The sequence below is a fragment of the Impatiens glandulifera genome, chromosome 4 (assembly GCF_907164915.1).
Source record: "Impatiens glandulifera chromosome 4, dImpGla2.1, whole genome shotgun sequence".
NCBI classification, from domain to species: Eukaryota; Viridiplantae; Streptophyta; class Magnoliopsida; order Ericales; family Balsaminaceae; genus Impatiens; species Impatiens glandulifera.
Genome location: NC_061865.1, coordinates 46,556,850 through 46,701,028, shown reverse-complemented (window position 1 = coordinate 46,701,028; position 144,179 = coordinate 46,556,850). Strand labels below are relative to the sequence as shown.

General features: G+C 32.7%; 5 protein-coding genes across 5 annotated transcripts; 3 read left to right on the top strand and 2 right to left on the bottom strand.

Annotated features, from left to right (window-relative positions):
* The first annotated feature begins 19,984 nt into the window (after positions 1–19,984).
* Positions 19,985–25,097, top strand: LOC124935240 (cucumisin-like). Its single transcript, XM_047475686.1, has 6 exons — positions 19,985–20,232; positions 23,693–23,787; positions 23,888–24,134; positions 24,315–24,825; positions 24,920–25,014; positions 25,094–25,097. The coding sequence occupies exons 1-6, from the start codon at positions 19,985–19,987 to the stop codon at positions 25,095–25,097; spliced, it is 1,200 nt and encodes a 399-aa protein (XP_047331642.1).
* Positions 25,098–29,672: 4,575 nt separating this feature from the next.
* On the top strand, positions 29,673–31,552 carry LOC124935239 (subtilisin-like protease SBT4.4). The gene is made up of 5 exons (XM_047475685.1): positions 29,673–29,733; positions 30,504–30,642; positions 30,736–30,847; positions 31,157–31,370; positions 31,455–31,552. Exons 1-5 carry the CDS (start codon positions 29,673–29,675, stop codon positions 31,550–31,552), a joined length of 624 nt encoding a protein of 207 aa, XP_047331641.1.
* A 12,399-nt stretch (positions 31,553–43,951) lies between these two features.
* Positions 43,952–63,831, top strand: LOC124935237 (subtilisin-like protease SBT4.4). The gene is made up of 11 exons (XM_047475684.1): positions 43,952–44,150; positions 44,195–44,253; positions 44,360–44,379; positions 60,128–60,222; positions 60,323–60,569; positions 60,748–61,255; positions 61,350–61,444; positions 62,275–62,502; positions 62,586–62,697; positions 63,010–63,223; positions 63,308–63,831. The coding sequence occupies exons 1-11, from the start codon at positions 43,952–43,954 to the stop codon at positions 63,829–63,831; spliced, it is 2,301 nt and encodes a 766-aa protein (XP_047331640.1).
* A 36,648-nt stretch (positions 63,832–100,479) lies between these two features.
* Positions 100,480–102,828, bottom strand: LOC124935851 (uncharacterized protein At2g38710-like). The gene is made up of 5 exons (XM_047476284.1): positions 102,532–102,828; positions 102,263–102,382; positions 101,834–101,948; positions 101,590–101,683; positions 100,480–100,958 (listed from the first exon to the last, which is right to left on the bottom strand). Exons 1-5 carry the CDS (start codon positions 102,633–102,635, stop codon positions 100,753–100,755), a joined length of 639 nt encoding a protein of 212 aa, XP_047332240.1. The 5' UTR covers positions 102,636–102,828; the 3' UTR covers positions 100,480–100,752.
* A 13,143-nt stretch (positions 102,829–115,971) lies between these two features.
* LOC124935236 (subtilisin-like protease SBT4.3) lies at positions 115,972–125,316 on the bottom strand. The gene is made up of 11 exons (XM_047475683.1): positions 125,185–125,316; positions 124,883–125,095; positions 119,004–119,095; positions 118,786–118,883; positions 118,447–118,693; positions 117,883–118,399; positions 117,686–117,786; positions 117,100–117,318; positions 116,906–117,017; positions 116,586–116,784; positions 115,972–116,507 (listed from the first exon to the last, which is right to left on the bottom strand). The coding sequence occupies exons 1-11, from the start codon at positions 125,314–125,316 to the stop codon at positions 115,972–115,974; spliced, it is 2,466 nt and encodes an 821-aa protein (XP_047331639.1).
* Between the last annotated feature and the right edge of the window lie 18,863 nt (positions 125,317–144,179).

Sequence of the window (144,179 nt, the reverse complement as noted above, 5' to 3'; positions counted from 1 at the left end):
GATGGGACATTACTCAACACAATGTCGAGCAAAGAAGAACGAGGTAGCACACCTTACCCACACAGACAACGTCGAACCATCATTGCTTATGGAAGTCTCGAAGGAGATTCTACCAGTCAATGTTGTCATGCTGAATGAAATGATGTTGACTCTAGAAATTCTAGAAGCCAAGAACGACGAGACATCATGAGATGTTTGGTTCTTGGACAACGACGCTAGCAATCACATGACTAGAGATAAAGAGAAGTTTCTTTGAACTAGAAGAGGCAGTCACCAGAAATGTGAAGTTTGGAGATGGTTCCAAAGTACAAATTCATAAACATCATTTATAAACCAAAACCAAAGGATAATAATAATTCATAATTATGAAATCAAAACACACCAAAATGTCATCATTCGTACGGAAAAAATAATACATAATTAATCAAACAATATAATCTAGAAATTAGTAGATGTGGGGGGAAGAGGGGGTGGTTGATTCTGCCTCTTCAATAATTCATTTGCTATTCGAGATTCTTCAATTTTTGCGACATTTCAGCCCTGTCAACTTTAATTTCAGTAAGCAATTGGCTTCTCTCTGCATCTCTCAATCGAATTTTATCCAATTTCAGCATCATTTTTCTCACATCTTCCTATCGTGCCGCAGTTTTTGATGCTGCTAGCAAATTCTGGTATGATCGGGACAGTTTCTCTAGTGTATGCCGAATACTTTTCCATGACTCACCCATCCTAAATGAATTTCATATATATATATATCAAACACAATAACCAAAATATATGATTCATTTAACAAAATCATATATATTTAACAAACTATCCTAAATTTAATCTAAACAATAACAAATCTAAATCAAACTACCAAACAAATAATCTAAACTAGCAGCCTAGCGGCAAAAAGAGGTGGATACTAACCTTAAGTTCCTGGGTTCGAGCCCGTCAGGCGGCAAGTTCTGCGCTTGGTTAAATGATTAAGTATGTTTGCGGGCTACATACTTAATCCTTTGCCCCGTTTTTTTTTAGATAATATAAACTAAATGATAACAAATCTAAATCTAATAATTAACAAAAACAAAAAAAACAAATAAATCACGGCAAAGAAGAACAAAAAAAACAAATAAAAAACTAACCTGGAACGGAGAAGAAGAAGAGAAGCAGCGGAGGCGGCTGCGCGGAAGAGAGAGAAAGGAGAGAGGCGAATGAAAAAGAGAAGGGTTAGGGTTTTTATTTATAAAGGTATTTACCGAAAGTTTTAATATTACTTTCGGTTTTGACCCACCTTAAAACCGAAGGTTTTCTAATAAACCTTCGGTAATAAGAATCACGGGATTTAATTTTTTTTGTCTTTTTTTGGATGAGTCAAAACCGAAGGTTATAGGATAAACCTTCGCAATTAACAATTTCAGGAAAAGGTAAAAACGAAAGTTCTTTAAATAACCTTCGCAATTAATCATTCTCCAACTTAGAATATTTTTTAATTTTTTTGGGATGAGTCAATTCCGACGGTTTATTGGAAAACCTTCGTATTTAAACATTTCAGGAAAGGTAAACTGAAAGTTTTAGAATAACCTTCACAATTAACCAACTCCCAACACTTAGATTTATTTTTTTATTTTTGGGAAAGTCAAAACCGAGAATTATTTGCATAACTTTCGGTACTAATTAGTAAAACCGAAAGTTTTACACACCTCTCGGAATCTATTTTCAATAACGAAAGATTTGTTCATCTCGGCATCAATTAGGAGAGTTTTATAAAACCATCGGTAATTTCTGTCGGTAAAGGTCATTTTTTTTAGTAGTGACCCCTAGTCTTCTACCTGGATCAATTTGACCCTAGACTTTTAAATTAACCCATTACCGATTTAAAATTTTAAAATGACCCCAGCCTATATCTTTTAATTGATTTTGAGTCATTGACACCAACTATTTTCTTGAGTCAATTTGGTTCAAACCAAATAATATTTATTAAGTTTGACAATTTTCTATTTTTTATTCAAAAATTACCTTAAATTAGTTTATCAAATTTATTTCTAATTTACTAAATACAATGTGCACTAATAAAAAGTAAATTTATTGCTACAGATATTAGCCACATTACATTACAGTATTTTCGTCACTAATAATAAAGAAAAAGTTAATCTGTTAATTTATTTAATCAATGACAATAGTACATATTAAGCGTGGTTATGCCAATATTAATGTTTTTATTTTTTAAAACTGTTAAAATAAATTTACCTAAAATCTAATTTCTCTCTACGCGTCTAGCTAAAAGATGCACCTTTGGTAGAGGTCAGGCAGGTAGTTGTTCCACAAAGTTATCGAATATCATTCTTATCATATTTTCATCGTCAATCTCTATACATTAGTAGAAAAAGGTCTTCTGTAACGACTGCTAGTAACGACGTTCGAACGCCCTTATTAATATTTTTTATTAGTAACGGTTATAATAAATCGTTACTATTATAACTACATTAGTAACGATTATATAAACCGTTACAGATAGGTCCTCAGTTAAAGTTTTTGGTGAGACCTTTCAGTAACGGTTTCCTGCAAACGCCGTTACTAATAGCATATCTATAACGGTTATAAAGAAAACTGTTACGTATAGAGATCCGTCTTTTCTTATTCTCTTCTACTATCTGTAACGGTTATAGAGAAAACCGTTACAGATAGGGCGTCAATTAAAATTTTTCTCTGCTAGTATCAGTAACGGATTTTGAAGAAAACCGTTACTGATAGCATATCTGTAACGGTTTTTTTAAAAACCGTTATAGATAGTGAGCCGTCTTTTCATCTTCTCTTCTACTATCTGTAACGGTTATAGAGAAAACCGTTACAGATAGGTTCTCAGTAAAAAGTTTTCTCTGCTAGTATCAGTAACGACTTTTGAAGAAAACTGTTACAGATGGTGTATCTGTAACGGTTATTCTGAAAACCGTTACAGATAGTGATTAATAACTCCCGCGAGTTCTTCTTTCTTTCTTTCTTCTTCCGTTTCTTCCGCGCTCAGCCCGCAACTGCCGCCTACATAGTAATCCGCTGCCGCCGGTAGAAGACGCCGATCATCCGCCGCAATCGGGTAAGTTCCGTCTTCTCTTTTCTCCCTCTACTCCCTCTTCTCCGTTCTTCGCTTCCTGCTGTCTACAATCGCAATCCGCAACTGGAGATTTCTACAATCAACGCCGCTGTCTCAATCAGGTATTTACATTGAGATTTCTTGTATACAGGTATTTCATATCTCTTTTGTGCATTGAGATTTCAGTTTAATTTCAGGAGATTTCTATGGCATTGAAATCGGCCATAGAAACATTTGAACTTCTAAATATGCTGATGTTTTCGATGATGATAGGTAATGAATTGAAAGAAGCATTACATGTTTAAGACGATTTTTATTTGTACTTCTAGTGAATTGAAAGCATGCTTGTATGGAGCGTTGTTCAATAGTTTTATTTACGATCTACTTCTGTTGTTCTGCTCGGTGAGAAAATGATTTGCACTATATATTCTTCAGTCATATATGATGTAAAAGTGAACTAAATGGATTAGTACAAAGTATTCTTCTGTTTATAGCTGTAATGAAAACCTAGAATGATTTTACCATGTGATTTTCATGTGTTGTAGGGCTTGGTTAATACCCAGTTTATCGAGCTCCAAAGCCGTAAGGAACCAAACAGTCCTGAGTTTGTAATCCAAACTGTTGTAACGTACTGTTCTGTAGTGAAAAATCTATTTTTTCTTTTATCTAACGAGCTGTAAGTGGAAATTACCATTTTTCAACTGCATCTTTATGTTCTTCTAATTAGTTTTCCTTTGAGGTAATTGTTGTTTTCTTTTGTCTTTGTAGTAAACAACCTGAAGTAGACTTTTCCAGAGTTGAACTGAATGCGAATGACCTCTATGAAAGAAGCAACAGGTAGTGGATAAAAATATGTATACTAATATATTTATCTTCCATTTTATCTTTAGTTCTTATGTTGTACAATATATGTGCATACCATTCTTTCTCTTTACACTCACTAACAAAATAATCACACCTTTCCTCATTATTTTGTAGCTTCCAATAGTTGAATGAATTCACATGTTCTTCTCATTAAACTTGATACTTTATCAACCTGTCCTTCACTGATTCATCTATGGATGACATACATTTTTTCCAATCTTCTTCTCCGAGCATCTGTTAAAACAGAAACAGAAATTGTTATTGCCTTTAGCTCTCCATTTCATCATGAAATAGCATTCTTATTTGAGTAAACAGATAAATAATCCCTTACACTTTTGTTTTTGGATACAAGCTCTTCAATTATTAAACTATTTTAACGAGTTATTTTGTTAATAACCTGTTTTCATGTTGATCATGATCTGAAAATTCTACCTTTGTTTTGCCATAATCACAATGATCTAAAAAGAATCGTTATACCAAATGAAACAAAAATAAAAAGTACAATACAATTTGAATCATGTTCCCTAAAAGTAGAAAATAATTTGACGGCGTATTTGAAATAGAGTTTGGCTGAATAGTTAATTTGAAATAGGACTGTGTGCATTAGAGGTTCTCGCATTTCCAAAGCCTCAACTCTTCTTAAACTTCTTCACATAAAGAATGTAGGTCAGTGGACAAACACGTTATTTGATTTATTGTTGAGTTTATTGAAGGAGGAAATATTGCCAATTCATAATCAACTACCGAATTCGTATTATGAGTGCAAGAAATTCATTAAAGACATGGGCCTATCGTACGAAATATTTGACGCGTGTAAGAATGATTGCATGCTTTTTCGTAAAGAGGATAAGGATTTGCAGCAATGTAAAGTTTGTGGGCTTTCTAGGTGGAATGTCAATAAATCTAATGGTGCAATTCGAATGAAGGTGAATGGTAAGTATATACCCAATAAGTCGCTGCGCTATTTTCAATTAAAACTGAGGTTGCAAAGATTATACATGTGTTCCAAAACTGCTACACACATGACTTGGCATAAAGATAATAATCCCGAAGATGATGTCTTGAGGCATCCTGCTAATTCAATGACATGGAAGATCTTTGATAACTTGTACCCAAATTTCTCAACAGAACCTCGAAATGTGCGACTTGGTTTGGCAAGTGATGGTTTTTAACCTTTTGCTAGCGGAAAAACATCATACAGCATTTGACCAGTTATTCTCATCCCTTACAACGTCTCTCCTACCACATGTATGGACAAAAACAATTTTCTTCTTTCAATGCTCATTCCATGACCAAAAAGTCTCGGTGATTGTATTGACGTATTTCTTGAGCAACTTATTGAAGAGTTGACGGAATTGTGGAATATCAGTGTGAAGACATACGATGCAAGCATAAAACAATATTTTAATTTACGAGCAGCTCTTATGTGGACTATTAATGATTTTCCGGCATATGCAAATCTGTCTAGATGGAGTACAAAGGGGAAATTGGCATGTCCGTCTTATAATCAGAACACCGCGTCTTTGAGGTTAACAAATTGCCAGAAGGAGTGTTACATGAATCATCGACGATTCCTCCCGTCTAATCATCGATGACGCAAAGAGACCGATACGTTTGACGGGCATACTAAGCATAGAGGTCCTCATGTACTATTATCGGGTTCCGAAATTCAATTATAGGCGCGAGATCTAAAGGAAATTTGTTTGACAAAGTACCTGCCTAAGAAAACGAAAGTTATACAAGAATCCCGAGGTGATAATTGGAACAAATTCAGTATATTCTTTTAATTGCCTTACTGGAAATCTTTGATGTTGAGACATAATTTGGATGTAATGCATATTGAGAAGAATATATGTGATAGTTTGTTGGGAACTTTAATGAATTTCAAAGAAAAGACCAATGATGGAATTAAAGCAAGGAAAGATTTGGTCATAATGAACATAAAACATTCCTTACATCCGGTTGAAGTTGATGGTGTTCTTCGGTGTCCGTCGGCCCCCTATGCATTGTCCTCAGAACAAAAGATACGTTTATGCTAGTTTTTAAAAGATATTAAAATGCCTGACGGTTTTTGTTCAAATATTGAGGCGTGTGTAAACATGGAGGAGAAAAAAAATTCAGGATTGAAGAGTCACGATTGTCACATTCTATTACAATATCTCCTTCCACTAGCTACACGTGGCCTAATTCCTGATGATGTGTACGATGTTGTGGTGAATTTAGCAAGGTTCTTTCGGTTGCTTTGTCAAAAAAGTTTACAACGCGGGAAATCGGAAACGTTACATGACGACATTGTCTTGAAACTTTGCAAATTGAAGAAGATCTTTCCACCTTATTTTTTTGATATAATGGTGCATTTGCCAGTTCATTTAGCTTTTGAAGCTTGTCTAGGAGGGCCGGTTCAGTATCGATGAATGTATCCAGTTCAACAATATATGAGCACACTTAAGAAATACCTTAGGAACAAGAACTTTCCCGAAGGTTTAATCAGCGAGAGTTACCTTTTGAATGAGAGTATGAGCATGTGTGCCCGATATTTGGACGATCAAAAGTCAGAAGATGAATCGATAAATACAAGTACACCATTCTCCATATTCATCGCTATGGAAGACTTATCTAATGGCACAGCCTACAAGTATCAATCGGGTGATTGTGAGCGTGCTCATTGATACATCTTAACAAATTTTCGCGAAGCTGAAGAATATTAAAAGTAAGTCCATTAATTTCATTATGAGGTATGATTTAAGTAATAATTTAATCTATTATTTGCGCAGCGATTTCGTTCAATCATGCCCTCCTAATATTTCCAATGAGGCTCGGGATAAACAATATGTTAGATATTTTCAAGAAAGATTAAGTAATAGTCTCAACAATTTCCTTTTTTAGTATATGACTATTAGTTTAACAATAATTTCTAATTAATAGGTGGAGCAATTAACCGATCAATCCGATATGACAACGAATCTTAAGATTTTAGGACGTGGGCCTACATTGTATGCAAAGAAATATAACTCGTGCAAAATAAATGTGTACAAGTTTAACACTGAAAAATATGATGAGAGCTTGACTACCCAAAATAACGGGGTTTTGGTTGTTGGTAATAATGGGGCCGAGACTATTAACTACTATGGAGTGATCAATGAAATCATAGAAGTGATTTTCTTTTGTGGAAGACGAGTGATTCTCTTCAAATGCAAATGGTTTGATGTTTATCACAAAGATCGGGGCATTAAAGTTGATAAGTATGGTTATGTTAGTATAAATATCAACAGGATTCTACAAACTCAATTAAATGAACCATTCATAATGGCAAACCAAGCACAACAAGTCTTTTACTCTACAGATATGGCATCAAGGCTTGAATAGAAAATTGTGACACCAATAAATCCCCGTTACTCTATTTAAGGTTGAATTATTTTCTATGAAGGGTTACTTGTAAATTTTTCTTATAAACATTACATTCAATATTTGCAGCTATCATGACACCTAAAAGAATGCAAGGTAAGGGTTTAAGCAGCGCACTAAACGACCTTGTACAGAGGACCGAGGAGCATTCAAAAGATCCTTTACAATTACATAACTCTATCGGGGAAATTGATTTGGACCTTGATGATGTGATGAATGTTGATAGTGTACCAAACACTAACCTCGAAGATGATGATGAGACACAACCCCCGTTTGAGGAGCAAGATGAAGGTACTGTTGTTTGCTTAAGTATTTTGTTATGATCTTATATAATTTTGTGTTTATTTTTAGGATCTATTTCGAGGAGGAGACGAGGCAAGAACAAAAACACGGCAGTTGGGAGATTGCAAGCGGGGCAAAAGATGACTCTTCAATTTAACCCTATAGATGGTAAACCAATGTGCGAGAATAGGACAGCTTGGTCGAGGCATATTGGGAGTGTCATTCGAGACTCCAATGCACTACCTCACAGGATTTTACGTTGGTCGTACCTGAGCTCTACACAACTAGATCATATATGGATGGCTATCACGGTAACTTTTTATATTATTAAGTCTATTATGTATTCATCACAATCTATAATTGTATTTTAATGTTGACTATTTAGGATCCTTTCGTGGCTGTGGGGGAGGACATCAACAACTATCGAAGACAGGTTTATTTCAAGCAAACAAATTATGGGATAGATGGAGATATCATTGGAACACCATGTACATTAAAGCTCGTGAAGGTAACGAGCAAGCGATTAGGGCAAATCCCCCTCCCGAGATCGAAATAAGTGAAATGGAGCGCGAAGAATTACAAAGGCAACGTGAAATGAAGCGCAAAGAATTACGAAAGCAGCGTGAAATGGAACGTGAAGAAGCTCTAAGGGAGAGACAACAATCATTTCTAGAGCGTGATAGAATGCGAGATGAGATGCATGAGATGAGGGAGACGATGAACTTCTTATTATCCATGATTCCCGGTGCTCGCCCTCAACCTCCACTTGCCCCTCCCACTAGAGATGATGCCCCTCCCACTAGATATGATGCCCCTTCCACTTGATCGTCGCTTTCCCACTTGAATTCCGGTTAGTTGAAATGTTATATGAAGTACGTTAATTAATGGTTTTGTGGATTTGTGATATGATTGTAGTTTGTGATATGATTGTAGTTTGTGGATGATTATTGTTTTGAATTAATGATTGTGGTTTTGGGTTTTTGGTTATTGATGATTGTGCTTTTTGGTTTTTGGTTATTGATGATTGTGGTTTTATATAGGTAAAAATTTGGAGAAAAAAAAACGATTATGGTTTAGTAACGGTTTAATGAATTAAAAAAATGTTACTATATAATTTTCTGTAACGGTTTAACAAATAAAAAACCGTCACAGAAACTTCAAAGGTATCAGTAACGGTTTTCGAAAACCGTTACTGATAGTAAAGGAACAACAGTAACGGTTTTAAGTCGGCTAGAACCGTTATTGTTGTTCCTTTGCTATCAGTAACGGTTTCGAAAACCGTTACTGATACCTTTGAAGTTTCTGTGACGGTTTTAAGTCGGCTAGAACCGTTACTGTTGTTTCTTTACTATCGGTAACGGCCTTCGAAAGCCGTTACTGATACCTGTGAAGTTTCTGTAACGTATTTTTTTGTAACGATTGGTAACGGTTTTATTTGCCGTTACAATTATGTTTCAGTAACAGCATTCGATGCTTTCAGTAACGGTTTTCACCCTTACTGATACTACTTTTTCTACTAGTGATACAATCACTTCTCTATTTCTCGTACACAACGACCCGCACCAATAATAATTTTTTCAAAATCACCGGCATCGGAAAGGTGATCCATTCTCAGATTCTTCAGTTTCTTTTGCCATAAAAAGTATGTGTTTACTAGCCACCTTCTCATATAGGTTGATTCTGCGTTTGTTATTAAGCTAAAATATGAATACTTTTTCAAACATAAACATGATTGATTCAGATATGTCTTTACATGCGAACTAAACTATTTTATTACTTTACATGTCTAGATATTGAGTTTTTATAACTACTTAAAGAATGTCATCGATTGTTCTATATAGCTAGCAAATAATATCGAGCTGATCCTTAATTTCTTTATTCTCTTAATGAAGTTTCTAAGCCAGATCAAATGGTCTTATTGACCGCAATAAAGAAATCCTCATCCTCATGGTCACGTCTCACTAGTTCAAATTACATTTCAACCATCAACTATCGAATCATTCAACCATGTTCCCTTCAGTCTTCAAAATATCATCCCATAAGACAATATCTGAGTCAAGTGACAACAGCCAAATCTCTTGCTGCTTCTAGAGCTGAAATTCTTGTTGGTACATAAGGGTGTTCATCGGTTCGGTTTTCGGGTTATTCGAGTTTTCGGTTTGCGTTTTTCGAATTTTTATTTTTTTTAAGCAAATTCAAAAACCGAACCGATTTGAATAAATTCGAATTCGGTTTATTCGAATTCGGTGAATTCGAATTCAGTCGGATATTTGGTTTAGTCCAAATGTACATCTCCTACTCATACTCATAAGATAATTATTTTTAAAAGATTTACCAAAATAAATAAGATGTTAAATAGATCTTATCTACATATATTATAAAAAATATATAAATCACGCAAACTTAGCTTAGTGACTAACCCAATATATATTCGACAATTGAACGACAAAAGTAAAACAGTGTCGATGACGACAATATATGGCGGTTGAGAGGTGTGAACAGCTAGAGAAAGGAAGAAATGAATGAGAGATTTTGGATTTAATGTAGGGATGTAGTAGGAGGCCCATGATAATTTATTATATAATATGTAATAAGTTATATAATATATAATAAAAATGAATTTGGTTTTCGGTTTGGTTTTCGAGTTGAAACCTAAACTCGAAAACCAAACCGAAAACCGTATTCGAATTCGAATCGGTTTAAAATTCGATTCGATTCGAAAACCGAAAATGTAATTCGAATTCGGTTTATTCGAATTCAGAATTCGGTGAATTCAAATTCGGTCGGATATTCGGTTAGACCAAATATTGAACATGAGTATATCTTCTGTTATATAAATTGTCTTTAAATTAAAAGATTTGTTCAGTTACTCACTAATGATTTTTGTTGCTGACACTAAACATATTCAAGAGTAGCCTTCACGTGGGTAATTTTTGATGTATCACACAAGAAGTTAATGAGTTTGAGAGAGGGAGAGAGATAATTCTATTTTGTTTAAGAAGGGTTTGGGAGTAAATAAATAGTTCCGAATTTATTTGTAAAGATATTTAATAAATGAGGTTGGACGTAAATAAAATGGTGTAAGAGTTGATTTTAAAAAAGTTTTATAATTGTCGGACAAAATTACAAGGAAAAAAGGTTTGTAGGCATAACTTCATTTTCTGTTAGATTTCCATCTGCTTAACTTTACCGACAAATAAAATCTGTCGGTATTTATGTGTCGGAAAGCGTACACTGGTGTAGTGTTTGAAATATTTTGAATAAACTCAACTTTCATGACTTTGTTTGAGGTGCACGCTCTCGTTACTCTTTCCACCCTACTTATTTTTTAGATTTTATCATTTTTCTGTAGGCCTATTTTATTTTTATTTAAGTGCTTTTTTATTCCTATTTATTTTGTTCTTAATGACTTTTTTAAATTCTTTTAATAATTATATCATAGAAAAAGTCAATGTACAGTGTTTTTTATTTTTGCAATTTTCTAAGGATTATCACCTCTTTTCATTTTATCACCTCTTTTCATTTTATCACCTCTTTTCGTTTTGGAATTGTTTTAAAATCATTGATTAAAACTTTTCATGTATTAAAATTGTAATGGAAGACTTGTTTTTCTTTCTAATTTATTCAATGAATCCATGGTAGAAGTATAAGGTGATTCTGGGTGTGAATGGTTGAATTAGATCATGTAAACTAAAGTCTTGTTGATTTGAATTATTTTAATTTAATTTTTAATTATACATTTTATCCTTGGTCATATAAATAAAATCATCAACATAAATATCATATATTTTTTTTAATTTTTACAAAAAATGGGTTTGTTTAGATTTGACCATAATTGGAATTGAATTACATTATAATTCAAAGTAATTGAGCAAGTTTATATGTTTGAAAAAATATTATGAAAAATAATTTAAATAAATATTATCTATGTAAGGTACATTATAGGTATATCAAAAATATCATACCATAATTTATTGAAAACATCGATTTTTAAGGTACACAAAAAAGGTAAGGTATGGTACAAATATCAAAATTATTTATACGAAAAATATATAAAATTTTTAAAATTTAGTATATCAAGATATACCGAAATAGTATTTATAAATTTATATATATATATATATAATATATAATACTTATAAGGAAGTAAATAAATTTCATATTAATTTAATTATAAAAATAAAATTTTCAGAAATCAAATCAAAATATAATTATGTTATAATATTATTCAATATATATCCAGGGACGATCCTAGGATTTAGAGGTGGGATGGGCTTAAATTTTTTTTTTGTGTGGGCTAATGTATAAAATGATTTTTTTTTAGATAAAACGGGTAAATTGAGATAAGTTTTACTATTTTTTAATAATTAAATAAATAAAATAGTGAATTCTATTGAAATTGTTTTAATAATTAAGGGATAATGTCACATATTAACCGTAAAATAACAAAAAAATATTGGGGTGGGCTGGAGCCCACCTAAGCCCCTACATAAATTCGTCCCTAGATAATATATCATCTCTACATTGACTATAAGATTGAAAAAATATTTAACCAAACTTTCAATCTAGCTTTTGGAGCGATGGAAATGAGTAAAAACTAAGTACTTAATTCTTTCAATTATTGTTAAGGATATTTTTGCAATTTCATCATCAACGGTTGTTAGAGAATTTAGTTTTAGCTTAGATAAAAGAATAGTTGATCTTTTGATGAGCAATATGAGTCTTAAAATGGTGGAGACATTGAAGTGCATAAACGATTGGCTAAAAGAAGATTAATTAACTTAAAAAAGATTATACTTGTGATGAACTTGAATTGTTCAATGAAAATAAAAATAAAAAATAGTGAAAAATTTGTATTATTTAAGTTTAAGCTAATTAACTCATATATTATTATTATTATTATTATTATTATTATTATTATTTTGAATCTCCCACGTATCTAATTTATTCTAACTTAAAGACTATACTTATGTTTATTCTTGATAATTTCAATTTTTGTATATAAATTTGATTTTTAACATTGAATAGTTTTTAAAAATGTTGGATTTAAAAAAATATATTTTATTTTATGATAAATATCTTTAATTTTTTATTTTGTATAACGGTTATGTAGTAACTATATTAAATTTATATTTTATTTAAGTTATTATGTTTTGTAGATATAATATATATAATATAGATACCGTATCGAAATTAAGGTATAATGAAATCAATGAATACCGAAATCAACGTAATATAAATTTATGAAATTTTTTATACATAAATTTTCAAGTTGATATAAGATATGGATAAAAAAAATTAAGATATATTATACCGACTCACTCCTAGTTAAGATAACTCAGGTATCTAAAGTGTTGTCCTAGTTTAAGTGTTGTAAGCACTAGTTTATTTTGAATTATTTATAAATAATTAAAATCAAAATAATTAACCCCATGGCCAAAAACTAATTAAAACAATTAATTAGGATAATTGTTGTGATAATTAAAACCTAATTAATTAAGAAAAATAGTCAAAATAATAAAAAATTTAATTATTTGGGATAGATGTTGTACTCATTTATCTCAAAATAATTTTAGAAAATAATAAGGAACAATAACAAATAATTTAGAATGCATTGTTATATCCATTTCATCTCCTAAAATTATTTATTTAACCCTAAAAAATAAAAATAAAACATAAAATAAATTGAGAAAATATTTTCCATATTTATTTTAATATTTTATGTATTTAAAAAGATCAAAATTAATGTCAGAAGGGTGAAAGAAAAATTAACTTCAAACAAACCCTTAAGGTTTTAAAATAAAAATAAATCATAAATCTAGTTTGGTCGAAAATGGGAAAATTTACTACAGCAGGAACTGTTCCCATTGGATGGACGTTGGAATTGCATTAGAGCGCTCCGCGTAACTGGTTATAACCGAAGCAGCGCGCGCCCGGGCCGTAGCAGGACGCAGACGGATCACCCAAATACAACGACGCTTGACGGAATGCCAACAAAACGCCTGAATGCGCTCAAAACGACATCGTTTTGAGTGCCATATTTGTCTCGAACGCGATGCCGAAGCAGATAAGATCAAAGACCCATCTTTGATCTTATCTTTTCGGAGCTCCCTCGTTAGTCGGCCTTTTCGACTGATTGAAAGCCCAGAATGATCACCTTACGATTGTGATCATTCCTCCTACAAGAATAGGGATGATTAATCCCTATTCCAGCCAACTTGAAGAAGAACAACCAAAATACCATAATTGGATTTTGGCTGATTCAATCCAATTGAAGCCTCCACCGACTTAGGGTAGCTATAAATAGACCCTTGAGTCATTCTAAAGGCAAATAAATCCACTTTACACCTTCCAATCTTTGATGTTCAGAAATCCGCAATTAAAAGTTTAAATTTACGGATTTTTTGAAAACTTTGTATAAGGTCTTAAAGTTTGGATGGTGCATCCCAACAACTTCCTTAAGGTCCTAAGGAGTGTTCTCCAATCCTTGGTAAGGATCTAATCACCATCTAATTCATATTTATAGTTTGAATTTGAAAATTTTATATTTCAAATTGCATAATGTTTGTTGTTTACGATATTTTATGGATGGAAACCGATCCTAGGATCATTTAGAAACTATATGGATATGATAGAAACGATCAATAAATTTAAATAACAAAATCCCAAATTTGAATTTTCAAAATAAAAAAACGGGTTTGTCGTTCTTGGGTTAATTATGTTGAAACACGGGCCAAAAAGCTTCCCAATATGAGTGTAATGATGTTGGAGAACTATCAGGATCATGTTTGATCAAAATCAATATTTTCAAAATAATTGAAAATTCTGAGTTCTTGAATTGATCAAAATGAACATCTAGTGTTATTGTTTTGGTAATAATAAAGTATATGTAGTATAAGAAATATATTTGATAACTCTTTATACTTCAAAATAACTTTAAAATCAAAAACCCAATTTTTTATCACTAACTGTTTTGAACAAAGTGATCAACATCCAGGTTGATTCATACATTGAGATGATGATCAACATATTCTTGGAAGATTTGTGAAGCTACCAAACTATTAGATCAAAGAATCCAAGCTAAAAAAATTAAAAAATGAGCATTTAATGTTCTTGAGGACCGAGACTTGTTGGCCTAGGACCGAGAGATCTGTCCAAGCATCCTCAGTCGAAACAAAACCTAGGACCGAGAAATTAAAACCTAGGACCAAGAATTTCAACTGTACCAAGATGTTTGCCTATCTTGAGCTAGGAATGAGAGATTAAACTAATGTTCTTGACCTAGGACCGAGAAATTTGATCGAAGATTTTCACTTAGGATCGAGAGATCCAACTCAGAACCGAGATTCCCAAACCATAGGACTGAGAGCTCTCGAACCCATGACCAATGGACTTATACAACTCGACCAAAACTGAGAGTTTTATACACCTCGAACAAGGGACTATGCCCAGAGATAGCCTAGGACCGATAGATTTATACACCTAGACTACTAAGATCAGCCAAGGACCAAGAGTCCTTAGCACCCAGACTGAGAGACTTCGACACTTAGACAGAAGATCTTGAGCCTTGACCGAGAGCCTCCTCTACCCGGACCGAGGGTCAATTGACCTTTCCCTATAAAAACGAACTTGAGGCTTAGGACTCCGTTCCTAAGGCTTGTTTGGTTCCCCTATTCAAAATCTAAAATTATTTTTGTAATTTTGGGACTTCAAATTATTTTCTAAAAATCTCAAAAAAGTTAGAAAATGCATTTAAAATATTTTTTGGAATATTTCCACAAAAATATTTCGATAAAGGCTCGTTTGGTGTGTATTTCTAAACCCTAATGCCTTTAAAAATGACTGATATTCTTCAGGTATTTTCTCTAAGTAGTCATCAATAACATGTACTAACATTTAAATATTGGTATTTCAATATTTTAAATAACCCACAAACCTTACACATATTTAGGACCAGAAAAATAACCGGTTAAAACTCAAACGTTATACAACCGATTTTTAAAATCCAACTTTATACAAAAATAAAATTTTCTCAGACAAGTGCGAAATTTCTCGGTCGGAAATTGAACCTAGGTCGAACCCTCGTTCGAACGTCAAGGCCATCAAATTGTAGGTTTTATAATTTTGTCAAGGGCCCTAATTATTTGATACAAACACGTAAGGAACTTTGTCTAGTCCCGAGGTTCATCTATAACATTATCACGATGCTTCATTTGATCGGGATAATGTTCTATTCAAGTCTAACAATTTTGAGAAAAAAACGTGTTTTTGATTTTTAAGGTTTAATGAAAGGTAAAGAGTTTTTCAATAACTTCCTTATACTTAATAGGATCGAATAAATAAAAACATGAACATTAGATGTTTATTTTAACCAATTCAAGAAATGAAATTTTCATTTTTATAAATAAATTAGTTTTTGATAAAACATGAGCGGGATTTCTTGTAATTGGTCTAGATATACCTTTAACATCCTTAAAAACATGATGGAATGGTTTTTGGGTTGATTTTCTCAAGAATAGAAACCCGATTTTAAAAAAAAAAATCAAAATTAAATTTGGGTACTTTTGATTTAGATTGATTGATTTAGATTAGTTTCGACATAAAACTTGTAAGCGATCTCAGGATTATTTTCCAATCAAGAAGTTGAACAAGAAGTAGTATATAAAAATGCTCGAACTGAAATTTAAAAATTAAAATTCATAAATTAATTTACAACGCAATTGAAAACTTGTAGTGAGTTGGAAAACACTCCCGAAGTATTTTAGCAGCTTTCTGATTACCAAGAATTGAGCTTTACAACCATATACAATGTTTCAAAATATTCAAGAAAAGCTTGAAAATTTTAATGGCATATTTTTTTATGGAAATGATTAAAGGATTGAGATTTTGATATTTGCCTTTGGTTTGCCTAAGGGATATTTAATTCTCCTTAGGTCCCTTGACAAATCAAGGGGTTCAAATTTCAGAAAAAAACCCATTAATAAATTTTGTATGTTCTTCATCTATTTGATTGTTATAGGTGATGATGAATCCTATGATCATAGGTGAAATGATCACCATGTTAGGGTGATCATTTCAGCATTTGAATTAGCCGATTTGGTTGAGTATCGATCGAATTCAAATTTTGAAAAATCAAAAGTTTCGACTGATCATCATGGTTGTTCGTTGCGAGTATGAAGAAAAACCAGAGAATAAACAACGTCATTTTGGACTGAAATATGAATGCATGGCCAATTCGTCCATGTTCCATCAGCACTCCATTGCATCTAGGCGTCCCGTCAGCGTTTGAGCTAATGGCGTTGAGGCAATCATTAGTTGTTCTACTTCTTCACAAACGAGTATTTCCTCCATTTCAACGGGTGACACGACTATCTTTTGTGTATTAGGTAAGATTTCAATGCTCATCCGATGATTTTGTGGTCTGTTGCACTAATATATAATGATGCTTAATTTTTAAAGTGTCCGGATTGCCGGGCCGAGAGCTGTGGTTAATTAGAATACTTGGATCGGATTGGGGATTGACCCGCCCATAAACTTAAAACGTTAAAAATAAAATTAAAAATGTTAGAGATATGTTTCGAACTTGCAACCTAACAAAATAAGTACAACACTTTAACAAACTAGGCTACTAAGACTTTATATTTTAAATTCAACACCAAATTTGATGAACGCGGGATATTTTAACATTAATATAAGTTCAACTTTTTAACTAACTAATCTATATATATATATATAAAATGATGCTGAGTAAATGGATACTTGGGTCGGATTGTGGGTTGACTCACCCATAAACTTAAAACGGTTAAAAATAAAATTAAAAATGTTATCCGTAATTTCATTTCACGGTTTTTTATAATATTATTTGTGCAAATTGTCACGGCCCACTTTTCTTCCTAACCTAAGAGTCTTAATCATTCATGAAGGCCCAACACAAGGAACCTTCTAGAAGCTATGTAAAAAAGCATGTCATGCTCTACATTAATGGGCCATTTAATGTAGTGGTTGATTAACACACAATTTATGGGTAGTTGAGTGTTATGTAATTAATGTAGTAGTTGGGGATAGCCCTATAAATACCTTTGAGGTATTCCTTTGAAAAGTGCCAAGTATTCAAGTGATATAATATTATTATTCTTTATAAGAGTTTACTCTCTCTAGAATTCTTGTGTCAATTCTATTAAACGCGAGTGTTGCGTCGAGAAAGGCTGACTAGTTGCTCGTTCTTGCGAAGATCATAACTAGTGTCGCACGGATCGTCAATGGAAAGACTGAGCCCGTGACAATTGGTATCAGAGCTGAAATGACGAAGAGATCGAATAAAAGTTCAAAGGTCGTGGACGAAGTAGAAAATTTTCCCCCACAGGACCGGAGAAGATGATAGGATCTCTCGCAAAGTTCTAGCGGGGGGATCCAAAGCTACCAAAGAAAGAGAAAGATCAAGAGACGCTATCATTGACATTATTGCCAGACTAGAGAAGGTAGAACTCACCATGGCGTACGGACAAGATAATGTCGGGGACCTAGAGGAACGCATTGCCGAGCTTGAGAAGGAGAGAGACGAGCTCCGAGAAGGAATGCAAGGTGCCTTGAACGAGGGCTTGTCCAAATGTCAAGAGCAAACTCAGATCATGGAGCGGACTCTACTTGGTGAAATCAGTACCTTGACTGAGAAAATCAAGGTAATGTCATCTAAATTACAAGCAACTGAAGAGAATGTGGCATTACTCAAGAAGGCGGTTGCGCAAGAGTGCGGACGTGCGCCTGTAAGAATCCCCAATCCGTCAAGGATAAATGTTCCAAGGCCTAAAGCGTATTTAGGCGAGAGGATTGCAAAGGAGATTGATAACTTCTTATGGGGTCTGGAGCAGTACTTCAAAGCCCTCGGCCTGGTAGAAGAGGCGAGGAGGATAGATACTGCCACGACATACCTGGAAGACATCGCAATGTTGTGGTGGAGGTGAAGGAGTAGCGACATAGAAAGAAGTACGTGTTCTATTAATACTTGGGGAGAGTTTAAGGAGGAACTCAAGAGGCAGTTCTATCCTGAAAATGCCATTCGAGAAGCAAAAGCTAAGTTGCGGCGACTCTCACAAAGGGGGTATCAATGAGTATGTCAAGGAGTTCATCGCTACTCTCCTTGAGATCCCTAACTACTCAGACGACGAGGCCTTGTTTGTCTTCACAGATGGTCTACAAATGTGGGCGAAGCTGGAGTTGGAACGGCATGGTTTCCAAGATCTAAACACCGCGATTGTTGTTGCTGAATCTCTTGTCGAAATGAGAAGGCAACAGAAACCAAAGTCGACTTATGAGAGGAATGACGAGGGGGAAAATGGTGGAGACCATTTCTATAGCAATGAAGACCCAGCTAAGAGTACGAAGCCCAATGGTAGAGGATATCGGGACGAGAAACGTGGAGAGAGACCCCGGATAAAGTGTTTCTTTTGTGAAGGGCCGCATAAAGCAAGAGAGTGCCCTATGAAGAACAAACTATCCGCTTTGATGGAGGAGCAAGAACGCCTTCACGATGAAGCTCGATTGGGTTCGTTAAATCTCCTTAGTGCCGTTAAAGCAAAGTTTGAAGAGCCAAAGACCGCGAAGAAAGGACGACTATTCGTGGAAACAAAAGTAAAAATCCATGTGGTTAAAGCCTTTTTGGATACGGGAGCCAACAACAACTTTCTAGAGGTAAAAGAGGCGGGAAGACTAGGGATTAGGTACACCAAAGAAAAGGGTGGCTTAAAGCAGTCAATTCGGCACCAAGTGCAACTTATGGAGTTGCTCGTAATGTAAAGGTGAACTTGGGGGAGTGGACTGGCCTTATGGATTTCTCTATTATTGACATGGACGACTACAAAATGGTTCTTGGCATAGAGTTCCTAGACAAGGTAAATGCATTTATACTCCCTTCTGCTAATACTATGTACATTCTAGAGCAAGGCAATACTTGCATAATACATTTAACACGAGAAGGCAAGAGAGAAACTAGGCACCTCTCTGCCATACAACTCTCAAAAGGTGTGAAGGAGGCCTACCCATCATATTTTGTTACTTTGAAAGAAGATGAGAAAACTGTGGTCCAAAAGAAGACACCTCCGGAAGTTACAACTGTCCTAGAGAAAGTTCAAGATGTAATGCCCGCTGAATTTCCAAAGAAACTCCACCATGAGAGAGAGGTGGACCATAGAGAAGAGTTAGTCAATGGTACTAAAATATCGGCGACAATCCTTTATCGCATTGAATCTCCCAAATTGGAGGGATTGAAGAGACAACCGAAGGAGTTGCTCTTCAAGAAAGGACAATCGGAGGAGTTTCTCTTCAAGAAAAGGGAAGTGCAAAATTGACCAGACCGCCAAGAAAATGAAGAAATGGGAGGACAAGAAGAGAAGACACTTAGAGTTCAGAGGAAACCGAGTGGTAGTAAAACTTCTCCTCCATCAAGAGAGACGATTTTCTAAAGTTCATAAGGGGTCTTTGAGGCGATACGAAGGCCCTTTCTTAGAGAAGAAACGGGTTGGAAAGCTTGCATATCACTCAAAACTTCCGTCGCATTTGGAAACATCATTCAGATCTACAAAGAGGATGCGACGAGGACGTCGCCGGAATGAGTGGGGGAGAATGTCACGGCCCACTTGTCTACCTAACCCAAGAGGCTTAATCATTCATGAAGGCCCAACACAAGGAACCTTCTAGAAGCCTTGTAAGAAAGCATGTCATGCTCTACATTAATGGGCAATTTAATGTAGTGGTTGGTTAGCACACAATTAATGGGGTAGTTGAGTGTTATGTAATTAATGTAGTAGTTGGGGATAGCCCTATAAATACCTTTGAGGTATTCCTTTGTAAAGTAACAAGTATTCAAGTGATATAATATTATTATTCTTTATAAGAGTTTACTCTCTCTCTAGAATTCTTGTGTCAATTCTATTAAACGTCGAGTGTTGCGTCGAGAAAGGCTGACTAGTTGCTCGTTCTTGCGAAGATCATAAATAGTGCCGCACGGATCGTCAGTGGAAAGACTGAGCCCGTGACAAATTAAAATGCACAGGCTAAATGCTAGTATTTCTTGATTTTGGCTTCAGTAGATCCCGACCCTTTTACAGCTTTGTAACTTGTTTGAAATTAATTTTTTTTCACTTCCTTTGGGCTCTTTTTCAACCTAAAAAATACTTTAAATATACATATATTTTAAATGGACAAATTATTTATTTTGTCTATATATTTTAATTTATTTATTTTTGGGATTTTATAAATAATTTTTGGGCAAAAATGAATATAATATTTATCCTAAATTATTTATTTTAATTTCGTTTCACAACTTAAATTAATTTGAGATAAAAATTCATACAACATTTATCTCAAATTATTTTTTTTCTTAACCTTTTTAATTAATTGGGATTTAATTATTATAATAATTGTTTCAATTAATTATTTAATCGTTTTTTATCTTCATTTTAATTAACTTGAATATATTTATTCAAGATAATTTATTAAAATTTATAAATTTGATAAATAAAATTTTATAGCTTACTACGCTCAAATTAATCATTCTATTCTAACAAAAACGAATAATAAATGTATAAACACTATTAATATCTAAGTAATTATCTTTTTTTTTAAAAGAGTTTAAATTTTTTATTATAACTATAAAACATTATAAAAAAATATATTTTTATTATTAATTTATATTTCATAACACAAAACTAATTTGAAAATTAAAGTTTTAAGTTAAAAACTTATATATATAATTTCTAATACTATCTTTTAAATTTAACCATTTCAAATTTTATTCTCGGGTAACCAGCAAATTTTAAACCCGGTTCGTGTACTCTATCGGAACGAATTGTACATTGCGGTGTGATAATCTAATAAAACTATATGTATGTATATATATATATATATATATATATATAAAATTAATACAAAAATGAGAATGGTAGTTTTTGGAATCCTCAACTTCAACTCCTTGATGAGATTGGGTACGGTTTTAGTTAGGTGTTGTCAAGTATAACTATAGGATTGGTAAAAAAATAAAATAGACTATTTGAAATATTATTTATTTTTTCAAAGTAAAGTTCATATTTATATTTAGGAAATCTTTTTAAAATGCTAAAGTTTTTGTTTATTGTAAAACAATTATAATATTCAATAAGAGTTTTATAAATACCTCTCTTACAAGTTAAATTAACACAAAAACATCTCCCAAGATGGATACAAGAAAAAATTTAAGTGTTCCAAGTTTTCTTGGATCATTTGTGATTCTTCTTCTTACATGCACTTATGGGCTGGAACCAAAGGCACATTAATATTTCTTTTATCTATTATATTTTATTTACATTATAAGTGTTACATTTTAAATTTTTATTTCATCTAACTAAATCAAATAGTATTACCATTAAATAAATACAATAAAATTATGATTGTCAATAAATATATTAGTATAACATACAAGCTAGTGGCATTACTAGGAACATTGACAAAATAGTAATAATGATTATAATATTAAGAGTAAATATATTTTTGGACTTAGAGAGCTAGAATGACCCATATGATTTCTACTTAAATTTTTAAATTTTAAGTTTTTTAAATAAAATTTAAATATATTTAAATCTTTTAAATATTGGAATTGAAACAATACAATGTCTTTTCAATGTTGGAAGTAATTATAAGCACTATATGTGATGTTTTTTTAATAGAATAGGTTAGGAATCCATTAATAAGAATATGGGAACAATAACGACAACATAGGAAATCTTGAACCAAATTTTTAGTAATGAATGTGGCACATTGAAATTTACTTGAGAAATTATTTGTATTAATATTCACTATTTCTCAAGCTTGATCTACATATAATAATCCCAATAAATAAGAGAAATCATCAATAGTAAGAAAATAAGAGTTTGTCATACTCATAAGTAAATATTTCGGTAGAATTAGATAATAGGTATGAGTATAAACCTAAACATTCTGAAATCCTAGATAAATAATAATTTTACCTAATTTTATTAGTTCAACGAATTAATATGATCTTATATTTAGAATATCTTTCAAATATTAAATAAAATAAAGAATATTTTTTTTATACATATTCACATTATATGTCGATGTTCTAATTAGAGGTGATAATACAATATATATGGATTAGGGCGAACAACATTTATCATTCCCGTCTTGTTCTAATTCATAATTTTTTTATTACTCTTCTTGACCCGTTGTATTTTAAGGAATCATCGCGGGTCATCATTTATACTATATTATTTAAATAAAAAATTGTATAATATATATTATAAATTTATATCATTATAAAATATAACTACAAAACTATTATAAAATATATATATAAAAAAAATTAGTGTTATTATATATTAAATTATATTTATTAATGTTCAGGGTGATATCTAAACAAAGTTCACATATCATTTTCCTATTCACGATAACTACGTGTCCATTTAGGAAAAATCTATGTAAAAAGAATAATTATGATCAGAAATTGTAGAACCTAATGTAATTGTTATTTTTAGTAGTAACTAGTTCATAAAATATGTGGTTACAGTTTATTATTTTCATTCATAGCATCTTACCAGTTATATATATTGAACTTTTCATTAATAATATCTTACCAACTCTCCCTCTCTCTCCATATATATATATATATTATATTTTGACATATGCATTATGTTTATATAGAATATATAGTGTATATGGGACACTTGAAAGTAACATTGGGTATCTCTCCATCTCTTTTACTTTGGAGTGTCCCATATACACTATATATTCCTATATAAACATAATGCATATGTCAAAATATAATATATATATATATATATATATTATATTTTGACATATGCATTATGTTTATATAGGAATATATAGTGTATATGGGACACTTGAAAGTAACATTGGGTATCTCTCCATCTCTCTTGCACTTGAATTTTCTAAAAAAAACTTTTGACAGGTAATAATATTAATAATATAAACTTTTTTAAATAATGATTTTATCTCTATCTATCCTTAATATAATTTAGATCAAATTTATGTTTGATATTATTTTTTATTTATTTTTTTTAGAAGCAAATCTTCGCCAAAACTTATTTACAGTTACAAGAATAATTTATATGCATTTGTCGCTCTATTAACAAATGACGAAGTTCAAAAGATATTATGTAAGCTCGTTGATTATTTCTTATTTGTATTATTGTTTATAAACACTACAATAAAATTATAAAGTTGTCATTTACATTCATCAATGTAATGAATTTTCAGTAATGAAAGGAGTAATATCTGTCTTTCCTAATAAAATCAACCATATACTTACAACAAGATCTTGGGATTTTATTGGATTTCCTCAAACGGTTAAAAGACAAAACATGGTTGAAAGCGATATTATTATTGGAGTACTGGATACTGGAATATGGCCAGAATCGAATAGCTTTATAGATGAAGGGTTTGGACCACCCCCAAGTAAATGGAAGGGTTCTTGTGAAGGGCTAACTAATTTCACTTGCAATAAGTAAGATAGGTTGATTTTTTATGAATTATTTGAATTAAATTAAAAAAACTAACCTTTTCTTTAATTATTTATAATATGTTCAAATGTTAAAAAAATGTCACTCTAAGATTATCATATTTTTAAGGAGTAAATAAAGTTTAATAAAAAATATAATGGTTAGATATTACCCTCTACATGTAGCAAAATAATCGGAGCAAGGTACTACAATAAAGATAAAGACTTCAAAAAAGATGATATTGAGTCTCCTAGAGACACAGATGGTCATGGAACTCATGTAGCATCAATTATAGCTGGTGGCCTTGTTAGTACAAGCTTCTATGGTCTTTCTAACGGTACAGCTCATGGAGGAGTCCCTTCTTGTCGAATCGCGGTATATAAAGTATGTTGGTCATCCGGTTGCTTATCGAGCGACATCATGACAGCATTTGATGATGCCATCAACGACGGGGTTGACATAATATCATATTCTCTCGGACAAGACATTGTTAGCAACTATTTTAATAATGTATTATATATTGGATCTTTTCACGCAATGACTAAAGGAATTTTAACTACAATGGCTGGCGGAAACGATGGTCCGGGAATGGGAACTATAGGTAATATTTCTCCATGGGCACTTACAGTTGCATCAAGCAGGACTAATCGTAAATTTATTACCAATCTGAAGTTGGGTGATGGTACAACATTAGAGGTGAGTTTTTCACTATCATTTCTTTTGCTTTAGCAAAGTCTGGATATAATGTATTTTTTAGTCATTCAATTGTTTATTCATTTCTCTAATGCAGGGAATTTCAGTGAACACTTTTGATCCTAAAGGTTTCCCTCCTATCGTGCATGCTGCTAATGTGAAAAGGAGAGGCTTCTGGGTTTCTAGTTTTAGGTACTGCAAAATATTCTCTCTTTTATCTCTTTTAAAAAAAACTATTATAAAACATCCTAATACAATGATGTTATAATAGATAAGCATATATTTGTTAGCTTATTTATATGACATTTATTATTTAGTTCCATGAGTTTTTCTTTTAAATAATATTGTTATTTAGAAACTAGTTATATTTTGTAACCATTACATCCTCTTTTAAAAAAATATTTTAAATAATAAATCAAATTAATTTTGTTTTAATTTGATAGAGATAATATGATTAAATTAGATGAAATATAATGTGTTAAAGTCATGAAGACGGTTAAAAAAAGAAAGTAATTAACTCATAAAGTTAATTCTCTTTTTGATCAACTTTATTATATCAAATATTAATGATTTTTTTTTTTTTTTTTGTTAGAAATTAAAGTAATGATAATAATAATAATTAAGGAGTCTTTAGTTGTTAAAGAGAGCCTCTTGGATTGTCCAAGACTCTTGATCTTATCTAGTAATGAGACCCTTCATGTCTTTTGTTTAATGTCTTAGTTATGCTTTATTTTTAAGGATTGTAATCGTGTTCTTATTTACATCAAGTTAAATAGACAGATTATCCTTCCAGTTTTGCTTTTCATTCTCTAAATTTTCTATTCACTTTCATATATATTCTTCACTGTTCGATCATCGAGGTCCTGGTTGTGACTTTGTTACATGGTATTAGAGCTTTGGTAATATTGTTGAAGAAGATATCGTTGTTATTCGATATGGAAAGTGCTGGTCGTGTAGCTGGACTCGGTTTGGAGTTGTTAAACCAGTCAAACTACCGGATATGGAAAACTTGTATGGAATCGTACCTGGTTGGGGAAGATTTGTGGGACATCGTCGTAGACGATGATGATGTATCTCTTGAGGATGTTGCTGAAAATGCGGAAGCATCGAAGAAGCAGAAGAGACTCAACGCGAAGGCAGAATTTGTGTTGAAGAGGTCAATCTCCCACAATCTGTTTGAGCACATCATCGGTTGTGGATCTGCTCGTGAGATCTGGGAAACGCTTGATCGTCTTTTCAATAAGAAGAACGAGGCTCGTCTACAGATGCTTGAAAACGAGTTGGCAGCCGCAAAACAAATCGGATTTGTCTCGGAGTTCTTTCTTAAGGTAAAGAACATATGCTCAGAAATTTCTTTATTGAATCCAGATGAGAAAATCTCAGAGGCTCGAACAAAGAGGCATATTGTTCGAGGACTTCGACCTGAATATACACCATTCATCACCTCGATTCAAGGTTGGGCTCAACAACCTTCACTCGAGGAGTTTGAAAATCTCTTGTCATCTCAAGAGTCGTTGGCCGCACAAATGGCTGGAACGAGTATAAAGGAGGAGTCGAACAGTGCGTTATTCGTGAAGAAATCGAGCTGGAAAAAGGGAAAGTTGAAGAAAGAAGAAACAGGTCAAGATTCTTCAAATATTCCTAAGAAGTCCCTTAAGTGTTTCAGGTGCGGCAAGACTGGACACTTCAAGAGAGACTGTCGAGTAAATTTGAATGGAAATTTTGCTGATTCAAATCTCGGAGAAAAGTCTAACCAGCGCGTTGAGGAGGACTGGGACAAGGCTTTTCATGTCGATGTGACGACTTCGAAGGAAAAGAAAATAGAGGCTTCTCATGATAAACAGGAGATCGATCAAAGGTGGATCGTCGATTCAGGGTGCGGACATCATGTTACTGGAGATGGTTCTGTGTTCTCGTCGAGTCGAGTTCATAATGGGGGCGCTGGCATTGTCACGGCAGATAACTCGGTTCACGAAGTTAAAAAGGAAGGATCAGTTGTCATTGAAAGCGATAAAGGAGAATCTATTACTCTGAAGAATGTCTACCACGTTCCAGGAATTCAGAAGAATCTATTCTCGGTTGCAAATGCTGTAGACGCTGGAAATCTAGTGTTGTTCGGTCCACATGATGTGAAGTTCTTAAGGAACGTGAAAGAAATCAAGGCGGATGTGGTTCATACTGGAACTCGGGTAAATGATCTCTTTGTCCTTTCAGCTTCAAATTCGTACATAGAAAGGGTGAACGACAAAAGCACCTCCTTTCTATGGCATGCAAGACTTGGGCATGTCAATATGACTAAGCTCAGTGTTATGTCTCGAAAGAAACTTGTCGAAGGTCTACTTGAAGATCTGAGAATTGAGGAGGGCAGTGTGTATGAAGGATGTCAATATGGGAAGGCTCATCGACTTCATTTCGACAACTCTGTATCGAGAAGTAAGGGTCCTTTGGATCGAGTTCATAGTGACTTGATGGGACCAACTCGAACTGCCTCATACTCGGGAAGTAAATATATGTTGTTGTTTGTGGATGATTTCTCCAGGTTCACTTGGGTGTACTTTGTGAAAGAGAAGTCTGAAGTGTTCTCTAAATTTCTCGAGTTCAAGGAGACGGTAGAAGGAGAACAAGAAAGGAAAATTCGAGTATTGCGGACAGACAATGGTGGGGAATTTTGCTCAAAAGAGTTTGAACTGTTTTGTAGGCAAAATGGCATAAAAAGAGAACTCTCCTGCCCTGAGACCCCGCAACAGAATGGGATAGCCGAAAGGAAGATTCGACACCTTACAGAGACTTGTAAGTCTTGGTTGTATATGAAGAATATACCAAGGCAGTTATGGGCAGAAGGTATGAGTTGTGCTACTCATGTCACCAATCGAGTTCCCCTTAGCCCGAATGAGTTCAAATCTCCATTCGAGATGCTTTTTGGTTTTAAGCCAAATGTTAAACATTTTCGAGTTTTTGGATCTACTTGTTATGTCCATATTCCAGACTCGAGAAGGAGCAAATTGGATGCGAAGGCAGTCAAATGCGTATTTGTCGGCTATGACTAGAGAAGGAAAGGGTGACGGTGTATGGATCCATCAACCCACAAATGCACTGTGTCGAGAGATGTTGTTTTTGACGAAATTTCTTCGCACTATATGAAGGATGTTGAAGAAATTGTTTAGACTGATCTTCCCATTCCCACGTCTACGGGAAGCTCCTGTAGTAGTAATAATAGTGACAGGGGGAGCCCTGACATAGCTCAAGATACTTCAGTCGATGAAGGAGCCAACGGTGAAAGGTTACCAGGAAGTCCACATCAGGAAGAATCAAGTCAACAACAGAATGGGGAATCTTGACCAAAAAGGAACATTGTAAGGCCCCTTCGATTTAGGGATGATAATTTTGTAACAACCTTCTCTTGTTTCTTGGCAAACGCAATAGACGACGAAGAACCCACTTCTTATAATGAAGCAAAAAATGTCAAGGAATGGGTGACAGCAATGGAGGAGGAAATGCATGCTCTCAAGAAGAATGAGACATGGGACGTTGTTCCGAAGCCTCCTGATACTCAAACAGTCACATGTAAGTGGGTGTATCGAATCAAGCGAAAGGCTGATAGAAGCATAGATCGATACAAAGCTAGATTGGTCGCTCGAGGATTCTCACAGAAGTATGGAGAAGATTACAAGGAGACATTCAGCCCAGTTGCGAAGATGACGTCAATTCGCACTGTGTTGGCCTTAGCAGCAAGTTCTCGATGGAAGTTGTGGCAATTGGATGTCAAGAATGCATTTCTCTACGGAGAACTTGATCGTCCAATATATATGGAACAACCACATGGATTCGAGAAGACTGATGGTTCCCAGTTGGTCTGTAGACTTAAGAAGGCACTATATGGATTAAAGCAAGCCCCGCGTGCTTGGTATGGAAAGATTGCGGAATATCTTCAATTTTGTGGGTACAAGGCTTCAAAATCCGACTCAAGTCTATTTATAAAGAAGAATCATGGACAGATGGTGGTGGTGCTTCTTTATGTGGATGACATAATCTTGACGGGCAGTAACTATGATGAGGTTGCTCGTCTACAAGATGAGCTCTCGCTTCGTTTTGAGATGAAGAAGCTTGGTGAACTTGGAACCTTCCTTGGTCTACAAATTGAAAATTTCGATAAAGGGTTGTTTGTATCGCAAATCAACTATGCAAAGAAGTTGGTAGAAAAATTTGGTATGACTGATGAAAAAAAGAGATATACTCCTCTCGACGTAAATCCCAGACTTAGTCGAGACGAAGGAACATGTCTACCAGATCCTCGTCCTTATCGTGCTCTTGTGGGAAGTTTGATTTATCTGACTATAACAAGGCCTGACATTGCTTATGCAGTTGGAGTGGTGAGTCGATACATGCAGGAGCCAAGGAAACCACACCTCGAAGAAGCGAAGAAAATTTTGAAGTATATTAATACCTCGCTAGATATTGGTCTACTATATGAGAAAGACGCGAAATTTGTCTTGCAAGGATATGCAGATGCTTACTTTGCTGGAGATCGAGACTATCGAAGGTCCACATCTGGGTTTGTTTTTCTTTGTGGAAACACTAGGATATCTTGGAGTAGTAGGAAACAAGGATCGGTATCCTTGTCTACAACAGAAGCGGAATACAAAGCGTCAACTCACGCAGCACAGGAGTGCATATGGCTTCGTAGACTATGGGAGGATTTTCATGTCAAGTTTGATCATCCAGTTCCTATACATGGAGATAATTTGAGTGCTATTAAATTGACTTCAAATCCTGTGTTTCATGCGAGGACAAAACACATTGAGTTGGAGCATCACTTTATTCGTGAAAAAGTACTAGAGGGAATCATTGAGATGGTTGCAGTAAGGAGTGAAGATAATGTTGCTGATATCTTCACAAAAGCACTTCCTAAAGGTCCGTTCAAAAATCTACGATCTAAGTTGGGACTAGTTCATCGGGCATCACTTTAAGGGGGAGTGTTAGAAATTAAAGTAATGATAATAATAATAATTAAGGAGTCTTTAGTTGTTAAAGAGAGCCTCTTGGATTGTCCAAGACTCTTGATCTTATCTAGTAATGAGACCCTTCATGTCTTTTGTTTAATGTCTTAGTTATGATTTATTTTTAAGGATTGTAATCGTGTTCTTATTTACATCAAGTTAAATAGACAGATTATCTTTCCAGTTTTGCTTTTCATTCTCTAAATTTTCTATTCACTTTCATATATATTCTTCACTGTTCGATCATCGAGATCCTGGTTGTGACTTCGTTACAATTTTAATGTAATTTAAAAAAAAAAAAATTGTTTTAACAAATATGCTCAATTTGACGTTTTTTAATGTTTTCATGGATTAATAGCTGAACAAAGTTATTTACTTTTTTTTATAGAAAGAAGCTTAATTAAGAATTCTCTCTTTAGTAAATCAAATATTTTATTTCATTAATTTCTCTTGTCAACCATAAAAATAAAAATTAATATATAATATGAAAATAATATAGATATTTGTAACTCATTTGGATAGTTTAAATGTTAAAAATCTTACTTATAAGACTAAAACACATGCATCAATTTTATAGTGAACTCATTAGGTTAAAATAATGACTATTAATGTTAGTTACACTACGTCCTAAATTAAAAATTAAATAAATGAATAGATTGTTTACATTTTATTCCCTGGAAGCAGCTCTTTTGGCTGGAGCAGTTGGTATGGTATTGATCCGAGAAAATATATCTTCAATAACTGCTAATATTTATTCCCTTCCTACAACTTTGGTTGGCGGTGAGGATGGAAGACAAATCTTGAACTATATTAATAGAACAAGGTATAATATATAGCACTATTGAAGAATTCTATTTTTTTTGGGATTTTAATTTACTCTTTGATTTTTTTTATTTTATTTTTTGGTGTGAAATAGAAATGCAACTGCAAACATAATGAAGAGCTATGAAATTGTTGATGAGTTTGCACCATATATTTCACCTGACTCGTCTAGGGGACCAAATACTTTAACATTTGGCATCCTCAAGGTTGTATAAGTTATCCTCAATGATTATACCCTTTTCTTTTACTGTAGATTAAAAGATGGTGTCTCATTTTTATGAAAATAATTTTGACCAACCTCAATTACAACAGGAATTTTATCTATATAATAAATTAACCAAAAAAAGATTAATGTTAGTGGTCTATTATTTTGAGTTTCCTTTGTTGTGATTTTCTTAAGATAGAGATTTCCTTGCTTGTGGATTTCTTAAACAAAAATGAAGATTAGAAGTTTGACATTAATAATGTATACAAGATAAAATAAATTATACAAAATTTTATTTCTCTTATTATAGTCGGATTTGTCTGCACCTGGTGATAATATATTGGCAGCGTGGACACTTGCGAATTCTCCTACGAATCTAAAAATTGATAGAAGAAGAGTTCCTTATTCAATCCAATCGGGCACATCAATGGCATGCCCACATGTTAGTGCCGCGGCTGCATATGTCAAATCTTTTAATCCATCGTGGTCTCCATCAGCTATAAAATCGGCTCTTATGACAACTGGTATTTATTTAACGTATAACTCACTTATTCTATTCAATTTCTTAAATATTATTTATATTTTTCTCTACAAAATTGTCTTGGCAGCATTCACCATGAGTGCAATGAAAACTCTAGAAAAAGAATTTGGTTATGGAGCAGGACTCATAAATCCTATAGCGGCGATCGATCCTGGACTTGTATAAGATGCCAATAAAGAGGATTATATACAGTTCTTGTGCAGTCTAGAATATACCAATCAACAAATGCACTATCTTACGGGTGACAATAGCACATGCACCAAGTTTGTGAAACAATATGACTGGAATCTTAATATGCCTTCATTTTGCTTCCTTACCCTTCCGTTGAAAAATTTTAAGGTCACATTTCTTAGGAAAGTTACAAATGTGGGCTTGACATCGACTACTTATAATGTCAAAATTGATTCTTCAGATAAATTGAAAATACATGTTTTCCCCGATACAATCTCTTTCACGGGTGTCGGACAAACTCAATCATTCACGGTGACCGTTGAGGGAATAATTCCTCCATCGACAATTGTTAGTGCTTCTTTGTCATGGGTAGACGCCACACATAAAGTGAGAAGTCCCATTGTTATTTATACATTATAAACAACTAAAATAATATATGAAACCTAAATAATGGGAAATCATTGATTTTATGATATAAAAATAAGGCAAAGATTAAAGAGCATATTCAAAATATGTGATTTTATGATATTATTGTGTCCTTGAATAATATTTTGTTTATGGAGACAATGTCTCCAAACTATGTTTGTGGTAATATATATTATATTATTTAGAGTTATCTTTACAAATGTTTTAAAATATAATTTAAGATGTCATTCTTTTCTCTACTACATGATATTTTTACCCATTTTAACTTTTAACACTCATTTTCCCACTATAATACTTGAAGGAATTGTGTCCTTTAATTTAATGTGCAATGACTAAACTTGGATAGGACAAATTAACAGATATAATTTAATCCGATTATTTTAGGAGTCGTAGTGCTTTGCTAAAAGTCAACTACAATTAATGGGGTTAAACCTATAACTAATTAAATCGGGTCCTATGAGGTCACACACTTAGAGTTGACAGACTAGATAAACGAGAAAGATGGTTAATTATTAATACATATTAGATATTATTAATAATATTAAATATTATTTATTTGTGAAATAAAATAATATATAATTAATGGTTAATTATGGAGCTAAGACTAATTAATAAGAGAATACAAAAGGTAATGAGGCCATACGTTTTTGTTTTTTTGTTGCCTTTTGATTCGCTCTCCTTAATTAGGTAATGAATTTTATTTAAGAGATAAATATTCACTGGTTTTGCAAGAGAAACGAAATATACGTGATAATAGAGAGAATTGTTCCTCTTTCAAAAATGGTTTTTACCATATTACTGTGGTAACTTGTAAGAAGAAAAGAAAGAAATCAACTTTTAAATATAGCAATTGGATTGCTTCCCTTTTGTCTTTTTCGTCCTAGCAGTCGAAAGTAAAGAGATCTAGTCGGGCTCGTGTGGACCAAGTAGAGGAGCAACACGTGGGGCTCTCGATTATTCATTACTACCAGATCTGATCTGGTTCACGCATCAAAGGTATATTACTATAATCTATATATCATAATTCTATCAATTATGCATGGATCATATGATTAGATGTTTAGATTAGATCTATAAATTATTCCTCTGCGCACATCTAATTAACAATAGTGGTATCAGAGCGCCAAGTTGCATATATTAATAGGATCAATAAATAAACTGTTAATTTTGATTCGGATCTATATTAGTGATATAGTTTTACATAGATTAAGATGTAAAACTATCTTAAAACTTATGTCCCTAAAGAAAATTGGGGCAATGCCTTTCCGTGTCATGACCCATGAAGTTTATGGATTTGGTTGGATAGGTTTCGCAAAAACGAGGGTTCTTTCCTCAACCTTAGGCTCCTAAGGATGAATCTATACGGGGATTCATAAACCTTGATACGGTTGTACCCAACAAGAGACCAAAAGGCAAAGTTTTGGATCTTGAGGCATGGGGATGAATCCTACATTGGATGTGGATCATCAACCAAGAATTATAAGAAATTATAATTAGTAATTATTACATACCTTGAACACACAAGACCTAAGACAGTGCAAAAGTATGTTGGGGATTGTCTGTAATGGGATCTTGGAATCATTTTATTCATAAGGGACTATAAAAACTTGAACAAAATGTGCATTCACTTATTTTAAATTATTTAATTATAAGTATTTTGCAATTTTCAAACATAAACTTATTTGTATGTCATTTATATTTTGAAGAATATGTCGAACGATAAATTGAAATTCTCTCTACGCTCAATTGTTGAGAAAAACAAGCTAAATGAAACGAACTTCTTTGATTGGGAAAGAAATCTGAGAATTATTCTCAGGTCTGAGGGACGTGAGGACGTCCTAACTACCCCTATCCCTACTGTGACCGAAACCTCATCAAATGAGGAGAAGGCAACATCAACTCGGGTGAAAACTGAAGCATTACCTGTTACTTGCCTCATGCTAGCTGCAATGGAGCCTGAATTGCAAAAGAGGTTTTTGCATTCTGATGCTTATACTATCATAACTGAACTAAAAACGTTGTTTCAGGATCAGGCAAGGATAGAGCGATATGAGATTCACAAGGCTATACTTGATAGCAAGCTTGTGAAGGGAAAACCAGTGAGTCCTCATGTGATTAGCCTAATTGGGCTTTTCAAGAGGATGGAAAATCTGGGGACCCCATATGACCAAGAGTTGGCCACTGATATTGTTCTTAGATCCTTACATGATGGTTTTGCACCATTTAGAATGCAATACCATATAAATGGTCTAAAGCATCATTTGAATGAGCTCCATAACATGCTTAAAAATGCTGAAGGCAATATTATTGATGACAAGAAGAAGGAAGTTCTACATATCAAAAATGGGAAGGGGTTTAAGAAGGTGGCTAATAAAATGAACAATAACCAAGGGAAAGGCAAGCAAGTTGCCAAACCCAATGGTGGTGAGAAGCCAAAGGTGGCTGCTGATCATGATTGTTTTCACTGCAACGCCAAGGGACACTGGAAAAGAAATTGTCCCAAGTACCTAGAAGACAAGAAGAACGGGACTGTGAGTTCCACTTCAGGTATTTATGTTATTGAGATTATGACAACCAATGTTCTCACATTAGATAATGGTCCTACTTGGGTATTAGATACTGCATGTGGTGCTCACATTATTTCATATGTGCCGGGACTTAGAAATAAAAGACAAGTGAAGAAAGGGGAGATAGACCTGCGCGTTGGAAATGGAGCAAGTGTTGCTGCACTTATCGTAGGAGATTTAAGTCTATCTTTACCTTCTGGTTTTGTATTAGAACTGAATAATTGTTATTATGTTCCTTGCATTACTATGAACCTTGTTTCGGTTGCTGTATTACATTATGAAGGTTTTGAATTTAGCATTAAAAATAGAAGTATTTCTGTTTTTAAGAATGATATTTTCTATGCGACTGCTCCAATGAGTAATGGACTCTTTGTATTGGATCTCAAATCAGAATTGTATAACATAAATAACAAAAGACAAAAATTAAATAGTTTGAGTGAGGCCTACCTATGGCATTGTCGATTGGGTCACATTAGCGCAAATCGCATGAAGAAGATCCACAAAGATGGGTTTCTAAAAGACATGGATTTTGAATCCATTGATACATGTGAATCATGTCTGATGGGCAAGATGACAAGGTCACCTTTCAAAGGAACGTTTGAAAGGGCTACTGAACTACTGGGCGTAATACATACTGATGTATATGGTCCAATGAACACTGAAGATAGAGGTGGCTATAGATACTTCATCACATTTACTGATGACATGAGTAGATATGGGTATATTTACCTTATGTCACATAAATCAGAGTCCTTTGAAAAGTTCAAAGAATTTCAAAACGAAGTAGAGACTCAAAGTGGCAAGCAAATAAAAGCACTTCGATCTGATCGTGGTGGTGAGTACTTGAGCCACGAATTTGATCATCATTTGAAAAAATGTGGGATAGTAACACAGTTGTCTACCCCAGGAACACCTCAGCTAAATGGTGTGTCTGAAAGAAGAAACAAGACTTTGTTAGACATGGTCCGATCAATGATGAGTTTTGTTAATCTTCCGGTATCCTTCTGGGGATATGCCCTCACTACCGCTGCACTTACACTAAATAGGACTCCGTCAAGAACGGTAGACAAAACTCCATAAGAGATATGGACTGGAAAGGTTTCAAAATTGTCTTTTCTGAAAATATGGGGATGTGAAGCTTATGTAAAGCGTTTACAAATAGAGAAGCTTGCCCCAAAATCAGATAAATGCTTTTTTATAGGGTATCCAAAAGGAAGTTTTGGATATTACTTCTACAATCCAACTCAGCAAAAGGTGTTTGTTGCAAGGGATAATGTCTTTTTGGAAAGAGAGTTTTTTTCCAACAAGTCAAGTGGAAGAAATATTCATCTTGAAACAGTTCAAGACGATGAAGAGCAACAAACTCAACAACAAAATGACATGGATGATGTCGATGCAGAGATGATTACTTTTGAAGGCTTATGGCCTTAGATCATCCAAGAACCGGAACAAGAGGATCTACAAACAGTTGTAGATCATGTTCCGGATTTAGTTGTTGAACAATTTGAACCCACTCGTAGATCGGAAAGGCCAAGGGTACAACCAAGTCGTTATGATGATTTTATTTTAAATGTAAGCCTTGATGTTCTTATGTTAGAACATAGTGAGCCTTTGACGTATAAGCAAGCAGTGACGGGTCCATACTCCAATAAATGGCTTGACGCCATGAGGTATGAAATTGATTCGATGTTTGAAAATCAAGTATGGGACTTGATAGATTTGTCAGATGGGGTAAAACCCATACGAAGCAAATGGATTTTCAAACTAAAAAATGACAAGGATAGAAATGCATCTGTTTACAAGGCAAGACTAGTTGCCAAAAGTTTTAGATAGATTCATGGTATAGACTATGACGAGACAATTTCACTAGTTGTCATGATTAGATCCATTAGGATAATCCTAGCTATTGCTGCATATTATGACTATGAGATATGGCAAATGGATGTCAAAACCGCTTTTCTAAATGGTTTTTTGGAAGAGGATGTGTACATGACACACCTGAAGGTTTTGAAGATCCAAATCATGCTGGGAAGGTATGCAAGCTTAAGAAGTCCATTTATGGACTTAAGCAAACATCCAGGAGTTAGAACCTTCGATTTGATGAAATGATCAAAGAGTTTGAATCCATTAGATGCGAAGAAGTTTAGTGGGAATAAGGCAACCTTCTTAGTCTTGTATGTGGATGACATACTACTTATTGGGAATGACATTCCGATGCTAGAGTCCGTAAAAGAATGGCTGAAGAAATGTTTCTCAATGAAAGACTTAGGAAAGGCCGAGTACATACTTGGAATTAAGATCTATAGAGATAGATCTAAGAGGCTTCTTGGATTAAGTCAAAGAACTTATATTGATAAGATTCTTAATAGATTCAAGATGCAAGATTCCAAGAAGGGATTTTTACCCATTTAACAAGGTGTATATCTCAGCAAGACGCAGTGTCTTAAAACACCTTCTGAGCTTGAGAAGATGAACAAGATCCCATATGCTTCTGCTATAGGATCTATCATGTATCCCATGGTATGTACACGTCCAGATGTTGCATATGCCTTGAGCATGTGTAGTAGATACCAATCAAGTCTTAGAGAAGCACACTGGAGTGCAGCTAAGAATATCCTAAAGTACTTAAGAAGAACAAAGGATGATTTCTTAGTATATGGGGGAGATGAAAAATTGATCGTACAAGGCTATACTGATGCAAGCTTTCAGACTGACCGAGATGGATTTGAGTCTCAATCGGGTTATGTCTTTATCCTTAACGGAGGAGCTGTGAGCTGGAAGAGCTCCAAGCAAGGTACTATAACAGATTCTACAACAGAGGCTGAGTACATTGCTGCTAGTGAAGCAGCAAAGGAGGCCGTTTGGATGAGGAAGTTCCTAGATGAACTTAGTGTTGTTCCTAGCATTTCAATGCCTATCGACATCTATTGTGACAAAAATGGTGCCATAGCTCAGGCAAAGGAACCGAGTTCGAGCTCCAAATCCAGACACGTTATGAGAAAGTATCACCTTATTTGACACATCATCACTATGGGTGACATTAGGATGTGTAAGGTGAATACTGATGACAATATTGCAGATCCATTGACCAAAACCTAGGCCCAAGCATGAGAGTCACACTAGGGCTAAGGGTTTCAAGCACATTAGAGAATGGCTTTGAGTTTGCTTTTGCATTACATTATGTATTTATGAGTGTTAGACACCAGTTTTATGTTTGACTTGATGATTTTATGATATATGATATTTCATCCTTGTTTATATTGTTTTATCGATATTGAATAATATGTCCAAATAATTCATTATTAACAAATGGGATCACCTTAAGTGTTCTAGTGAATGAAATCCCATTAAGTGAAATGAAGTTTTGATTTATTAAAAGTCTATAGTTTGAAATCATCAAATGGACATAGATGATTTTATAAGTTACTATATTGTAAGCTGATTGATAGCGTCAGGTTTCATGGGCTATAAGGACATGGAGATGTCTAGTCAATTACATATATGTGTATGGATGATACATGTAAGACTGACCCATCTTAAGACTCTCCAAAAGAGATTGTAGAGTTTTAAGTTAAACCATGTTTAGTAGATTCCTCAGACATGAGTATGTTGTGGCCTCACTTGATGATTGGTATTTCTTTGACACTGTTAAACGCTTTCCGTAAAAGGGAGTTATAAAGGCAGTAGTTGGGATTACTAAAAATTGAGTGGGAGCCATAGTCCTACAAGAATGGAGAAGTCCTCATACTTCATGTATACTGTGATACATTGTACATGAATGGTGTCTCGGCCACTTGAAGAGCGAGAACTGAAAATGCATGGCCATGCCCGGATGGATTAATATGAATCATCCGTTTAATTGACAGTTCAAAATCAGTGTTCAAGAAACATATTTAATAAAAGGTATGAATGTCACCATATCATCAAATAAGACATTAAGAGACAAATGTATCTTATATTGCACACTTGTTTAAGGACAAGTGGAAGATTGAAGGAATTATGTCCTTTAATTTAATGTGCAATGACTAAACTTGGATAGGACAAATTAACAGATATAATTTAATCCGATTATTTTAGGAGTCGTAGTGCTTTGCTAGAAGTCAACTACGATTAATGGGGTTAAACCTATAACTATTATAATCGGGTCATATGAGGTCACACACTTAGAGTTGACAGACTAGATAAACGAGAAAAATGGTTAATTATTAATAAATATTAGATATTATTAATAATAAGAAATATTATTTATTTGTGAAATAAAATAATATATAATTAATGGTTAATTATGGAGCTAAGACTAATTAATAAGAGAATACAAAAGGTAATGATGCCATACGTTTTTGTTTTTTGTTGCCTTTTGATTCGCTCTCCTTAATTAGGTAATGAATTTTATTTAAGAGATAAATATTCACTAGTTTTGCAAGAGAAACGAAATATACGTGATAATAGAGAGAATTGTTCCTCTTTCAAAAATGGTTTTTGCCATATTACGATGGTAACTTGTAAGAAGAAAAGAAAGAAATCATCATTTAAATCTAGCAATTGGATTGCTTCCCCTTTGTCTTTTTCGTCCTAGCAGTCGAAAGTAATGAGATCTAGTCGAGCTCGTGTGGACCAAGTAGAGGAGCAACACGTGGGGCTCTCGATTATTCATTACTACTAGATCTGATACGGTTCACGCATCAAAGGTATATTACTATAATCTATATATCATGATTCTATTAATTATGCATGGATCATATGATTAGATGTTTATATTAGATTTATAAATTATTCCGCTGCGTACATCTAATTAACAACAATGGTATCAGAGCGCCAGGTTGCATATATTGATAGGATCAATAAATTAACTGTTAATTTTGATGCGGATCTATATTGGTGATATAATTTTACATAGATTAAGATGTAAAACTATCTTAAAACTTAAGTCCCTAAAGAAAATTAGGGCAATTCCTTTCCGTGTCATGACCCATTAAGTTTATAGTTTTGGTTGGATAGGTTTCGCAAAAGCGAGGGTGTCTTTCCTCAACCTTAGGCTCCTAAGGATGAATCTATACGGGGATTCATAAACCTAGATACGGTTGTACCCAACAAGGGACCAAAAGGCAAAGTTTTGGATATTGAGGCATGGGGATGAATCTTACATTGGATGTGGATCATCAACTAAGAATTATAAGAAGTTATTATTAATAATTGTTACTTACCTTGAACACACAAGACCTAAGGCAGTGCAAAAGTACGTTGGGGATTGTCTGTAATGGGATCTTGGAATCATTTTATTCATAAGGGACTATAAAAACTTGAATAAAATGTGCATTCACTTATTTTAAATTATTTAATTATAAGTATTTTGCAATTTTCAAACATAAACTGATTTGTATGTCATTTATATTTTGAAGAATATGTCGAACGATAATTTGAAATTCTCTCTACGCTCAATTGTTGAGAAAAACAAGCTAAATGAAACGAACTTCCTTGATTGGGAAAGAAATCTGAGAATTATTCTCAGGTCTGAGGGACCCCATATGACCAAGAGTTGGCCACTGATATTGTTCTTAGATCCTTACATGAATGTTTTGCACCATTTAGAATGCAATACCATATGAATGGTGTAAAGCATGATCTGAATGAGCTCCATAACATTCTTAAAAATGCTGAAGGCAATATTATTAATACATATTAGATATTATTAATAATAAGAAATATTATTTATTTGTGAAATAAAATAATATATAATTAATGGTTAATTATGGAGCTAAGACTAATTAATAAGAGAATACAAAAGTAATAAGGCCATACATTTTTGTTTTTTTGTTGCCTTTTGATTCGCTCTCCTTAATTAGGTAATGAATTTTATTTAAGATATAAATATTCACTGGTTTTGCAAGAGAAACGAAATATACGTGATAATAGAGAGAATTGTTCCTCTTTCAAAAATAGTTTTTGCCATATTACGGTGGTAACTTGTAAGTAGAAAAGAAAGAAATCATCTTTTAAATCTAGCAATTGGATTGCTTCCCCTTTGTCTTTTTCGTCATAGCAGTCGAAAGTAAAGAGATCTAGTCGGGCTCGTGTGGACCAAGTAGAGGAGAAACACGTGGGGCTCTCGATTATTCATTACTACCAGATCTGATTGGTTCACGCATCAAAAGTATATTACTATAATCTATATATCATGATTCTATCAATTATGCATGGATCATATGATTAGATGTTTAAATTAGATCTATAAATTATTCTGCTGCGCACATCTAATTAACAACAATACTATCTTTTTTTTTATTTTATAATAAGGAGTACTATAATTAACTTAAAAAGAATCATTACACAATAAAATCCAAGGTAAAAAAACGATGAGAAACACAATAAAAATAACTAAAAGAGGTGCAATGTTTTGCTATCCAATCAGCCACCAAATTGACTTCCATTTGAATAAAGGTAATCTTGATTTCTAAATGATGATATCATGTACCATAGGCGCCCTTTCTGTGAAGCCGAGATTCTTAGTGGAGCATATAGCATCGATCACATGCTTGACATCAGACTCTAACTCGACCATACTCCATCATTGTTCAATGGAAAAGAGATTGCTCTTCGAAGCTGATGTGCTAATGCATCTGGTAGACACCTATATTTTTCACCCTAAGATTATAAATAAAGTTGTGAGCTTATTTAGATAAAATAAAAATGGTATAAATAAAGCAAATAAATTAAATGGTTTAAATAATCATTACATTAATTTGTAATTTATTGTTTGGTATGTAGATGAAGTAAATAAGAATTTTTGTTGGAAATCAAACTCACCATAATCTCTTATCTATTTACCTATTACTTTTCTTTAGGCTTCTAGCAGGCCTGCCCAAGGACGGAGATAGATGTATGAACAGCAGGAGCATGAGCCCCTTTCCCCTCCTTGTTCATCTCACTACTTCTCTCTCCCTGATAAACATCAAACAAGAAGCACAGAAACCCTTCTCGAAAAAAAGCTACTGATCTCTGAACCAAAGAAAGAAGAAAAATGAAGATGAAGACGTGAGGATCGCGAGGCCAGCAATGAAACAGCTAGATAAAGAAGATTGAGATATAATAAAGAAGAGGGGAAAATATCGCTTTGTGCAGAAGAGATTTTCAGGGAAGATCTCTGCTCGGACAAGTGACTATTGCATTACTCTTGGCTGGCTGTTACAACTTTTAACGAGGAAAACGGTATATTTAGAGGAAAATAAAATATTGCAATAATGAGGAAAATATAATATTTGTAATAAATTTTATTAAAAAATTATGAGTTTTTTTTCTTCTATGTTCCTCTCATTAGATAAGAAAAATAAGAGAGAGATAACAACTCTTTTAATTGTTTTTAACATGTTAAAGATTTTATAGAAAATTTCTCCAAGTTTTGTGAGTGATTCTCGGGCCAACATTTGGTATCAAAGTATCACGTGAATGCCAAAAATCATCCGGTGAGAACAAATGTCGAAGGGTGCATGATTATCAGGAGTGCAAGAAAACAATGGCATTTTCCACTATCCGCAACTAACACACATGAACTACATCAGTTCGGTGATTCGTGTACAAGCTATGATGGAGGACCAAGGAGTGTGGGAGGCAGTCGAGTCAGTAGAAGGCACAGAGATTGATGTTCGGCTCGATAAGAAGGCGATGTCGCATCTTCTACAAGCACTTTTGGAAGATCTTCTCATGCATGTGACAAATAAGAAGACGACGATGGTAGTGTGGGACTGTCTCAAGATTAGGTTCATCGGCGCAGATCGTAGGAAGAATGCACGATTTCATACATTGAAGAGTGAGTTCGATAGGATGCATATGAACGACAGTGAGTCGCTCGATCAATATGATGGTCGACTCACATCCATACCGGTTAGGTACTCAAGCCTTGGAGAAACACTAAATGTTGTCGCGATAGTAAAGAAGCTATTCGACAACGTGCTAAAAAGTTTTATCAATGTGGTAGTCGGCATCAAGCAGTTTTACAACCTTGAGACGTTAACATTCGAGGAAGTTGTTGGAAGGTTGAAGGCCTTCCAGGAGCGCACGTGCAAGAAAAGCACAAGCTCTAAAGGAAATGAAGGACAAGTGTTACTCACTTAGGAGGAGTGGAAGGCATAGTTGAAAAAGGACGAGAAAGACTCGATGAACTAATGGAAAAAGGATTCCACAGATAGTAGGACCCGTGGTTAAGGAGGTTGAACCCGAGGTAGAGGCTAAGGGAGAGGAGGCCGAGGAGCACCATCTCGAAAAGACAAAGAAGGTGGTTCGGGTGGTCGAGGAGCTCCTCGAGACAATAGTCACATTCGGTGTTTTAATTGCAACGAGATGAGACATTACTCAACACAATGTCGAGCAAAGAAGAACGAGGTAGCACACCTTACCCACACAGACAACGTCGAACCAGTATTGCTTATGGAAGTCTCGAAGGAGATTCTACCAATCAATGTTGTCATGCTGAATGAAATGAAGTTGGCTCTAGAAATTCTAGAAGCCAAGAACGACGAGACATCATGAGATGTTTGGTTCTTGGACAACGACGCTAGCAATCACATGACTAGCGATAAAGAGAAGTTTCTTTGAACTAGAAGAGGCAGTCACCAGAAAGGTGAAGTTCGGAGATGGTTCCACAGTACAAATTCATAAACATCATTAATAAACCAAAACCAAAGGATAATAATAATTCCTAATTATGAAAGAAAAACACACCAAAATTGTCATCATTTGTACGGAAAAAATAATACATAATTAATCAAACAATATAATCTAGAAATTAGTAGATGTGGGGGGAAGGAGAGGGTGGTTGATTCTGCCTCTTCAACAATTCAATTTGTTGTTCGAGATTCTTCAATTTTTGCGACATTTCAGTCCTGTCAACTTTAATTTCAGTAAGCAATTGGCTTCTTTCTGCATCCCTCAATCGAATTTCCTCCAATTCCAGAGTCATTTTTCTCACATCTTCCTATCGTGCCGCAATTTTTGATGCTGCTAGCAAATTCTGGTATGATCGGGACAGTTTCTCTATTTCTCGTACACAACCACCAGCACCAATAATAATTTTTCCAAAATCACCGGCATTGGAAAGGTGATCCATTCTCAGATTCTTCAGTTTCTTTTGCCATAAAAAGTATGTGTTTACTAGCCACCTTCTCATATAGGTTGATTCTGCGTTTGTTATTAAGCTAAAATATGAATACTTTTGCAAACATAAACATGATTGATTCAGATATGTCTTTACATGCGAACTAAACTATTTTGTTACTTTACATGTCTAGATATTGAGTTTTTATAACTACTTGAAGAATGTCATCCATTGTTCTGTATAGCTAGGAAATAATATCGAGCCGATCCTTAATTTTTTTATTCTCTTAATGAAGTTTCTAAGCCAGATCAAATGGTCTTATTGCCCGCAACAAAGAAATCTCCATCCTCATGGTCACGTCTCACTAGTTCAAATTACATTTCAACCATCCAACTATCGAATCATTCAACCATATTCCCTTCAGGATTCAAAATATCATCCCAAAAGCAATATCTGAGTCAAGTGACAACAGCCAAATCTCTTGCTGCTGCTAGAGCTGAAATTCTTGTTGGTATATGTTATCTTCTGTTATCTAAATTGTCTTTAAATTAAAAGATTTGTTCAGTTACTCACTAAAGATTTCACTAAACATATTCAAGAGTACCTTCACGTGGGTAATTTGATGCATCACACAAGTAAGAATGAGTTTAAGATTTATCATTTTTTTTTATTTAGATTTATAATTTCTCCATCTATAAGATTTTGATCATCATTTTACAGGCTGCATGGTTTGCCAATAGGTAATTAATTATATTTTTTCTTTGAGGTTTGTTTATTTTTTTTAATTTATAAATTCAGGAAGTTATCTATTTAAGTTTATTTGAAAAAAAGGGGGAGAGGGGGAGAGAGAGGGAAAGAAAGGGAGAGAGGGAGGGAGAGAGGGGGAGGGAGGGAGAGAAGAAGAGAAGAAGAGAGGAAGAAAGGGAGGGAGAGAATTCTATTATGTTTAAGAAGGGTTTGGGAGTAAATAAATAGTTTAGGATTTATTTGAAAATGTATTTAATAAATGAGGTTGGACGAAAATAAAATGGTGTAAGGGTTGATTTAAATTTTTTTAATAATTGTTGGACAAAATTATAAGGAAAAAAGGTTTGTAGGCATAACTTCATTTTCTATTAGATTTTCATCTGCTTAACTTTACCGACAAATAAAATCTGTCGGTATTTATGTGTCGGAAAGCGTACATTGGTGTAGTGTTTGAAATATTTTGAATAAATTCAACTTTCATGACTTTGTTTGAGGTGCACGCTCTCGTTACTCTTTCCACCCTACTTATTTTTTTTTTTAGATTTTATCAATTTTTTTATAGGCCTATTTTATTTTTAATTAAGTGTTTATTTAGTCATATTTATTTTGTTCTTAATGACTTTATTTAATTCTTTTATCATAGAAAAAGTCAATGTACAGTCTTTTTTATTTTTGCAATTTTCTAAGGATTATCACCTCTTTTCATTTTATCACCTCTGTTCGTTTTGGAATTGTTTTAAAATCTTTGATAAAAACCTTTCATGCATTAAAATTGTAATGGAAGACTTGTTTTTCTTTCTAATTTATTCAATGAATCCATGGTAAAAGTATAAGGAAATTCTGGGTATGAATGGTTGAATTAGATCATGTAAACTAAAGTCTTGTTGATTTGAATTATTTGAATTTAATTTTTAAATATACATTTCATCCTTGGTCATATAAATAAAATCATCTACATAAATATCATATATATATTTTTTAAATTTTTACAAAAATTGGGTTTGTTTAGATATGACCATAATTGGAATTGAATTACATTATAATTCAAAGTAATTGAGCAAGTTTATATGTTTGAAAAGATATTATGCAAAATAATTTGAATAAATATTATCTATGTATCTAAGATATTAGTTTCATACAACTAGTTAAGATTATTGTGAGAAATATTACCGATATTATAGGTATATATCAAAAATACCATACCATAATTTATTGAAAATATTGATTTTTAATTAAGGTTTACAAAAAAAAATGTAAGTTATGGTACAAAATAAAAATACCAAAATTATTTTTACATAAAAAGTATAAGATTTTTAAAATTTAAGTATATGGAGATATACCGAAATAGTATTTATAAATATATATATATATATATATATAAATCAAATCAAAATATAATTATGTTATAATATTATTCAATATATGTTAGGGACGGACCCAGGATTCGGAGGTGGAGTAGGCTTAAAAAAAATTAAGATGGGCTAAAGTAAAAAACGAAATTTTTTTAGATAAAATTGGTAAATTAAGGTATGTTTTACTATTTTTTAATAATTAAATAAATAAAATAGTGAATTTTATTGAATTATTTTTAATAATTAATGGGTAATGTCACATATTAACCGTAAAAAAAAATATTTTTCGGGGTGGATTGAAGCCCACCCGAGCCCCTACATAGATTCGTCCCTAGATAATATATCATCTCTACCTTGACGATAACATTGAAAAAATATTTAACCAAATTTTCAATCTAGCTCTTGGAGCGATGGAAATGAGTGAAAACTAAGTACTTAATTCTTTCAATTATTGTCAAGGATATTTTTGCAATTTCATCATCAACGGTTGTTAGCGAATTTGCTTTTAGTTTAGATAAAAAGAATAGTTGATCTTTTGATGAACAATATGAGTCTTAAAATGGTGGAGGCATTGGAGTGCATAAATGATTGGCTAAAAGAAGATTAATTCAACTTAGAAAAAGATTATACATGTGATGAACTTTGAATTGTTTAATGAAAATTATAAAAACAAATAGTGAGAAATATGTATTATTTAAGTCTAAACTAACTCATATTTATTATTTTTATTATTTAACCTGAATTGTATTATTATCAATTCAAAAAAAAATACAGATATAAATAAGATTGAAGACTGTTTTGAATCTCCCTCTCTTATATCTAACTCATATTTATTATTTTTATTATTTAACATGAATTGTATTATCAATTCAAAAAAAATACAGATATAAATGAGATTGAAGATTGTTTTGAATCTCCCTCTCTTATATCTAATTTATTCTAATTTAAAGATTATATTTATGTTTATTTTTGATAATTTCAATTTTTGTTTATAAATTTGATTTTTAACATTAACTAGTTTATAAAAATATTGGATTTAAAAATAATATTTTATTTTATGATAAATATCTTTAAATTTTATTTTGTATAACTGTTATGTAGTAACTATATTAAATTTATTTTTTATTTAAGTTATTATGTTTTGTAGGTATGAAATGTATAATATAGATACCGTACCGAAATTAAGGTATAATGAAATCAATGTATACCGTAATCAACGTAATATAAATGTATGAAATTTTTTATACCAAAATTTTCGGTAAAATTAAGATATGGATAAAAAATTAAGATATATTATACCGACTCACTCCTAATTAAGATAACTCAAGTATCTAAAGTGTTGTCCTAGTTTAAGTGTTGTAAGAACTAAAAATCTACATCTCAATTTATGAAATTAAAATAATTATTTTGAATTAGTTATAAATAATTAAAATCAAAATAATTAACCCCATGGCCAAAAACTAATTAAAACAATTAATTAGGCTAATTGTTGTGATAATTAAAGCCTAATTAATTAAGGAAAATGATCAAAATAATAAAAATTAAATTATTTGGGATAAATGTTGTACTTATTTATCTCAAAATAATATTAAAAAATAATAAGGGACAAAAATAAATAATTTAGAATGCATTGTTATATCCATTTAATCTCCCAAAATTATTTATTTAACCCTACAAAATACAAAAAATATATATATAATAAATTGAGAAAATATTTTTCATATTTATTTTTATATTTATGTATTTAAAAAGATCAAAATTAATGTGAAAAGGGTGAAAATAAAATTAACTTCAAACAAACCTTAATGTTTTAAAATAAAAATAAATCATAAATTTAGTGTGGTCGAAAATGGAAAAATTGACTGCAACAGGAACCGTGCCCATTAGATGGACTCTGGAATCGCATTAGAGCGCTCCACGTAGCTCGTTATAACCGAAGCAGCGCGCGCCTGGGTCGTAGCAGAATAGGTAACGCCTCGTTAGCCAGGACGCAGACGGATCGCCCAAATGCAAAGACGCTTGACAAAATACCAACAAAATGCCCGAATGCGCTCAAAACGACATCGTTTTGAGTGCCATATTTGTCTCCAACGCGATGCCGAAGAAGATAAGATCAATGACCCATCTTTGATCTTATCTTTTTGGAGCTCCCTCGTTAGTCGACCATTTCGGCTGATTGAAAGCCCAGAATGGTCACCCTACGATTGTGATCATTCCTCCTACAAAAATAGGGATGATTGATCCCTATTCCAGCCAACTTGAAGAAGAACAATCAAAATACATTAATTGGATTTTGGCTGATTCAATCCAATTGAAGCCTCCACCAACTTAGGGCAGCTATAAATAGACCCCCTGAGACATTCTGAATGCAAAAAGATCCACTTTACACCTTCCAATCTTTGATTTTCAGAAATCCGCAATTAAAAGCTTCAAATTTACAATTTTTTTGAAAACTTTGTATAATGTCTTAAAGTTTGGATTTATGCATCCCAACAGCTTCCTTAAGGTCTAGGGAGTGTTCTCCAATCCTTGGTAAGGATCTAATCACCATCTAATTCATATTTATAGTTTGAATTTGAAAATTTTATATTTCAAATTGCATAATGTTTGTTGTTTATGATATTTTATGGATGGAACCGATCCTATGATCATTTAGAAACTATATGGATATAATAGAAACGATCAATAAATTTAAATAACAAAAACACAAATTTGAATTTTTCAAAATAAAAAAAAAAACGGGTTTGTCATTCTTGGGTTAATTTGTTGAAACACGGCCCAAACAGTTTCCCAATATGAGTGTAATGATGTTGGACAACTATTAGGATCATGTTTGATCCATCCTGGTCATGTTTGATCAAAATTAATATTTTCAAAATAATTGAAAATTTTGAGTTCTTCAATTGGTGAAAATGAACAGTCAGTGTTCTTGTTTTGGTATCAATCAAGTATATGTAGTATAAGGAAGATATTAGATAACTCTTTATACTTCAAAACAACTTTAAAATCAAAAACCAAAATTTTTATCACTAACTGTTTTGAACAAATTAATCAACATCCAGGTTGATTCATACCTTGAGATGATGATCAACATATTCTTGGGAGCTTTGTGAAGCTACCAAACCATTGGATCAAAGAATTCAAGCTAAAAAAATAAAAAAATAAAAATTTTAATGTTCTTGAGGACCGAGACTTGTTAGCCTAGGACCGAGAGATCTGTCCGAGCATCCTCGGTCCGAAACAAAACCTAGGACCAAGAATTTCAACTAGACCAAGATGTTCGGCCGATCTTGAGCTAGGACCGAGAGATTAAACTGATGTTCTTGAGCTAGGACCGAGAAATTTGACCGATGATTTTCACCTAGGATCAAGAGGTCCGACCTAGAACTGAGACTCCCGAACCCATAACCAATGGACTTATACAACTCGACCAGGACAGAGAGTTTTATACACCTCGAACGAGGGACTAAGCCCAACAATAGCCTAGGACGAATAGATTTATACACATAGATTACTAAGATCAGCCAAGGACCAAGAGTCCTTAGCACCCAGATTGAGGGACTTTGGCACTTAGACAGAAGATCTTTAGCCTCGACCGAGAGCCTCCTCTACCCGGACCAAGGGTCAGTTGACCTTTCCCTATAAAAACAAACTCGAGGCTTAGGACTCCGGTCCTAAGGCCTGTTTGGTTCCCCTATTCAAAATTCGAAATTATTTTTGTAATTTTGGGACTTCAAATTATTTTCTAAAAATCTTGAAAAATATAGAAAATGCATTTAAAATATTTTTTGGGATATTTCCATAAAAATATTTCGATAAAGGCTCGTTTGGTGTTTATTTCTAAACCCTGATTCTTTTAAAAATGACTAATATTCTTCAGGTATTTTCACTCTAAGTAATCATCAATAACATGTACTAACATTTAAATATTAGTGTTTCAATATTTTAAATAACGCACAAATCTTATACATACTTAGGACTAGAAAATTAATCGATTAAAACTCAAACGTTATACAACCAATTTTAAAAATCCAACTTTATACAAAAATAAAATTTACTCGGTCAAGTGCGAAATTTCTCGGTCGGAAATTGAACCTAGGTCGAAACCTCGTTCGGACGTCAAGGCCATCAAATTGTAGATTTTATAATTTTGTCAAGGGCCCTAATTCTTTTATACAAACACATAAGGAGATTTGTCTAGTTCAAAGTTCATGTATAACATCATCACGATGCTTCATTTGATCGGAATGATGTTCTATTCAAGTCTAACAATTTTGAGAAAAAACGTGTTTTTAATTTTTAAGGTTTAATGAAGGGTAAAAATTTTGCCAATAACTTCCTTATACCTAATAGGATCGAATGAAATAAAAATATGAACATTAGTTGTTTATTTTAACCAATTCAAGAAATAAAAAATTTCATTTTTATAAATAAATTAGTGTTTGATAAAACATGATCGGGATTTCTTGGAATTGGTCTAGATATACCTTTAACATCCTTAAAAACGTGATGGAATGGTTTTTGGGTTGATGTTCTCAAGAATAGAAACCCGATTTTGAAAAAAAAAATCAAAATTAAATTTGGGTACTTTTGATTTAGATTGATTGATTTAGATTAGTTTCAATATAAAACTTGTAAGTGATCTCAGGATTGTTTTCCAATCAAGAAGTTGAACAAGAAGTAGTATATAAAAATGCCTGAACTAAAATGTAAAAATTAAAATTAAAATTCATAAATTAATTTACAATGCGATTGAAAACTTGTAGTGAGTTGGTAAACACTCCTAAACTATTTTAGCAGCCGATTACCAAGAATTGAGCTTTACAACCATATACAATGTTTCAAAATATTCAAGAAAAGCTTTAAAATTTTAATGACATATTTTTTTTTTATAAAAAAGATTGAGGGATTGAGATTGTGATCCTTGCCTTTGGTTTGCCTAAGGGGGTATTTATGGTCTCCTTAGGTCAGTTAACCGATCAAGGGGTTCGAATTTCAGAAGAAAAAAAACCATTAATAAATTTTGTATGTTCTTCATCTATTTGATTGTTATATGTGATGATGAATCTTATGATCATAGGTGAAATGATCACCATGTTAGGGTGATCATTTCACATTTAAATTAGTCGGTTTGGTTGAGTATCAGTCGAGTTCAAATTTAAAAAATCAAAAGTTTCGACTGATCATCATGGTTGTTCGTCGCGAGTATGAAGAAAAACCAGAGCATAAACAACGTCGTTTTGGGTTGAAATGTGAATGCATGGGCATTTCGTCCGTGTTCCATCAACACTCCATTACGTCTAGGTGTCCCGTCATCATTAGAGCTAATGGCGTTGAGGAACTCATTAGTTGTTCTACTTCTTCGCAAACGCGTATGTCCTCCATTGCAGCGGGTGACACGACTATCTTTTGTGCATTGGGTAAGATTCCAACGCACATTCGATGATTTTGTGGTCAGTTGCACTAAATTTTCTTGATTTTGACTTCAATAGATCCCGACCATTTTACACCTTTGTAACTTGTTTGAAATTAATTTTTTTCACTTCCTTTTGGCCCTTTTTCAACCTCAAAAATATTTTAAATAGACAAATTATTTATTTTGTCTATATATTTTAATTTATTTATTTTTAGAATTTTATAAATAATTTTTGGGATAAAATGGATATAATATTTATCCTAAATTATTTAATTTAATTTCGTTTGACACCTTAAAACTAATTTTAGATAAAAATGCATACAACATTTATCACAAATTATTATTTTTTGACCTTTTTAATTAATTGGGATTTAATTATTATAATAATTGTTTCAATTAATTATTTAATCATTTTTTACCTTTATTTTAATTAACTTGAATTTATTTATTCAAGATAATTTATTAAAATTTGTAAATTTGATAAGTGAAATTTTAATGCTTACAACCCTCAAATTAACCATCCTATTCTAACCAAACTAATAAAAAATGTATAAACACTATTAATGTCTATGTAATTATCTTTTTTTTTTTTAAAAAAGAGTTTAAATTTTTTATTCTAACTAAAAAACATTATAAAAATTATATTTTCACTATTAATTTATATTGCATAACACAAAACTAATTTGAAAATTAAGGTTTTAAGTTAAAAGCTTATATATATAATTTCTAATATTATCTTTTAAATTTAACCGTTTCAAGTTTTATGATTGGGTAACTAGCAAATTTTAAACCCGGTTCGAAGATTATCCCTAGACACTAGTTCATCCTATGGCTCGCCTTCTGGGAAAGACTCAACACTCGTGATCGTATCAGCAAGTATATGAGCATCCCGAATACGAACTGTCTTCTATGTAGAGGAAATGAAGAAACCATAGATCACCTATTCGGGAGCTACTGTATTGCTTCAAAGCTTTGGGACAGATTCTATAAAAGTCTGGAGCTGATCAGTTTCCCGAGCGAATGGAATGAAATCAAAAATGAAACACTACTCAAAGTCAAGGGAAATAAATTTGCAACAAGTGTGTTCAAGTGCGGCTTTGGAGCAGTGGTGTATAACATTTGACAAGAACGGAATGCAAGGGTATATGATAGAACCCGCAGGAGCGTTGAAGAGTTATAGAAAGATATTGTATCGGATTGTAGTAAAAAAGTAACATTTAAGGGCGGTTTTTACCGCCGTTATTGTATAATTTACCACTACTAAAAGACAATTACGGCGGTAAAATTACCGTAGTCAACCGCCGTTAATAGTTCCGCCGTTAAAGAGATTTTGACAATTAAGGGCGGTAAATTTACCGCAGATACTAGCTTTTAACTGCGGTTTATAAAACTGCAATTAATAGTCTTTAACTGCGGTTTACAAGACCGCAGTTAATAGTTTCTAACTGCAGTTCCTAAAACCATAGTAAATTGTTTACTTATAAAGGCGGGATTTTCACCGCAAGTAATAGTTTCTAACTGCGGTTTACAAACCGCAGTTAATAGTGGCTATAAAGGCGGTAAAAAACTGTAGTTAATAGTTAGTCTTTAACTTATGTTTAATAACCACAATTAATAGTGTTCATAAGTTAACAATTAGTTGGCTATATATAAAAACAATATTTTTACCACAAATAATTGTCTCTAATTACTAATTAGAGTTTGAAAATAAGTGTAGTTAATAGTCAATTGGCAACAATAAAAATCATTCAAAATGATATTGTATAATTAACACTCCATTTTTATATTATAATATTACCTAAAAATATAATTATATCCAAATATAAGTACATCAAAATATAATTATATAGTATTTAAAGTCATAAAAAATAAACATTATTATAGCAATAAAAATGATCAAATTCCAAGAACTAAGTAAAATATTTACTATATTAAATAAATTGATATAAATTACATTTAATAAATTAATTGGAAGAGAGAATTCATATTTAGCGCTGCAAATTTCCCTCAAAGAAATTTTATTGTTCCATCTATTTGTCCTTGTCTTAAATTGGACGTCTTGGAAGTCCTTGTTCCAAAAAAGATCACTATCACTTAAATAAAATTATGGAGAAAACGAGGAAATGAATTTAGAACATTCATTAGTTTTTTCAAATTTATATCAATGACAACCACATTTTGATAACCTAAAATTCATAAATAAAGTTAATTATATTCAATGACCAAATTTCTTTCATGCTTATATTAATACACCATAACCCAACTTAATAAATGCATCTTTACAAACTTACAAATAATCATTATCTACAAGATGGAGGACCTAACCGATGAAACAAAAGTATTATACTTACAAAGTATTATACTTGCAATGCAGAAATCTTCTTCAAATAGGGAATGTAGATAATGCGCAAAAGATAATAGGAATTTAGATAGTCAACTAGAGTAGGTTGAAGCTCCACAAAAAGAGGAAGGTGAAACCGTGGAGAAGAAAATGGAAGACTGGGCGAAGTGGAATAAATAACCCTTAATTCCTTAATATTTTTATTATTTTATATAATTAAAAATAGAGGAGTGATAGAGTGAGGGAATTTGGTGAGGGAATTTGAAAAATGTAAATGAAGGTTGAAAAATGTAAAAGTGGGAGGAAAGAGAAAAAAAAAATTATTTGATTTTTTCAGCGAATAAGATTATGCCAAGTTATTCCCTCATCAAATTCCCTTACCAAATTCCCTCGCTAATCATTTCTCTTAAAAATAACATAATATTAAATACAATAATTCTCAATTATATTTATAAATTTACATATTATATAACTGAAAGATATTATATGCATTTCAATATTTTTTAATTAAATTCTTATATTTTTTTTATTCATATTTAAAAATTAAAAATTTTATTTTATTTTATAAAGTACAAATATTATAAAAAATAAACACTAATATTAATTAAAACTAATATATAATTATAAATTTTATAAATATAAAAAATATTTATATTCTCGTACTAAAAAGTTTATATTTTTTTGTTGCTTTTATTATTACTTATAATTACCAGATTATTAACAATCCTAAATATTTATCTAAACATAAATTAGAAATAAAATAAAAAAATACTTTCACACACTTTCTTAATTAGTTTTTATTTTTTTTAATTTTCATTAATTAAAAACCAAAAATATTTTTATTGTTTTTTATAATTTATAAATTAAAATACAAAAAATATTATTAATAATTAAACAAATTACAATTTAAAATACCTTTGAGTTTAAACTAAATTCAAAAATAAATATAACAAAAATGCTAAATAAATAATTGATGACAATTTATCTCCAATAATCAATAAGAAAATAGTCATTGAAATGATCAAATCTTCATTAAAAAAATTTATGAAGGTAAATGAGATAAAAATGACTAGTCTTCCATATTTTTAGAATTTATTTGATAAAGTGTTTATCATAATATATATCAAATTATAAAAGTTTACACAATATAAAGAGTTTATTTTAATATATATATATAATTTTATAAAAGTAATTTAGATATAAATTTTGACTAAAATGATAGAGAGTTTATCTTCAATTAAAATATATGAATATTATATATATATATATATATATTATTTGTAAATATGATTAAATTATTTAATATAAAATTAATCTTAAATAAAAAAAATTAAAAATATATATATAATTGTAATGAACTCTACAAATTACCTAGTTTTATGACGTTTGTTATCTATATAAATATAAAGTTATAAATTAGACTTTTGTTATTAATTAAAATTTAATTTTATGATTAATTTGAGATGAATTAGTCTATTATTTAATTAGTGATTAAATATTAATAAGATTTAATATTATTTTTAGCATTATTTATAAACTAATTATATATAAAATTATGAAACTAAATTTTTTTATCGATATAATAGTTTAATATTTAAATTTATAATAATATATAATTATTGAATCAATCACTATATATATTTTATAATAATAAATATATTATTGGTTATAACTAATTTCATTATGGTTTAAAGTCTTAATAATGTTAATTAGTATATATATATTTATTATATTATTTCAAGAATTTAATTAAAATATAAGTTAAAAAAATAATACAACAAAATGCTAAGTAAATAATTGATAACAATTTATCCCCATTAATCAATAAAAAAATAATCTTGACAATATCAAATCTCCATTAAACATATTTTAAGAATCTAAATGAAATAAAAATGACTAATTATTCATATTTTTAGATTTTATTTCACTTAAAAAGATAATAGTGAATACCAAATTATATAAAGGTTTATAAAAAATGATAAATAGTTTATCTTAATATATATTTATATATTATTTTATAAAAGACATAATTTAAATATAAATTTTGATTAAAATGATAAAATGTTTATCTTCAATTAAAATAAATATAATATATATATTATATTATTTGAAATTTAGATATAATATTTGTAAATGTGATTAAATTATTTACCATTAATTGTGATAATTACATTAACTAATCTTAAATTAAAAAATATTTAAAATCTTTATATAATTGTGATTCACATAACAAATTACTTTGTATAAGACATTTGTTATATATAAATATAAATTTATAAACTAGATTTTTTTATTATTTTGAATTTTATTTTATAAACTAATTAGTGATGAATTAGTCTATTAAATTAGTGAAAGAAAAAATATTAATAACATTTAATATTATTTTTAGTATTATTTATAAACTAAATGTATATAAAATTATGAAACTAAATTTAATTTAAATTTAATCGATATAATAGGTTAATATTTTAATTTATAATTAAATATAATTATTGATAAAGTAACTTCTTTAAACTTATATTTAAATTAAATTTCTAAGATAATGCATAGAAATAATCTTATTTAGCTTTTTAAATTAAATTAATATTTATTTTTAACTTACTTTTATACAAAAAAATAAAAAATAAAATTATATATACATATGAGGGAGGATTGGGAGGGAATTTAGGGGAGGGAATGACGTATTAATTGGTTGAAAAAATTAAATAACTTTCTCTCTTCTACTTTTTATTTTCCTTAAACTCTTTCATTTTTTTCAACTTCAAATCATTTTCTTTCATCGTATATAATTTATATATATATAATATATATATATATATTCAATATTTCATTTTAATTAATAAATATACCAGCATATATATACTTGTAACTACATTACAGTTTAAAAGTCTTAATATTGGTTAATATATATATATATATTTATTACATTATTTTATGAATTTAATTAGAATATAAATTTAAAAAATAATACAACAAAAATTCTAAATAAATATTTAATAACAATTTATCTCCATTTATTAATAAAAAAATAGTCTTCACAATATCAAATCTTCATTAAACATATTTTAACTTACTTTTATACAAAAAATAAAAAATAAAATTATATATACATATGAGGGAGGATTGGGAGGGAACTTAGGGGAGGGAATGACGTATTAATTGGTTGAAAAAATTAAATAACTTTCTCTCTTCTACTTTTTATTTTCCTTAAACTCTTTCATTTTTTTCAACTTCAAATCATTTTCTTTCATCGTATATAATATATATATATATAATATATATATATTTTCAATATTTCATTTTAATTAATAAATATACTAGCATATATATACTTGTAACTCCATTACAGTTTAAAAGTCTTAATATTGGTTAATATATATATATATATATATATATATATATACATATATATATATATATATATTACATTATTTTATGAATTTAATTAGAATATAAATTTAAAAAATAATACAACAAAAATTCTAAATAAATATTTGATAAAAATTTATCTCCATTTATTAATAAAAAAAATAGTCTTCACAATATCAAATCTTCATTAAACATATTTTAATAATGTAAATAAAAAAAAACTAGTTTTCTATATTTTTAAAATTTATTTGAGTTAAAAAATATAATAGTGCATACTAAATTATAAAGGTTAAAAAATAATAAATATTATATATATCTATATATATTATTTTATAAAAGTAATTAGTAATAAATTAGTCTATTATTTAATTAGTCATTAATTACGAGAGAGAAAAATATTAATAAGATTTAATATTATTTTTAGAATTATTTATAAACTTAATCAAATGGGTAGGATATAAAACTATATATAAATACGAAGTCTTAATATAATATTTTATTATTTTATAAGTATATATATTTTAATTAACTTATCTAATATTTTCTTTTAAAACTTATCTCAATTAATTTTTAAAATAATAAAAATTAAAATTTTTTAATAATTTTTTTTTATGATTTATAATAATATAAGACTTTTAAATGTGGATCTATATGAAGCAGTTAAACGTAAGATTTTAACTGAGGTATAAAAAAAAAAACCATAGTTAGAGATAAGACTTTAACTACGGTATAAAAAACCGTAGTTAAAGATAAGAATTTTAAGTACGGTTTTTATATACCACAGTTAAATGTAAGACTTTTAAAGACGGTTTTATATACCGTAATTAAATGTAAGACTTTTAAAGGCGGTTTTATATACCACAGTTAAAAACAAGGTATTAACTACGGTTTTAAATACCGCCGTAAATTTTCGCCGTTAAAAACACATTTTTTACTAGTGGCAGCGCCCTCGCGGGAACGTGGACAAGAATCCAAGCACGGAGCAGAACTGGAATATCTGTAGGAACTGGAATTTACTATTTTTTAAACTCACTAGAATTGAAAGCATTGTAATCAGATAATTCATTTATGTTTTTAGCTTTTTAGCTTTTACTCAGAATGTTACGACTTCAAAATTATTTTAGGCATGTCTAGAATGATCTCTTAAACTCGTTTTTTTTTTCCATTTTTGAGAATTTTTAATAAAATGACGCTAAGTCGTTTTTCCAAAAAAAATATTAAACTCAGTTCGTGTATTCTATCCGAACGAATTGTATGTTGCGGTGCGATGATCTAATAAAACTACGTGTATATATATAAATTATAAAATTAATACAAAAATGAGAATGGTAGTTTTTGGATTGCTCAACTTTAACTCCTTGATAAGATTGGGTCCGGTTTTAGTTAGGTGTTGTCAACTATAACTATAGGATTGGTAAAAAAAATGAAATAGACTATTTGAAAGATTGTTTATTTTTTCAAAGTAAAGTTCATATTTATATTTATGAAATCTCTTTAAAATGCTAAAGTTTTTGTTTATTGTAAAACAATTATAATATTCAATAAGAGTTTTATAAATACCTCTCTTGCAAGTTAAATTAACACAAAAACATCTCCCAAAATGGATACAAGAAAAAATTTAAGTGTTCCAAGTTTTCTTGGATCATTTGTGATTATTCTTCTTACATGCACTTATGGGCTGGAACCAAAGGCACATTTTAATATTTTCTTTATCTATTATATTTTATTTACATTATAAGGGTTAACATTTAATATTTTTATTTCATCTAAATAAATCAAATAGTATTACCATTAAATGAATACCATAAAATTATAATTGTCAATAAATATATTCCTATAGCATACAAGTAGCATTACTAGGAACAATATCAAAATAGTAATAATAGATTTAATATTAAAAGTAAATATTTTTTAGACTTGGAAAGCTAGAATGACCCATATGATTTCTACTTAAATTTTTAGATTTAAATTGTTTTATATAAAAATTAAATATATTTAAAAATTTTAAATATTGGAGTTGAAACAATACTATATCTTTTCAATGTTGGGAGTAATTATAAGCACTATATGTGATGTTTTTAATAGAATATGTTAGGAATCCATTAATAAGAATATGGGCACAATACTGACAATATAGGAAATCTTGAACCAAATTTTTAGTAATGAATATGGCACATTGAAATTTACTTGAGAAATTATTTGTATTAATATTCACTATTTCTCAAGCTTGATCTACACATAATAATCCCAATAAATAAGAGAAATCATCAATAGTAAGAAAATAAGAGTTTATCATACTCATAAGTAAATATTTTGGTAAAATTAGATAATAGGTATGAGGATAAACCTAAACATTCTGAAATCCTAGATAAATAATTATTTTACCTAATTTTATTAGTTCAACGAATTAATATGATCTTATATTTAGAATATCTTTCAAATATCAAATAAAATAAAGAATATATTTTTTTTATACATATTCACATTATATGTTCGATGTGCTAATTAGAGATGATAATATATATGGATTAGGGCAAACAACATTTATCATTCCCGTCTCGTTCTAATTCATAATTTTTTTACTACCCTTTTCTTGACCCGTTGTATTTTAAGGAATCATCGCGGGTCATCATTTATACTATATTATTTAAATAAAAAATTATATAATATATATTATAAATTTATATCATTATAAAATATAAACACAAAACTATTAAAAAATATATAAAAAATGTTAGTGTTATTATATATTAAATTATATTTATTAATGTTCAGGGTGATATCATAACAAAGTTCATGTCATTTTCGTCCTATTCACGATCACTACGTGTCCATTTAGGAAAAATCAATGTAAAAAGAATAATTATGATCAGAAATTGTAGAACCTAATGTAATTGTTATTTTTAGTAGTAACTAGTTCATAAAATATGTGGTTAAAGTTTATTATTTTCATTCATAGTATCTTACCAGTTATATATATTGAATTTTTCATTAATAATATCTTACCAATTCTCTCCCTCTCTCTCTGTATATATATATTTTGACATATACATTATGTTTATATAGGAATATATCGTGTATATGGGACACTTGAAAGTAACATTGGGTATCTCTCCATCTCTCTTGCACTTGAATTTTCTAAATAAAACTTTTGACAGGTAATAATATTAATAATATAAACTTTTATAAAAATTGAGATTATTATCTCTATCTATCCTTAATATAATTTAGATCAAATTTATGTTTTGATATTTTTTTTTTAGAAGCAAATCTTCGCCAAAACTTATTTACAGTTATAAGAATAGTTTCAATGCATTTGTCGCTCTATTAACAAATGACGAAGTTCAAAAGATATCATGTAAGCTTGTTGATTATTTCTTATTTGTATTATTTTATATAAACACTATATTAAAATTATACCGTTATCATTTACATTCATCAATTTAATGAATTTTCAGTAATGAAAGGAGTAATATCTGTCTTTCCTAATAAAATCAACCATATACTTACAACAAAATCTTGGGATTTTATTGGATTTCCTCAAACGGTTAAAAGACAAAACACAGTTGAAAGCGATATTATTATTGGAGTACTGGATACTGGAATATGGCCAGAATCGAATAGCTTTATAGATGAAGGGTTTGGACCACCCCCAAGTAAATGGAAGGGTTCTTGTGAAGGGCTAACTAATTTCACTTGCAATAAGTAAGATATGTTATTTTTTATGAATTATTTGAATTAAATTAAAAAAACTAACCTTTTCTTTAATTATTTATAATATGTTCAGATGTTAAAAAATGTCACTCTAAGACTATCATATTTTTAAGGAGTAAATAAAGTTTAATAAAAAATATAATGGTTAGATATTACCCTCTACATGTAGCAAAATAATCGGAGCAAGGTACTACAATAAAGATAAAGACTTCAACAAAGATGATATTGAGTCTCCTAGAGACACAGATGGTCATGGAACTCATGTAGCATCAATTATAGCTGGTGGCCTTGTTAGTACAAGCTTCTATGGTCTTGCTAATGGTACAGCTCGAGGAGGAGTCCCTTCTTCTCGAATCGCGGTATATAAAGTATGTTGGTCAACCGGTTGCTTTTCTAGCGACATCATGGCAGCATTTGATGATGCCATAAACGATGGGGTTGACATAATATCATGTTCTCTCGAAGGCATTGCTAGCGACTATTTTAATGATGCAATACATATTGGATCTTTTCACGCAATGAGTAAAGGAATTTTAACTACAATGGCTGGCGGAAACAATGGTCCGAAAATTGGAACTATATCTAATGTTTCTCCATGGTCAATTACAGTTGCAGCAAGCAGGACTAATCGTAAATTTATTACCAATCTGAAGTTGGGTGATGGTACAACATTAGAAGTGAGTTTTTCTCTATCATTTCTTTTATTTTAGCAAAGTCTGGATATAATGTATTTATTAGTCATTTAATTGTTTATTCATTTCTCTAATGCAGGGATTTTCAGTGAACACTTTTGATCCTAATGGTTTCTCTCCTATAGTGCATGCTGCTAATGTGAAAACGAGAGGCTTCTGTGTTCCTAGGTTTAGGTACTGCAAAATATTCTCTCTTTTATCTCTTTTAAAAAACTTTATTACAAAACATCCTAATACAATGATGTTATAATAGATAAACATATATTTGATAGCTATATATATATTTAATATTTAGTTTCATGAGTTCTTTTTTTCTCAATAATATTGTTATTTAGAAAATAATTATATTTTACATTCATTTTTAAAAATTATTTTAAATAATAAATCAAATTATTAACTGATAAAGTTAATGACTTCTTTTCTATCAACATTATTTTATGAAATATAAATAATTGTGATTTAATCTAAAAAAAAATATTATTGTAGCAAATAATCAATTTGATTTTTTTTATGTTTGATGAATTAATAGCTTAACAAAGTTATATTTATTTTTATATTAAAAAGATTAATTAAGAATTATCTCTTTAGTAAATCAAATATTTAATTCCATTAATCTCTTATTATCCTTAAAACTAAACAATAATATATAATAGGAAAATAATATAGATATATGTAATTTGATAATTTAATTGTTAAAAATCTTACTTATAAGATAAAACCCACTTACATCGATTTTATTGTGAACTCTGTAAGTTAAAGCAATGATTATTAACGTGAGTTCGTACTCTGTCCTAAATTAAAAATTAAATAAATGAATAGGTTTGTTTACATTTTTAAATATAATTTTCATTTTGATTCTTGTAAAGTTTATATGCATATTGTAGCATTATATAAAGTAAATTTATTATTTTCATTTATACCTTAAGCTTCCAAAGTTGTTAAATCAAATCCATTTTTCCTTCCTCTTAGGGTTTTATACTCGTATTGCTCTCATACACTTGCAGGTTCTGCCGTCCAAAATCACTTGATGCACGATTGGTAAAAGGTAAAATTATAGTTGATGACGAAACTAATATAGAAGAAACAGCTCTTTTAGCTGCTGGAGCAGTTGGTATGGTGATACAAGGAAATATATCTTCTTCAACATTAATTACTAAGGTTTTTTCCCTTCCTACAACTTTGGTTGGCCATGAGGAAGGAAGACAAATCTTGAACTATATTAATAGAACAAGGTATATATATATATAGCACTATAAAATAATTCTATTTCTTTTGGGATATAATTTACTCTTTGATTTTTTTTTGTATGAAATAGAAATGCAACTGCAAGCATAATGAAGAGCTATGAAATTGTTGATGAGTTTGCACCATATATTTCACCTGCCTCATCTAGGGGACCAAATACTATATCATTTGGCATCCTCAAGGTTGTATAAGTTATCCTCATTGTTTATACCCTTTTCTTATACTGTAGGTTAAAAGATGGTGTTTCATCCTTGTGAAAATGATTTTGATCAACCTTAATTACAACAGGAATTTTATCTATATAATAAATTAAAAAAAAAAGATTAACGTTATCTATCTATTATTTTGAATTTTCTTGGTTGTGATTTTCTTTAACGAAAATAGTGATTTCTTGGTTGCGATTTTCTTAAACAAAAATAAAGATTAGAAGTTTCTCATTAGTAATGTATTCAAGATAAAATAAACTATACAAAAGTTTATTTCTCTTATTGTAGCCGGATTTGTCTGCACCTGGCAATAACATATTGGCAGCGAGTACACTTGCGAATTCTCCTACGAATCAAAAAATGGATAGAAGAAGAGTTCCTTATTCAATCAAATCGGGCACATCAATGGCCTGCCCACATGTTAGTGCCGCGGCTGCATATGTCAAATCTTTTAATCCATCGTGGTCTCCATCAGCTATAAAATCGGCTCTTATGACAACCGGTATTTATTTAACGTATAACTCACTTATTCTATTCAATTTCTTAAATATTATTTATATTTTTCTCTACAAAATTGTCTTGGCAGCATTCACCATGAGTGCAATGAAAACTCTAGAAAAAGAATTTGGTTATGGAGCAGGACTCATAAATCCTATAGCGGCGATCGATCCTGGACTTGTATATGATGCCAATAAAGAGGATTATATACAGTTCTTGTGCAGTCTAGAATATACCAATCAACAAATGCACTATCTTACGGGTGACAATAGCACATGCACCAAGTTTGTGAAACAATATGACTGGAATCTTAATATGCCTTCATTTTGTTTCCTTACCCTTCCGTTGAAAAATTTTAAGGTCACATTTCTTAGGAAAGTTACAAACGTGGGCTTGACATCGACTACTTACAATGTCAAAATTGATTCTTCAGAGAAATTGAAAATACATGTTTTTCCCGATACACTCTCTTTCACTAGTGTCGGACAAACTCAATCATTCACGGTGACGGTTGAGGGGATAATTCCTCCATTGACAATTGTTAGTGCTTCTTTGTCATGGGTAGACTCCACACACAAAGTGAGAAGCCCCATTGTTATTTATACATTATAAACAACTAAAGTAATATATGAAACCAAAATAATGGAAAACATTGGTTTATGATATAAAAATAAGGCAAAGATTAAAGACCATATTGAAAATGTGTGATTTTATGATAATGTTGTGTTCTTGAATAATATTTTGTTTATGGAGACTGTGTCTCAAAACTATGTTGGTGGTAATATGCATTATATTATTTAGAGTCTTGTCTTTTCAAATGTTTTAAAATATAATTTAAGATGTCGTTATTTTCTCTATTATTTGGTATTCTTACCCATTTTAACTTTTAACACTCATTTTTACATTATAATACTATTTTTATAAGAAAGAGAACTATAATTAAATTAAAAAGAGTCATTACAAAATAAAATCCAAAGAGGATTAGGAAAAACGATAAGAAAGAAAAGTGTTGCAATGTTTTACTATCCAATCAACCACAAAATTGGATTCTTTATGAATAAATGTTGTGTTGATTTCCAAATGATGTTGAAGTTGAAATTTAATATCACATATCATAGGGGCTCATTCTATAAAGTTGAGATTCTTAGTGGAGCATATAGATTCGATCACATGCTTGGCATCAGACTTCAACTCGACCCTACTCCATCCTTGTTCAATGGAAAAATAGATTGCGCTTCGAATACCCAGGGCTTCAGCAAGTGAACCTGATGTGCTAATACATCTAAAATTCTAATCGACAAGGGAGATCCAAAGTGATTTCTTGTAATCAGTCCAATTATAACCTTCCTAGAGTTAGAATCAAATCCAGCATCAACGTTGATTTTACTAACTCCAATTTTTTGGAGTTTCCAATTGGCACTGGTTCATTCAACTTGTTGGTTAAAACTAATATTATCCCTGCAATTAAAGAAATTTCATGTATCAACAAGAGCATATTTAAATACAATGCGAGCATGGAGAGAGTAATTTTTTAAAATATAAGAGTTTCTCATTTTCCAAACCTGCCAAAATAAATTTGCAAAAATACTACAATTAAAACTATCTTGAGGTGTAGCACAATATTTTGAGGAGAAGTCAAAAATCCATGTGTACAGGGATAGGAGCATATGAAGTATTAACATATATTTATATTGCATTTGCATTTTGTACCACATCTTTTTGATGTGTATTATAAAATTCAACTTAGCCCTATATGAAGGGATGTTATAGCTCATTTTACAAATATATATATATATATATATATATATATATATATATATATATATATATATATATATATGCAATCTAAAAATATAGACCCTAATTTATAAAATTAAAAAATATTTTGATTTATTTTTTAATGGTTTTTATCTGATTTGATGCACTTGAAACCTCCACCGACTCAGGGATGCTATAAATAGCCCATCTGAGTCGTTCCAAATGCAAGAATCCAAAAGCTCAAAACTTCTGGATGTTCTTGAGCTAGGACTGAGAGGTTCGACCTAAGAAAGAGGATCCCCAAGCATATGACCAATGAACTTAACCTAGAGCTAACTCAGGAATGATGAGTTTATACACCTAAACTGATGAACTTAGCCCAGGACTAACCCAGGACCGATGGGTCTATACACCTAGACCGATAATCTCGGTCATGAACCGAGAGTCCTTAGCACCCAGACTAAGGGATTTTAGACCCCGACCCACAAAAACAGACCCAGGGCTTAGGACTCCGGTCCTAAGGCCTGTTTGGTTTCACATTTCAAAATTCAAAATTATTTTTGTAATTTTCTGTTTGGTGTTTATTTTTTTAAACCCTAAACCTTTAAAATGAATGATGTTTTTCAGGTATAATCCTACATAGTTATCATCAGCAATATGTACAAGTATTTAAATATTGTTGTTTCAATATTTTAATTAACGCTAAAACCTAAAAGCATGACTAGGACCGGAAGAAAAATTGGTTAAAACTCAAATTTAAAAATGTTTTAAATAATGTTTTATTTTAAATGAAAGATCCTGATATGCAAACCGATGTTGAAATTATCGAACCTCGAGCTTTTCCACAAAACTTGAATACATAAGGGTGTTTCTGAGGGTTACAATATCAAATTAAACTTTCTCTTTTGATACACTTCTTACTTTTCATACTATTTGTAAGAATTCATTATAAGAATTTTAACATTGTATTAGAGCCAAGTTAAAATATTGGCTCTTTAGATTGCTCGCTGGCCAAATTTCTTGATGTTTCGCTGCTCGTGGTCGTATGGTCTAGTTATCTCCACCACTTCAGCATCTAAATGGTTAGACCTGTTCTAAATTTTGCATATTATTTGTTTTTAAGATGGCATATTTTTATTAGTTGCGATTTTAGATCGTTACTTGTTATTTTAGATTGTTCTATTAAAATTCTTTACAATGACGGAAATAGGGGTGTTCATCGGTTCGGTTTTTGAGTTATTCGAGTTTTTGGTTTGGGTTTTTCGAATTTTTATTTTTTTAAGTAAATTCGAAAACCGAACCGATTTGATTAAATTCGAATTCGGTTGATTCAAATTCGGTGAATTCGAATTCGGTTTGAATTCGGTCGGATAATCGGTTTAGACCAAATATACATCACCTACCCATAAGATAATTTTTTTTAAAAGAGTTAACAAAATAAATAAGTTGTTAAAGAGATCTTATCTACTTAAATTATAAAATAAATATAAATCACCCAAACTTAGTTTAGTGACTAACATCAATATATATTCGACAATTGAACGACAAAAGTAAAACAGTGTCGACGACGACAATATATGGCAGTTGAGAGGTGTGAACAACTAGAGAAAGGGGAAAATGAATGAGGGATTATGGATTTAATGTAGGGATCTGGTAGGATGTCCATGATAATTTATTATATAATATGTAATAAGTTATATAATATATAATAAAAATAAATAATAAAAATGAATTCGGTTTTCGGTTTGGTTTTTGAGTTGAAACCTAAACTCGAAAACCAAACCGAAAACCGTTTTTGAATTCGAATCGGTTTAAAATTCGATTTGAAAATCGAAAATATAATTCGAATTCGGTTTATTCGAATTCGGTGAATTCGAATTCGGTCGGATATTCGGTTCAGACCAAATATTAAACACCCCTAGACGGAAAGTGATGATTCGTTGCAATTTATTAGTGTCCGTTTAGATGGAAAAAATTATTTGTATTGGAGTTATGTGATGAATAATTTTTTGAAGGACAAAGGAGTTTGCGAAAATGTTTCTTGAATATCCAATTGTCATGTAATTGTTGTTGAAAATTTTATGAATTATTTCACAGATACAAATAATTCAATGATTATTACTTGGATCAACAACTCTGTTTAACAAAGAATTGATGTTCAATTTGCAAAATTTAAAACTGCAAAAGAAAATTGGGATTATTTGTCAAGACTATTTATGCAAAATAATTTTGCTATAAAGTATCAACTACAATTTAAAATTTGTGCATTAATGCAAAATGACTTGAGTATTCAGGATTTTTTCTATGCAATGACTACTCTCTATGATCCGTTAGCATTGACATAATCTACTGAATTGCAAGCATGTGATGAGGATCTCCTTGTTCAACTACTTATGGATCTTCGTTCATAATTAGAAAATTGTGTGCATGCCTTCTACATTGTAAACCTTTACCATCTATAGAAGATGTAATAAATGAACTCATGGATGAAGAAACTAATTTGAAGACACTATAAGGGATGAAAAAATTTTCTACTTCAATTTTGACACTCTTTGTCTGCACCGATCATAGCAATCCCTGCACACTAGTATAAAACATCTATCAAATGTAACTATAATTATTGTAAAAAAACAAGAGAACTAGAAGAATCAATGCTTTGAGCTTCGAAAAGAATTAGGTAAGACTTTTAGGGTACAGACGGAAGTCTCCACAACAACAAGGCGGATAACAAAAATTGTATTTTAATGGGAAGTCTCATAATCCTTATCCATCAACTTAGGCAAATCCTCAACTTCAGAGTCTTCCGTGAATATTAATACTAATTCTATTGTCGGGTAATTTCAGAAGTTCCTTGCCTTCCTACAATTTCAAAAGGACCCTTATAATTATGCTCTTTCTTCTCCTCCCAGCTCATCTTCGTCTATTGGATCAGGTATCATTCATCTTCCTAGATTTTAAACTCTAGAGTTGGTAATAATATGTGTCATAATTCTTCTTCCTTTATATATATGTCTCTTGACCCTCCCTCCATCTATTTTTGTTATGATTGGTGATGGTACACAAATATCATTGAAATGAATTGGTTATATTCTAACACTCTCCTTATCATTACCTTATGTTTATTCCATCCTTAAATTACATATGAACCTTGTTTATGTTGGTCAATTATGTGACTCTAAGTGTTTTTTTGATTTTGTTCCAAATTCTTGTTATGCGCGGGATATAAAATTCAAGAGAGTGATTGGGACAGACATAGAAAAAAGAAAGGTCTTTATGTTTGGGTTGAATTGCATCTTCCCACTCACATTACAACTTTTCCTATTAATTTGTCTTATATTCATTTGACATTTTTTCTTATAATTCACTTGGTTATTTGTGGCATTCTAGACTTGGTCATTTACTAGGTTCTCGATTATGTTTTATGTGTACTTATAATTCACTTGGTTATTTATCACCTGATGATATTTTTGATTGCATTGGATGTAAACTTAAAAAATTTTATGCTTTGCCCTTTAATTTAAGTATTTCCACTTCTTTGACATCTTTTGATTTAGTTCATTCTGATGTTTGGGCACCATTACACTTTTCTCACTAAGGGATTTTCTAGATATTACGTTTCATTTATTGACGATCACACTTATTACAATTAGATTTATTTAATGAAACGTCATTCTGATCTTATTCATATTTATGTTAAGTTTAAGGCTTACGTAAAAACTAAACATTCTACCACTATCAAGTGTTTTTAAGTTGATTTGGAGGGAGAGTATACTATTGGAGATCTTTCTGGTATTTTCAAAGCTAATGGTACAATACATAAGTCCTATTTTACTGATACCTACAACAGAATGGAGCAGCCGAGAGAAAGCATAAACATATTGTTGAGACCACCTAGTCTATGCTTTTATTCACTAGTGTTCCTAGTGAATTTTGGGGAGAAGTTGTCATTATATTTATTTATCTTATTAATAGGATCCTTACCGCTAATAATTCTAGGATTTCCCCATATGCTAGATTATTTGGTCACACCCCAATAAATTCTCATTTAAGGGTTTTTGGCTCTACATGTTTTTGTTCTTCGTCCACATGTAGAACGTTCTAAGTTGTTATCTCGTGTGTACATATGTGTTTTTCTTAGATATGGGATTATGCTGAAAAGTTAACGTTGTTATGATCCAGCTTCTCGAAAATTGTATGTTTCTTGTAATGTTTCATTTATTGAACATATTCCTTCTTCATTATCCCACTTACCTCCCATGACATGTCGAAATCTAACCTCATTCAAATTGATTCTTTACTACAGAATTTCCATCTGAAAATACTAACCCACATGAACTATACCAAATGTTCTGTTTTATCTTTCTTATAGAACAAATGATGTTGACACTCATTCTCTTTTTACGGATACTTTAGAACCTCCTATAATTTAGGATCCTAATTTACCTCGATAACCTACACATACTCATCAATCTACTCAAGTATCTGATTTTGATTATTCTTGTTATACACCATCTTTCGCTTCCTTTTTAATTTTCATCAATTCTCTTTGTGAGCCCCCTTTTACTTTGAGGCATTTCATGATCCTCTTTGGCAAGATTCTATGAATGAGGAATTGTCTTCTTTGGACTCTTGGATTTGGTTTCTCCACCGGTTGGTAATAAAATTATTGGTTCTCGATGGGTATATAAGATTAAAACCAAGTCTAATGACTTTATTGAGCGATATAAAGCTCGTTTGGTTATAAAAGAGTATTCTTAGGAGTATGGTATGAATTATGAGGAGACTTTTGCATATGTTGCAAAAATGACATATGTTCGAGTTCTTATTGCAATAACTTAGGTTCGTCGTTGGTGTATTTCACAAATGGATGTTAAAAATGATTTTTTGAATGGGATCTTTAGGAGGAAGTCTACATGGTTCCTCCATCTAGTGTTTCTCATCGGCCAGGACAAGTGTGCAGACTTAAGAAGGACCTGTAAGGTCTTAAACAAGCCCGAGAGCCTGGTTTGACAAGTTCTCCTCTATAGTATCTTCACTTGGTTTTACCTCTAGCTCTCATGATTTGACATTATTTGTTAAATCATCTCCTACAGGTCATATTCTGCTCTTGTTGATGCTGATGATATGATTATTACAGGAGATGATGATGACGGTATCTCATATCTAAAAGCTACTTTGTGTCATCATTTTGAGATGAAAGATTTTGATAATCTATGTTAATTTTTCTTATTATTCGGCCTGATATTGCATATGTCGTTCACATTGTCAGTCAGTTCGTTTGCTCACCTACATTTGTTCATTGGGCTGTAGTTATGTGTATTCTGCGTTATCTTCGGGAGCGCTATATCAGAGTCCCTTATTTCCATCTGCCTTATCTTTGGAGCTTCGCGTTTTTTCTAATGCGGCGGGAAACTAACCAAACTGATTGAAAATCGACTACTAATTATCATGTATTTTTAGGTGATTCACTTATTTAGTAGAAAAGTAAGAAACAAGATATTATTTCTCACTCTTAAACTGAGATAGAGTATTGTTCTATGGCTTCTACTACATGTGTGATTATATGGTTACGCTCATATGTGCGTCTCTCTTAGTGGTCTGACACCGATTGACACTGATGTACTTCGATAATAAGAGTGTCATTAAAATTCCGCACAAGATAGTCTTTCATGAACGTACCAAGCATACTGGAATCGATTGTCACCTGACTCGACACCATTTCGAGCAAGGAAACATATCTTTACCTTATGTCTCATCTTCGATGCAGCTTGCAGATATCCTCGCAAAGACACACACCATCAAGTGTCACCTGTTCTTTCTTCACAAAATCTTAATGTTTCTTACTAGACAATCATGAGTTTGAGAGGGGATGTTAATATATATTTATATTTCATTTGCATTTTGTCCCACATTCGTTTGATGTGTATTGTAAAATTCATCTTAGCCCTATATAAAGGGATGTTATAGCTCATTTTTCAAACACATCATATATATATATATATGATTAAATATTTTATTTTGATATACTTCTCACTTTTGATAATATTTTTAAGGATTCTAACAAGAAGAAGTACAAAGATTTTTCAAGCTTCGAGACTATCTTTGCACAATAATAAGGCATGCTTATACTTTCAACATTATTTTTTACATCTAAGGCAACATGGAGAAGTAATAATTATTTTATGAAAACAGTTTGCAACTTATGGGACAACATTATGACAAGTGTTTCATATAGAATTTCTTATTTTTAGAGTTATTTGAAGCCATCAAATTGTTTTCCACAATTTCGGGTTCACAACGTGTGATGAAGAGGAATATCTAAAACTATATTGAATGATTTTCTTGAGAATGAAGTTATAAACAGAACTAATAGTATAATTTTATTTGATGTTCCGTTCAAAATGAGTCTATCTCCCTATCTATAAAGACTAGCTAGGATCATTATAACCTCTTTGGATAGGACGGGTCCAAGAAGATCACAAAGTTCCATAGTTTTCCAATCACCTTTATGATCAATGAGATCGCTAACGAGAAAGTTTTGAAAATTCATAGGATAAAAAATTTTGGTGATTTAAAATTAAATGAAATATCTTGGAGTTTAATGGGTAACCATTTTCTACTCTCAGAAAGGTGTGCTCTTACCATAAAAACTTGCCAATGACAGTTTGACTTGATAAAATCTCACCCATGAATTAAGCTTTTCCATTCCCAAGATGTATTCTGTTTCGTCTTGGCTTTCCAAATGTTGCAAGTTGGATAATAGATTCCTTTTAGTATTCTACACCAAAGAGAATTAAGTGAGTTCGCCAAATTCCAACTTTGTTTTGCAAGAAGCGCAATTTTTTACTTAGCAAGATCTCTAAAACCAAAACCGCCTTCAGATTTTCTAATACTAAATTTCTTCCAATTAGTCCATTGAATTGGTTTTGAATTTTTGTTATTTTTTCACATGTTAGAAATTAAACTTTGGCCTTTTTTAAAAAAAAATATAATACTAATTAAAATCTACTAATTATTTGTCATTACAGTTAAGTTTATAAGTAATGTAATACCATATTATAGAAGTACAAAATCCAAAACTAATTACAAATTTTATTTTTACAACATCTTCAAAACTCAAAAATGTTGAGTTATGGAGCCTACACTTATAATAAATTCTACATTGTTAATTAGAGTTTATTGGGTTTTCTTTTTGGTTTTGGGCTTGGGCCTGACCAAAGTTATTTAGATTTATTACCTGAATTTTACCCTATAAATATGTGATTATTAAGGGTTTACATTGAATAGACAGAATTCTAGAGAGATAAAGTGTGAGGCAAAACTATGTATTCCTTCTTCTTCTTCATAGTGAAATCTGGTGGTGGCTGAAGTGGATGTAGATCAATTTGAGTGAACCACTATAAATCTGTGTGTTCTTGTGTTCTTTTTTTCTTGTGTTTTTTACAGATTATTTTCAAGCTGGTAGGATTTGGGAGATACAAATCCTAATAACTGGTATCAGAGAAGCTATGCTAGATCTGTGCATTGGAAACAATGGAAAGTGAGAACAGTATAGGACATGAGATTGGAAGATTTGATGGGACGGATTATGCCTTCTGGAGAATGCAGATTGAAGATTATCTCTATGGAAAAAAGCTTAATGTTCCTTTGAGTGAAAAACCAGAGAAGATGGATGAAGCTGAATGGAAACTCCTTGATAGACAGGTTTTGGGAGTTGTCCGATTGACGCTAACCAAGACAGTTGCTCACAATGTAGCAAAGGAGAAGACCACCATGGGTCTGATGAAAGCTCTTTCTGATATGTATGAGAAATCATCTGCTAACAACAAGGTACACTTAATGAAAAGACTCTTTTACTTAAGAATGGTTGATGGTACTTCTGTCACTACTCATTTGAATGAATTCAATACAATTGTGAATCAATTGCTATCCGTTGAGATTGATTTTGGGGATGAAGTTAGTGCCCTAATTTTGTTAGCATCTCTACCAAATAGTTGGGAACCTATGAGGGCAGCAATTAGTAATTCAGTTGGAAATGCTAAACTGAAATTTGTTGAAGTTAGAGATCGTATTTTTGTTGAAGAGATTCGTAAAATTGATTCTGGTGAAACATTCAAAGGTTCTGTTCTGAATGTGGAAAACAGGGGAAGAGGTAATGATAGAAATTTCAACCGAGGTAAGAGCAGATCTATGTCAAGGAGCAAGAGGAGTCAGTCCAAATCTGGGCGGACATTTGAGTGCTGGAATTGTGGTAAACAGGGTCATTTAAAGAGGAACTGCAAAGCACCGAAGAAAAATGGTGATGATAAAAATGATGCAGCCAACGTTGTTACAGAATTTGTCACTGATGCGTTACTTCTGTCTATTGATAGCCCGATAGATTCATGGGTTTTGGACTCAGGAGCGTCTTTCCACACCACTGCCCACAAAGAATTAATGGAGAATTATGTGGCTGGAAACTGTGGGAAAGTTTATCTCGCAGATGGTGAGCCCCTAGATATTGTTGGCATGTGGGACATCAAATTGAAGATGGCAAATGGTTCTGTTTGGAAGATTAATAAGGTGAGACACATTCCAGGTTTAATGCGCAATTTGATCTTTGTTACACAACTTGATAAAGAAGGTCACAATCTCAGTTGTGGAAATGGTGCGTGGAAGGTGACTAAAGGAGCAATAGTTGTTGCTCGAGGTCACAAAACTGGAACGTTATACACGACTTCAACTTGCAGAGAATCAGTTGCTGTTGTAGTTGATGAGTCGAAGAACAGTGAGCTGTGGCATTGCAGGTTGGGCCATATGAGCGAATAAGGGATGAAAATTCTTTTGAAGAATGGGCAGATTCCAGAACTGAAGTCTGTTGAACATCAGTTATGTGAAACCTGCATTCTTGGAAAACAGAAACGAGTGAGTTTCTTAAAAATTGGGAAGGAGCTCATGAAAGAAATGCTAGAGTTGGTACACACTGTTGTGTGGGGACTTGCACCTGTTTCTTCTATTGGCGGATCACAATACTACGTGACATTTATAGATGATTCGACAAGAAAGGTATGGGTATATTTTATGAAGCTCAAGTCTGAAGTATTTGCTATTTTCAAGAAATGGAAGGCTTTGGTTGAAAATGAAACAAATCAAAAAGTTAAGTGTTTGAGATCCGACAACGGAGGTGAATATATCAATTCAGATTTCAAAGAGTATTGTGCTGTGAATGGGATCAGTATGGTGAAGACTATTCCCCGAACGCCTCAAGAGAATGGAGTAGCTGAACGAATGAATCGAACATTGAATAAGCGTGCTAGAAACATGAGATTGCATACAGGGCTGCCTAAAACCTTCTGGGCAGAAGCTATTAATACTGCTGTCTATTTGATAAACAGGGGACCCTCTATTCCTCTTGAATTCAGAGTTCCTGAAGAAGCTTGGAGCAATAAAAAGGTAAACCTTTCTTATTTGAAAGTGTTTGGTTGTTTATCATATGTTCATATTAATGAATGTGACAGGAGCGAGCTTGATCCAAAGTCTAATAAATGTTTTTTCATTGGTTATGGTGATATCGAGTTTGGTTATCGTTTCTGGGATAATCAAAATCGGAAGATCATTCGTAGCAGAAATGTTATCTTTAATGAACAAGTTCTCTACAAAGATTGTGTTGGGAAGACATCAGATGGCGATTCCAAGTTGGAAGAAACTGGTACAGTCGATTTGAGAGAATTTTCAGCTGAATATATACCAGTTGTCAAAGAAGAACAATGTGTTGTTGAAGATGAAATCATTGAGAACGTGGCCCCAGAGGTAAATCAGTAAATACCAGTTATACAGTTGAGAAGATAATCAAGGAATCGAAACCAGTTGAGAGGTGGTCTCCATCTCTGAACTATATCTTGTTGACAGATAGAGGTGAACCTGAATGTTATAAGGAAGCAATACAATCTGATGAATCGATTAAGTGGGAGTCTACTATGAAAGATGAGATGGATTCTTTGATGTTGAATCAGACTTGGGAGCTCACTAAGCTACCAAAGGGAAAGAAAGCACTTCACAACAAATGGATCTTCAGGATTAAAGAAGAACATGATAAAACCATGAGGTACAAGGCAAGGTTGGTTGTGAAAGGATTTCAACAGAAAGAAGGTATTGACTACAATGAGATCTTCTCTCCAGTAGTTAAATTGATGACAATCAGAACTATTTTGAGTTTGGTTATGAAAGAAGACCTTCATCTTCAACAAATGGATGTCAAAACTGCTTTTCTTCATGGTGATTTAGATGAATAGATTTATATGCGACAACCAGAAGGATTTAAAATCAAAGAAAAAGATGAGCTTGTGTGTAAGCTTCAGAAGAGTCTGTATGGTTTGAAATAGGCTCCAAGGCAATGGTACAAGAAGTTCGATAGCTTCATGAAAAGTAACAATTTTTTGAGGTGTGAAGCTGATCATTGTTGCTATATCAAGAGGTTTGATAAATCGTACATTATTCTTCTTCTCTACGTTGATGACATGTTGATTGCTGGAGAAAGATTATCTGAGATTAACAAGCTCAAGAAAGAGTTGTCTGAAAAGTTTGCAATGAAGGATTTGGGTGCTGCTAAACAAATCCTTGGGATGAGAATTTTCAGGGATGAAGAAGTTCTCAAGCTTTCTCAAGAAGAATATGTGAAGAAAGTTCTTAGTAGGTTCAACTTGTATGATGCAAAACCAGTTACTACCCCCTTAGCTAGTCACTTTAGACTATCTAAATATCAGTTGCCTTCAATAGAGGAGGAGAAAAATTACATGGCAATTGTTCTGTATGCCTTTTCCATTGGTTGTATTATGTATGCGATGGTTTGCACAAGACCAGACATTGCACATGCAGTGGGAGTTGTTAGCAGATTCATGAGCAATCCGGGTAGACAACATTGGGAAGCAGTAAAGTGGATACTACGATACTTAAGAGGAAGTACGGGTCTCGCTTTGTGTTTTCGAAAGTCTAATATGAGTTTGGAAGGATATGTTGATACTGACAATGGTGGTGATGTTGATAGTAGGAAGAGCACAACAGGGTATATTTATACTCTGGGAGGTAATGCAATCAGTTGGGTTTTAAAATTGCAGAAGATTGTTGCTCTTTCTAGTTGTGATGCAGAGTATGTTGCTGTGACAGAAGTTGCTAAGGAAATGATGTAGTTACAACTTTTTTTTGCGAGAATTGGGTCAAGAGTACGAGGGAAGTGTGTTGCGATGCGACGGTCAGAGTGCCATTCATTTGGCAAAGAATCTTGTTTATCATGGCAGGACGAAGCATATACAGGTTCGTTATTATTTCATTCGGTCAGCTTTAGAAGATTGAGTATTATCTCTTGAGAAGATTCTCGGGAGTGAGAATCCAGCTGATATGTTGACGAAATCTGTGACAAATGAGAAACTGAAGTTGTGTGCAACTTCAGTTGGTCTTCTTCGTTAAGACATTGGATGGAAAGCCGCCACCGATCGAGTGATGATGAAGTTAGTCTCCAAGTGGGAGATTGTTGAATTATGGAGCCTACACTTATAATAAATTCTACATTGTTAATTATAGTTTATTGGGTTTTCTTTTTAGTTTTGGGCTTGGGCCTGACCAAAGTTATTTAGGTTTATTACCTGAATGTTTACCCTATAAATATGTGATTATTAAGAGTTTACATTGAATAGACAGAATTCTAGAGAGATAAAGTGTGAGGCAAAAACTTTGTATTTCTTCTTCTTCATAGTGAAATCTGGTTGTGGCTGAAGTGGATGTAGCTCAATTTGAGTGAACCACTATAAATCTGTGTGTTCTTTTTTTCTTGTGTTTTTTACAGATTGTTTTCAAGCTGGTAGGATTTGGGAGATACAAATTAAACTTTGGTCTTTTTAAAAAAAAATATAATACTAATTAAAATCTACTAATTATTTGTCATTACAGTTAAGTTTATAAGTAATGTAATACCATATTATAGAAGTACAAAATCCAAACCTAATTACAAATTTTATTTTTACAACATCATCAAAACTCAAAAATACCAAAGAAAAAGTATTCTTTACCATTGGAGTTTAAATAGAAAAGATATAAATAAAACAAATTTAAAATCGTATTCAAATAGGTGTGCAACTACTTTGACTTCATTGAACGCATATCTAGCAACACAACTTCATCTTAGACACAATATCACGTTGACTCGCTTGCACTAACTGATATTCATCACACAACGTCATGCATATGCCACACACACCACACCACTTTAACATCTAACTAGAAGTCACCCCATGATATTGACATGGTCAACGTCTTGCTCCGCCTTCTCCACCAAGAGGCATTCAAGGGAGGTACAAACAACATAAGTTATAAAGCAATTTTACTTCAAATATTATTAAACAATAATTTAAGAGATTTCCAAACAGTTTCTAGGTTCTTACGGTTTGAGAATTTTGAAACGAATAATACTATTTTTCTATTATAACCAATCGATGTGAGATGGGTACGTAAATGCACATGTCATTTAAATCTAAAATAGAAGATCAAGCATAATAATAAAATAACACCAGATTTACATGGGAAACTCTCTCAACCCAGAGGGTGAAAAACTACGGAGCCAACCAACAAATATCACTATATCAATAAGAAACGAATACATATGTTCTTCTCAAATTTAAACATACACTTGAGGTACACATATAGAGAAAATCAATTTCATTCAAAACCAAGCAAGTCTAGATATTAGACAACAAAAATTGGAACCTGAAGGTGATGAAAGCATGTAGATTTTATTATCTTTCTCTTCTTCTGTTTCTTCTTCTCTCTATATCTTCTTTCTCTACTTCTTCTTCTATATTTTCTTCTTCTCCTAACAGAATGATCTATCTGACTAGAAATGATAGAGAGAATAACATTCTTATGATTTGCTTCTTACAATAACTGTCTAACTGGGTTGAACCCACAAGGCCCAATAATCTCCCCCTCCAGCTCACAGAGAGACACACTCATCTTCAAGTCATCACTTGGTATTCATGCCGACAAGACAATAACATAGATTGAGCTTTTTTTGGATCTATCATAGTAAAAATGTCTTACAAGTTCAACTTCATCGGCTGATTTTCTATTACATATCTTAACCAATAAAATCTCACATCAATATTGATAGTCATGGAATGATATGTTGTATTCCTACTTAAATGTATGACACTCTGGCTTTCACATAAAACAACTGCATCTTCTTGTTTCATACCAAGCTTTAGGAGAAATCTAATCACCCACAATAATTCTTTACCTTCAGTTGTTGTAATGTATTTTACTTCTGTTTCTCAAATTCACACATTTCTATAATTTAAATTACCATGATACAGCTCCCCTGCAAAAGTAAACAAATAATCTAAAGTGGATTTTCCGTGATCCAGATCTCCAGTCATATCAGTATTTGTGTAACCTTTTAACACAATTTCTAAAACTCAAACTCAAATTAGTAGTGTCTCTTAGATATCTAAGAATACTTCACTACTTCTCAATGTCGTTTTTTTGGATCATAGAAGAATCTACTTACCACACCGACTGCATGCGCTATATATGGCCTAGTTCAAACCATTGCATACATCAAACTCCATACAGTTGAGGAGTATGACACACTTGAAATTTAATCCTTTTGTTTCTCTACTGATGAACACATCTTCTTGTTCAATTTCAAATGGCTAAGAAGTAGAAAACTTATTTCCTTTGCTATTTGCATGTTGAATCTCTCAAGTCCCCTTTCAATGTACTTTCCTTATGACAACTAAAGTCTCTTGAACTTTCGGTCACGAGTAATTTGCATGCCCAATATCTGACGTGCTTGGCCTATGTCCTTCATGTCAAATATCTTGGACATCCCCTTCTCTAACATAGATATTACTTGAGAATCATGTCCTACAATCAACATATCATCAACATAGAGTAAAAGGATTATAAATTTTCCTTTATAAAATATTTTAAAGTAAACACACAGATCTGTCTTAGTTCTCTGATACCCATGAATCATCATAAAAGAGTCTAATTTATGTACTATTGTCTCAAATATTTTTCAACTTTATAGACTCTTCATTAATTGCAAATCATGTTCATTTTTTCTTTCACCTCAAATCCCTCTAGTTGCACCATGTAGATCTCTTTTTCCAAGTTACCATGAAGGAATGCAATTTTTACATCAAGTTTATCAATCTCAATGTCTAATCTAGCTACTACACCTAACATTGTACGAATAAAATTCATATTTACCACTAGTGAGAAAATCTCCTCAAAGTCAATGACTTGATTTTGTCCAAAACCCTTTACAACCAGTCGGACTTTGTGCTTCATAATTTCCCCATTTTTATCTCTCTTTATCTTGAACACCCATTTGTTTCTCAATGTCTTTCGGTCTTTAGGAAGCTCCACTAACTCATATATGCACATTTCTTGCAATGACTTCATCTCGTATTTCAATGTATTTTGCCACTTAACTTTGTCTTTAAGAATTTGTGCCTCTTGAAAACTTTTTGGTTCTTCTTCTATCAATAGAATATACTATAAAAAGGATATCTTTTATAAGTTCGGTTCTCTCATTCAATTATTCTTACTAGGAGCTCTTCTGGCTCCTCTTAATGATGTTGTTCCCCCAACTCAGGATAATCATAAGCAATATCATCATCATTACTACCATTCATGTCATAGGTTTCCTTTGTGGCTTCTTCATTATGTTCAACTATACATGTGAAGGAATTATATGAGTTCTAAGGACTCATCAATTCTATCTGACTTCTCTTTGATTTCCGGATTTATCTTGTTCTGACCCTCGAAGAACACAACATCTCGGCATATGACAATTCTCTTCTTTTCTAGGTCCCATGATCTGTACCAAAATTTCTCATTTCCATATTCAAGGAAAGTACATGGATTTCGCTTTATCATCCAACTTGGATCTTTGTTCCTTTAGAATATGCACATATGTTTTGCATCCAAACAACCTTAGATGCAAGTATGCAATATTTTTCTTAGACCATACTCTTTCTGGTATTTCAAACTTCAAAGGAACGGATGGTGACATGTTTATAAGATGGCAAATTGTGCGAACTGCTTCTCCCCAAAACTATTTTGGAAACTTTGTTATCTTCAGTATGCATCTCAATTTTTCTATAATGATGTAAATCATTCACTTTGCCACGCCATTGTATTGCGGATTTCTAGGCACTGTCTTCTTATGTGAATTTCATATTTTACACAATATTCTTTAAACTCCTTGTAGGTATACTCTTCCCCGTTATTAAAGAGAAGACATTTCAACTTATTGTATGTCTCTCTTTCTACCATGAAATGGAGCTCTTGAAAGTAATTAAATACATGATATTTCGTTTTCATTAATTAAACCCACTCCTTTTTGAATGTATCATCAATAAATGTTAAAATTTCCAACCCAATGACTCCTCCTCAAAAGGACCACACATATCAAAATAAACCAAGTCCAACACATAATTATGTTTTCTTTCTGATGTTTGACTAAAACAGACTCTATGTTAATAGACTCTAAATGGATAGTAGTCACATACATCTAGAACCTCATCTTTGGTTGAGGGGATGTGAAGCTTCCTCACAAGAATTTGCAGCCCTTTCTCACTCATTTGGCCGAGACATTGATGCCATAGATTTAGAGAGATTTCAACTTGTACTGCATTCAGTTCATTCTTATGTATTCTTACATGGGTTTGGTATAGGGAGTGTTGTGACGTCCCTTTTACTACAATCATTGATCCATTGTTGATCTTCCATTCTCCACTGTCATGATAATGCTTGAATCCATCTTTGTCCAATGCATCACATGATATCAAGTTTAGGTGAAAATTAGGAATATGTCGCATATCTTTTAGTGTTAACCGATGTCTCAACTCTGTCTACAAATAAATATCACTAATACCCACAATGCTCAAGTGACTAGTATTACTCATCTTCAATATACCAAAATCTCTAGTCTTGTAAGTCGTTAAAAACTCTCTATTCGGTGTAACATGATAGCAAACATATATATCAACTATTGACTAAACTTCTTTGTGACCTTTTACATGTATATATCGTTCATTTTCACAAGAAAGAATCCTTAGATCATCTGTAGTTATTATTGTTCTGGTATTTTTGTTCTTATCATTTTTCTTCTGATTTTTGTCTTCATTTTGTAGTGTATTATATGCTTTACAATTTTTCTTCATGTGACATTCTTTAACACAGTGATAATATTGTCTTCCCTTTGATTTTGATTTGCTTTTAGACTTGCTATGACCTCTTGATTGTTGTTGGTACACAGTTTTTCCCATGTTCTCTATGACTAAGGCCTATACAATATTTGTATTAGTTGATTTTCTTCATGTTCCCTCATTGAAAAAGCTACTAGTAACTATACTCATAGTAAGACAAACATTTGGATCTCTGTTACTGACTATCACAACTAAGGTCTCTCAAGTGTCGGGCAATGATCCCAAGAGCAATAAGTCATGTAGATCATCTTCTTAAGTCATCTCCATCACTGACAATTGATTAATCAAGCTCTGAAACTCATTTAAATGCTCAACAACACTTGTACCTTCTCTGAATTTCAAATATACTAACTTTCGAATCTGAAACTATTGTTTTCTTCTCATATAATGACTCTAGATTCTTCCAAACCTCATGTGCACTCTTCCCACTTACTACATGGTAGTATACACTATCATCAAGCCAATGTCTAATTGTGTTGACTGCTTTCCAGTTCAATATTGTCCAAATAGTTTCAGTCATATCTTTTGGATTTGCACTATCTCCTTCAACCGGCTCATACAAATCAATACAATAAAGGATATTTTCCATTTTGGATTTCAAAATCTGCTAGTTATTATTTGTTAACCTGATCATTGTGTTACTACCATCTATCTCAACCTACAAAAGCACTCTTTAATAAATAAATAAAAAAACTAACTCTCTTACCACTTGTTGGGAATTTCAAAACGAATAATATTTTTCTATTATAATAAATCGACGTGAGATGGATAAATGCACATGTCATCCAAATCTAAAAGAGAAGATCAAGCGCAATAATAACACAACACCATATTTACGTGGAAAACTCTCTCAACTTGGTGGTTAAAAAACTACGGGACCAACCAACAAATATCATTATATTAACAAGAAACAGATTCAAATGTTCTTCTTATATTTAAACATAAACTTAAGATATACATACAAAGAAAATCAATTTCATTTAAACCCAATGCAAATCTAGATATGAGACAACAAGAAATAAGAATATGAATGTGATAATGGAAAAGAAAATCATTTTTTTCCTTCTCTTCTTCTTCTCTATATCTTCTTTCTCCACTTCTTCTTCCATGTATTCTTCTTCTCTTAATAAAATGATATATCTCTTACTAGAAGTCATAGAGAATAACATTCTTAAGATTTGCTTATTTTGTGCCTAATTGGGTTGTACCCACAAGGCCCAACACTTACGTACATGCATGAAACACCCTATATCAAAACCTTGCGATTTTTATAGCGTACTTTGGGTGACCTGGAGATCATGTTACAAGCTGGTCACGGTTTCACTCCTCTTCAATTATGTAGTCATCTCAATTGTGGGATAAATAATTTATGTCATTCGTTGCCTTCAATCACCCCCACAGAGCCACAAATGAGGTTCCAAACTCTAAAATTTCATTTAAAACCTCGTTTGGTTGCTTTAGAGACACTTTAAGACCTAAAAATTAGGGAGAAAAGTACTTTTCGTTTTATTCATTCATTTGACCCACAAAGGCCAATTTGATATTATTTTTAGTCTCTTAACTCTTTTTGTGGTTAAATTAACCTAAATAATTTTTTTAGCATTCTAGATTGACCCTTAGTCTTCTACATGGATCAATTTGACCTTCGACATTTAAAGTAACTCATTCCCAATTTAATATTTTAAAAGGACCCCTGACCTATATCTTTTGATTGATTTTGACATCAACTGTTTTCTAGAGTCAATTTAGTCCAAATTAATAATATTTTATAAAGTTTGACAATTTTCCATTTCTTTTATCCAAATTTAACCTTAACTAGTTTATCAAAATGTATTTCAAATTTATTTAATGCAAAAAAAATATTATATATATTGTGTTATAAAATACACTACATTTTTAGAATAGTCGAGAGACATATTTATTATTGCTCAACCAAATTTAATGAGTTTAATATTAATTTATTGAAAATTGTAAATTAATTTTTTTTTAATGTGTGCATCCATTTTTTACATCCTAATTTATATATTTTTCAGGTAATCCCAAATTTTCAAAATTTATTTTTAAAAATATTAAATAGTCTCATATTACAGGATTTAAAATAAATAATTATTTTTAAAAATGATATTTGTAACTTCGGAAAACCTTGTCCCGTGGAAAGCTTGAGGTTCGAGAATTTTAATCCCGGTATGCGTGTTAGGAATATTTTCAAAATAAAATATTATTTTAAAAGATTATAAATAATCCCTAACAACTTTTAAAAATAGTTAATTTAGGTTCATTTGTTATAATCAAATTAAAACTCGATTATTTGAAAATCTATGTTTAAATTAATTTAAAAATTAATCAATTTAAAAGATTATTTATTTAAAAAAGGGTCCCCAATTGATTTTTGAAACCAATCAAAATGCACACGTGTACAAACGTATTTTAGTTAGAGTTTCATTAAGTTCGTAGTTTGGTGATACTCGGGAAAGGACTTCCGCGCTCCATTCTCCATACCAGTTTTAAAATGGTCTCTACTTATAAATTTGTCTTTTGAAATCGGTTATTTAACGTTTTATTGTAACCGATTATTTTTCCGGTTCTAGGCATGCGTAAGTTTTGACATTATTTAAAAAATTTTAACAAAAATTATTTAAATGTTGGTATATGTTGTTGATGGTTGCTAAGGAGGAAAATACCTGAATAATATTAGTTTAAAAGGTATTATGGTTTATACATAAATCCGTAAATAGGAATTTATCAAAATATCTTTTTGTGAAAAATCCAAAAAATATTTTGAAATCATTTTCTAATTTTTCAGAATTTTTAAGAAATATGGGTTTCCAAAATTACAAAAATAATTTGGAATTTGAAAAGAGAAACCAAATAGACCTTAGGACCGGTGTTCAAGATCATGGGTTTGTTTTTATCGATCGGGGCTAAATATCCCTTGGTCCTAGTTGAGAACCCTTCGGTCGGGGTGAAGAATTCCCTCGGTTTGGCGTCTCAGTCCTTGGCTAGAATTCTCGGTCGGGTGATAAAATTCTCGGTCGTACGCCTCAATCCTAGTTGGAAGTCATTAGTCCTAGGTTTGGGAGTTCTTAGTCGGGTGTGAGACTTTTTAGTCCTAGGTTTGAATTCTCGGTTGAGTGCTTCAATAATGGGTGGAAATTATCAGTCATGGGTTCGGGAGTTTTCGATCATGTGCGAGACTCTTCGGTCCTAGGACTAACTTCTTAGTTGGATGTAAAAAATTTAGGTCGGACCTCTCGGTCTTAGATGAAGAACATCGGTCGAATCTCTCGGTCCTAGATGAAGAACATTGGTTGGACCTCTCAATCCTAGTTGAAAAGCTTAAGTCGCACCTCTTGTCCTAGATGAAGAGAACGTCAGTCGAACCTCTCGATCCTTTTCGGATTTTCTCGGTCCTCAAGAACAAAAAAATTGAAGGTTTTGCAATGTTTATGGAGGCTTGGATCTAAGGACTTGGTAGCTTCACAAAGCTCCCGGGAATATTAGAAACGTCATCCCAAGGTATAATTCAACATGGGTGATGATCAATTTGTTCAAAACAGATTAGAGGCCAAAAATTAGAGTTTTGGTTTTAAGAGTTGAATGAAGTGTAAGGAGCTTTCCAATAGCTTTCTTATACTTCATATGCTTGATTGATATCAAAACATGAACATTGGCTTATATATTTTGCTTTTATAAATAATTTATTTTTTTGGAAAGATTCCAAAGCCTATAAGTATTGTTATCATCCATTTCTTCAAAACAAAACAAAAAAACTTATCAATTTCTAAAAAAAAAATAGGTATTCATTTTTAATTTTGAGAAAACTTAATCCGAAAAATATCTTAGAAAAGAAAAAAAAATTCATTTGAACCAATTCAAAAACTAACTTTTTTTTTAAATGACGTTAAGTCGTTTTTTCTAAATAAAAACAAAAAATTTGCAATTATTTTGAAAATTTTAATTTTGATTAAAGATGACCGGGACGGATCAAACATGGTCCAAATAGTTGTCCAACATCATTAGAAACACGTTAAGAACCTTTTTAAGTTCTTATTTTTAAGGATTAACTCAAGAACGGAAAACTCATTTTTAACTTTTCTAAATTCAAATTTTGGTTTTATAGTTTGAGACTGATTGATCGGTCTTGGTTTTCAAAGAAAATAACACTTGGTTTTATGGATGTTCGGAGATAAAACTTCTACGTCAATCCTTCTTCTGTTTTCAGAAGGATTTCACTAGAAGAGTTTGATTTGTATAGCCTCTATACAAACTCAATTAGAACACAAAACTTAACAGCTGCTTGTTCTGAACATCTACCTATCACACTCTGTTGAACAGACAATATTATGTTCAACTTACAATACTGAAAATACTCTCCGGTAGTACAGTAAATTAGCGCTCAGCTTAATTTGTTGATTCTTAGAATAAACTAGAGAAAGTAATCAAAGAGCTAAACAATTCGGAGATCGTGTAATCAAGATGTGCGGAAGAGAGAGATCGTCGTTGTACTATAATCACTTTTATATTGAAGTGTAGCAATGGTCGAATATATTTCTTAGATACGTGTTAGTTTTTCAATGGTTGTATGTCAGGTGTATGGGATAGTATGCAAAAATAATATTCGTTGGAACGTGGCGTACGGGAGGGTAGTGCGCGGAATATTCGTTAGAACGTGGTGTACTAAATAGTACTGCGCAGGCTAGTGCAATATTGTGTACGTGGCAGTTGTACATTTTAGCGTCTTAAGATAATGTGGCGGTTTGTTGATAACGAACACAGCTGTTGTCGCAACACTACTGTTCGCTACTCTATTGTTAGCGCAACACAGTTGTGCTGATGAAGCAAGGTTGTTGTTGGCTACTCGGCTGTTGGCACTTTTTCAGACTGCTGCTTAAGCAAGTCTGCTGTTAGCACTTCTTCAAACTACTGTTGAAGCAAGGCGGTTGTCAGCGCGTCTTCAGACTGCACCAGGCTTCTACTGAAGTAATACTACAGCTGAACCAAGATTGCTGCTAGCGTTTCTTCAGACTGTTGCTGAAGAAAAGTTGTTGCTAGCGCTTCTTCAGACTACTAATGATGCTAGCCGACTGTTAGCGCTTCTTCAACCCTATTGTTGAAGCAAGTCTGCTGTCAGCGTGCTGAAATCAACTCTATTGTTGGCAATTCTGCTGCTAGCGCCTCTTCAGCTCTACTGACGTCAACTCTCCTACCAGTGCCTTTTTAGCTTTACACGCGCATTAAACATTTGCAGAACTTAGTTTTATTCATTTATCAACACATCATCAAAAATATGTCGTATTGATTTTAATTATCCTAAGTTCATTTTAATCAATTAAATCGTTTTTCATATTTCAACTTAATTAAAGATTTCTTCTTTAATCTTGATTTAATTAATTTTCCATTTTTTCTTTATTTAACTTAATCTAACCGACTTTCATAACAAACTAACTACTATTAATAAATTAACTAACAAGTACTAAAATTAATTAACATTTTTTATCTAACTAATTTATAGTTTAAACTGTTATTATTATTTTTATGAGAAATGATAAAAGAGAGACTCACCCAGCAAATCCCCATATTGTCATGTTCTCAAAAGTGCGTTGTCATGTTCTCAAAACACTCATTCCATGTTCCCCAATCATGACATTATTGTTTTGAGAACATGTCATTAATATTTTAAGAACATGACAACATGGGGAGTCGTTGGATTAGACGTTCCCTTAGTCGCTACTCTACCATTTCTCTATTTTTACATTCTCCCCTCAAGGAGAAACGTAGTAAAAATAAAATTTTATTTTGACAAAATAAGTCGATAAAACATCAAACTACAATAATGTAGCAATGTTGTTTTTAGCGAGCCCAATTCAGCATGCTCCTTTTTTTTAGATATCCAATATAGATAACCATTTTTTTGTATCTATGAGCTTTAAACCTTTGTAGCTTTGGTTTTTTATTTCAAAGAAAACCAATTTAGCTTCTTTTTCTTGATCTTGACGAATCATGTCGACAAATCCATTTTTTATGATTGCAAGGGAATCTTTCTCTACGGTTTGAAGAACCATAAAAATCTTATTTTAATCCGACAAAATCGTCCTCGCATCGACAAACACATTTATTTTTCAAAGAAGCTAATTTAGCCTTCTTTCATTTTCAGTCAGCCTAATCCAGCCAGCTCTAGTGAAATTATCCATATAGACAGCCCAATTTCTTTTTCTCTACAAGACCATCCGCCATATTCTTTGTTTGATCGATTTTTATCCCAGGTAGAAAGCGGTGTTTCGCTTGCAGATGCGCCGACTTTCTCTAAGCTCCGGGCTGAGCTCCTGCAAACATCGTTGTTGGTATTACTCAATTGGGAGGACCTTCAACATTTTTGGTTTTCTTGAATATGATTCACATTAGAAACCATAAAACTTATTGTAGATGGTCGAACAAAATGCTTTAAAGGCCATGTAATCTTACAGGTGTCACTACTTTGAATGTGCTATTTTGCTTTTTCACCTATGGTGAAATTCCCCTTGTGCACATTAGTAGAAACACCTATAACTTATAACAGTTGCTCGCTGCCATGCCCATAATCTTCCATCAATGCAACATTCAAGTCAACTTTCAACTTTCTTTTCGAACAATGGATCCGATTTGAATTCGAGCAATCCAACATTCAAATGTGAATTGATCCTCGCACTAATTGTAGATCATCTTGGATGTGGAAACTCCAAAGACAGTTGCTGGCTATGAATGCCCTTCTGGACACTTTTGGTTTGAACTCATAGGTAAGAAATCTCCATCCCTCCAGAAAGGTTTTTCATTGGTGTTACAAATAATTAAGAAGGATTTCTTAAAAAATTCAGAAGAAGGGGGTAACAGAGACAATTAATCAATTTCCATTTCTTAGAATTCAACTTTCTCCTCTTCAACTTCTTTATATAAAATAACCGTATTATCCTTCAAATATATTTTTCAAAATTGAGAGCGAATAAACAGAACTAAAGTATGTAAAAATGTTCTTGAAAATTTTTCTTCATAAATAATAATATAATATAGAATAAAACCCTCCACCAGCGGTTGCTTTAGCCACCGACAGAGGTTGCGAAAACTCTCCAAACCTCTCAAACACTTAGCTCTCATATAATTTTAAATTTTAAAAAAGAAGATTTGTAAAATGAAAGTTTACTATTCAAGTTCTTATTTAAAAAATTTCATCTTCTTTATATAAGAGTTTCATACCTAACTACAATTAATAAATTAACTAACAAGTATTAAAACTAATTAACAGTTTGAATCTAATTTATTAAACTGTTATTATTATTTTTTCAAAAATATTAGGACGAATTGAAAGTCCAGTATTATAGACTGATTACGAAAATTACAATGTAAAAATAACAATAACAAATTATAAACTCTTAATTAGTTAGTAACTAAAATTGTTAATTTGTTTGGATAGTTGTTAGTTAGTTATTAATTGCACTTAATTAGTAATGAAACTCTTATATAATAGAGGATTATCACTGTTTGAATAAAAAGATGAATAATATATTTTCAGTTTACACTTCATCTTCTTCAAAAATTTAACAAAAATTTAACATGTTATTAGAGCTTCAAGTTTGAGAGATCTTCAACAAGATGTGGATATTAACCCCATGGTCCTGGGTTTGAGCCCGTTAGGCAGTAAGTTATGTGTCTGGTTAAATAGATAAGTGTGTTTGCGGGCTACATACTTAATCCGTTGCCAGATTTTTTTCCAAAAAAAAAATTTGAGAGATCTGGAGAGTAGTCCAATGCCTCTTTCGATGATCGGAGAAGCTATGGGTGGAGGGCTTTATTCTATATTCTATAATTTTTGTTAAAGAAGTTAACAAAGAAAGTGAATTTTTTCTAAGGTTCTAGTGCTAATACGATTCCAGGGTTGGGGCTAGGACAATCGATAAGACAAAGATGACAGAGATCGTTTCTAAGGGAAGGAAGTTAGTTAGATAGAAATTGAGATCAGCTCTCGTAGTGTAGAATGGATACTCTTGGAAGGCAAAAGACAACCTTCATTACTTTTTTTTTGTCAAATCAAATGTCTTGGCGACTACGCAACTATTCTTTATACGGCATAAAGTGGATTGCCTCGAGAACGGGTTGTTGGGAGGGTCCCTGTAGTTGACTCAATAGAGAAGATACCCTTAGGAATGATGTGGTCATGGGGCTTTTAATCCTTATATGGACCTTCCTAAATAGGTGTGTAACCTAAAAATTTGCCTATTGGACGCTTTAACCGGATGCAAAAAGACTCAGCGAGTGAATTAGGTTGTTTTTTCCTTCTCGAGCTTCTATTTCTTTTGTTAAAGGAATGATTAGAAATTCGAGTTATTTCACAAAATAACACTTGTGTATATATATTGAGCTCATAATAGTACCTCGCAATTCAAAACTCTCCCTACGGCTAAAGAGAAAGAAAGGGTTCGCTCTCTCTTGAGGTGTGTCTTGACCGTCCATGTTGTTAAATTCTTCCGTATATATGTTATGTATGAAGGACTGTAGTCATCTTCGTCGGAGACCTACGAATGGGTGGACTGCGGCAAAAAGAATACGACGATAGAGAAAAAGAAAAGAAGGTGAACATTATTCGTCGCCTTCCCCTAAATGCATTGTCATGGCAAAGGAAGCGACAAATGAAGTTAAAAAAACGTGGAAAGAAGAGAATTGATATCCAAACAATTTGTCAAAACCAAAACTAAAATTAGATGATGATGATAAAGATATCATTTGTAAAATCGTGAGATATTTTATTCTTGATGACTAGTGGAACACTAGATGCATTACTTTCATAGGAGAAGGAGTACATTCTTATATTGAGATTGCATATATTGATTTAGTGTGTTATAACGGAATGCGTGAGAATATCGTAAACAATAAACAGACAGAGATTTAACGTGGTTCAACAAGATAGAACTTGGCTACTTCCATCCAAAAAAGAGAGATTATTATTGAGAAGATTGTTTACAGAGATGATATGATAAACTAGAGTTATAACACGAGTTTATATAACATTCGGTCCCCTAAAACTCTAATACAGAAACCCTAACAAATAGAGAATTGGGTCGGCCCATTAAGAAGACCCAACTATTCATGTCTATTAAACAAATCTCTACCTTGACTTGAATTCTCTCAGATGTCCTAGGTGCATTAGTCAATGCCTAGATCTCCTAAATATATTTGTCAATGTTAGATTGCCCAGATGTACTCGCCAGTGCCGGATGGCCCAGATGCACTCGTCGGTGTCGGATGGCCCAGATGCACTCTCCGATGCCAGATGACCCAGATACACTCGCTAGTGCCGAATGGCCTAGATGCACTCGCTGGTGACGGATGGCCCAGATGCATTCGTCAATACCAGATGGCCCAGATGCATTCGTCAAGACTAGATGGCTCAGATACATTAGTCAATGCCCAGATGACCCAGATGCATTAGTCAATGCCCAGATGGCCCATATGCATTAGTCAATGCCCATATGTTCAATCTTCTCTATCTCTCTCTCTTCTAATGTTTCCCTTAGGGAAACTTACCAGTTTATGATGTTAAGAAAGTCCAAACAATGTTGGAACTTTCTATGAGGAATTGGCTTGGTGAACATATCAACAGGATTGTCAGCAGTTATTACCTTTTTCACCTCTATCCTCTTCTCAGTCCTTAGGAAATGATATCGCACGTCAATATGCGTAGTCCGTTCATGATGAACTTGATCTTTGGCTAAGCATATAGCACTCAGACTTTCACAGAAGACAGTTGCTTGATCCTGATGTAGGCCCAGATCACTAATTAGTCCTTTCATCCATATTCCCTCTTTAACAGCTTTTGTTAATGCCATGTACTCTACTTCTGTTGTAGACAAAGTCATAGTAGGTTGCAGAGTCGCTTTACAACTAACAACTGAGCCCCCAAGAGTATATACTTAACCAGTCATAGATCTCCTACTATCAACGTCTCCAGCATAATCAGGATCTGAATACCCGGTAATAAAACATTGTGTATCACCTCCATATATGAGACCACCATCAAAAGTTCCCCGTAGGTACCTGGATATCCTCTTCACAGCTTGTCAATGCTCCTTCCCTGGTTGTACCATAAATCTGCTCACAACACTCACTACCTATGCCAGATCTGGTCTTGTACAAACCATAGCATACATCAAACTCCCTACTGCACTAAAATCATGAACTCGAGTCGTATACTTTTTCTCTTCATTTGTTTGAGGAGCAAACAAAGTAGTAAGATGAATATTATCAGCACAAGGTGTATCTATAGGTTTAGAAGATCCTTCATCTCAAACTCAGCATTTAGAAGATCTTTTAGCTTCTGAACATCTATTTTACTCTTTGATGCTACCAACATGTCATCTATATACAGGACTAGGTAGATGATTTGAGTCATCTTTCAACTTGTTATAGTACACACAACAGTCATATGCACTCCTCTTGTAGTTAAGAGACATTATAAAGTTATCAAACTTCTTATACCACTACCTTGGAGACTGTTTAAGTCCGTATAAAGACTTCTTCAACTTGCAAACATATTTTTCCTTTCCTGAAACTTGAAAACATTCTGGATGAGTCATGTATATTTCTTTCTCTAGCTCTCCATGTAGAAAGGTTGTTTTCACATCAAGTTGTTCGAGCTCTAAATCCTGATGTGTCATTATTGCTAGTAACACCATTATAGAAGTATATTTGACTACTAGTGAGAAAATTTCGTTATAGTCTACTCCCTCCTTCTAATTGAACCCCCTTTCAACAACTCGAGCCTTAAACTTGACTCCTTCAACAACTGTTATACCTTCATTTTTCTTGAAAACTCATTTACGGGTAAAAACCTTTCTCCTTATAGACAAAGAGACTAACTCCCAAGTATGATTTTTGTGAAGTGATTTCATCTCATCTCCCATTGCTGTGAACCATTGCGCAGCTTCTTTGTAAGTGGATGGTACAGACGTATTCACTTCCTCCTCAACAAACTGTAGTGCATAACCAACCATATCTTATAACCATATCTCTGAGGTGGTCTAACTCCAATCCTCCTTAACCGACCTTTAGCTACACTCTCATGAATAACTTTAGATGGTTTAGAATTTAATTGTTCAGACTCTGGCAACTGACCTTCAACGTGGGGTTCTTTTTCCTTTTGTAGAGTAGTTTCTAACTCCACCTGTTTGTTAGCACTACTGCTTTCTGCTACAGATTTCTCAATAGAGTTAGGTATAGAGTTCTTATCAAAGATGACGTTTCTACTCATAATAACTCTTTATTTAGATAGAGACCATACTTTGTATCCTTTTACACCATCTCCATAGCCCACAAATACTCATTTCTTCGCTCTTTGCTCTAGTTTACCGTCACTGGCATGATAATAAACTGTGCAACTAAAGACTTTTAGACCCGAGTAATCAGCAAATTTTCCAAACCATACCTCGTAAGGTGTTTTGCAGTTAATCCCGGTGTGAGGCCCATGATTTAACAAATAACATGATGTAGTCACCACCGCTGACCAAAAACTTTTATCAAGCTTTGTATTAGAGAGCATGCACCTTGCTATTTCCAGTAATGTATGATTCATTCTTTCAGCTATATCATTCTGCTGTGACGTATGCCTTACCGTGTGATGTCGAGCAATCCATGCATCCTTGCAGAACTGATTGAAATCAAATGAATAAAACTCAAGACCATTATCAGTTCGTAACCTTTTGATTTTCTCCAATTTGATTTTCCACCAATGTTTTCTATTATTTGAAGTATCTAAAGGGTTCTCTTTTATTTTTTATGACAAACAACCAAGTCATCCTTAAAAAATCATCAATAATTATCGAGAAGTATCTTTGACCTCCAATAGATTCAACGCTAGCTGGACCCCAACAATCTGAATGGATATAATCAAGTGTGTCTTTTGTCGTGTGAATAGCTTTTGGAAACTTGTTGCGATGTAGTTTCCCAAAAACACAAAAGTCAAGACTTGTGATCTTGTGACCTCCAATAAGATCCTCCTTTACTAAAATCTGCACCCCCTTTCACTCATATGACCAAGCCTCACATGTCAAAGTTTAGTCATATCATCCTTGTGAATCTCTGAGGATGCAACAGAAACAGAACCTGAGACAGTAGAACCTGCAAGAAATATATAGTGTCATTCTTGACACCTTTTAGAATAACATCAGAACTCTTGCAGACATTTAGAACTCCACTTTCACCGTTAGCCAAAATCCTTTATTATCTAACATACTTAGAGATATCAAGTTCTTAGTAATAGGTGGAACATGTTTAACCTCATTTAGTGTACAAAATCTACCATCGTGTGTCCTAATCTTGATTAAGCCAATCCCAACTACCTTACAAACAGAACTATTGGCCATAGAAACACTACCACCATCTACATGTTTGTAAGATTCAAATCACTCTCTTCGAGGACAAATATGATACGAAGCTCCAGAATCAAGAACTCATGCATTAGTTTGATGGGTATAACCATCTACCACTAGAGCAATGTTCTCATTAGATAATATTTTATCTTCTGCAACAGCTGCAGAACCAGAATCAAATTTTTGTGGATTTTTCTTCAAATGGCATTCATTCTTCTAATGTCCTTTCTTTTTACAATAATTGCAGATATTAGTCAGCTTAGGACCCTTTGAAGTAAACGACTTTTCGCGTTTCTTCTCTTTCCCTCGTCTGTTACTTCCGCTGGTAAACAACCCTGAAGCTTGACTATCTGTAATTGTACCAGACGTCATATGACGTAGATCCCTTGAATGAATGGCAGACCTGACATCTTCCAGACTTACTATATCTTTCCCAACAATGAAATACTGGACAAAATTTTCATATGATGGAGGCAAAGATACTAACAAGATTAATGCAACATCTTCATCATCAACCTTAACATCAATATTTCTTAATTCTAACATAATAGAATTTAATTGATCTAGGTGTTCTCTGATTTGCATACCTTCCTGCATTCATAGAGTGAACAAACGTTGCTTTAGAAGCAACTTGTTAGTGAGTGACTTCGTCATATAGAGACTCTCCAACTTCAACCATAACCTAGTGGCTTTCTCCTCCTCTGAGACTTTGATGATAGCATCGTCTGCAAGACACAACATTATTGTTGAATGTGTCTTCTTCTCCAGAATGGCCATCTCAGCGGTTATATATGCGCTTGATGACACTTTTAGTGCCCCCATAGGCCCTGTTGTTTCAGAAAAACCTGCATCTTGATCTACCATATGCTAAAACTGTTTCTCCCCGTGAATTTGTCGATTTTAATTTTCACTGTCCCAGTTGAAGAAGAACAAATGATCGACTTAATCTGGCTCTAATACCAGTTTTTTATAAGGGAATGCTTGAGAATACCGTAAACAATAAACAGACATAGATTTAACATGGTTCACCAAGATTGAACTTGGCTATGTCCACCCAGAAGAGAGAGATTATTATTGAGAAGGTTATTTACAGAAATGATATGACAAACTAGGGTTATAACATGAGTTTATATAATATTCGGTCTCTTGAAACCCTAATACAGAAACTCCAACAAATAGAGAATTTGGTCGGCCCATTAAGAAGGTCCAACTATTCAAGTCTATTCAACATAGTTCTTGACCAAAACACACAATGGAGGAAGAAAATATATATTACTGAGTTGGAAAATGAAGAAGAGAAGCAAAAGAAAATAGAAAAACTTAAACGAATTGAGAGTAAAAAGGTGATACATTTCTCAAGATGTTGGATGACCACATTCCTGCAGGTAGGCTGGCACCTAAGCTTGACAATTGCATGCAAGTCAAGGATAGTGAAGAATACCAGCAAGGGTGGAGTCACGTGCGATAATAGTCCAGTGTAAAGTTTAAATGTCCTATATGTTTAGGGTTTAACTTTTCGTAGTTGGCTTTGTAGCTGAACGGCTGAACGAACCTGACCACCTTAGTTTCAACTTTTTTTTATAAAATTAATTTCATTTTTATTTATTTTAAAACTATATTTATATAATAATTATACATTATTTTTTTATTCATTTCAATATAATTAATAATACAAATTATTATAAGGATAAAATATAAAAATTAAATAATAATAGTCTTTTATATTTCTTAATTTTAAACTATTTCAAAATTTTATAAAAAATTATAAATTAATATTAATAAACAAGTTAAAACAGTTATATTGATTTGGTATTTTTATATGTATTAATATTTTATACTTGTAATTTCGAATATTTATTTATTTGATAACATGTGTTTACCATGATTTTGTATTTTTGTTTTTATTTATATTTTTTAAATTTATTTTTTATATTTTCACAAAATTAGGCTGAAATTAGACTTTTATATTATTTTTTTTATGCAGTTAATTTTTTTATTATTTAAAACCTAATTAATTTAATTTTTTACGTTTTCTTATCATATTTTTTTTTAAATAGAGTATTTTTATATTTTATTAGGTTTCGTTTATTTATTTTATTTTAGTAAGGGTATTTTTGGAACTGTTTGTATGTTCGTTATTACCAGTATTGATGTAATACCTATAATTTTTTTTAGCCCAAGGTAATAATCCACTTGAATACCAGTTTGTTGAAAAAATATATATATATATGGTTCTATCTCCCAAAAGATATTTCAGACGAATTGGAAGTTCAATGACGATAATTACTATGGACACGAAGTTGATGGTATTAGATACAAGTACAATTTGATCGAATCAAAATGAGATTTTGATAGTCTTCTAGCTGTAGAGGAAGATTCTCTAATCTTCAAAATAAATAGGTTTGTCAAAACATGATTCATTAAACCAAGAAGAATACTAAACTGATTCCTTTAAAAAAAATTAAGCGGCAAAGTTGAAAGTTGGTAGTTAAAAAAAATGATGTTTGTGTTGGATAGTTGAAAAAAATTGAAATTTGTTGAATTAGGCTTGCTGAATTGTTATGCTGGGTAGCTAAAAAATGAATTTTACTGAATTTGAGTTAGACGTTAACATGACTGCATAATTGAAGTTTGTGGTTACGACGACTTATTTTGTCAAGGTGAAACATTGTGTAGTTTACTAAGTTTTTCCATGAGGAGTTGATTAAAAATATAAAAAAAATATATTTTTTATATTTCTTAATTTTAAAATGTTTAAAAATTTTATAAAAATTTTGATTTAATATTAATAAACAAGTTTAAAAAAATTAAATTAATATTAATTAACATGTTAAAATAGTTATATTGATTTGGTATTTTTATATGTATTAATATTTTATACTTGTAATTTCGAGTATTCATTTACTTGATAATATGTGTTTATCATGATTTTGTATTTTTGTTTTCTTTACATTTTTTATTTTTATTTTTTATATTCTTACAAAATTAGGCTGAAATTATGTTTTAATATTTTTTTATGTAGTTAATTTTTTATTATTTAAATCTTAATTAATTTAATTTTTCACGTTTTCTTATCATAATTTTTTTTAAACAGAGTATTTTTGTATTTTATTAGGTTTCGTATATTTATTTTATTTTAGTAAGTATTTTTTGGAACTGTTTGATTAATATGTCCGTTTATTACCAATATTGATGTAATACCTATAATTTTTTTTAGCCCAAGTTAATAATCCACTTGAATACCAGGTTTTTGAAAAAGAATATATATATATATGGTTCTATCCCCAAAAGATATTTCAGACGAATTGGAGTTCAATGACGATAATTACGATGGATACGAAGTTGATGGTATTAGATACAAGTACAATTTGGTTAGATCTTCAAGCTCTGTAGAGGAAGATTCACTTTTAATCTTCAAAATAAATAGGTTTGTCAAAACATGATTCATCAAACAAAGAAGAATACTAAATTGATTCCTTTAAAAAAAAATTAAGCGGCAAAGTTGAAAGTTGGTAGCTAAAAAAAGATGTATGTGTTGGATAGTTGAAAAAAAAAATGAAGTTGGTTGAATTGGGCCTGAATTATTATGTTGGGTAGCTAAAAAATGAATTTTACTGAATTTGGGATTTGGGTTGCTGAAGATGTTACCATGGCTGCATAATTGAAGTTTGTGGTTCCAACGACTTATTTTATCAAGGTGAAACATTGAGTAGTTTACTACGTTTTTCCTTAAGGAGTTGATTAAAAATATAAAAAAATATATTTTTTATATTTTTTAATTTTAAACTGTTTCAAAATTTTATAAATTTTTTTAATTAATATTAATAAACAAATTAAAAAACTTTAAATTCATATTAATAAATAAGTTAAAACAGTTATATTGATTTGTTATTTTTATATGTATTAATATTCTATACCGGTAATTTCGAGTATATATTTACTTGATAATATGTGTTTATCATGATTTAGTATTTTTGTTTTTCTTTACATTTTTTATTTTTATTTTTTATATTCTTACAAAATTAGGCTGAAATTAGGTTTTTATATTTTTTTTATATAGTTAATTTTTTTTATTTAAAACCTAATTAATTTAATTTTTCATGTTTTCTTATTATAATTTTTTTTAAATAGAGTATTCTTGTATTTTATTAGGTTTCGTATATTTATTTTATTTTAGTAAGTGTATTTTTGGAACTGTTTGATTAATATATTCGTTTATTACCAGTATTGATGTAATACCTATAATTTTTTTAGCTCAAGTTAATAATCCACTTGAATATTATGGTGTTGAAAAATAATATATATATATATATATATATATGGTTCTATCCCCAAAAGATATTTCAGACGAATTTGGAAGTTCAATGACGAGATGGATACGAAGTTCATGGTATTAGATACAAGTACAATTTGGTCAGATCAAAATGAGATTTTGATAGTCTTCAAGTTGTAGAGGAAGATTCTCTTGTAATCTTCAAAATAAATAGGTTTGTCAAAACTTGATTCATCAAACCAAGAAGAATATTAAATTGATTCCTTTAAAAAAACTAAGGGCAAAGTTGAAATTTGGTAGCTAAATAAAAGATGTCTATGTTGGATAGTTGAAAAAAATGAAGTTTTTTGAATTGGGCTTGCTGAATTGTTATGTTTGGTAGCTAAAAATTGAATTTTACTAAATTTGGGTTGCTGAAGATGTTAATATGGCTGCATAATTGAAGTTTGTGGTTCCGACGACTTATTTTGTCAAGGTGAAACATCGTGTAGTTTACTACGTTTTTTCTTGAGGAGTTGATTAAAATTATAAAAAAAATATATATTTGATATATTTCTTAATTTTAAACTATTTCTAAATTCTATAAAAAAATTATTTAATATTAATAAAAAAATTTAAAAAATTAAATTATTATTAATAAATAAGTTAAAATAGTTATATTGATTTGGTATTTTTATATGCATTAATATTCTATAGTTGTAATTTCGAGTATTTATTTACTTGATAATATATTGATAATATATGTTTATCATGATTTTGTATTTTTGTTTTTCTTTACATTTTTTATTTTTATTTTTTATATTCGTACAAAATTAGGCTGAAACTTAGGTTTTTATATTTTTTTTATGTAGTTAATTTTTTATTATTTAAAACTTAATTAATTTAATTTTCATGTTTTCTTATAATAATTTTATTTTTAAAATAGAGTATTCTTGTATTTTATTAGGTTTCGTATATTTATTTTATTTTAGTAAGTGTATTTTTGGAACTGTTTGATTAATATGTTTGTTTATTACAGTATTGATGTGATACCTATAATTTTTTAGCCAAGGTAATAATTCACTTGAATACCATGTTGTTGAAAAAGAATATATATATATATATATATATATATATATATATATATATATATATATATTTATATATATCCCCAAAAGATATTTCAGACGAATTGGAAGTTCAATGACGATAATTACGATGGATACGAAGATGATGGTACTAGATACAAGTACAATTTGGTCAGATCAAAATAGATTTTGATAGTCTTAGAGATTCTCTTGTAATCTTCAAAATAAATAGATTTGTCAAAATATGATTCATCAGGTATTTAAAAAAAGATGTTTATGTTGGATAGTTGAAAAAAAAATAAAGTTTGTTGGATTGGGCTTGCTGAATTGTTATGTTGGGTAGCTAAAAAATGAATTTTACTGAATTTGGGTTGCTGAAGATGTTACAATGGCTGCATAATTGAAGTTTGTGGTTTCAACGACTTATTTTGTCAAGGTGAAACATTGTGTAGTTTATTATGTTTTTTCCTTGAGGAGTTGATTAAAAATATAAATTATAAATTGTTAATTAGTTAATAAATTAACTGATAATTTGTTTAGATAGTTGTTAGCTAGTTAATAAAGTGAAATTCTTATATAAAGGACAGTAATTCTTTAAACCCTTCTTCTTTTTTAATAATTTGTAATATAATATATTATATTATATTTAAAAGAAATAATATTAAAAATATCATTTTCAGTGCTTTCTAAATTTTGTTTAAAAAAACTGTTGGGATTCCGTATAGTACATGACTACATGTGTTTTAAAATAGCCTAGACTAAAATAAACTTTTAAAATTTTTGTTTTTATTGGTATAGAAAGAGTGAGATCATTTTGTTCGTTCTTGTGAGATAGTTTCTTGAATAATTGTAATCGTGATTGTGAAGTATGTATTTCGTTACTGAAAATTAATTTTGAAACATGCGCACAAAAGAATCGCAAATTTCATTTCATTAATCATAATTGAATGAATGAAGTTTTTCATAACAACTTTAATCTTCAAAGGACCAAAATTTAAATGGTGCATCTCTTGATCCATTTATTTTTTAATTTTTGTCGAATAGAAGATTGAGATCATTTCATTTCTTATATTAATCTCATCACTTTTATTTTATTTTTATATTTTTGAAGGATCGTCTCAAGAATGTGAATTCAAAGATTTCTTCATATCTTTAGGTTGGATAGACAATTTTCAATTTTTTTTCTTGATGAATAAAGGATGAAGATCCTGAATTTTAGCGTCCAATGATTATCAACAACTTATTTGAAGAATGGATGAGCTAGAAGAAGAGTTGATAAAACTATGCTTATTTGATTGAAGGTTAAATGTATAGATGTATTCAAACTTTTCATTAAGATTATTAAAGTTATTAAAATCTCCTCTAATATGTTAGTGTTATTTTACTGGAAAATTTATAAGAATGACCCTATTTTCTGCAAATGTGCATTATCCTAAGATTAACCCCAATTTCAAACACGACTGAAAGATGAAACTAAATAAGCAATCACATGTTGTCCTACTTTCAAACACAATTGAATGAAGAAACTAAATAAGCAATCATACGCTTCATTCGATTAATACAATACAACATTACTACAAGTGCTTGAATAATTCATACACACAACAGGAGCAGCAATAATTTAGATAAAAAGCAATAAGCAAAGCACAAAATGTCTAGTAACAACACTTTTTTTGCTTATACTCTTTCAAATTTCAAATGAATTTGATGGTTTATCTCTAGAGAAATAACTAACAGATTTTTCTTTCTTTCTTGATTCAAAATGAGGGAAAGAAAGAAGATGTTTGGATAAAATCTCAACTGCTTCCATTCTTCAATCCATTGATGGTCGGTGGACTGCCTCGTGTTGTCTTGACATAAGATACATATTCGCTATAATGCATAGTAAATAGAGTGCTCTGGTAGCGTGTCAGTTTTATACACTTCCTTAGGGATTCGGTTATGCTTCCCTTGTAGCCAGATTTCCTCATAAGTGAATCAATTGCCTCGATGTTACTCCATCCTGAAATGGGAATAGCCAAATTATCAAATGTCACAAAGAAAATATAAGAAAATGGATGATCAATGTAGGGTTATTTAGAAACTTTTATGTGGAACCTGATACAATATATAGGATTATTTGGGTACAATTATCAATCACAATTCTTCAATCTAAAATCTTATGTTAAGTAAAATATGGTTTATTTGGGTACAATTATCAAAATATTCTTAGCAGTTAATATTTTAAAACATTACAAGGAATAAAATAAGGATAATTAATATTTTAGTTGATTATTAGAAATTTATGAGATTGAGGAGGTGATGGTGATTTATTTGGAAATGATACCTAAACATCAAACAAGCTCTAAGTTACCATCTACAACAAGTTAACATGGATTTAAATTAACCACAATTTGGATGAACAAAAAACTATATAATGCAAGAACGAAAAGAACAAATTTCCTTGGACTAGGAGTATTAGATATTAGAAAAGAATGGACTAAGCGTGATAGGGGAAAAACAGATTCATCAGACATATGGTCAATATTATATTAGTTAATGTCATATAAATAATGTAGTAGTGACTAGTGTATTGTGACGGTTATGATATGAAGAATTTATGAAGTTATTAATAAGAATACGATTAAAACTACCTTCATGAGCAGCAACCTCAGGCAGATAAGTAGCACTTCGCCGGCTATTATTGTTAGGATCAGTGAACTCAATAATTATGCCATGCTTACCGACCTGTAACATAATATAAACATGTGTATCAATTGAAAATTTGAATCCTTACGTTACTGTTTCACATAGAGGAAAATCAATGTCGAAAAACCACAACCTCAAATGAAACTGAAAGTAACACAATCTTTGAAAACAAAAAGAGAATACACAAACCTCCCAATCATTGTATTGGAGATTATATTCATAATTAGCAAGAATAGACACCGTGCATTCTAGATAAGGCAACTCTTTAGGCTGTATGGGAGGAAACCTTGGGTCCCTCAAAGCACTGTCAAATACAAAATTCACATATAAGTTGAATATTCCTATAGATTAACAATTATAATACCATTTTGTATCTATACTTTGAGTAGTAAAAGTTAGGTGAAAGTTAAAGACCTGATGATGCTATATGGTCATATAACAAAAATGGTAAAGTTTGTATTAACACAGTTTTCGCAAACCAAACCTTCATCATATGACTTGAACAATAAAGCTTTTTGTAAGATAGATTAGTCATCTCAATATGTAAAACCAACACTTTGAAACAAAACCCTGCATTGATCTTGAAGCCAAAGAAGGAGTGAATAAGAATGCAAATACCTTGTTAATGCATAATCTTTAAAGCCAGTGATCAAGTAACGATCTTCAAGTGTTCCAATGCATCCCCTCAGACGAGGTTCACCACCATTAATCAGCTTCTTCCAGGTGACAAATAATGGGCTAGATCAAACAAATTGTGTTATGTCATTCAAGTTAGCTTTTTTATTTTCATGGACACTGAAAGAAAACTAACTAAATCAAAACAAGTAAGAATTCACCTTCTAATTAGGTCAGATATAAGAGAATATTGAGCAAGAAGAAGATCTTACTGTTGACCATCATCGAAAGCAGCTGGAGGAGGTTGTTCATTGTTGTAGTGAGAAACGAGAGTATCGAAGCAGTAGACCACCATTTCTCTGTTTGCCGACACCATTCTTTTGCTTCTTTAATATTCGTCTCTCCACGAAGGTCAATCAGAGAGAAATGGGGATGATCAATCAAAGACAATAATGAATTAGGTGAGGAATTAGGGTTATTCGTCAATTTTATATTGAAAAGATGAAAACTTGTTGCTTTTTCATTTTAGTGAGATAGAGAAATGTGATTTCCGAGAATTGTGAGTGGGATTGGCCTGTACATTTTCTGGCATCTGATTCTAATATCAGGATAATTGTCAAATATAGCTTCTCAACTTTTATTATAATTCAAATTTGGACCTATACTTTAATTTTCTTAAACTCTAACACTCAAATATATGTATATTTTTTAATTTTTTCTTAAATAAGTTTATTTCAGTTGCTTGTTTGTTGTTCATATTGCTTAGAAGACTAGACTATTGGGAGTATTTCAGTCCATTCAACTTAAGGATCTTTAAATAAGGAGTAGGTACCAACGGTCGAATGTTCTATAATGACACGTGGCGAGTTTCCATTGGAACACCTCTATAGTACACAGCAGACTCTGAGCACTAGGATTGTGACTGTACCAATCTGGTAGTGCGCCAAATATTCTTCAAGTAAAAACAAGTAATGAGAAGAATATTTGCTTACGTGGCATTAATAAATTGGTTGCAACTGGTTGTCGTATTGATCTTCACTGGAAAGTGGAGCAGAAGTAGCGTACAGCTAGTTGATCGTGGGTAAACATGTTCTAGCTTCAAACAACTGCTTTAAACATAGCATTAGACGTATTTCACTTAGACGACCTCGTCTAGTGAAATTAGACGCCCACGTCTAATAGCAGGATCCATTAGACCACTTGATCTAATGAGATTAGACGATACATCTAATTAAAATTCCTTCAAACTAATCTGAAGGATTTAGATTGCACGTCTAACTCTTATCTGTTAGACTGCATGTCTAACTACACATCCCTTCAAACTAATCTGAAGGAGTTAGACTGCACGTCTAACTCTCATCTGTTAGACTACACGTCTAACTACGTATCCCTTCAGACTAATCTGAAGGAGTTAGACTACAAGTCTAACTCTCATCTGTTAAACTGCACGTCTGACTACGTCTGTTATACTACACGTCTAACAACGTATCCATTAGATTGCACGTCTAACTACGTCTGTTAGACTGCACGTCTAACAACGTATCTGTTAGACTATACGTCTAACTATGTCTGTTAGACTACACGTCTAACTACGTCTGTTATACTGTACGTATAACTACGTCTGTTAGACTGTACGTCTAACAACGTATCCGTTAGACTACACGTCTAACTATGTCTGTTACATTGCACGTCTAACTACGTCTGTTAGACTGTACGTCTAACAACGTATCCGTTAGACTACACGTCTAACTACGTCTGTTACACTGCACGTCCAACTACGTCTGTTAGACTGCACGTCTATCTACGTCTGTTAGACTACACGTCTAACAACGTATCCATTAGACTGCACGTATAACTACGTCTGTTAGACTGCACGTCTAACAACGTATCCGTTAGACTACACGTTTAACTTTGTCTGTTAGACTGCACGTCTAACTACGTCTGTTAGACTGCTCGTCTAACAACGTATCCGTTAGACTTCACGTATAACTACGTTTGTTAGACTACACGTCTAACATAAAACATCTAATTGTCAAATAGTCTAATGAATCTCATTAAGACTTAGTCTAATATAACCTGTTTTTCGATACACCTGCATCAAAAACGATTAGACGGCATATATTAAGTTTTATACACATTCATCATCAAAATTACAATAGTCAAAATACTTTGACACTTAGTCAAAATAATTTGACTCAACAATATGTATAGATAGGGTGTTTTTATATACACATTAAAAAATATTTAAATTATTTAAGTCATGTATCAAAAATATGTTTAGTTTCTATAATAATAATATATTAATATTTATCTATATTATTATAGAATGCAATTGTGACAAAAAAAAAAATTCAAATAAGAGTATACTCATCCTAGATTAATACTTTGAAGCTTAAAATACAAAAATATAGTCATCACAAAAAACAGATTTTTTGGTTACAAATAAAAAATAATTTTATTATATCATTTTAGCAACAGTCGAACACAAAAATAATAAGTCATAATTTCAATTTTAAAAATTCAAATTAAAAGGAGTACATACTCAAGGTTAAAAGAGTGGAAAGTTTAAATCGTCGATTCACCATAAATTCGACCGATTTGTGCCGCAATTTAGCAAAATTGCCAGCTTTTCATTGCTATTATTATTTTGAAGTTCCAAAACAATTTCCATAATAAGACACATTTATTTAACAAGAAAATCTAGACATTTTTCATCGATGAATGTGACACGGTCGTAGGCAAAGGACAATGAATTAGAACTTGGAGGGAAATACTATGAAGACGATTGCTGTCCAAGAAATTTGTAAAAACTCTCTTGATCCTCTTTATTGGAGAATCGTTTTGTCTATCTTAGTATTTTATATAAAATCATTGGCCTCTTTTACCCACTAAACATCGTGTTAGATTATGGTGAACATATATGTATTCACATGTTGCATGGTCATTAAAAAAAGACGTTACAATAGAACATAATCTGGAATACTATAAGCTTTTTTGTTTCCATAGAGAAAAAATAATATCAACAATTAAATATGTAATATTAAATATGTGTTCAGTATGATAAAATTACTCACCCGAAACATAATCCCAATAAGTGTCACTTGGATCTATTATATTCCATATTGAATCCCACTTAGGCTAGTTAATTTGGATGTTGTTTGTTCATGAAGATGTTGAGCCCCTTGAAAAGGGATCCCAAGCATCTACTATATGTAGATGCATGCATGTGATCCTCTCCTCACCCGCGAGTTGACTAACCAACTCGCTTGCTACTCACTTGATAACTCTCTCTGATTCGGCCCTATCGACGACCGCTGACCAACGATGACCGCCACCCACTGCCGACCCCCTAGAAATTAGATTGTTTTTAATTATTTTCCTACAAAAACATATAAACACAAAATTAGTATCAAACATCTTATCGGCTTAGGCATTAGTCTTATTCATTTAATTTGGCCATTTTACTTTAATTGAAAACACCACCATGTTTTAATTAATTCGAAAATTGGTCGACACAACTTTGTTTTTTAAATTAATTATTTATTTTTAATCCCGTGCATTGAGCCCGTTTATAAATATGAGAAAATATATTTTTAAAATAGTCTCGAGATTTCTAAAAGTTATAAATATGGAAGGTGTAAAAATAGTGTCTACACATAGTATTCAAACTAGAGTTTCAATCTCATGGCTTCCTAAAAAATGTTCCTAGTGTATGAACTATGGGTTTAATGCATGATTTTTTTGTTTTGTTTTGCACACAACTAAGCTCTTATTGCATTTGTTTTCAAATTGCATACCATGTCTTCTTGGACTAAGGTTTTATTGCACTTTTTGTAATTTCTCCTATGAACTAGTGATTTTTTTATTGTATTTTTCAAGAATATCAAAATATGTTGAATCCTCATTCCATTTTAGGCGACATGGGATCAAAACATTTTCGGTATTTTAGAACTTTAGACATTCTCCCTTTTGACTGTTTCAAAAATAGATCGATTTTCTATTTTTTCTTTTTCTGACTAAAAGGTCATCCATAAGGGATTACAAGTCGTAACTAATGATCACTCTAAGCATTTCTACTCATAAAATTTGTTTCGTAACATCATAACTTGATGCTTTACTTTAAAATAATTTCTTTAGATCATGATTTTTCAGAATTTCATCTAACATCCTTTGTTTTCAAAAAGACTTAAATCAAAACTAGAGGCTTGAGTTTCATAATACTTAGGTTGTATCTGATATAGAATTAGTACACTTGAGTTTAAGACAATGTCTTTTGTGAACATTGAGTGGTAATTTCATTATCTCAATCATTTCGAGTATTTTAGCAATCATAGTATATTTGGAAGAATCGATACACTTGAGTTCTTGCATTTGGAAATCAAGACGACAATCTAGATGAACAATCAAGCGATGATTTAAATGTCTCAACCAACATATGAGCTCTTTATCTTTTTAGTAACATTGGTATATCTAACCAAATTGACACACTCTCTTTCTTTCATTTAGAACTAAGATAAAAATCTTGAAGTGATGATTTTAATGTCTCAACCTCAACCTTTGATATTTTGCTCATTCATTTTTTAGCCTCGAATTCTTCTATAATATTTTTTCCTTTCTTTGCTCATTTTTGGAACAAGACGATTTTCCTAGTCCTCATGATTTAACCTAGATTTTAATCTTTTCCACTAGCTTCCTTTAACTTTTTAAGATTTATCATCGTTTTCGTGAAATTATGAAGTTCCTTTTGAAACGGTCATTAGTTAGAACAATCTTATCCCAATGCCCACTCGTTTATTATATCCATAGTTTTTTCGTTTTTTTAGAGCGAGGGATCACCATCATTTTCTCATATTTTGAACAAAATATATGATAAATTTGATTTGGTATAAGAACTAGGCTACCTACATATCATTTTTTTTTGAGGAATTATGTATGAATGTGGTTGATGCATTTAAAAAACGCAATTTAAAAATACCCCTAGTATTGACATATTGAATTTTTCTCGTTTTTGCTAAACTCTTATGTTTTTTTAATTTCATTTTATGTTAAAAATACCCATACTATTGATATAGATGTTTTACTTGTTTTATTAAAACTCTTTTTTGTTTTTCTTTTATTCAATTTTTGTATGTTAATATAGATGTCCCTACTATTGACATACAAGTTTTGTGTATTTAATCACTTTTAACGTTTAAAATAAATCTAAAATTTCATAAACGTTTTTTCCTAATATGCCATAGATCAACTTTGAGATTTTTCTATAACACATTCCTCTCTATATCAACTAAAAAAATACTTCTTGAGTGCATCTATGTTAAAAAGGGAGGCAAATTAATTTCCATCACTTATGGTCAGTCGCACCGCACCTCTCGACAAAATATTTATAATAATATATGGTCTTGCCACTTTGGCTGAAACTTTCCTCTCGGATCCATAAGCTCTTGAATTTTCTTGGGTACCAAATACCCTTCTCGCATATTTCTTGGCCTCACCTTTTTTGTTGAAGGCATTTTCCATTCTAATTTAGTAGACTTTAGTCTTGTAAAGGGCATTCAACATCTTGTCATCCATAAGTTCTAGCTGATCATATCGGGACTTAACCTAGTCCTTTTCAATTACTTTACTTTCCAGGATTATTCTTAAGATAGGCAGTTCAATCTCAATCGGTTGTATGAATACATTTTTTTACCTATAGAAGTTCGTGAAGTTTTTTAATACCCCATAATATATAAGGAAACTTTTCATATCAATCTTTGTAGGTTAGGGTTGTGATCACATTCTTGTTCAATACTTCAACAGTCTCATTGGTTTGTGTTCGATGAGGTGAAGACTTTTGATGTTTAATATTAAATTCTTCAAATACCTTGTTGGAGAGATGGGTTACTCGTCTTCCTCTGATGACACTTCATCGGCAATGTAGTCTTCTTGACAATAAGGAGATCTCCTTTTTCTTCTTGACAAAGTTGGTGGTGAACTATCTAGGTCTTTTGGCTTTGAGATTATTGGTGAGTGAAGACCTTCCATCTACTTCTTTAGTTATTGGTTCCAAACTTTCATCATCTTTACTTTCACTTTCAAAATTGCACCCATTGTCTTCTGATTCTAGTTCTTTTGAACTAGAGTTGTCTTGTCAATCTCAGCACACATCTTCTTCGAAGACAACATCTCTACTCCCTATATTCTTTTTTAGAATAGAATCATAACGCATGTAAATTTTAGATTCCTTACTTATACAAGTAAAACATAAGTAGAGATTTGATTATCCAATTTCAGTTTTTTTTTGTGTAGGTACATGTGCAATGCAACCAAATACTCTTAAATGACTTACATAGAGTTTTATATCACTCCAAGTTTCTTGAGGAGTTTTTTTAATTCATTAGTGAAGCTTCTACACATAATGTGTGCACACCACTGCACAACATCAAGCCAAAAAATATTAGGAACTTGTTTATTGGACAATATGCTTCTCACAACATTCATGATTATTATATTCCTACTTTCAACTAACCTATTTTGTTGGGGGTGTATATCATATAGTTAATTGTTTTCTCATTTCAGTAAATTTATAGTAGTTATTGAATTTATTGGAAGTAAATTATTTTCCTTTGTCTGTTCTCAAACATACTAGAGATTGATCACACTTTTTCCCCATGAGTTTGAAGTTCTTAAACAAATCAAATATCTTTGGTTTTGTTTTTAATAAATAAACTCATAATTTTATGATAAAATTATATATAAATGTCAGAATGTACATTCTTTCACTACTCCACGTTAGTGTCCCTCCACTTGTTTCTTTTTTGAATAGTATGTCTTTATTGCTTTCAGAGAGACAATGAATACACTTTTTTCAAGTCTAATAATTTTTGGTAATCCTTTAACCATTCTATTGAGTTCCATAGTTTTAAAATAAAAATAAATTCGCGATCCAATGTGGCCGAAATCATAAGAATCGGCTGCACCAGGAACCGCGTCCATCAGATGGACGTTAGAATCACATCCAACGCATCAAAGCGCTCAGCATAGCCCTTTGTAAGAGAAGTATCGCGCGCCCGAGACGCAAGAGACAGCTAACTAGTTGTTAGCCCTGTTAACCAACACGTTAACGTAACGCCCAGATACCACAGAATGCAGACGGAACGCCAGACGCGCACAAAACGACATCATTTTGGCTTTCGATCTTTTTCTTCATCGCGACGCCGTGTGGATAAGCTTGAAGATCTGTGGTTGATTTCTCCAACTTGGAACTCAACCGTTAGTCAACCTTTTCGGCTGATTTAAAGTCCAGAATGATCACCCTACGATGATGATCATTTCTCCTTATCAAAATAGGGATGATTCATCCCTATTCCCGCGACTTAATCCAAGAAGAACTAAAAGTCATTAATGGATTTTGGCCGATTCAGGCCACTAGAAGTCTCCACCAACTCAGGACAGCTATAAATAGATCACATGAGTCGTTCCCAAATCAGAGATTCCAATCTTCACTCTCAAATTTCGATTTACAGAAAATCCATTATTGAAGTTCAAAACTTCTAGATTTTTCGAAAAATCATTCTAGTACTTCATTACCTGATAGATATCCGTTACTGATCGAGGTTACTGATCAAGATTGGGAAGTGTAGTATAAAATTTTGGGTCAGGTAGAAAAGAGAGAGAAAAAGCTATGGAGATTTGATTCGCGATCAGCACAAGCAGCACGGGCGACAGAATCGGCATGGGCGACACGATCGGCACAAACAACACAATTGGTACATCGGCACGATAGGCACAGACAAAGGCACGGACGACACGATATTGTCTTGCATCGTAAGTCATCAAATTGACATCGAAATTACAATTAATCAAAGGAAGCGCCATCGGCATAAGCGGCACGACACGATCGGCACAGGCGACACAATAGGCACAGACGACACAGGACGATCGACACGGGCTTCCTGGTATTGTCTTGCGCCGTTCATTAAGTGTTTATAGTCTAGGGTTTCTTTTACATTTGTAAGCGCCGTTAGATTTTTCCCTCGATTGCGGTTTACTTTTGATCATCTGTTAGAGTTTCTGCAATTAATTTGTTCTATTACTCTATCTCTGCCATTATGGGGAAGGGGAAGAATAAAAGTGATAAATCAAAGAAGTTAGAGATTTTGTGCTGGAAGGAATTAATGAAGCAACAGTTAAAGAATTTGAAAGAATTTCTGAAGAAGTTATCAAAGAACAGCAGGATACCAACACAATTAAGCAATCTGCTCCAACTACTGCTGGGAAAATTTCTATTGAAAATAATGCAGGAAAATAAGGGGATAATGAAAGAGCTTGGAAGATACACTATAATGAAAGAGTTAATCTGTTTGGGCTCAAGAATCAAATCACAAAGTTCTTAATGAATGCCAAAAGGAGAGAAATTGTCATAAATAAGGAGAAAGCACAACAGATTACAATTCAACTCAACACCCACTATCTTCAAGACTGGAATCTGTTGAAAAAAGAAGAATATGAAGAAATTATTCAATTGTCAGTTGCTACAATTAAGGAACTAATGAAGGCTCCCAAATCTAAGTCATATACTATCAAGAGCAACTCGACATGGAAAAATAATGAAGTCTGGAAGAACAACAATGCCAAAAAGTCAGAAGATCATTCTTATAAAGGGAAAATCTACTTGGGAAATACACAGACAAAAGTGGAGGTACTGAATTCTCCATTTGAATTTAAATTGCCTACTGAAGTAGAGAAAAAATGTATAAAGGAATAGGAAAATGTAGTTGTGGGAAACTACATAGGAAAAAACAAAGTATTTTTCCCAATTATTAAAGATGCATTGTTGAAGCAATAGGAAGGAAAAGGGTTGGAGAAGATTTCAACAAATGTCCATGATATATATTTCCTTAAATTCAAGAAGGGATCTAATCTAGAGGAAATTCTAGAAAATGGGCATACATATATAGGATCCAATTCTATGAAGTTAGAAAAATGGTCTGAATACTTGAACCTATTGAGTAAGCCAAAAGAAACTGCACAGATATGGTTCAAGCTCTGGAATATACCTGCACATATGTACAATTCTGAAGCCCTTAGTCCTTTTGTAGGTTTATTGGGTAGACCATTATACATGGATCCAATTACTAAAGGAGGAGAGCACCGAACATTTGCTAGAATTAGCATTGAGGTGCATCCTAGAAGCACACTACCGAAAAGTATGACAGTAGTAGACCGAAAAGGAAAATCTACTGTCATGGAAATCACTTATGAGTGGAGGCCAGAAAGATGCTCTTTTTACAATACATTCCAACATGCAAGCCCAAAATGTGATTTGGATAAGGAAGAAGATCAGAAAATTCATAATGGTCAGAAAGTAAAGATGTAGGAAAACAATACAAATGTGCTTATTTTTAAAGAGAAAAATGTGGTTAAAGAATAGGAAACAAAAGATAAAGAAAATTATGTACAAGAAGAAAGCAATATGAAGAAGGAGGTGGATCCTCAACCTAATCATGTTGAAGAAATAGTTGATGATTCTCAATCAAATCAAGTTGAAATGGTTGTTGATTAAAATAGAGAGGAAGATACTCAGATTAATCAAAAGGAAGAAGAGAATGTCAATATTGATACAAAGGAATCTAAAGTTGTTGAGGATTCCAAAGATGAAGTTGAAGGAATTAAAGACAATGATCTCGAAATTCAATTTGAGAACTACAAGGTGAAGAGCTCAGAAATTCTGAAGAATAATTATTTCTATCAAATAAGAACAAGTTCATATAAAGAAATAAATAAAGATGAGAATATGCAGTATTCATCAACCTCTTCAGTTCACCCCCCCGTTCATTACAAGAGGAAGGGGAAAGGGAAGAGAAAGGACGAGGGAAAGAGGAAGACAATATGTTGAAACATCAGGTTGATATGCAATGGCGGATGCACTCAGCGGGCTACGGTGGGCAGAAGCCCAGTGTGATTTTTTAATATATATATATATATATATATATATAATATATAATATCTATTATATACCGCTAGCTAAGATTTTCTATCTATAAATATAATATCTTATATAAGAATATGATCTATCTATAATATATATATATTGTTATTATATTATATTATATTATATTATATTTTTTATATTCATACTTAAACTTTAATATTTTTTATTTATTTAGAACATAATCAATTTAAATTTTTATGATTGTTTGATTTAATTTCTCTACAACTATCCTTGATCTCTCTTTTGAATCTCTCGGTTAGTTTTCTTTACCTTTTCTCAATTAATTTTGTTTATAACATAAGATTGTATAAATTATATACTCGGATTAATTCTATATTTTTGTTAATATGATTACAATGGATAATGAAAGGAGTAAAAAAAGAAACATATTACTGTCGTTTTTCAAACATAAAGAAAATTCATATACATCTACGGTTAACGAGGTAAATCTTCAATCTTATACATCTAATACGGAAGAAGAACAACCTGTTTTAAATTTTCCAAGGGTTGAAATTGATCTTAATAATCTTGAACGAGATCCCGCAATTCAGATTCCTATATGGTAACATCCAATAAATCAACAAGATGAAATTAGACGGTCTTATATTAGAATGGGTCCGTATCAACCTAAGTTAGATGAGTATCCAAGAACTAAGTTTGGATCACAAACTCAGTATCGTAGATTTCAATACTCGTGGTTTGAAAAGTTTCCTTGGTTAGAGTATTCTTCATCAAAGGATTTAATATTTTGTTTTCCTTGTTTTCTTTTCCAATAGAAATCACCTATTAACCTTCATTCACTATTGATAGATTTAATAACTGGAAAAGGGTTAACGATAGAGTTAAATGTCCACTTTTAATTCACGTGGGAGGTCCTACTTCCTCACATAGTAATTCAGTGAAATGTGTTGAAGATTTGATGAAAGTAAGTGGACATATTGACAACATATTGAATGCCCAAAGTTTAGATGAAGTTCAGAAAAATTGATTACGACTTAAAACGTCAATTGAGAGTATTCGATGGCTTAGTTTACAAGCTTGTGCATTTAGAGGTCATGATGAATCTTCATCTTCTAAAAATCGTGGTAATTTTATAGAGATGATAAAACTTATGGGTCGATTGAATGTTAATATTGGTGATATAGTATTAGAAAAAGCTCCAAGAAATGTAACATATACTTCACTAACTATTCAGAAATAAATTTTGCATATTTTTGCAAATAAAGTAAGGAAAAAAATTCGTGAAGAAATTGGAGATGCGAAGTTCTGTATTTTAATTGATGAAGCTAAAGATATTTCAAATAAAGAGCAGATGTCAATTATTTTAAGATTTGTTGATTGTTTGGGTATTTTACGAGAGCGTTTCTTTGATATTGTTAATGTTCCAAATACTACTGCTTCAACATTAAAGAAAAGCATATCAGATGTTCTTTCTCGACATAATTTGAATGTCACCAATATGAGAGGGCAAGGGTACAACGGTGCTAGTAACATGTCTGGTGCTTGGAATGGACTTCAAGCTCTATTTCTTCGAGAGTGTCCATATGCATATTATATACATTGCTTTGCTCATAGGTTACAATTAGCATTAGTTGGAGCTTCTACAAAAGAGATTTCTGTTTGCCTATTTTTTTCAAAACTATCCACCATTATTAATCTTATTGGTTGTTCCTCCAAATGGCATTCTGAGTTACATTCTGTTCAAACTATTGAAATTGATCGTATGATTACTTTGGGTGAACGAGATACTGGTAAAGGAATGAATCAAATTGGTAATTTACATCGTAGTGGATCAACTCGATGGAGCTCTCATTTTGAATCTATTTGCAGTTTAATTGATATGTTTGGTGCAACTATTTATGTTCTTGAAAGTATTGTGGAAGAAGGATCGTCTAGTTCTTTACGTGGAGAAGCATGTGGTTGTTTGATAGCTTTGAGATCTTTTGAATTTTTTTCACACTTTATATGATGCAAAAAGTTATGGGAATTACAAACCTGCTTTGTCAAGCTTTGCAAAACAAATCTCTTGATATTATAAATGCCATGGATCTAGTATCAACTACTGAAGCACTACTTTTCAATTTTAAAGAAGAAGGATTTGATCATCTCCTAGAATACGTGCAAATGGTTTGCACACAACATGACATTGAAATTTCGGATCTAAATGCTTCATACAAAAGTGCAACAAGACATTCATGTCAACAAAAATATTCGTTGACAATTCAACAACACTATCATTTCAATATCTTCAATTCAGTGATAGATTTTCAACAAGAAGAGTTGAATTCCAGATTTAGTGATAATTAGTAGAGCTCCTTAAACTTAGTTCTGCTTTGGACCCTAAAGATAGTTTTAAATCATTTAAAGGTGAAGATATTTGCAAATTGGCTGAAAAGTATTATCCAGGAGACTTCAGTGAACAAGAAATGCATTATTTGAGATCCCAACTCCAGCATTATAAAATTGATATTTCTCGTAATGAGAATTTTCAAAATATTTCTTCCATCATTGAATTGTGTCGCGGATTAGTTGAAACAAACAAGTCATCAAATTATAATTTGATTGATAGATTGATTCGACTTGTTTTGACTTTACCAGTTTCTACTCCCACTACAGAAAGATCATTTTCAGCAATGAAACATGTGAAAACTATTCAACGGAATAAGATGGAAGAAGAGTTTTTAGCCGATACTATGATAATTTATATTGAACGAGAGCTTGTTGAAGATATTGATTCGGATTCTATAATAGATGAATTTTATTCTATAAAAATAGAAGGTTGCAACTTAAATAATATGTAAAAGTTTGTTAAATTTTATATATTTTCTTGTCTTATTTTTACATTTTCAATAATACGAGATAATTTTTATATATATAAATTTGTTATTAATTCGGGTATTTCGTTCATTTCTTAGATCTTTTACATTTATTTTATTTTATTAGGGGTATTTATTGATAAATTTAATTACTAAAAAATTAAAATCAGCACAGTCAAAAAAAAATCCTGGATTCGCCCTTGTTGATATTGAAATAAAAATCCTGATTGGAATATTAAGATTTGATACAGTTTGTAATCTTTGTTTGTAATCTCTATTTGTTGTATGTTTAATTGTTAATAATCAGGTTTTTTAGGGTCGTTTGATTGTCATCTTATAATTTTAACTAAGACTTGTCTAACTTTGATTTTTGACCCTCCCACTTTTGGAATTTTAATGAAATGGTTTAAACCGTTTTCCAAAAAAAAATTGATTCAGGTTCCGGTACTTCATTACCCGATAGATATGGTATTCGTGGTCATTCATAAACGTATTTTTCTTTCTAATTTAATATAGCACTAAAATCTAATCCACACTTGATTAGTTTAAATAAAAGAGTCATTCTTAACAGATTTAAGATTACAAATTCAAATCACTAAAAACGGCTTAAGTTGAAATGAGGATCATAACGCCGGTGTAAGGTTAAGTTAACCTTTTAAAAAAATAAAAATACAAATGTATGAAAATGAGAGACAAATAATCTTATATGCAAGATTAGGTAACATCCAACCTAACTAAAGATTGGGTTAGTAACACACCACAATTCCACAAACACAAACTCAATACACATTCTCATAAACAAATCATTATTAATGAACTTGTGACATACCATCTTTCTGATATCCCCTGTAGTCTTTCCTTATTTTTATTCAATAAACAAATGCTTATTACTTGAATGTCCAATCTAATATCATCATGCTTGTTTATCTAGGAGCGAAAATAACAATGGGGCTTCTTACTATATGTGTGGCGTCTACCCATGACAAAGAAGCAGACACAAACTTCTGTTTAGAACTAAGTCTTCCCGTGACAGTCATCCTGAATGATCGAGTTTGTCCAACACTAGAGAAAAAGAGTTTGTTCGGTACAACTACTATTTTCAGTGCTGGTGGAGCAACAATCTGGGCGTTATAAATAGATGATGCCGATCCGACATTAGTAACTCTCCTAGTGAAAGTGACATTAAAAGGAGTTGATAAAAATACATTTTTATAAAATGAAGGCAGGTTTAGATTCCAAGCAGTTTTACACCCCAAAAAGATGCATGAACATGGTATGACGTCATTAGTAAGTTTTTTCAACTGCTTGCTGTCATACTTTAGTGAACACAAGAGTTGTAAATAGTCCTCTTTACTAGCATCATACACAAGTCCGGGATCAATAGCCCCTACAGGATTTATTTGGCCTGCTCCATAACCAAATTCTTGTCCGGAAGATGTATTTGCATTCATCATGAAGGCTACAAGAGAATTATTATGCATTTAAAGTTTTTCAAAAGTTTGTAGGAATAAATGAGTTAAACATTGCATATATATACCAGTGGTCATAAGAGCAGATTTTATAGCAGATGGAGACCATGAGGGATTGAAGGATTTGACATAAGCGGCTGCAGCAGCAACATGTGGAGTGGCTATTGATGTGCCCGATAAGACGTTATAAGGAAGCCTCCTTTTATCAATTTGTACTCCTTTTGTCCATGCTCCCAATATACCAATACCAGGCGCACATAAATCCGGCTACAATAAGAGTAAAATCTTTAATATAATTTCTTGCTAGGTAAATACATTCATAATGCCTAACTTCAACTAGAAACCATGTTTTCCCATATTTTTTTTCAACTATAGACCATATTACAACCTTGAGGATGCTATATGTTAAGGTATTCGGCCCCCTAGATGACATGAATGCAATATAAGGTGCAAACTCATCAATAGCTTCGTTGCTCTTCAATATGCTTGCTATTGGATTTCTGTTTTTCAAACAAGAAAATAGTCAATGAACTGAATTATAATCCAATATTGTTAGATTTACTCAAATACTATGGCATATACCTTGTTGTGTTAATATAGTTCATGATGTCGTGTCCAACCTTATCGTCAACATAAGTTGCAGGGAGGGGAAACACGAGAGCATTATCTTTGGGTCCATTTGCTCGTATCACCATACCAGTTGCACCTGCCGAAAGAGCTCCTGCTCCTGAATTAAGTTGGTCACAAAGAACAATTTTACCTTTTACCAATTTAGCGTCTAGTGAATTGATTTGACAGAATCTGCATTGTATGAGAGTAATAAAATAGTCTGAACAAAAGATTTTAAATTACTGGGCAACTTCATATTCTCAGAATCTCAATAAAAACATATAACAAAATTATACAAGAATTGCTACAAATCAACCACGTATCATGATCATGCATGCAACCTCTCATAATGTCATAGCAAAAAAAAAAAAAAAAAAACTGATCAGATTCATGAACCAATGGGTTGAAGGATAAGAGAGATTATGGGTAGAGTCCCTAGAGGGATGGAAGTTTTGACCATAGAAAATTCCTTGCATTTACTTAAAACATTCACCTAAACCCTAAATCAAACAAATCAAACAAACTAAACATATTCTATCATTCAACTTGATAATAATACCTAGATACAGCACCAGAAATATTCAATGTTTTATTTGGAACATCACCACCATACACTAAAGGGAGGAAACCATTTGAATCAAACGTGTTCACTGTATCTCCCTGCAGTTAAAGAGATGAATCAATAATTAAAATATATTAAGAACATTGTATCTATGATTTGCTGAAACGAGAAGAAATGATAGTGAAAGATTTTACCTGAAAAGTTGCATGATTACCCAACTTCAATTTGGTAAAGAATCTTCGATCAATGGTGCTTGCTGCAACTGTAATTGCCCATGGAGCAACATTGGTAACAGTTGAAATTTCCGGACCATCGTTTCCACCGGCCATTGTCGTCAGAATTCCCTTTCCCATGGCAAGGAAAGATCCAATAGCTATCGAATCGTCGAGATAATTTGCATTATAGTCATTTCCGTTAGAAATTGATATTATGTCAACTCCATCTTTAATGGCATCATCGAATGCAGCCAGGATGTCAGCATCTGCGCAAATGTTATTGGACCAACAAACCTTATATACGGCAATCCGTGAAGACGGAACTCCTCCCCGAGCTGTACCTTTGCCGAGACCGGAAAAGCTTGCCGAACTAATAGGGTTTCCGGCGATCGTTGATGCTATATGAGTTCCATGACCATTGGTGTCTCTTGGAGATTTGATATCAGTTTCCGTGAAGTCTCCCTTTCTATTGTAGTACCTTGCTCCAATAATTTTGCTGAAATTAAAGAGTACTTCTTGGTATGAAGTCATTCAAATTCTTACTTATTGCAGGTGAAATTTATTAGTCCTCGGCATGAGCCTTTCCATTTATGTGGTGGAGGACCGAGTCCTGTATCTCTAAAATTATTTAATTCTGGCCAAATTCCGGTATCGATTATTCCAACAATGATGTCACTCTCCACCGATAATACTCTTCTGCTCGTTTCATGAAATCCAATGAAGTCCCATGATCTCGTAGTGTACAAATAATTATTTCTATTGGGAAATATCGATACCACTTCTTTCATTACTGATAATGAATTAAATTGATGCATATAAGAATATTATTTATAATTTTGTAAGTGAATTCTTATATAGATGAGAAGAAATGAATTATCTTACATGAAATTCGATGATATTCGTCCTTCGTTAACATGGCGACAAAACCATTGAAATCGGCCTTATAAGTGTGAAGAAGTGATGTATAAGTGTTGTTTAAACTAAAAAAAAATTGTATCTTAGAAATAATTAAACAATCATTTCATATATATGACATTGTTTAAATTAATAAAAAAAAAGGAAAAAATATGTTTAAGAAACTACATTGATGATAATATTACCCGCCAAAAGCTTTTTTAAGAAAGTTTGAATGCAAGACAGGGAGAGGGATGTCCGATTCCTGTTTCAAGTCTCCCAAATATACTATATATTCCTGAATGATAGAAAAAACTATTGAAGTGAGAAATATAGTGGAACACATTTAATAAAAATTATTATTAAATTTATTAATAAATAAATAAAATATATTTTAAAATATTATCTCATATCAATATTAATATATATATATATATATATATATATATATATATATATATATATATATATATATATATATATATATATATATATATATATATATATATATATATATATATATATATATATATATATATATATATATATGGATGGTGCAATTTAGGCCTTCATATTTCTATCATGACAATGAACAATTTGGCAAATCAAATTTCTTTTTCACAAATTCTTTTCTTTCTTGTGCAAGTTATTTTTGTTTCAAGGCATTGATTTAGTGAAAGTGAGATATAGTTTGTAAAAATATGGCTTAATATGTAACTTAAGACAAACACATAACTAAGACTAAGCTTGTTAATCAATTTTAAAATTTTTTTTCAGGTGTAAGGCCGGAACTCGGGAGCCGTTATGTGTGATGAAATAAATTACAAATATTTTCGAGTAAATCACTAGGCACCACAACCCAAACTCAAAGAGATAACCATTAAGGTATCTATCGTCAATTAGACATCACAATCTCCCCAACTTAGTCACTCGACATCCTCGTCGCAATCCTATTCGTAGTCCCAAATTCTACCGATTAGAACTTTAGAAGTGACTTAAAAATATATAATTAATAATTTAATATATAACTTAAAAAATATTGAAATAAAATAAATAAATACACATAACTAAGACCAAGTTTGTTAATCAATTTAAGTCTTATGAGGTGTAATATTTCAAACTCGAGTATGGTTATCTGTGAAGAAATAAACTAAAAATATCTTCGAACAAATCAATAGGCCACTACAGTTCAAGAAAAGGTACTCAGGGAGGTACATATAGTTATTATACTCATTTTTATATAAAAAAAATCAAATTTTCTATAAATTCTTGATTTGGGACATCACAATCTCTCCAACTTACTCACGTGACGTGCTCGTCGTCATCTCATTTGTAATCCCAAATAGGGATTTTAACGGGTACCGTACCTGGTGAGTAAATATTTGTTCCCGAACCCAATTTTTATTTTACTATCCGATTCAAAACCCAAAGGGTATCTCTATTTTTGTTCTCATCCAAGATAAAGTGTGAATATATATATATATATATATATATATATATATATTTTATTAAAAAGAAGTTACAAATTATAGATTGAAAATAATTAAATCAATAACTTTAAAAGTACTAATATCTAAATTTTAAAAAAAGAATTAAAAACATTACTTACCTATATAAGTATATTTTACCTGTAGAAGAACATAACAATTTTTGTTACTATTATAATTGAAAAGAAGAAAATATATAGAGTAAATGTTGAAAAAATATTAAAAATTGAAGATAAAAAGTGATGAGAGAGAAATAATATTTTGTTAGTTAAAAATGAAGATGAATGATGAATGATGAATGATGAATGATGAATGATGAATGATGAATGATGAATGATGAATGATGAATGATGAAGGAGAATTAACTTTTTTGGTATTAGAAAAAACAATTGGTGTAAAGTGTGGGTAAGAGTGAAATAAATAATGTAATTATTAGAATGGATGAAATGATGGGCATATGAAATTTCACATTAATACTTAATAAAACAAATTTAAATATTTTTTAATATTAGTATAGTCGGATATTGGAGTTCGTGTTTGGGCTTCGCACATTTTCCATCCCTAAACTCGACGGGTATCTTTTTTATAATCCATACCTGACCCCAACTCCGAACTCGATTTAAAATACTTGAATCTGATCATCGGGTACCCATAAGTTTTGGGTCAGGTATTGGAGTTCGGATTTAGGTTTCGTATACTCCCCATTCCTGACCTCGAACTCGATCGGGTATCTTTTCTATTACCTGATCATGACCCCAACCCCAAACTCGATTTAAAATACTCAAACTCGACCATCGAATATATGAGTATTTATTGTCATTTATAGTTCCAAACTCCACCGATTAAGACTCTAAAATTGAACCATGTGACACTTAGTTTCTGCGAAATTCAAGATGTGCTCCCCCATGACACTTTGTCCTACCACCGGGTTGACTCTGATACATAGGACCGACCCTAAGGTAAGTCCAGCAAGCTCACGGGCTAGGACAACACATTCTAGGGCAGCCTATTTAATGAAAAACAATATTTTTAGTTAAATTTACTAGTATTTTTAAATATTAAAGGATTTAGTTTAGTGGTCATTAGTTCAAATCTATTCAAAAATAATTTTTTATTAAATTATAACTAGGGCAACCCAGAACATAGTGTCGACTGTCAATTCCATATTGAACGTCCTATCTGTGTGAAAATAGACCACAAATATCTTCGAGTAAATCATTGGACCACCAAAGCCCAAGCTAAAAAAGATTTCCACGAAGTTATGTGTAGTTTATTAGACTTATTTTTATAAGTAGTTCATATATACTATAATTTTCCAATACGGGACATCTTATACACATACTAATCTTTAAATTTTATTATTTATGTTTCTATGAGTGGTTTGGGTTATCTTTGGGCACAAGTTAGCATACAGTACAGACCAATTGTCTTGACTCATGACTCCTCCTAACTTTTAGAGATCGTATATAATTTAGTCTAAGTCTTGTCATATGATATTGAGATTATATATATAAAAAACAAAAGAGTAACTATAAAAAATAAACGCATGCCTTTCGATCATGCCCACTAGCTTGGGTACACTTAAGAAAAATGACATAGAAGGTACATAATTGAAGAAAACTTGGAACAAATAATTTTGTTGTTGTATGCATCATGTTGTAAGATGTTTTTTTTTTTGCCTTAATTTAGTTTGGATGGGAGGCTCTATATAACCCCTTTTATAGATTCCAAAAGTTGTAGCAACACTAAGAACTATTTGAAATTTGGCAAATCTAATGCATATTCGGTCAATGTTTTATTATTATTTTTTTCTTATTTATGACTTTTTTTGAGAAAATTAACTTTTTATATTAAAATTTGCAGTAATTTTTTTTAAAACACTTAGAAAATTAAATTTTTTCTTCCATTATACCCACAAAGATGTTTGTCTACAAATTATACTTTTGGTACCTCTTTACATGTTTTTTGTATGGAATTTATTTTTGCTTCTAAAATTTCATAATATTTTCCTTCAAAACTTAGTAAATGTTGGGATCTATAGTACACAACGGCGGAGGAGGGTTGTAGCCCAGGCTAAATATGTAAAACATTGTATACTAATGTTTAAACAAGAGAGTATTGTCTTTGTGGTTTTGAAAGGAAACGAAATAAAAAAAATTAAGAAACATTAGTCTTAAAGCATTAACTTATGGATTATATTAATTTAAGGAAGTATATTAATTTGAGAACCTTTTAAGAAATAATAATAATATAACTATTTTTTATAAGTTTCTTTTTATACAAATTAACATTAAAATAAAAAACATTAGTTTTAAAGCATATTTATGGATTGTATTAACTTAAGAAGATATAGTTGAGAAATAAAGTTAAATTCTCAGGATTCCAATATGTTATTTCGAAGTTTTATAAGTCAAAAGCCCAATATAACAACTCAAATATCAATGGTAGAAATGATCACCATCATAATCATAATTTTCATAAAAAAAAAGAACAAATAATAATATTAAGCTAACAAAAAATAAATAAATTAGAACCTGGTAATAGTGTTGGGATATCAGGAGATGAAGTATCCTTTAATTCAAGAACAACAATAACATCAAATAATTGCGAAAAAGAAAGAAATCAATTAAAAAAACGTAAACACAATATTTATAAATGTTCGACCATAACAGGTCTACATCCACTTTGAAGCACAAGAGGCTCTCAACTTTATTATTAAGATTATTATAGGAGTATGTTAGATAAATTAGTAGTAAATTAAATATCTAAACAAAACTAACCAAGTTAATTCTTGTGCAGATAAAGAAAAACTGAAACTGCTATGTCTTGTCTTAAAGGAAAATAAACAAACAAACTCAACAAATCAGTTTTATGATCGGTTTTATGATTAGTCTTATGATCGGTTCTATAAAAACGGCGCAAATCGGTTTTATGATCGGTCTTATCTTCGACTATTTGTATGTTCGGCTATTTAAGAAAACCGGTCATATTCTCGGTAGTGAAAAGAGGGCGCAACCATCTTTTCAAATCGGTTATTTGATCGGTATTATATTCGGTTACTCGTATGTTCGGCTATTTAAAAAAACCGTTTTTATACTTGGTTCTATAAAGGTTGCGCGATCGGTTTTGTCATTGGTAAAATGGTCGGCTATTCAACAAAACCGGTTTTGTATTTCGGTCTTATAAAGACGGCGCGTTCGGCTATATCTTCGGTAATGCAATCGGTTTTATGCTCGGCTTTTCCTAAGGAAATGGAATCAGGTTTTCTATCACTTCAGTACTACATGAGGAATCAGTTTCTCCATCACTTAGGTAATATATACAAAATCGGTATTATAAATTCAAAGGTAAATTAACCAGTTATTCTCAAAAGGTGAAATCGGTAATTCAATCTTGGTAGTTTGACCAGACTGATCCAAGAAGAGCAACCGGTTTATGATAAGTTAACTTTACACTAAGCACAACCAATAGTTTCCTATTCAGTGATAGGCAGAACAATTCCGGTAAATACAGAAGGGAGCCTTCACATGTACAGACTGTATCGTTGCCTCTTTTATATAAGTCTGATAAGAACTTCTTGGGAGCAGAAGCCTGCCCAAATTATCCAGACACCTACGTCGGTATAAGTCCGATAATAGTCAATTGGAAGCATATATCTATCACGCTACTCCAGATAGTCAAATTAGTAGAAGACAAATATGCCCGTTGATCTGCTTCTTGGAAAGTATCAACCTCATTAAATGCCATGCTGATCTATCAAAGTACCTGCTACTCCACGGATCCTCAACCAATCAGATCCAAGAAATGATATACTATCAAGGAAATATATCCGTTGAAGAAGAAGAATATGACCATTTTCATATTTCTATTTAAGAGAACTCAGCTCAACCGGATAAACAACCTTTTTTTTAAAAACAACGATATAATCTTATGCGATAGCAATCCGTTAAAGCTTTTAAATCTATTCACATTTACATATTTCTTAAGCTTTCAAGTCAGTGTGTTAGAATCTCACGTGTATTACAAGTTCATCTATTCTGTGTGAGTAGTGAGTGTTGTATGTTGACAGAATCTATTTCTGTTCAACAGAGTGAGCGTAGCAAAAAGTCGAAAACGAGCAGTAGATAAGTCTCGGATGTTAGACATACGTATTGTAAACCGTTTGAATATTATGAGTGAATATCCTTCTCAAAGTTTGAGAAGAAGGGGTGACGTAAGAGCTTTATCTCCGAACATTCATAAATCTTGTGTTACTTTTGTACTTTGTGTCCTCATATTGCTATCTAAACCATGGTTGTGTTGCTTCAAGTTGAAACGAACAGTTCCGCACTTGAACACGGTTCAAGAGTTTGTGACAACTTGCGTAGTATTGATATCGATAGTAACCTCTAATAGGGTTATTATCAACCAGCATGTGTGTAAGCGTTCACCTTATCCAGAACTCAGTCTCCTTCGGCGATCTCGGTCCTAACAAGTGATATCAGAGCCAGGTTATCTCTATACTCAAGCAATCAGACGTCAACATGTCTTACAACGAAAAGGCTCCACTACTCGAAAGTGAAGATTTCATTGATTGAAAGCTATGCATGCAACTGCACCTGACCACCATGGACGATGAAATGATGTTCATCCTCTCTGATGGTCCAATAAAGATCGACAAGGAAAGGAGAGAATTGACATATGAGGACAGAAGAAGGAACAATCTTGACAATATCTATAGAAATGCTATCTACAGAACCTTGGACAGAAACACATTTGCCAAGATCAGAGGATGCACCATTACAAAGGAAGTATGGGAGACAGTCATCCAGCTTCACGAAGGAAACGAACAAACTAAAGAAAACAAGATCATGATGGCCACTCAAAAGTTTGAAAATATCAAGATGTGCCCCGAAGAAACAATGAAGGAATTTAGTGACTGTTTCACTAGTGTTGTGAATGAACTCTCACTTCTTGGAAAGAAATACGACAACAAAGAGACGATTGTCAAAGCTCTAAGATCGCTTCCTAGTGCTTGGGACATCAAAACCATGGTGATGAGAGAATCAAAAGGTCTTCACAAGATGAAGTTGCATGATGTCTTTGAAGATCTGAAAGCATATGAGTTCGAAATGAATGCAAGAAATGAAGATGAAGACTCAACATCAACAACTACTAGAGCTCTAGTGACGTCCGTGGAACCGGTAGCTCCTATACATATCAAATCGGCTAAACAGTTCAGCGATGATGCAATGGCCATGCTTGCAAGGAAGTTCGGAAAGTTCATGAAGAAGAATCATCCCACCAACTCATACAACTATAACTACTCTAACGGTAACAAAGCTAATGTTCTCTATTTTAATTGTGATGCTCAAGGCCACTATAGGTCGGAATGTCGGAAACCAAGAAGGGACGACTGAAAGCCAATCGAACAAAATCAAAGGGAAGATCATCAGTCAAATAGTCAAGGCAATGAGATTCAAAAGGCATTATTAGATGATGATGGTGGAAGTTAGTGGGCACATAGCGACTCGAAAAGTGATGATGAAGAAATCAGATGTCTTATGGCAAACGAGGAAGAGGTATTTGACTTTGCCTCTGAGGAATTCACCCGAGAAGACTTGATCACTGCACTCAATGACATGGTCATTGAGTATAGGAATTTGTCAAATCTCGTACCAACCCGGCTAAATACCCAAACAGATGGAACTATTGAACTATCCTCTGAGAATTAGAAGCTCAAGGAGACAGTTAAATCGTCGACTGGAGAAAATGAAAGGACAAAATACATGATTGCTGCATGAAATAGATCTGGAGATGTTGTGAGCCAGATGACGAGTCATCAAAGACCCTATAACTGTAAGTTTAGTCTAGGCTATGACAACAACAATCCAGACAAATCTAAATCTTCCAACTGCAAAAAGTTGAAGCTTAGTATAGACACACTTCTATTCATAAGTTTCGTCAAGAGCACTTTAACCAACAGTGAAGCAACTCATGATTCAAAACTGGAAAATGAAATAATATATGTAGGACCAACCTATAAATTGCAATGGCTTAATCCCGAGAGAAGGAAAGTCAACCGGCCGGTTAGACAAGAACTCAATAGAAGGTCAGAAAACGTTCATCAAAGATTATCACCACAATATAATGAGGCATTTACAGGAAAACAGAGAGATGGTAAGCCTGATGCAAGTAGAACCATTAAGACCATCACCGGGAGACTCATTAGAATAATTCGAGTTTGGATCCCCAAGGGACTAATTAACTGTGGACCCAATTAAACATGGTTACCAAAAGATGTAAATAAATGTATTTTGTAGGGAAAACAGATTAAACGCTTGGAGGACTCTGAATGATATTTGGACAGCGGATGTTCAAGGCACATGACGTGAAACAACAAGCTGCTGACCGACATTGTGAAAGAATCCGGTTCAAAGATCATTTTTTATGACAACTCCAAAGGTAAAGCTGTGGGCAATGGTAAGATTTTTCACGACAACCTAACAATTAATAACGTGCTAATCATCGAAAATCTATGTTTTAACTTGCTGAGCATTAGTCAAATGTGTGATATAGGATATATTGTAGAATTCCAAAGACAAGCATGCTTAATTAAGAACCAACAGGGTGACATCTTATTAACAGGGAATGGGTAGGAAATATATATAAGGTAGACTGGAAAACTAAGTGGGTTAACTCTGTTTGCATGATCGCTAAAAATGATCAAAACTGACTTTGGTATAAAAGATTAAACCATTTGAATTTCAAAACAATAAACTATATCCACACTAAAGAATTAGTTCAAGGAATCCCTAATATGAAGTTTGAAAAGATAAAGTATGTTTCGCCTGTCAAATCAGAAAACAAATTAAATCAACCTTTAAAAGTAAAGGGAATATTCAATCCAGTAGATGCTTAGAACTTCTTCATATGGATCCTTTTGGATCAATTAGAGTAACTAGTTTAGGAGGAATGCACTATACTTTAATAATTATTGATGATTATTCCAGATTTACTTGGGTTATCTTTTTAGTTTCAAAAGATCAAGCCACTTCAAATCTGATTAGAATGCTTAAAAGAGTTAAAATGAAAAATCCTTACGTGTTAATAAGATCAGAAGTGATAGAGGTACCGAATTTATTAATAGAATTTTCACTTCATACCATGAGAAATCCTGTATTAGATACGAGTTGTCTAGTGCCAAAACTCATCAACAGAACGGATTAGCTGAGAGGAGAAACCAAACCCTTAAGGAAGCTGCAAGATCTATGATAGCCGATTCAGGTATTGCTAAAAAATTATTGGCAGAGGCTATCGATACTACATGTTATACACAAAACCAATCCATGATAAATAAACATCTTAATAAAACCCCATATGAGGTCTACCATGACAAAGTTCCTAATATCCGGTATTTTAAGATCTTTGGCTGTAAGTGTTACATCCATAATAACGGTAAAAATTACTTGACCGCTTTCGACGCAAAATCAAATGGTGGTATCATGTTAGGGTATTCGAAAGTGAGTAAAGCATATAGAGTCTATAACAATAGAATTTTACTGTTGAAGAATCATCTCATATTGTATTTGAAAAATCTATTGAAATTAATAATTTATCACCCATTGATCTATCTAACAAAATGGAAAACTTAACTATCCAATTTGATAGTGAAGATGAGATTCCAATTTACCGAAGATTTGCTTATGATTGACCGGTCAGCAACGCTGAAGTTCAGCAAGATCAAGTTGCTTTACATCAGGAAGTTGATGCCTCAAAACTGCTGAGGAAACCGGTCAGTCTGTCACTATTCAATCTACCAGCATGTCTAGCCTTGATCAAATAACTGGTCGGTTTGAAAGCACTTCAGAACCGAATCTTAAATGGAACATAAAACATCCTCCCGAGCTAATTATATGTAACCCCTCAACACCCATCAGGACTAAGAATCATTTGTTAGAAGAATATACAAATTCTATATTTATCTCACAAATTGAACCGAAAAGGTGGATGAAGCGTTGCTGGATCCCGATTAGATTCTAGCAATGCAAGAGGAACTAAACAAGTTTGAGAGAAACAAAGTGTAGCATCTAGTTCCAAAACCAGCTAATCAACCTGTCATTGGAATTAGATGGGTCTTTCGAAATAAACTCAATGAGAACGATTTGGTTACGAGAACAAAGCTAGACTAGTGGCCCAAGGATACAAACAGGAAGAATGCATTGATTTTGAAGAATCATTTGCTCATGTTTTTAGATTAGAGGCCATTAGAATCTTTCTAACATTTATTGCATTTAAAAACTTTAAAGTCATTCAAATGGATGTTAAAAGTGCATTTTTAAATAGAATCATAAATAAAGAGGTGTATGTTGAACAACCTTCTGGTTTTAAAAATCCTGCACTGATCAACCATGTTTATAGGTTGGACAAAGCTATTTATGGTCTTAAACAAGTTCCTAGAGCATGGTATGACACACTCACAAAATTTCTATTTGATCATGATTTCACTCTAGGCTCTCTTGATAAAATATTATTCAAATTTAGGAAAAGAATGAGCACATACTATTGGTACAGATCTATGTAGAGGACATCATTTTCGGTTCAAGTAATCCAAAGTTATGCGATAAATTCTCTAAAATGATGACCGAAAATTTGAAATGAGTATGATGGGAGAATTAAGTTTCTTCTTAGGTCTTCAAGTTCGACAGATTGAAGGAGAAACATTCCTAAATCAATCTAAGTACACGAAAGAATTACTAAAGAAGTTTGGTATGAAAAGTTGTTCCGTTGCCTCAACCCCAATGAGCTCCTCGATCAAATTAGACAAGGATGAAAATGGTCAAAGTGTTGACATCACATCATATCGTGGAATCATTGGATCACTTCTCTACCTAACAACAAGCCGACCTGATATCTTATTTGTAGTTGGAGTATGTAGAAGATTTTAGGCTAATCCAAAACAGTCTCATTACACTACTGCTAAAAGAATATTGAAATATCTTAAAGGAACTCAAGATTAGGACTGTGGTATCTGAAGGATTCCAGTTTCAATTTAACAAATTATTATGATACAGACTATGCAGGTTTCAAAATTGATAGAAAGAGCACCAACGGGACATGTCAGTTCTTAGGGGACCGACTTGTTTCCTGGTACAACAAAAAGCAGACATCCGTTGCAACTTCAACAATGAAAGCTAAGTACCTTGCAGTCGGTAGCTGCTGTGCTCAACTCCTCTAGATCCAACAGCAATTAAGGGACTTTGGCATAACAACTAAGGAATCTCCAATATTCTGCGACAACACAATTGCGATTGCGATCATATACAATCCTGTGTTGCATTCAAGAACGAAGCACATTGATATGCGACACCACTTTATCCTAGAACATGTACAACAAAAACATATGCGGTTATAATATGTTTCAACCGAGCAACAAGTGGCCGATATCTTCACTAAACCACTACAGGAAGCTAGGTTTTCATATTTTCGAACTATTTTGGGTCTTGCTGATAGTAACCAAATTATTTCTTAAAGTACCGGCATGCATTTAGGGAGGAACATCCTCACAAAAAGAACATTTTGCTCATTGTATTCATGAAAAACCGGGCATAATCTCAGGGAGAAGCTCTCGCTTTTCAAACATGTCATTTTAATAGAAAAACCATGATTTCGGTATTCTCATAAAACCGGCCGGTCTCCTCAAATTTCGGTATTTTTCAAAAATTGATTGGACATTTACATTCATATCCTATGTGCATAAATCTATATGGAAAAGAACTCAGATAGATAAAACAGGATGGCTACCTCTTCTTGAAACCGATAAAATCATTCTACCGAAAATAAATGTAAAACCGAACCGCTTAAATAAAATCGGTAAAACCGATCAATTATTTATGATTGAATAATTACCGCCCAGTAAGATTTCCGGCTATAAGCGGAAGCGGTTTTTCTTCAGGATTAAATAACCGATCGCAATAATGCCGATTTTATGGACAGTAGACTAGTTCCTTACATGGAAATTTATGTAGTATCATTTCTCTTTCAAGATGGAACATCTAACCAGCGTTTATAAGTATATTTCTGAACATATTTCTTGTGAAAAAGAAAAACATTCAATCCTCAAACAACGTGAAGACCTATGTTTATCACGGTTCATAATGGAGGACTAACATTTCACTAAAATGTCATTTTTTTGGAAATGAAATGAATATTTTCCTTCTTTGACCATCCGAAATGTTAGATGTAATCCTCTCTTATCCAACAACTTCAAGGATATATTCCAATGGGAAAACCCCCCTTTCTCTTTCTATATAATGTCAATGTCATAAAAACCATTTAAACTTAAAAATCTTTGAACAACTATCTCAAACAAAAGACTACTCTTAAAAGATTAATCACACTCTCTCAAACAACACCCTTCTGGTAGACTTCGAATTAGTCTTATCCTGTGAAGATATGTTTAATACCGATTATCCCCCCATTCTATGTCCCGTTCCATAGCTTATCACGTGCTTGTGAGGCACGTGGCAATATGGAAGGACTACCGCGAGGCAGCTCGAGGTTCAATGATTTCAACCTTGGTTTGCGTGCCAGACATCTTTTAAAATAAAACATTTAATTTTTAAAAGATTTTGAAAATACTTGGAGCGGTAAGAAATTAATTATGAAAAATAATTAATCTTTTATTCAAACAATAATAATCTAGGAGGCTAAATAACAATTTAACCTGACCCGATTTAAATCAATTAAGCATAATTAATTTAAAGATTATTCATTTAAAAATCAGAGTCGCCAAGAGATTTTATGAAAATAAATAAAATGATACATGTACAAACGTATTTATACCAGAGTTTCTGAAAAAAGTGGTTCGTTGTCTATTTACGCTCAGGAAAGGGATTTCGCGCTATGTCCTCTACGCCCGCCTAAGGACGATTTTCAAAATCCTTCTAAAATAGACAAATTCTAGCTTCTATAAATCTAATTATAACATTCCTTATCTTTAATTAATAGTCTAGGGGTCCTAAATGAGGATAGACATTAAATAATTGTACAAAAATCATTTAAAGGAGGTGTGTACCTATTGCGTTGGGGTTCAGATTTAACAAAACCTGAAAATATTAGAAAAAGATGTTAGAGAGTGTAACCAAACAAGACCTAGAAAAAGAAAATTGCTTTGGGAAACATCCCAGAGAATCTTGAGAGTTACTTTATGACCTTGAGAATACAATTTTTTAGAAAATGGGGGTTTGGTTCCAGAATAGTTTTGGATTTTTGAAAATTGGAAGCAAACGGGCCTAAGGATTAAACCATAGGTTCGAGTCCGATCTTGTCAATTTGGGCTTAGTAAGGTTAAAGAGGTTCAATTTTGAGTGAGGGTTCGGACTTAGGCCTAGGGCTATAACGGTCTTAGGCTAAGTGGGGGTTTGATCCTAGGCTAGGGATAGGGTTTGTCCTAGGCTAAGATGAGGCTAGGCTTAATTGTTGGTCCTAGGTTAGGTGTCAAGGTCAACCCTAGGTCAAGTGGCAAGGTTTGTCCTAGGTTAATTTGGTCTAGGTTAATTCGGTCGGGCGGCACGGTCTTGGGCGATTTCCTCGGTCGGGCTGCTCGGTCCGGGCTTGTTTTTCTCGGTCATAAGGCAAAATTCCAGGACCGGATGCTCTTGTTTTGGTCCGAAACTTCATAAGGCCATAACTTTTGATTGAGATGTCCAAATCACAATCCGTAAGTTGTAGTAGGTTCATATAATCATGAAGAACAAAAGTCCTAACATAAATCACGATTTTGAAAATCATAAGAGGATCAATTTTAAAACACCATTTCTAGGTCAAATTTTGGGATCTTTTAAATTAGGCCATTTCAAGTCCTAATTTTTGCTACATTAGCTTTGAAATGAAGAATATAGTTAATCCATACCAAAACAAGAACATCATTACATCATTAAAATAGTTTTTGAAGATTGAATCAAAATATAACTTTTTTCAAAAACCAAATTTGATCAAACATGATCAAAAGGGTGAAACAGTTACTTAGAATTCATCCCTACATGTTAAGAATCATGTATAGCTACTAATTGAATCAACAAATCCAACTCAGAAGCAAGAACATGAAATTTTAAAAATCCAGTTTTTTAACCTTTTTTTCCAAAATTTCAATTTGATCAAACATGATCAAAACATGATTACATTTACTTAGAAATCATCCAATCATGTATACAAACATGTAATACAACTAATTGAACCAACAAAATTAGATTAAAAGCAAGAACACATAATTTTAAAATTCAAATTTTCAAGTTTTTTTTCTCAAATTTCAATTTTAATCAAACATAATCAAAACTTGATTACAGTTGTATGGAAATGATTCAAACATGTTTATAAATATATAACAACAATCTAGATCAAAAAATCCAGATTTAAACCAAGAACACAACATTTAAAAAAATCCAATTTTCAAACTGATTTTTGCAAAATTATGTTTTAGGTTGATTTGATCGGTTTTCTTTCAACAAAAAGATTACACATGATATATATAATGATTCTCTACAAAGAAATCATACAATCAAGCATAAGAACACGACCAAAGTGATCAAACAAGAAATTTTGAATAAATTCAAAATTTTCAATTACAAATCAATATTCAAGGCTTCTGGAATCATACCAACAACTGGAAAACATTCCTGGGCAGTATTGGAAGTGATCCAGAAGCGTGGATCGAAGCTTGGCTCATCGGAGAAGGTTTTGCAGAAAACTGTTCTTGGCCGGAAATTGCAAGTCTTCGATTGAGACGATTTGATGTGTAATTTGCAGTTATTATTTGATAGATTGGTATTGGGATGGTAGGAGAGTATATATAGGGTGGAAAGGTCGGTTGAAGAAGGTCAATTTGAGTTGTCTTTAATCGCTGGCGTTCTTATCCCTAATTCGTGACAGTCTTATCCCGGGGAAGATAAGGCTTCTAGATAAGGAGAAACGTAGGTGCTGACGAGGGGATCACATGGGCGAAAAAATCAACGGATTTGATCGCCTATAGTCGAAGTTAGAGCTTCTAGAAGAAACTTGCCGGCGAGGTCGTGATTCCGGCGACCCCTGTGTCCCAGCGAAGAAGATGAACAAAACGACGTCGTTTTTAGTAACGGAACGCCGAGTTCCGTCTGGTTTCGTAAGCGGTCAGCCTGGTTGACTAATGTGGTTAGTCTGTCCCGTTAGTTGATCCGGTGCAGGCGCGCGCACGTGGTTCCGCTACAGTTGGATTTTTGGCGCACTCTGGGCTGTCGGATGAGATCTGGGCGCTCATCTGATGGTCTAGGATCCTGCTGCAATGTTTAGACACAAAATCAACCACATAGGATTATGTATTTTTATATTTTATTTAAAAGGTTATTAAAATTCGAATTTAAATCCATTTTTTCTCCAAAAATTTCACAAAAAATATTTCTAGAATCATAATAACAATTATGATCATATTTTATTTTTTCGGAATTTTTGAGAATTTTGGGGTATTTTATTTAATTGGTTTAAGTCATGAATTAAACATAAATCATGAATAAATCCTAATTAAATATTTTTAACCCCTTCCTTGGTCTAATTTGGGTAAAATATATACAAATATTTTATCCTCAAATTATTTTTGGAATTTTGGAAAGTTTCCTTAATTAAGGTTTTATTATCCCAGCAATTAATCCTTAATTAAGTTTTAATTCCTTCTTTCAAGTTATTTTGTATATAAAAATTCAAAATATTATTTTAATATTATTAAACATAATAATATTATTTTGCAAATAGGGTAAGTCAAATTTTCATGCTTACAGAATGCCCCTCTCAAATCGAGTTTGAATAAAACAGTCTTAGTTTTTGGAAAACGTGGGTTCGAGGTTTGATCATAAACATTTGCACTCTAACCTACAACGAGGTAGAAAGATAAAACCTGGATAGTAGCGGCTGATGGTGGGGAGTCATCACAATGACTCGTGGTTGGAGAGATTACGTGATCTTCCTTTGCCAGTTGTCTTTTGTTGGGGATAGACTATCACAATAGTCTTATCATGCATCAGGAAGCTAACAGGGTGTTGTTGGGGGTGAGTCATGACAATGGCTCATTCTCTTCTTTGTTGAATTTTGCATAGGATAGACTATGACAATAGCCTTATCCTGTGGGGAGTAAGCGGGACTCTAACTGGGTATTGATTACTACAATAATCCTATCATAACAATGACGGATGGTGCCTATCAACAAATAGGACTCATCTGGGGATTAAAAAGTGGGAGGAGTCTCCTACCAGTAAGACTACCTATCGGGAGGTAGTACTCTCCTGAGGAATGCTCTCTTAGGAATACAATACCACGGGGATAAAGGTACAACTGTCGGGGATAATGATAACAATCATACCGCGTCCATCAACAAATGGAATCCACTACTAGAGAGTAGTCATTAGAATGACTCTCGAGGATACTTGTAATATGATAGGACTTACTATAGGAGATGTGTTGGGTCAAATTATTTTGACTAAGTGTTGAAATAATTTATCCCCTGATATTTTGATGATGAAATAATTTATAAGTTTTGATACAGGTGTATTAAGACAAACATGTCTTTTGACTTGGTTCTAATGAGGGTCATTAGACCGATTTTGATCTCCATTCGCATTAAGTTAGACACAAGTCTAATGAAATTAGACGCTCAGTCTAACTCAACGGAGTTAGACGGGGGCAGTCTAATAGACACTTGAATTAGACGTACAGTCTAACTCATCGGAGTTAGACGTGTAAGTCTAATAGACGTGTAAAGAATTAGACGGATGGTCTAATGAATACACGGAATTAGACGTGAGTCTAATGGAATTAGACGTACAGTCTAACTCATCGGAGTTAGACGTGTAAGTCTAATAGACGTGTAAAGAATTAGACGGATAGTCTAATGAATATGCGGAATTAGACGGGTTGTCTAATTAAGTGAAAGTTAGACGTGAGTCTAACTCCTTCAGATAAGTCTGAGGTAGAACCGGAATTAGACGTGGTAGTCTAACTCAGTGGAGTTAGACGTACCCGTCTAATAGTTATTATAATTAGACGGATTGTCTAATTAGTGAAAGTTAGACGTCGGTCTAACTCTTTCAGATAAGTCTGAGGTAGAACTGGAATTAGACGTGGTAGTCTAACTCAGTGGAGTTAGACGTACCCGTCTAATAGTTATTATAATTAGAAGGATGGTCTAATTAGTGAAAGTTAGACGTGCGTTTAACTCCTTCAGATAAGTCTGAGGTAGAACCGGAATTAGACGTGGTAGTCTAACTCAATGGAATTAGACGTACCCGTCTAATGGTTATTATAATTAGACGAGTTGTCTAATTAATTGAAAGTTAGACGTGAGTCTAACTCCTTCAGATAATTCTGAGGTAGAACCGGAATTAGACGTGGTAGTCTAACTCAGTGGAGTTAGACGTACCCGTCTAATGGTTATTGATATTAGACGCGAGTCTAATAATATTAGACCAGGCGGTCTAATAGACGTTTTTCATCAAAAGGAGTTGACTTATTTCATTAGATTGATCTGTCTAACTGAAATACGTCTAATGCTCTGATTCAAGCAGTACGTTTGAATCTAGCATTTCTCCTACCCACGTACTATAGCTGTACCCTACTCCTGCTCCACTTTCCTGTGAAGATTAGTACAACAGCTATATGCATCCAATCAAGGAATGCCACGTAAGAGAATTTTCCTCACATTACCCGTTTTGCAGGTACATCCCTGATGGAATATTCGGCGCACTACCAGTTCGGTACGGCCACGATCCTTGTGCTCAGAACCTGCTGTGTACAATGGAGGCTTTCCAATAAAAGAGCGCCACGTATCATTCTTGAAGATTCGACCGTTAGCTCCTGACGAGTATTTAACCAATCCTTAGAGCAACGGACGAAACACACGAAACCTTACGAACAACCAAGCATTCTGATTTTGCAGAGAGACTACTCAATCATCTTGCTTACTAAACTCATTCTTGAAGCTTCTTTTTGATTGTACTGTGTGTGAATCGAGAGAGAGAGCTAGAATCAAAACACCATTAGCTGAGTGATATTCTTTATCTTCTTGTAATTGAATAGAAAGTGATCTATTCAATAGTGAGCTAAGTGTGTGTGTAAACTGTATTTGATTCTCATCATATAGTGAATCCTTCCGACGGTTGGAAGAAAGGGTGACGTAGGAGAGTTTCTCCGAACATCCATAAACAAACTATTGTGTTCTTTATTTTATGTCATCTTTTCATACTTTGTCTTGTGCTTCAAACCCAAGTAAACAATTCCGCCTTGAATCTGTTTCAAGTGTTTACACAAGTTTGCGTAGAATAGAAAGTGAATTAAATCCCTAACAGGATTTCTTTCAAACTGTTTTTCATAAGCCTTCATCCTTAGCCAGACCCCCGTCTCTAACGATAAAGCCGATCCTATCAATTGGTATCAGAGCCCTGTTTCTATTCTCAAGCCTTTCCTGAAAAATGTCGAACATACCCAGAGATGCCAGTGCTACAGCCATTCCAACTTTCTCTCGCGAAAACTACATTGTTTGGAAGAAAAGAGTCCGTACCCATCTCTCTTCTCTTCATGATGACATGTGGAGTGTTGTCACAGAAGGTCCTATCAAGATTGAAAAGGAGAAGGCCGACTGGACTGCTGATGAAAAGAGGCAGAACAACCTCAACAACATGGCTCTTGATGTTCTGTACAGATCTCTCGATGACAGTATGTTCAACTATATCATCGAATGTGACACTGCCAAAGAGGTCTGGGATAGACTCACTCAACTGTGTGAGGGCAACAAGCAAACCAAGGAAAACAAGATCATGGTTGCCACTCAACAGTTCGACAGCTTCAAAATGCGTCCTGGTGAAACAATGAACGATTTCGACACCAAATTTAGCCAGATCGTCTCCTCTCTGTCCATCCTTGGCAAGACCTATAGCAACCGGGAGCTTGCTATCAAGGTCATGCGTGCTCTTCCAAGGGAATGGGACATAAAGACTATGGCGATGAGAGAATCCAAGGATCTGAACAAGATCTCTCTCTTTGATCTCTTCGCTGACCTCAAGGCCTACGAGTTCGAGCTGAATTGTAGGATGGAAGAAGATCAACCCTCGTCCGTTATCATTGCCAAGGTGTTGGTGACTGCTGAAGAGCCACAAACTGCTCCGGACGTGAAGATGGCAGCTCAGCAGCTGAGCAGCGATGCCATGTCTCTCTTTGTGAAGAAGTTTGGCGACTTCATGAAGAAGAGCAACTCTAACTCAAACTCTTCAAATTCTAATGATAATAGAAAATCTAAAGCTAATGTTACTTGTTTTAACTGTGGTATTAAAGGTCATTACGCATCAGAATGCCGGAAGCCAAAGCGTGATGATGCTAAGGAAGATGGAAAAGAGCTAAAGGCTCTTATGGCTGGTGACGGAAAGAGTAGAGGAAGCAGCCGTGGCTCGTACTTCTCATCCAGTGAAAGTGATGAAGAAGACGTGGCTTGCTTCATGGCCAGAGAAGATGAGGAAGGAACTCAGGAAACTGAGGTATTTGATGAAAAGTTTTCAAGGGAACAACTGGTAGCTGCATTAGATGAAATGGTCATCGAGTACAGAAAGCTAGCAGAATCTCTAAATGAAACTAAATCTTCATCAGATTTAAATGAACCAAATCGGTTCAAAGAGGAAGAGTCACATGTTTTTGAAAAGAAAATTGAAGAGATCTCATCTGAAAACGAGATGCTCAAGGAACAGATTCAAACTCTTTCATCTGAAAACAAAAGGCTTAACTATGTTGTGTGTGCATGGACAAGGTCTGGTGACGCTGCAAATACCAGATCAGCATGTTGAAACCTGCTGGATCTAGGTCCGGATTGAGATTTGATAGCAATGATCCTAACCTATCCTGCAAAAAGTCAAAGCCAAATGACAAACTTAAGCCAATAAGTTTTGTCAAAGGAAATATGACTGACATTGAATCTGGTCCTATTCATGAAGAAGTTGCTTTTAAAAATGAAATAGTTTATGTTCCACCAATTGTTAGCTGGCTTAAGAATAAGTTTGAAAAGGCTAATAAGTATGGTAAATTAAAACTTGACTCTAAGTCAAGGAGTTTTAAAAGAAAACCTTCTTCAAAAGTTAACGGATCAGTGGCTAGCAGGAAGTCATCTGCTAAGTCAAAATCATATGCATTAATCACAACACAAAATGGGAAATCCATCAAAATAACTCAAATATGGATTCCTAAGGGACTAATTGATCGAGGTCCCAATTGAGTATGGGTACCAAGATTTGTAAATAGTTTATTTTGTAGGTGATGCAAGAGGATAGCAGGGAAGAAGCTAGAAGAGTACTCATCTGAGTACATAACTTGGAAGATCAACAATGGCACTTGCCATTCTGGAAGATTATTTGTCTTTTATTTGTCAAAATATTTTTGGTCTTTGGACCACAAAAATTGTTTATAAAACTCTTTTGTCCATACTCATTTTTTTTAGAAGAAAATTTTCTTTGGAATTAAAGATATTCTCTAGACGAATATCCTTAATCGGTCTAATTAGACAAGGGTGTCTAAAAGAAAAAGCATGTACTTAGACGTATTTTTATTCACAATCAATACATCTAAGTCTATATGTTGGGATTTTATATCCACGCAATTAGACGGACACGTCTAATAGACGTTAGACGTTTTTACGTCTTGAGCAAAAGGATGCTCACGTCTAATAAACACACGTCTAACACGTGGTGTCTATGCGGAATTAGACGTACACGTCTAATAAACATTAGACGTACACGTCTAATAAACATTAGACGGATTTGTTATCAACACGGTATTAGACGTATGCGTCTAATACACTCATCCGTCTAATAGACGCTGTGTTATTTGTGAAGTAAGAAAAATGTCTAACTACTTGCCGATTTGACTGATCAGGGACAGCTGTCACACGCTGAGAGCTATCTACTTTTCCCGCTCAAAATATCGAACAGTCATCTCTTAATAACATGAAGACACATGTCTATCAAGTTTAAAGAAAATGACTAACATACCCTTATTTTTAATGATTACTTCTTGAAAAATGACGTCTAACATTTATTAATGGGCCATACCCCCAGAATAGACGGTTATTCAGTATTTCCATCTTTCATCTATATAAGGATATTCCTGCATGATTTTGAAAACTTTCAATCTCTTGAAATTCCTAAGAACCCTAGTTTTCTTGCATCTCTCTCACTAAAACTCTTTGAAATACCATATCGATTCATATTCTCTCAAAATGGTGAAGAAAATCACGCTCGGTCACTGTACTTTGCAGGTGGACTTTCCATCAGTATACACCTTCGATCAGCCGGAGGTGGTGAAGATGTTCCAAACCCTAGAATATTCTGGGTTGAGGAAGTATCTGGGTGGACCGTTCATCTTCTATGAAGATGAAGTTCGCGAGTTTTTCAAAACGGCGGTTATGGTGGATGATTCCATCGTAGAAACCGTCAACGGAAAGGAGATCTCATTTGACGAAGCAGTGTATGCGGAGTTCTTTGAACTTCCAAAGGAGGGTCATCTGTTCGATTTGGTTCTCTCTTCTGAGGTCATGGAGGAAATGACGACTTCCTTCTCTGCTGATGGTTCCAAAATCCATGTTAATGGATATAAGAAGGTATTCAAGCCCCATTTTATTCTCCTAAACGACGTTGTGGCGAAGGCACTACAAGGGAAGTCCGGCTCGTTCAACCTTTATAGTCAAGACCGTTTTGACTATATGTGCGCCATCTCTAAAGGATTCCAAGTGAACTGGGGTCATACCCTCTTCCAAAACCTGTGTTACTCGATCTGCCAGAGTAACAAGGAAAGTATCACCTATGCGGCTCAACTGAGCCATCTGTTGAAATTCCTGGAGGTTCCTGTTGGTGAACCAGCGCAGATTAACTCTGCAAGAGTCTTTACCGCTTCTACGGTTGCCAGCACTCTGATCAAAGTGAAGAACAACCTAGAGTCTGCTTCTAGAGCCTCTAGTTTCCAAACTGGTGGAAGGCCTTCCACCCGATCAAAGTCATCTGCTTCTGTTGTGTCAACAGGGGCAAAGAGAACCAGAACTGTGAATGAATCAGAGGCCAGTTCCTTCAGCATGAAGAGTCCAAGTCAGAAGGACACGGAATCTGTCGATTCAAGGGTAAAGCAAGGTCCAGGCGTACTTGCTGCAACCCCGATGACACCTATATCTACTCCCTCAACTTTCCTGAGGAAACCTTCGAGGTCTTGTGCCTCAAAGGAGAAGAAGACAAAGGCGCCCCGCGCGTCTAAATCTGCAAAGGTAACGTCTTCTAAGTCTGTGGCTGTTGTGCCAAAATTTGTTGTTCCCAAAGTGGAACAAGCCGAATCCGTCTTCTCTCCCTTGAGAGAATCTGCTGAAGGGCCTGCTGTTGAGTCAGCCGGTCCAATTATTGAATCTATTAACAGGGTAGAATCCCCTGTTACTCAATCTAATCAGGTAGCCGCCGGTGCTACAGAGTCATCAATACCAGAACAAGGTGCTGTTCCTACCCCTGCTGCTAGTGAACCCATCATTCCTGCTCCCAAGGATTCCTTGGTAGTTGGAAAAATCGTTTATAGAGAGCTTCCTGCTGAGCTCTGTCTGAAACCCCTATCCGCTTTCGAACTGTTGCGAACTAGGAAAGGGGCACAAGGAATCACTATTGGTGAACCAAGACCTGTTCCAAAACCTGTAGAGGTTGTTGGAAAAGGTAAGTCTACTGCTCTTCAAGCCCCTAAGAAGGTGTCTGAAGCAAGAGGAATCGTTGATCTCATTTTGGATCAAGTAAAGGTCCTTTCTTCTGAGAAGTTAGATATCTATGATTCCTGGCATACTGAGAGGTTGTCCTCTAGCTATAATGGCTCTCTGTCCAATGCTGTCATAACGAAAGAATGGAAGAAGAGAGTGGCAAACGAGAAGAAGGTCCTTAAGTGGGCAAGAACTTCAGATGTGGCTGAAGCTTTGAACAAAAGAGAGTTGGTGGAAGCTTGCATTCTTGGGAAAACTCTATTCTCAATTTATGAAGCCAGAAAAGCAAACTTCAACCCTGACGCAAGAGGAGCTGTTGTTGAAGCCAAAGTGCTGAAGAAGTTGAATGATATCATGGAAGGGTATGTCTCTGCCGCATCCAGATACATTCATGGCGCCGATTGCTCTAGCGCAGAACCGCTCGACGAAGAAGAGGCCATGGATATTCCAAATGCCGATGAATTAGATGTTGCTCTCCTGATCGAATTCGGGACCCTGCCTGCCGAAGAGAGTCACATTCAAGATCATCATGTTCAAGAGCTTCCCAATGAAGATGAAGCAATAGTGAATGTTCAAGAGCCTGAACAAGCTCCTGTAACAAATGTTGAAGAAGTAATCGTGGAAAGTGTAGTTGAGGAGGCTTCGAAAGCTCCTTCTGAAGAAGATGTGATTATAACCCCTATTGTGAGAACAGAGGGTGTTCAAGAAAAATTGGCCGAGGCAACTCAGCCTGAAACTGCAAGAACTGGGGGGGAACCCTCTAAAGAAAAAGGTGATGAAGAAGAAGGTTCCTCGTCTGAGGAGGAACAGGATGAGCAACCCAAATTTGTTAAGACCTACTTATTTCCCAAAGGTGTTGTGGGAAGTTTTCATGAAAATATAACCACTCCCCACCACTATTCTGGGAGCTTGCTCGAAAGATTTGAAAAAGCCCAAAGAGATGTTGACGAGGAAGAAGGACAAGAAAAAGCTGCTAAGGATGCCGAAGTTCATCAGCCTGAGCAATCTTTGCAGGTTCATACAAACTTTGAGCCTATTCAAAGTATGGCTGCAGAATCCGATGAAGTGTCCTCTCACGAAGGTCCATCCGCTGGAGGAAATGAATTGTTAAGATCTATGAAGTCTATGCTCTCCTCGATGCAGAAGACTATGTGTCAATCAATGATCTCCAGGGAAAAGGGAAGAGCGAATTTCAGCAACATGTTCAAAATCCTAACCGAGCTGGATAAGACCCTGAAGATGAAGACTAATGAGACTCATGTCTCAAATGTTAAGTTTTCAAAATTTCAACAGAAAAGCTTCAACCACCACACTGAACTGTTTGACATTGAGAGGCACATCAATGACGAACGCCACAAGGAAACCTTAGATGAATTCGCGTTGGTGAAGAATCAGCTGGTAGAAATGCAAGGTTGCATGAACCGAAATGACAATGAACGACAAGCTTTTGCCGAGAACCTTGCTAGGAAATTTCAAGCTAAGGAAGATGCCTTACGTAATGATGAAAGTGCTCAACCTCAACCAGTTCAAGGGGAGTCTAGCAGGAGAAACGATGGCGTAACAACCGGAACAAGATCAAGGAGGGCCATCTATTCTGATGACAATCCTAGGCCAACCAAGAGAGGCGGTGGCCGAAGTGGTTCTGAACGCGGTGGAAGAAATGGTGAAGGCCGAAGTAGGCTGTCTGATATTGATCAAGGTAGACGTGGCATTGTTGCTAAGCGTGGAGGTAGATCGAATGCAGGAGGTCGTGACGGTCGCGGCTATCCTCACTTCATGAACATGCTTCCCGGGCAAGAAATGAGTCCAACCGATCCTCGAGTAAAAAGGGAAGAACAATGATCTCTCTTCTTTTACTCTGCTTAACTTTACTAAACATGGTTTTTGATACGTTTTTCGAATATTGGCTCTTTTGAATGGTTGGTGTAAGTGAACAAGTTGGTTGTTTATTTATTGGATGAATGCATGTTGTGTTATTTGTATGCAGTCTTGCAATTTCTTCATCAAAAAGGGGGAAATTGTTGGGTCAAATTATTTTGACTAAGTGTTGAAATAATTTATCCCCTGATATTTTGATGATGAAATAATTTATAAGTTTTGATACAGGTGTATTAAGACAAACATGTCTTTTGACTTGGTTCTAATGAGGGTCATTAGACCGATTTTGATCTCCATTCGCATTAAGTTTGACGCAAGTCTAATAAAATTAGACGCTCAGTCTAACTCAACGGAGTTAGACGGGGGCAGTCTAATTGACGCATGAATTAGACGTGAGTCTAATGGAATTAGACGTACAGTCTAACTCATCGGAGTTAGACGTGTAAGTCTAATAGTCGTGTAAAGAATTAGACGGATGGTCTAATGAATACACTGAATTAGACGTGAGTCTAATGGAATTAGACGTACAGTCTAACTCATCGAAGTTAGACGTGTAAGTCTAATAGACGTGTAAAGAATTAAACGGATAGTCTAATGAATATGCGGAATTAGACGAGTTGTCTAATTAAGTGAAAGTTAGATGTGAGTCTAACTCCTTCAGATAAGTCTGAGGTAGAACCGGAATTAGACGTGGTAGTATAACTCAGTGGAGTTAGACGTACCCGTCTAATGGTTATTATAATCAGACGGATTTTCTAATTAGTGAAAGTTAGACGTGCGTCTAACTCCTTCAGATAAGTCTGAGGTAGAACCGAAATTAGACGTGGTAGTCTAACTCAGTGGAGTTAGACGTACCCATCTAATGGTTATTATAATTAGACGGGTTGTCTAATTAATTGAAAGTTAGACGTGAGTCTAACTCCTTCAGATAAGTCTGAGGTAGAACCGGAATTAGACGTGGTAGTCTAACTCAGTGGAGTTACACGTACCCGTCTAATGGTTATTGATATTAGACGCGAGTCTAATTATATTAGACCAGGCGGTCTAATAGACGTTTTTCATCAGAAGGAGTTGACTTATTTCATTAGACTGATCCGTCTAACTGAAATACGTCTAATGCTCTAATTCAAGGAGTACGTTTGAATCTAGCATTTCTCCTACCCACGTGATATAGCTGTACCCTACTCCTGCTCCACTTTCCTGTGAAGATTAGTACAACAGCTATATGCATCCAATCAAGGAATTCCACGTAAGAGAAT

Excerpts from the sequence above, each read along its gene's own strand:
- LOC124935236 (XM_047475683.1), bottom strand. The coding sequence starts at position 125,316 with ATGGTTTTGATGTCCCAAGCACTAGGAAGCGATCTTAGAGCTTTGACA. Across the intron at positions 117,018-117,099 it reads AACTATATTAACACAACAAG|AAATCCAATAGCAAGCATAT; the intron begins GTATATGCCATA and ends TTTGAAAAACAG. Across the intron at positions 116,785-116,905 it reads TAACATATAGCATCCTCAAG|CCGGATTTATGTGCGCCTGG; the intron begins GTTGTAATATGG and ends CTCTTATTGTAG.
- LOC124935851 (XM_047476284.1), bottom strand. The coding sequence starts at position 102,635 with ATGGTGTCGGCAAACAGAGAAATGGTGGTCTACTGCTTCGATACTCTC. Across the intron at positions 101,949-102,262 it reads AAAGATTATGCATTAACAAG|TGCTTTGAGGGACCCAAGGT; the intron begins GTATTTGCATTC and ends TGTATTTGACAG. Across the intron at positions 100,959-101,589 it reads TGAGGTTGCTGCTCATGAAG|GATGGAGTAACATCGAGGCA; the intron begins GTAGTTTTAATC and ends TTCCCATTTCAG.
- LOC124935239 (XM_047475685.1), top strand. The coding sequence starts at position 29,673 with ATGGTTGCAGTAAGGAGTGAAGATAATGTTGCTGATATCTTCACAAAA. Across the intron at positions 30,643-30,735 it reads AACTATATTAATAGAACAAG|AAATGCAACTGCAAACATAA; the intron begins GTATAATATATA and ends GGTGTGAAATAG. Across the intron at positions 30,848-31,156 it reads TAACATTTGGCATCCTCAAG|TCGGATTTGTCTGCACCTGG; the intron begins GTTGTATAAGTT and ends CTCTTATTATAG.
- LOC124935237 (XM_047475684.1), top strand. The coding sequence starts at position 43,952 with ATGGTCTTATTGCCCGCAACAAAGAAATCTCCATCCTCATGGTCACGT. Across the intron at positions 62,503-62,585 it reads AACTATATTAATAGAACAAG|AAATGCAACTGCAAGCATAA; the intron begins GTATATATATAT and ends TGTATGAAATAG. Across the intron at positions 63,224-63,307 it reads ATCGGCTCTTATGACAACCG|CATTCACCATGAGTGCAATG; the intron begins GTATTTATTTAA and ends TTGTCTTGGCAG.
- LOC124935240 (XM_047475686.1), top strand. The coding sequence starts at position 19,985 with ATGAAGAAATGGGAGGACAAGAAGAGAAGACACTTAGAGTTCAGAGGA. Across the intron at positions 23,788-23,887 it reads CGAAGTTCAAAAGATATTAT|TAATGAAAGGAGTAATATCT; the intron begins GTAAGCTCGTTG and ends ATGAATTTTCAG. Across the intron at positions 24,135-24,314 it reads ACTAATTTCACTTGCAATAA|CAAAATAATCGGAGCAAGGT; the intron begins GTAAGATAGGTT and ends CTCTACATGTAG.